Source organism: Dipteris shenzhenensis, chromosome 24 (genome assembly GCF_047967505.1).
Source record: "Dipteris shenzhenensis isolate YYH24624 ecotype China chromosome 24, Dip_SZ_1.0, whole genome shotgun sequence".
Classification (NCBI taxonomy): Eukaryota; Viridiplantae; Streptophyta; class Polypodiopsida; order Gleicheniales; family Dipteridaceae; genus Dipteris; species Dipteris shenzhenensis.
The window spans coordinates 50,556,877-50,701,055 of NC_141619.1; the positions used below are offsets into that span (position 1 = coordinate 50,556,877).

The following is a 144,179-nucleotide window of genomic DNA, read 5'->3' on the forward strand; positions in this document are numbered from 1 at the left end:
CTTGAAGTCCCATGCAAATTATCATACTCAATTGGATATTATTCTCATGGTTGAACATGTATATTTTCTTGTCTCTCACCATGCATCATACATGAGTGTCAAAAACTACATATCAAGGTGGTTTTATCCTACATCTTTATCTCTGATGCATATAATAATTTACAAGGGCCTTAATATTACCCAATTCAAGGTGGGTGCAAAGTATCATACCCATCGGGTATCATTTGCATGCTTGTATATGCATAATTTCTCATTTCTCATCACGCATAAGTGTCCAAAATCTCAGGTAGGGTAGAAGGGGGAGGGGGGTATCAAAATTTATAAACCCTATATATCACACGCGTTCAAGGCCTATTTATAAAACCCCCTTATCTTTAAATTTACCATGAATAAAATATAAATTTTTATGTTACCCTTCTGTATGTGAAAAACATAAAAAAAGGGGACTTAAAAGACTCCTTCCATTCAACCCATGTGCTAGACTTACATATTTATGAGTGACTCCCTTGAGCCAAAAACATGCATGAGGATGCTTCTATCCTACATGTTTATCTCTAATGGCTATGATACTTTGTAGGGGACTTAATCTTACCTACTTTAAGGATCATGCAAAGTCGCATACCCATCGAATACCATTTTCATGGTTGGACATGCATATTTCCTTGTTTTCACGACATATCATGCATTAGTGTCAAAAAAATATGCATTAGGGTGCTTCTATCATATGTCTGTGCCTTGGACCTTTATCGTAAACATCCCTAAGAAATATTACAAAGTGGTTATATCAAATATCCCTTGTAGATTTAGGTTAAAGGGAAGTGTAAATGATATAGGTTTAGGTTATAATTAGATTGATGTGATGATCTCAGAGTTGAAGGTGCACAAGACTCCTCCAAATTAGAGCATTATCATTACTCATTCATGTCTTAGGTAGCTTCTATGACCAAAGGATTGATAGGCCATACTCGTTCTCAGGAGAGTACATGACCTAGTGAGTTTATTGATGTTGTTGCAGTAGCTTTGGATATGTTATAATCTTTGTATTTACTAATTTGGTTAATAGGGTAAAGACATATCTAGGACATGTATCTGGAAACAAGATGATACATGCCTAAAAGATATTGAGTATCGATTACTTCTCCTTAGTGGAGGTGTGTAAAATAGTTTTGCATTATTCTAGAGGAAATGTATATAATTTTTTCCTTTTTTAGCAACGATAGGGAATCTATGATGTGGAGAGAATATATATTCCATCATCAACCCATACAAAAGCCACAACATTTGATCAATGAGCTTTAAGACCTTTTCACAGTTCAAGATGATTGGGTTTGTGACTTTTTTGTTTAGATAGGGATGACCATGGTTTGTGCTCTCCAAAAGAATAGGCACTGCATGGTAGTCGAGCATGCCATGCAAGCATAATTCATATTGCAATAGGTGTGTGTAGTAAATGATCTACTAGATGTCAACCATGAGCAGGGAGCAAAGTTAGCTCCGATATTGATAAAGTGCAATAGCATATACAGAGCCCATCGAGGATGAAGACTCTAAGCTAACAAAGGTGGAAGACACAATAGTAGAGCATAATGTGGTCAATCCCTTAGTCGAGGAGCAACAAGATAGGGAGAAGGATGAGGAACATATTTATGATGAGGAACTTCTAGATGTTTAGAGTTGTGTTGCTATACAAGATGTATTTACAAAATTCATCTATCTACAGTTGCCCAATACAATTTCTCCTCCTTTTTTTTAATGTGTCATTACAATCAAAAAATTTGCAATACTTGGTCAATTGTTTTTTACTTTGTTGTTAATAAATTTAAACTATGGAATTGGAATGTTTATCCATTATCATCATCATTCTCTTTAACAAATGCTCAAAATGATCCTCATCCCAATGCTTGCTTTTGCTTGGCCCATACATCACATCAAGAAAAGCCACCCCAATTGCCACTGGGTTGTGGTACATATTGTGTATATAATCCCCATGCCCTCCATGTTTGAACCAAGTGCACAAAAACTCCAAGGCTGTGTGGATTGTAGTACTATCTTTCAACTTCTCTTTGTCTAATGATCCACCTCAGGTACCACTTCACAATATCAGGCAATGGTGGAGTTTCGTTGTTCCTGTTGTAGCTTTTACTTCAACCATGAATCACAACATCCACAAATCTGATGGTATGGAATAATTTGAAAATGTAATTTTCACTCATCCCAATTTTCAAATGACAAAGAAGGCCGCTCTGTTGATATGAGCATGTAAATCTCTTCTTGCAACGCAACTCTCTCTTCATCTACATGGAATCGTGCCATCGGTCTTTGTTTTAGAAATTGCTATTGTGCCTTTCTTGATGTCATTTTAAATTTGCACGATTTGTTCATCATTCAACCCATGCAAGCATCTAAACATTGGCATGGTGGGCCTCCAACCAGTAAATATTTTCCTGCAATGTGACCTTCAAGGATGGAGATCCAAGCATGTTAGTTGTCATTGCTTATAATGATCATGTGCACATACTTCATAGCAAAGCTGTGGCCTAATGTTACCTTGCCATACTCTAGTGTCAATGGAAGATTGCTAAATATGTTAATCCATAAAACTTCAAGCATTGGGGCAATCGACTAGTCAAAAGAAATGTTTCAAAATGGAATTCTATACTTACATTCCAACTCTCATGATCCAAATGTCCTTTTGGGTCTACCAAAGAGCAACCACTGTCCTTCCACCTACGTTAGTATGTTGATGTATGGGGATTTTCTCAATATGTCATGATACTCTAGGTTTGCTATCTTTGAGATTTCAACATTAAAATACGTTGGACAATTCATCACAATCATGGACTGGTCGGTGCGATAGTAGCACTTTCTTTGTGCGCTACCATTATCATCATTGGATTGAATATCTTAGTAGCATATATTGAATGCTACCTAGATAGTATCAAGTAGTTGTGCTTGGTTAGATATCCCCCCCCCCTCTTTTTTTTAGTGGTTGATTTGTTTCAAGATTGAAGGGCATTCAATTTGATACTTTAGCAGGCTTGGAGATTAACCAAAGTTTAGAGTGAGCTTTTCCACATGCTATCTATTTAACCCTCTCTACACATAGCTCAGAGAATCTTTTTGACATCTTACCATAGGAATTGGGAAGGTGGCATGCAATCCAAATGGGTAGTATTCTTTGAATTCAACAAGCCCATGGTTTCTTGTGTCCTTCTAATCTATGAAGCTCATGGGAGGCTCCATTCCACTACCACATCTTTTAGCACATCCCCTTGAGTTGCCACTTCCCTGCTATTACATGCCACATCACTTACAGTCGACATCCCTTTCATTGTTGGCATTGGATTCTCAATAGGCACACTGTTGCACTTTTTTAGTGACACAAAAACTTTTTGAAAGGATTCTAAGACCAACTACATCATTAGCAATATCATTGCATCATGTGGCTTGCTATCTGAATTGTCATCCACATTAGACTTCATGTATGTTGCTCCATGCTTTGTGGAATAAAGAGGCATTTCTTGTTTTATCTTGCCAAAATCATCAATCCAATATCTCCTCCTTTCCAACAATTTCTTTGGCAAATTCTTGTATTGACCCAACACAAACTTGAGTACATTTGTTTAGGCAAGAGTACAAACAAGTGAACCCATGACAAAAAAATTTTATCAATAACATACATATCAAAATACCAAGGTATGGCTTTTTCTTTCAAATCCACTAGTGGCTTTTGTGGCCTTCTTCATGGATGTTCCTTTGTCCAAACAATGTACAAATTGTCATCTTTACATTCAATATTCAATGTACAAACTATCATCTTCACATTCAATATTAAATAAAAGACATTGTTCACAAACATAGCTCAAACAAAATTGATAATTGACCCATACAACTATATGAATAACACATCACTCTCTCGTAAATGGTTTGGCCTAGCGGTACATTTGGACGCTTAGTCAAATCCTTTCACAACTATGCTTGGTCTTGTTAAGAATCAAGCTCATGTTGTGTAGTCGTTGGTGTCTGTCTAGGTGAACAAGGTGGTCATATTGACCTAACCTTGGTTAGGTGGTTTACTTGGATTCTATCGTGTATTTGGTTTACTTATGTTTTAGTTGTAGTGTGTGTGTGGAGATAATGGAATAGTTTGGGTGAAACTATTGCTCTCTCCCTTATGGCCTCCCTTTCTCTTTGAGGTACAATGCAAGTCCACTCAACACTTTAATGTGGCTAGTTGGCCTTTCCTCAGACGCCAAGAGCCAACGGACGATGCTATTGATTGTAAAGCAAAGATGAAGGAGAAGAAAAGAAATGAAGCAAGATGATACATGCCTTCGAGAGATTGAACATCGATTACTTCTCCTTACTCGTGTGTAAAATAGTTTTGCATTGTTCTAGAGGAAATGCAAATAACGTATTTCATATTTCATTTTCTAGCAATGAAGAGAATAGATAGTCCATCATCAACCTATACAAAGTCCATAACATTTGATCAATGAGATTTTGGATCTTTTCACAGTTCAAGTTGATTGGGTTTATGACTTTTTCATCTAGATAGGGATGACTGTGGTTTGTGCTCTCCAAAAGAATAAGACATTGCATGGTACTCTAGAAAGATCCCATGCATGCAACATTCATATTGCAATGGGTGTCTGTGGTAAATGATTTGCTTGATGTTGACCCCATGAGGTGGGATCAAAGTTAGCTCAAGTACTAATAAAGTGCAGCTAGCATTTGGAGAGCCCTAATCATCCTCCAAGGATGAAGACTCTAAGCTAGCAAAGATGGAAGACACAACAATAGATCGTAAAGTGCTCAATCCCTTAGTTGAGGAGCAACAAGATAAGGAGAAGGATGAGGAGCATATTGCTGATGAGCAACTTCTAGATGTTTATAGTTGTTATGCTATGCAGTTGACTTATATAAGTTCTTCTTCCTTTTTTCATGCGTCAGTACAATCAAAATTTTTGCAATACTCGGTAAATTGTTATTATTTTACTTTGTTCTTAATAAATTTAATATTTGGAATTGGAATGTTTATCCATTATCGTCATCATGCTCTTCGAAAAATGGTCAAAGCGATCCTCATCCCAGTTCTTGCTTTTGCTCAGCCCATACATCATATCAAGAAAAGCCTTGTGGTACACATTGTGTAAATCCATGCCCTCCATGTTTGAACCAATAGTGTAAAAAATCCAAGGCTGTGTGGATTCTATTACATATCTTTCACCTTCTCTTTGTCCCATGATTCACCTTAGGTACTCCTTCACAACATCAGGCAATGGTGGAGTTTCCTTGCTGTATTGTAGCTTTCGCTTCAACCAATATGCAATTGATACATCTTATCTGTGCTCTATACCATAGCAATAACTGTAACATTTTAATCCTATGAATGTAGAATCCCGTAGGATAGAATAGATGCATCTTGTAAGAGGTGTGAGAGCACAATGAAAGAAAGATGTAGTTCTCTATTATAGATTGTGAGAGAGATGACTCTCTCTTATAGAAAGGGGGAGAATGTAATACCTTCCCTACATAAGTGGCAATCAGCCCCTACATCAGTGGGAATCAGTCCCTACATCAGTGGGACTAGCCTAAATCAAAGGAACCTCCCATGTGGGGGCCTTTGGCTTACATCATCACTTAGGTCACACACTAGACACATCATAGCACTTGATGTGCCTTTGCAACACACACAAACACACATGTGGCTCCCCTAGATGCATACATGCACCATAGAGCAAGCCCTTGATCATACTTATCCCAACATACCCCCCCTCAAGAGGTTGCCTCTTGCAGTGTCAAGGATACATCTAGTCTCATAGTTTCTCATGCCATCTCATGGTGGTCAAGGATAAATCTATTGCTAGGATCTCATGCTAGCAAGGGTTCCCAAGGGTGTGAGGTTCACAGAAATGGGATAGACATATCACATGGTCTACATCATATGGTGACCAGAGGTGATTTACAAAAGACATAACATATTCTTTTTGGAGTACTACTCCAGGCAGAGAACCTCAAAATTTGACCAAGTGATGATAAACAAAAAAGTGCTTAAAAAGCATAGTCTTCATAGGAGGCCTCATCTTGTGGAGGCACATCAACTGAAAGTAGATTGGCAGTTTCTGACTTTGTAGTTGCTTTCTTTTTGGCTTTACAATACTTTTCATGGTGATTGTTTTTGCCACAATGTTTGCATGGATTGATCTTGAAGCAATCTTTTGAGAGGTGATTAGTCTTCCCACAATGTTTGCAAGGTGAAAACTTGCCCTTCTGAATTTTTATGGCATAGGCTATCTCATTTCCTCTCCGGAGTTCCATGTGCCTTTCTTCTACTTGAAGAGCAGTAATAAGACCTTCAAGAGTAGGATTAGGAAGATTTTTCAAAGTGGTAACAACATGATCATAATCTTCAGGCATACTTTTGAGCAACACTACCATTGCATCATCTGTAGTGATTGGAGAGTTGATAGAAGCAAGTTGAGTCATGAGACTCCGCATATGATTGACATGGGCAGCCAAAGGAGTGCCACTAGCCATCTTCAATTCAAAGAAAGCAATCTTAAGTGACAATTTTGAGATGTGAGAGCTAGCACCAAAAATAATGTCAAGCTTCTGCCAAGCTTCAGAAGGAGACTCTAAATTAGAAATGTGATGAATATAGTCATCTCCTCAGCCAAGAGCAATGATGCCATAGGCTTTCTCCTCTCTAGCAGGATCTCTTGCCGGGCGTGTCGGAGCTGAAGATTCTCCAGTATTAGAGGTTGTTGAAGAAGAAGTTGAAGCAGGTTTGACAAGCCCCCAGAGGTTTTCCCTCATCAATGCAAACTTAACCTTCATCTGCCATGTGTGAAAGCCTTTACCTCTGAACTTATCCGTATTCAAGAAGGTAGCCATGAGAGGGTCTAACCCAAAATGGGAAGTGTCTACTCTCTTACAAGGCTAGAAAGAGTTGAAGAGCTTCAAAATACAAGCATTTAGAGTAGCAAAGGCTTGCAACCAAATTCCATACTACAAAACATAATGGAAATGATGCTTTCACTTGCATGCTTCATAGAGGTGGCTAAATGAAAGTATTCCAAGCAAATCCAAGTATAGCAACTTAAAGGAAAGCTGTAGCCACAGTTGTACTGATGCTATTCAACACTTTAAAACATCAGAAGCATTTAATGTAGCATCAAACTCATAACATTGTCAAAACTATCCAAAACATAGGCCTGAATTTGGAGGGTGCAATTCTCATAGCTCATAGCTCTATTCAAGGGGATTTTTATGCAGGAAGAAAGGCCTTATACCAAAGAAGGGCTACCAACAAGAAAGGGCAAAATGTTGCGCCAGGTCGCCCTGTAGATGCTTGAGAAATCCGACTGGTTTTTTATCTGTTGCGCCTCCATCTCTTGACCAAATGAGCTCATATTTCAACAGCAGCTTGCCTTCAGTGTCGTGCAGCTCAGGCTCAAAGGAATTTGCAAAAGGATAAGCACAGAGGTGGCATTGCGCGAAAGTTTGTCAAGGAGTCTGAGTGTTGGCGTTGCGCGTATAGTCAAAATTTCCCTAAATGCTTGCAAGTGGAAGTTTGACCGTACGTGAGGAGTCTGTAGCTCAAAGGGTTTGAGCAATGGTCGCTTGTAGGCAGAGAACAGAGCTCTCAAAGATTTGGGGAAGAAGGAGGAAAATGGAGAAGATGAAGTTTTGAGAAACTAGTAGTTTATGCTAGAGAAAGCATCTAATGCTAGGCTAGGCTAGATCTAGAACCTAAGGCTTTGATACCAAGTGTAGAATCCCGTAGGATAGAATAGATGCATCTTGCAAGAGGTGTGAGAGCACAATGAAAGAAAGATGTAGTTCTCTATTATAGATTGTGAGAGAGATGACTCTCTCTTATAGAAAGGGGGAGAAGGTAATACCTTCCCTACATAAGTGGCAATCAGCCCCTACATCAGTGGGAATCAGTCCCTACATCAGTGGGACTGGCCTAAATCAAAGGAACCTCCCATGTGGGGGCCTTTGGCTTACATCATCACTTAGGTCACACACTAGACACATCATAGCACTTGATGTGCCTTTACAACACACATAAACACACATGTGACTCCCCTAGATGCATACATGCACCATAGAGCAAGCCTTGATCATACTTATCCCAGCAATGAACCCTAGGTATTTACATTATACAAGTTCAAAGCATATGAAATATGCTAGCTACTTATATAATAACAATCATGTGGATGCCAAACTTTACAATGATGTGCATCATATTGGAGTGGATTGTGTGAATCATGCTACCTAGAAGTATTCTCATAATGCCATTTCCCCTACCTTTCACTTAGCATGTTATAATTAAAAGTACACATGCCAATTACATAAATTTGTTATATTGTTATAAAGCATATGGAAATGTCACCAACATCTAGGGTAGGTGCATTGATAGGAACAACCTTGTTAAAAGAAAATACAAATTGTTTATTCTAAATTCAAACTAATCATTGTGTAGATGGATGGGGATGATATTGGGCTAAATTTACAAGGATTTATTCCATCTTGATCATAGAGTGAAGCACCACTATAATTGATAAGATAGTGTATACGTTTTCTTTAAAAATAGTTGTAATCAGTCACGACTATCATTTGCCTCTGACTAAAATGCTCGGGACTTTGGTAGTATTTGAATTGTTTGATATAATGTGGATGATAGCAACCTTCAATTTTGTAATATTAGTAATCTCAAGTGTCATGATGCTAGGGGTTTTTAAGAAGCATAAAATATTTGGAGGGAAAAAGAAAATAAAATAGGGTTGGGTGCTATTTTGTACATTGGGGAGAGGGATTGGCCAGGAATTTTCTTAGGAAGATCTTTGCCTTGATAGAGATGGCATGTATTGTTCCAAGAGCAATATGGATGTGATTTGTGGTCTAACGTGCAAGCAAGATGTATTGTTTAAGTGATGTGTTGAGTGGAAGATGGGTAAAAACTAGGTTGTTGGGGTAGAAAAGAGGGGAAGGGGCACAAAGAATGCAAGGGGTGGGTATCTAGAAAATAAAACTTTAAAATCAAAGCAAAGTGCATAGGAGAGGGTGCATAGTGCGTGTAGAGATGGAAGGCACACAATATTTTAAAAAATACATTGGATGTACCCAAGGGCTAAACATTTGTTTATGGGGTAGGATTTGTTGGTGGGGGAGGACGATGGGTTGATTTTGCAAGATATGGGGTTTGGTTAATAAGGAAACTAGAAGGAACTCCCACATGTGGAGAATTGTAGCGGATAGTAGTAGAAAATAGAGGTTGCAAATTGAGCTACCACAAAGGGCTTTAGGTGTATGAATTCACTAAAGGGAGAGGCATATACTTTTGTGTGGAATGTCCTTTATTTATAGCAGAATAGTGATCCCTTAGTGCTTGAGTTTGCATAAAAAGGGGGCAATCTTACTTAAAAATGTGTGTCCTCCCTAAGAAGGGTGAGAGGGTAAGACGCTTCTCATGCATCTGAAGGGTAGGGGTTGCAAAAAATTGGACGTCCGGTTGGTGGTTGGTGGATTAAGCCCCTATGGTGGGATGGAATTCCCTCATTGGCTTCACCCACCACGATTGTCAACCAGCTCCAACTAGTTGTAGAGGGTGATATACTACAAACGTCATCAAGTAGTGATGAGCATTGTCCATGCATTCATGGCCAATTTTAGGTTGAAACTCTTGAAGTAGGAGTTTTGGATAGCTAGGGGTGTTGGTGGGTGCTTATATGAGGACTCCAAATCAGGCGAAGATGTTCAAAAGTAGGGTCTAATCGGTGCATGTCTCGCTTAAAAATGTCCATGGATGCTAATATTTGCTAATTTAACTCATTAAATAAAGGTTATTTTTTTAAAGGAAGCGGGCTTTAAAAAAAAGAAAAAAAGAAAAACAAGGTGAATGATATTCAATCATTCATAAGGCCTGCCCAAGATCAAAAAAGTAAACGAAAAGGAATCCACTAAAATGGTGTGAAGGAGGAGGAGATAAAGGAGAGAGAGAGAGAAGGTGGCTGTGGGAGAAAAGGTGGAGATAGTGTGTAAGAAGGAGGAGATAAAGAAGGGAAGAGAGAGAGAGAGGTGAGAGAGAGAGAGAGAGAAAGTCAACCACTTTAAAGTCTCCATTCAAGTCCAATGAAAAAGAGGCCAATAGGAAAAATGCACTTCCAAAAATTCAAGAAATGTGCATTCAAGTCCAATGAAGAAGAGGCCAATAGGAAAAATGCAAATCCAAGAAATCCCTAATTTCTGCTTTGCCAAAATCTCATCGTTGCTACGACTACCCAGAGAGGACAGACTAAAAAGAAAGGAAGTGGGCTTCTCAAAGTTCCTTGGCTATATTTTTGAGTGTGAGTGTAAAGGTTATATCAATTATGTTGCCCCATACTTGAGCGAGTGGGCTTTTGAAAATTCCTCGTTATTTTAGTCAAAAGTTTAGTCTTCAATTTTGTCTACCAAACTTCTTCAATAAAAAAACTTTTTTGTCTACCAAACACTTAATGGAGATGCCTTTTCTTATTGCCATGTGCGCTTTAGATTCTCAAAAGCGAATCTTCGTTTCAAAAAAGGATGCATCGATGGAATTTGGTCGGCTTCATTTCTGTCCAGTCAAGACCCAAGGGACCAAGAGATTCATTCATTCCCAATTTCCAAATAGGGAAGAAGGGGGGAGTCACGTGCAAGAAGAAAGAAAGGCGACCTCCAAAATAGGGAGTGTTTGGACAGGCAGGGGAGCTGAGGAAGATGCTCTAGGATTTGGTATCGGCCCCCCAAAGTTGCTGGAGAGGAGAAGAGAGAGAGAGAGAATTGTGGTGTGTACAGACAGAGCCGGAAGGGCAGGCTTTTGGGAAGACACGTGGATGAGGGGAGGAACCCCAGAACAGGAACAGGTTCCAGGTCCTTGTAAAAAAGAAGCCCTGGTCCATTTTATACACACACAGGTCCCCCCCACCCACACATATGAAGAAGAAGAAAACAGGCCCACAGAATTCCCTCCATTGGAACATTCTCCGAGGAAATTCTCTCTGTGTCCCTTGACCCTTGTGATATTTTTATCCCTTTGAAGTTTCTCTCTCTTATTTGCAACAGAAGAAAAGTGCCTTGCCATGCTTGATCCTCCTTGCACTGTTCCTTCAAAGTTCAACCTCCTTTCCTCATCTTCCCCTTGGTCTTCCTTTTGGAATGCCTGCAGCCACCACTCCAATTTTTCCCCACTCTTTTGCTGCCTCCTCTCTGCTTCTTGTTGATTTGCCCATCAAGTTTACATCACACTGCAATTTCTCTCCACCTCTCTTATAGTTCCTGCTGCAATCCTTCTTCAGTCCTCCTCCCTGGTTGCCACTGCAGAAGCTCCTCCCTTCTATTAGCGGTCGTTTCTCTGTGCTTGCTCCTCTCTGCTCTGCTTGGTGTTCATTTGCCCATCAAGTTTGCAACATAAAAATTCCTCCACCTCTGTTGGTTGTAAGCCAATCCGGTTACTATATTCGAGGTCGTTTCTCTGGGCTTGCACTCATCTTCTTCTAGGGAGGTTTGCAGCAGCAATCACAAGGTCACATCTCTAAATTCGAAGCAAGCGACATGCTTGCAGCAGCAGTAGCACATACTATCTATCTTGGGCGCGTTCTTCCCAAGCTATTTTGGTCTGCCCATGTCATCCCCTGCCCATTTCATATCCCCAGGCCTCAGCTGCTGCCTTCTCCAATGCATTGAAGGAAGAACACCCTCTCTCTGATATAGTGCTTGGGTTGCTGTTGTACAAAATTCGGAAATCCTCGTGCTCTTGTCCCCTTCATCAAATTTCCATTCTTAGGTTGCTATGTCTCGTTCCTGTCTGCCGATCGACGTCCTTTTCGTCTTCCCTGCCGCTTGAATTTTAGCCTCTTGCCCTCCAAAATGGCAGAGCTTCAGTCGTTCAGCGCAGTCCTGAAGCCCACTTCCACTGCCCTTTCTTCGATGGATCGTCGGTCCTCTCCCTTCTTTGAACAACCCATGTCGGATTCTCAAGCGGAGAGGCAGGACGCTTCCACAACTTTGCAGTCAGGGTCGCCTGGGCCTCCTTTCAAACGAGCAAAGTGGGAGGAATTGCCCTCGGACACCACCTTCACCCGCCTTCAAGCGGGAACATCTTTGTCTACGATAACTGCCAATGTAGGAATTTTTGCGAGTCAGTTGCCCACTTCCACGTACCAATCCCGCGCTCCCGCTCTGCCTGCTCAGTCTAGTGTATATATCGGACAACAGCCGTCGCCTCTACCTCAGCAGCTCACCGGGATGCCCTCCACTCCCAGTAATACCACGCTCGTTTCAGGTTGTGCGTCACCAGTGCCGCGGAATACCACATTGGAGTTGTTACACAGTAACGGGCGGACTGCAACGGAAATCCTTGCTGAACTTGAGAGAGAGAGGCAGAAGAATGCAGAGTTGTTGGACAGGATATCTTCGCTTGAAGCTCGACTCGAAGAAAGGGAGAAAGCCGTTGTAGAAGGAGGGGATCGAGTTACGGGGGTATGTAAAATATCACCCTTTCTCCAGCTAAGGATCGCACGGACGCTGTGAACATATTTCTTGCTTGCTGCTCATCTGGCTTTACCAATAGAGAGGATCCCCGTAGAGAATTGGAAAAGAGGGTGTACGACTCACGAGGTTGAGTTTTTAGCTCACGCCAAACATCGTCGTAAGCCTGTAGTACTGGATGATCATTTGACTTTTGTACATTGGTCGTAAACAAACTGTGAGGTTGTTTTTGGGAAACGCATGATACTTCCGGTGTTGACGGAAAAGAGAACGGCACACAGCTGTCATGATACCCGGAGGGTGACAGGATATTAAGATGAAACTAGTGATTCAAAGACGATAGATGGTCACCTTCTTGGGATGTGTTTTTACCTTTTATTCTTGACTGGTCTTCGAGAAGAGAGTTGCTTCTTTGTGGACATTGATAATCCAACCCATAGTGTCAGAGCTAGTGTCAGCTCTGAGGCGGATATTTGTGGAACCCTCTGTCTTGTTTAGGTTCATGGATTTAATATGTTACAAAGCTCATCTTGTTGCTACTGAAAATCGCCGATCAATTGATAGGGAAGTATTGGAAACGGAAAGAGTCCTTCTCATTGACAGTTCAGCTGTCAATGAGTGCTTTCAATGAGAGCAGCATTACTTAGCATTTTATTGTTTTTTACCTTACACTAAGACACATTTTTCCTTAAGGACCAATCACGGAGTTCACGCACATTTTTTTAGAGGCTCTGTTCAATGTTTCTTCATCAGCTTCTGGCTGGTTAGCCCTTCAGTTTAGTGGCTGATGAGTTCCTGTTACTTTCTCACGATACCAAAGTCCCTGCGCTTGTCCAAGTATGACTCCTTTGAATTCAGAACTTTAACTGAGATTTACTAAGGACAGTGCTTCGAGCAATGGAAAGTGCTGGGAAGTAGTCTGCAAGGGCTTAAAAGAAACACGCTTGATACATGCAGGATTACAGCTTGTCTTTCTTCATATCCTGTACTTTTCACGTTGTTCACCATTTCTTCATTTTTTGTATTGACTCTTTTCTTTTGTTTCGCATTGTTCATACATGTTCTCTTTGTCCTTGAGTGACCTCCAACTTCTGTTAGTGCTTTCAAGGTGGGTTCAGAGATTTAGTTGTCCACAGTCTTTGGAATTTCAACCTAATTTTTTCGCTGGACAGATTTTATGTGCAACCTAATTTTTTCGCTGGACAGATTTATCCTCAAAAATCTTCTAAGATAAAAGAATGCATAGTTTGGAGAATATTGTATATTTTTTTGATCTTGGTGTTATTTATTACAAAGTAAGGGTAATAATTGTTTCCTTGTGCTTTGTGTTGGTGCTTAATTTGTTGTCTTATAGGTACGTTGGTTTATCTTTGTTTCCTTGTGTTAGCACATTAGTTGTTTCTTTCTGCTTCTTTTACAAATAAAAAATTTCAGGGTTAGGTTGGGAATTTAACTTAATTTCATTCTCTCTCTCTCTCTCTCTCTCCCCCCCCCCACTTTTCTTCTAAATTTCTGCTCGTTTCTTTCTTTTTGCTTTCTAAGTTTTTGTTGTTTGGCTGCGATTTCAAAGCTTAGTACGCACTGGGTTCACCCAAGAGATTCTGGAATCTTTCGAAACCCAGATGGCAGCTTATGCTTGGGTACTGATGAGAACATAAGTGTGCTTTGCTTACTAAGTTCTTTTGCTTCTTTTTTATGTTTCTCATTTACGCATTTTTAAAAACTCTCTCTTTTGTTCTTTTGCTTGTTCTATATATTTTTTTATTAATTTGTAAAATTGGATATATTCTAGTTTTATGAAGGTATATATTATTTAATTTAAGATAGTTTTCAGGTGTGCAAGACTAGAAACAGAGTCAGGAGCTCTAAATCCCCTTTTCTTTCTAGGGTGACCCCGCCTCCCCACCCTCTCTGTCTCTGTCTCATGTAGGGTGGTTTTGAATAACAGAGTTGGTTATATTAGTGCAGATTCTCTCAATAACGGATGTTTGAAAATGCAAACACCTGAAAGAGACATCTATAGTTATTCACATGTACAAGCAGTAAAACAAGCTATTACTAAGCAAGTATCATCTCTGAGAATGATGAAGTACAGTCTATATGACTCCATCTTGCAAAAAGACAGATTGGAAAAAACCACCGCCACAAACATTTTGAAACTCGGAATGTTTTGGAGTTTAGAAACGTTCAAAAGATAGGGCCCGTGTTTCAAAAGCCCAAAGTTTCTTTGAGGTATGAGAAAAAGGTGCTGTCTATGCACCTTATATTCCATAGGCCTTGGAAATGGAAAAAATGTCAAAGGTCTTTGGAGCTTGGCGACGGCCTCAATTCCTACTGCTGGAATAATGCGCTTCTTGTGCATAATACGTTGCCACTTTTGCAATGCCTATTGGTTGTATATGTGCGTGTATCCTATGCTGAGTGTGTGCAGATTGATTATTACTGGCTAGTGGCTGACGGTAGATTGGTCGTGTGACCCTAAAACGGTTTGTATATAAAGTCACACATTGTGGGTAACATAACAGTGCTTATGAGTAAGACCTTGCTTCCAACATGAATCACATATCCATGCCACACCTGTGTCCTTCACATCGTCGAGAGCTTCATATTAAAGAAATTCTTGGTCAAATGTGTAAAAACTTAGGAATCTGCTCAGTGTTCATAGAAGGTTCTTTTTCAAGAACATTGGAATTCAATGCTTTGCAGATGCCTTGACTCCCCTTGAAGGGATAGCCACACTTGTAAGCCCGACGATGAGAAGGAAAGGAGGTTGTATGAGGGTCCACCAAAAAGAGGGGCCTACGTAGGGGAGAATAAAGGCACCTAAACCAAGAGACCAAAACAAGGGTCTGGCATTCGAGCACCAGGGAACCCTGACCTGGCAGGCTTGGAAGGCAAGTGGTTGCTTAGGCAGGCTTCCCAGCCCTATCTGGATTCTGGGGCCTATATATGTGGCAATACTCCCCACAATCCACAACAGAATCTCCAAGGGATGGGGAGCGGACTGAGTGAGCCCCTTTCTACACATCTTGAGGTGCCATTTTGTATTGGATGCAAATGACTTTACTTCTGTTAAATTTTTTTCCCGGTCATTCTATATCTCGATTTGGAGTGGTAAAAGTTTATATATTGATTGTTATTTGCAATCAAAGTCTACCTTAACTTGGAAGTTTTATAAAACCCTAAAAAACACACATTTAAATGCAATTTATTGCAAGATTTCTCTGATAGGTGTGTCAATGTGGGCTCAGCCGCTCAGTTATTACTGTGAAGCCATGTTAAGTGTGATGGTTCATGACTCGAAGATATCTATTGAGAGAGGCTGATGTTCTCGTAGAATGGATTTTGAATGACTTGGTGGGAGTTGAACCAGTCGTTAAATATTTAAATTCAGAAAATAAGGCTTGTAACCCTTGCTTCAAACGTATCATTTCGCTATGATCCATAACGAAATAAAAATTGAAGATGTGAAACAGGATTTAAAAAGCTCATTTCACAAGTTTTAGCTATAGATTTGATAAAGATGCAAAGTTTGCAGTCTTAAACAATCAGGTTTGCATTTTGATTTTTGTTAGTCCAACTCAAATATAAGGCTGATTGTGGATAGATGCAAGGGATGCCATAGAAATGGGATGAAAGTACCTCAGAATTCCTGCACTTAGCACTTCTGACAATGCATTTTTCTGCACAAGACTTGACCAAGACTCCAGACAAGCATTGTTCTGCATAAGACTTGATGAAGATTCCAGACAAGCAGACTTTCTTACGACTGAGTGCTCCCTCTTACCAAAGAGGAACTGATATATCAGAGTGCTTTAAACTGTTATGTAGTATGGCAAATGCGGTAGAGAAACTATGGGAATAACAAATTGCTGTAAATGCACAGACTATGTACAATGGTATCCTCCAACCATGTCCGCAACACTGTGGTCTCTTTGGGGACTCCTATCCTCTGTGAAGACATGTGAATAACTTTAGAACTTGAAAAGAACGAAACTTACGTAGGATGCTCAGGAAAACTCTGGAAATTTAGATGCTCATGACTGACAAACTGCATGGCTGTCCAAGGCGTGAGGAAGAGCTGAGCTGAGGGCTTTTGGAAGAGCTAAAGGACTCTAAAAGGGAGAGCTCCCACAAGGAGAGCTTGAGAGTAACCAGAAAGTAGCAGCTTTCTAAAGGGGAGGAAAGGCTGATGAAGAGATGTGACCGCCAGCATGAGAGAGAGCAGAGAGCAGCTTATGGAAGCTTGGAGTAGCAATACCGACTTTTCGGAGGGAAGAAGAGGCAGATGGAGAAGAGAAGAGGCGGCCTGCAGGAGAGACAGTGGAGAGCATCTTTGGTGCAGCTCTAGAGTAGTCCACAGCAGCTTCTCTATGGAGAAAGCATGTCACCCCTTTGTCAGCCATGCTTGTTGAACACTTCGCATCCTAGCAACAGTTCTGAGGGAACATTGTGTTGGAGGTCAACATCTCCTGATGTCACCATAGAGAGAGAGGGCTTTTGTTGTGGGTGTGCCCGCCTAGAGAGAGGGTAGGGGGCTTGTTGTGGGTGTGCCCTCCCCCCATGAGGATAACCCAGGCAGCTCTCACAATTTCGTGAATTACAAACTTGTGCAGAAGTTGGGGCTGTCCATGACACCAGCGATCACACCTATGAGGTGCAGCTTCCAGTTGGGAACCAGTTTTGGGATCGCAAGATGGACAATCTTTCTAAGACCACGGATATTCTTGCGTGCTATGTTATGCACTTGGAACATGTGGACTTGTTGATCGGAATGGAGTGGTTTAAAACTTTAGATCAGATGGAAATATCTTTTTTGGATAGGGACACCCAAGTTTGCATTAAATGTGATAATATTCCCTCTTCTCAGGGACATATTGTATCTGCGATACAGCTTCGAAATATATTAAACACTTCTCATTATGATGTGTATGAGTGTGTTTTGATTCCACTTTCTTCATTTGTTATTTCAGTTAATAAAAAGCGCGCTTGAATACTGAGAATTGAGAACGTTGTTAGATGATTTTGTTGATGTATTCCTTGCACAACTGCCGGAAGGTTTACCTCTAGAAAGGGCAGTAGATCATCACATAGATTTAGTTCCTGGGGCTCAACCTATTAGTATTCCACCTTATAGGATGAGCTAGCTTGAGGAGGACGAGTTAGCTTCGTAGCTTCAGGATTCTCTGAACATGGGTTATATTCGCCTGAGTAAATGACCCTGGGGTGCACCTGTCCTTTTGAGAAAGAAGAAGGATGGTTCGTGGAGAATGTGTGTGGATTACAAACGATTAAATAAGGTGACAATTAAGAATAAATATCCTCTTCCTCGCTCGGATGATTTGATAGACTGGTTGGCCGCAGTGAAGTATTTCACTAAGATTGATTTGCGCACGGGTTACCACCAAATCTGTATCTATGCAAAGCACATAGACTGAACCGCTTTTTGTACTAGGTATGGTCACTACGAATTTCTCATATTACCTTTTGGATTTACCAATGCTCTTGCTACTTTGCAGCAAATGATGAAAGATTTGTTTGGGCAAACTTGTTGTTGTGTTCTTAGAGGACATCTTAATATATAGCCGTGTTGGAAAGGTCACCTCCCCATCTGTAAGCCCCCATATGAGGAGAGCATGGGGGAGGTAGACCTAGGCATGGACAGTCTGCCACATGGACAGAGAATGGGGCTGCCCATGGGCAGCACATGAGCTGAAATGTGGGCAGCATACAAGCATGGGATCCAGGCGTTGAAGAAGGACTTGGAAGAGGCGACAGATGCAACAAGACTGCTCCTAACTGACAGTAAACTCCCCTAAATTTGGTAGAATATGCAGGAAAGTTAGAGTAGTGAAGTACCTTATGTTTTAGGAAAAAGGTAGGAGAGGAAGATCATGGGCTGGATCTTCAACAAGGACTTGTGAGGGGCTGCACAAGGACAGGAGGAAGTCAATCCTTTTTAGAATTCAGCTGAGTATTGAACTCTTGCTGTATATTCTATTTCAGTAATGAAGTACAAGTCATGAATGAATTGCCAAGTACAACTACAGCCCTTATATAGGTATGGCCCAGGGCAGTACAAAGCAGTATTGCTTATGGGATTACCTCCTAGGATGCCACATGGCAACTTATGGTATCCCCTAAAAAAAAGAAGAAAACACTTACAAGCCAATAAAGGCCTTTCTACTAACTTTTAGCCTAAGTAAAAAGTAACCCTCTGTTACAATCCTCCCTCCCAAATAGAAATTTGTCCTCAAATTTGAAAAGGCTGTAACCTGGACATACAATGCTCCTCGTAAACCTGAACAGCTCAATTCTGGTCATATCAACTGAACAATGAAGTTTCTCAGTCAATACCTCCCTGTAGACATGCTGATCTGTAAATGGATCATATAATATTCCCAAGAAATCAAGCAATCGGGTGGAAGAGCTATGCTGTCCAATATAACAGATCTGATCATATAATCCAGTGAGAGACATGCTGATCTGAGAAAGGATAGTGAATGCTGGCTGCAGCATGTCCATATATGCTATATAGCAAGAGAAAATCAAATCTGCTCATAAAGACTCAATTTTGGCCATAGAATTCAGCTAAGCAATTAAGGGCACTGCTCCACAAGTGTAGATGGCTGCCAAGAAGACTTCTCATCAGGTAGCCCTCTCCATTTGATAAGATATTCCATGTAGGACTTGTTCCTCAACACATGATCTCTAAATCCAAGGATCTTCTTAGGTATATACTCAATTTGGCCCTCTTCATCCATAGGAGGTAGCTCTTCCATAACTTGCTCCTTAGGCCCCAAATACTTCTTGAGGAGTGATACATGGAATACTTTGTGTATTCTAGAGGATGGTGGGAGCTCCAACTCATAAGCCACTTCCCCAACTTTCCTCAAAACCTTGTAAGGTCCATAATACCTATGAGCAAGTTTAACATTGGTATTACCTTTCAAAGAAGCATGCCTAGACTTATGTAATCTGAGAAATACATAATTCCCTTCTTCAAAATGAAGATCTCTCCTATGCTCATCAACATAATCCTTCATCCTTGCTTGGGCCCTTACCATATTATCTTTACATTGCTGTAATAGAGCAGTCATGTGAGCCAAATCATCCTCGGCTTGCTGGCTTGTCAATGCTTGATCAATAATGGTTGATGGGACATGAGCTTTACAGCCAAACATGGCTTCAAAAGGGCTCATACCAATTGAAGTATGCTTGGTGGTATTATAACAAAATTCAGCTAGATGCAACCATTGATCCCACGATGCTTGGGTCTCAAAGCAAAAATGCCTTAGATACTCTTCCAACCAGCGGTTAACCCTCTCTGTTTGCCCATCAGTTTGAGGGTGATCTGCTGTTCTTGGGGTAAGAAGTGTTCCCATGGAACTGAAAAGCTCTTGCCAAAAATGCCCCATGAACTTAGCATCACAATCACTCACAATCACTTGAGGAAGTCCATGTAATTTAAACACATTCTCCACGAATTGCTTAGCCACCTTGGAAGCTGTAAATTGGGTCTTAGTAGAAATGAAGTGGGCAGCTTTAGTAAGTCTATCAACAACCACAAAGATATTGTTCCAACCCTTAGAGGTCACTGGTAGACCTGTAATGAAGTCCATGCTGATATGTGTCCATTTACCTTGAGGTATAGGTAGAGGTTGTAGTAGACCAGCTGGCCTCAAATTCAACTCCCTGTTTTGTTGACAGGGCTTAGAGCTTTGAACATAAGCAAGAACATCCTTCCAAAGCCCCTTCCAGTAAAAACTCAGTTTTACCTTATCATACGTCTTGTTGAGGCCTATATGCTCAGCCATAGGAGATGAGTGAAATTCCTGCAAGATTAGCAGCTTATAGGAGGAATTTTCAGTAAGAAATATTCTATCATTATACCACAAGAGCCCATTGTGCAACTTGAAATTGGGATATTGCTGACAGTCAGGATCTTGCAAGTCTTGGAACATAGCAGCTGCTTGAGGATCACTGAGATACTTTTCTTGAATGCCATGGATCCAATCTTTATAAACCTCAGTAATAGGCCCATATCCTGGAAAGAGAATCTGCCACAATATTGCACAATGGATAGCGATCTCCTTTGCTTGGGTGATAGAGAAGACTGAGATAGAAAATATCTGAGAGTCTTATGATCAGTCTTGACCTTGAAATGGCTGCCATAAATGTAGTGGTGCCACTTTTTGATTGCATGAAGTATTGCCAACATCTCTTGGTCATAAATGTGGAAACTTGACTCTTTGTCATCCGATTTCCGACTTTCAAAGGCAATAACTCCATGATTCTGCTTTAGGACAGCTCCAATGCCCCTTCCACTAGCATCAGCCTCAATTATAAAAGGTTGAGAGAAATCAGGACATACCAAGATAGGTGCTGAAGTTAATGCTTCCTTTAATGCTTCAAAGCTCTTATTGGCACTGTCAGACCATTGGAAAGCATTCTTTTTTAGAAGATCAGTGAGAGGAGCTGCCAATTTGGCAAAATGCCTTATTAACCTTCTATAAAATGATGCTAGACTAAGGAACCCTCTCAGCTTGGTGATATTCTGAGGTATAGGCCAATCCTTTACACACTTTACCTTGCTGGGATCCACCTTAATGCCACTGCTGCTGACAATATGGCCCAAATATTCCACTTCCTCAGCCATGAAAGTGCATTTACTTGATTTGGCATACAACTGGTGTGTCCTCAATACTTCCAATACTTGCTGGACATGCAATAAATGCTCTTCTTTTGTTTTGCTGTAGATCAATATATCATCAAAGAATACCAACACAAATTTATAGAGGAAAGGCTGCAATATCTTGTTCATTAGGGCATGGAAAGTTGCAGGTGCATTGGTTAGGCCAAATGCCATCACTTTGAATTGATAAAGCCCACGTTCTGTCCTGAAGGCAGTTTTATGTTCATCTCCCACCTTCATCCTTATTTGATGATAGCCTAACCTTAAGTCGATCTTTGTGAAGTACTTTGCCCCTCTAATCTCATCCAGTAGATCATCAATTCTAGGGATAGGAAACCTATTCTTAACTGTCATTTTGTTCAAATCCCTGTAATCAATACACATTCTGAATGAGCCATCCTTCTTCTTAACCAATAACACAGGAGAGGCAAAGGGTGACTGACTGTGTGTAATAAATTCCTTGTCAAGGAGTTCCTTTATTTGCCTTGCCACCTCTTTCCTTTTAGCTCTAGAAAGTTTGTATGGAGCTTTGTTTGATTGGCTTAGATCCTGGCTCCAACACAATTGCATGATCCACATCTCTCATGGGAGGGAGATGGTTGGGAAGATCATCAAATACATCAGAGTATTGCTGTAATAGGGACTGCATGTCTTTATCCTCCACCAACAACCCATTATCCTCTTGAGACTTGGTCAATTGAATAGCATAGACTCCACAAACACTTTTGAGGTCTCTGGCCATTCTTCTTGCAGAGATTAAGGACAATTTAGGAGATTGGTGACCCATCAAAGTGACGTGCTTACCTTCATGCATAAACTTCATATACAGCCTGTCAAGGTCCATAGAGAATATTCCCAAGGTTCTCAACCATTCACAACCAAGGACAATGTCAATAGGTCCCATTTTCAAGACAAATAGATCTCCATGAAAAGTAAAGTTGCACTTGAGCAGCCTGACAATATTGCTTACTGTGGGAATGCTGACCATTAGCCACCTCAACCTTGATCCCATGATCCAAAGTGGATGGGCATAACCTCACTATTTGAAGTGTCTTTGCATTAATGAAGTTATGAGTGCTCCCACTGTCAACCAAAATGTGGATTGGTCTGTTATTGATTGTTCCTTTTAACCTAAGGGTTTGAGAGCCCTTGCAGCCCATAAAAACATCAGGAGATATGCTGTACACAACTTAGTGTGTATCCCAATATACTTCATCATCATCAACAGCATCATTTCCATCAGAATTTCTGATCTCATCCTCATAACCTTCAACAACTTCAATGTTCCATTGTCTAGATCTATTGGAGCACCTTGGCAAACTATCATCCATAAGCATGGTGTCAAACATGGATAAACCACCCGGGTCAAAGGGAAAGGTGGTCCCCCCTTTGGAACTATGATCCTCATCATCATCAAGGTCTTCATTCACACAGTTCTGATATTCATGAATTTCAGATTCTGCTGCAAAAGTATTAGGAGATAAATCCTCATCAATCTCTAGAATCAAGCTTAACTTTGCTCCTGTTTTTGCTTTGCACACATTCCTATGTTCAGGGGTCCACTTTTCACCACAAAGGTAGCACAAATTCTTCTTCTTCCTATCATCAATAATTGCTTGAGATAACTGCTTAACCAACTTGTTTCTTTTATCACCCAGATCATCCTTTGGATTGGGTTTAAAGGATGACTTTACATCTGTAGCCTTGTAAGCCTTAGGTTGTCCCATACCACTACCATACACTGGGGGGAACCTAGAAATAGAAGAAGTTGAAGCAGGTGCAGGAAGTTTGCTTTCATCATTGGAAACCCCTTTGACCTTAGGCTTAGTCCCAAAGTGACTAATACCCAAAGTCTTCTCCTTCCAATTGTATTTGGGTTCGTAAAGCTCTGCCACTGCATGGCCTCTTTAAGAGAATTGGGCCTTTGAGCTGCAACATCTGAAGCAATACTAGGGTGCATACCATGGATGAACTTAAGCATTCTAACTCTTTCATCAATACCATGAACAAATAGAGCCAATTTCCAAAACTGTTTGATATAAATTTTCACTGATCCTTGCTGAGTAAGATCATACCACTTACAAATATATTGATCCCTAGTAAAAGGAGATATAAAAGTTTTAAGCATTTTAGCCTTGAATTCATTCCAAGCATTAAAAGTTAACCCTTCTTACTGTAGATGCCTCCACCAAGAGTGGGCATAATCTTCCATATGAAGAACAGCAAATCTGATTTTACCTTGATCACCCTTTGGATATAGAAGGAAGTAATTATTCATCTTGCTGAGCCATTCCTCCAATTCCTTAGGAGAGGTAGAATCACCTTTGAACTTAGGAAGTATAATCTTGTCTTTCATATCTTTGTCTTGATGAACAGGTCCTTTTGGTTCAACAGATTTAACTGTTTGTATATATTGCTGGAATGTCATTGCTGCCGTAAGGTCTGCTGGTAGCAACTTATATTCATGGAATTTTCGACACAACTCTTCAGCTGCTGAGCTGTTATTATTAGGAGTCTTACCATATGCTGAATCCTTATCCATATGAGCTGTAACTCCACTAGAGTGATAGGTCCTTTGGGCAGAAGCCATAAAACCAACCGGTTCAGTTACATGTATAGGATCATCATCATCATCATCATCATCATCTGAACCTGAGTCTCCATCAAGTTGGGGATCAAGTCTCTTCCCATCATAAATTTGACTTCTCTTGAACTGGTCAAACCTTTTATTAAAAGTGGCAGACATGTTCTGCATCCTCTGGTCAATCCTCTGATTTTTGGTCTTAATCTCATTAGTTAACTCCTTGAATGTCTGTAGCATTGGATCCATACAACTCTTTATGATTTGCTCTTGGTTAAGGGATGCTTGCACTTGAGGAGTTGCTGCTAAATCCCCTTGAACATTGCCAACATGAGGATCATTGGGCTCAGAAACTATAGGCTGATCATTAGATGGTTCCTTTTCTGAGATGGAATCAAGGATACCCATGGGTTGCTTACTAGCTTGACCAGTAGACCTCTTTACAGGCATCTTCAATGACTTGAATCTAGAGTAAATGCACTGTCTTAAGCCTTGATCAAAAACCAATACCAAAAGCCCCAAATGCTAGTTTTGCCCTAATTTCGCAAGTCAAATTTCTGAGATAAAACTTGAAATTTCCCACTTGTTTAGGTGATCCTTATGCTAAGACTGAACCAAAGGGCCAATTAGGAGTAGAATTTCATAACATTACACCTGGATGGCTAGAAATTGCTAGAACCTTTGGCAAATAACAATTCTGCGCTAGCTGTTGCACTGAATTTCGAAATTCTCAGTAACAAAAAACCAGATTACTATTACACTTTGTCAGTTGCATTCATGGAGCTGGGCGACCATCTGCACTAGAGCTGACCCGAAATGGAGCTGTACATCTGAAGTTCGCAGCAGTTCCTCCATGCGAGCCAGTCGAAATAGTTCATAACTCCTCCAAATAGTCTCGGATCACCACCAGACTTAGGGAGCAGCCTTATGAGATTAGGGCGAACAGATCAAGCCAAGAATGCCCTAATTTGGTGCAGGAAAACAGCAGATCGTCGCTTTCTTCACTTTCTTGCGCCAGAGAGAAAAAAACCTCAATGTTGACTCAATCCTCCATCCTTTTAGGAATCTCACGCATAGAAATGATCAGGGAAGCAAGGGCTTTCCACTGATGCAAGAAGCCCCAAATTCTGAGCACTTCGAAAATCAGGGTTTCTCAGAGCCTGCCATGTGGCAGCTCACAACTGCCATGTGGCAGCTCACAACAGAGAGCACTTCTGGTGCTGAATTTTTGCAGAGAGGTAGGCCCTAGGCTCAAGAGTAGATGCTCCAAATTTCAAAGTGATTGGACAAAGAATTTCCCACAAATTTCCACGAAAAGTGCTCTGATACCAATGCAACAAGACTGCTCCTAACTGACACTAAACTCCCCTAAATTTGGTAGAATATGCAGGAAAGTTAGAGTAGTGAAGTACCTTATGTTTTAGGAGAAAGGTAGGAGAGGAAGATCATGGGCTGGATCTTCAACAGGGATTTGTGAGGGGCTGCACAAGGTCAGGAGGAAGTCAATCCTTTTTAGAATTCAGCTGAGTATTGAACTCTTGCTGTATATTCTATTTCAGTAATGAAGTATAAGTCATGAATGAATTGCCAAGTACAACTACAGCCCTTATATAGGTATGGCCCAGGGCAGTACAAAGCAGTATTGCTTATGGGATTATCTCCCAGGATGCCACGTGGCAACTTATGGTATCCTCTAAAAAAAAGAAGAAAACACTTACAAGCCAATAAAGGCCTTTCTACTAACTTTTAGCCTAAGTAAAAAGTAACCCTCTGTTACAACAGATGGCACAACTGGAGGCGCCTGCATGGCGGGCCAAGTGGAGAGGGTAGTGGGCAGGGTCATAGCCTACAAACAGGCCTTGAACACGACAACACATGGCGGGTGACATCAGCACACGTACGGTTGTTGGTGGAGCAGTTCCATGGCGCGAAGGAGACCCTGCAAAGAGGCTCAGCAAAGGGGCAGGTGGAGGCTATGGTGGGCCAGCCACCTAACCATAGATGTGCCCAAGGGTGGGGCGCAATGGTGGCTATGCTTGGGGCTGGCAGCAGTACAAGAGGGTCAGCAAAGGGCCCTTATATAGGGCTGCCTGCATAAAGTCGGCCCGGGGGGGGGGCAGAAAGTCGGCCAGGAAGAGGATGCTGGTTGGTGGGATTTCCAGCCCCTTGGGGGCTATATAAAGGGGCCATTGTGCCCTCACAATTCATCCAACAGGTCAGGAGAAAGAGGAGCAGACAGGAGCAGCCTGAAGGCATTCCCTTGGGCCTCATCTTGGAGGTGAAGGAGAGTTGAAGGTGTGACTTCCTAGAGGCTGGACCTTGGATGTCTTCTACAGAAGCAAGGTGTTGTGATCTGGACAGAGAGTTTACATATGCTCGAGGTGGAGCATGCGGGCTCAAGTCGAGATATATCCGGCAGATAGTAGAAGTACCTTATGGTAAGATCAAAGGACCACACTTTGGTGGGACTTTGGATCTATCTCTTTTTTATTGTGTCCATAGGATTGGATGGAAATATATTGTTTTGGTGGTTTCTATATCTGGATGGATTATTGTCTATTGATGAGTTTGCACATCTATGTGATGCACATTAAGTAAAGAAGTTTGTGATTCCACACCCCACACACACTGTGTGAGCTCTTGGGCTATTCTATCAGTCTTCCGCTGTGCGTACGTCCCCTCCGAGCCACGAGTTGAGCTACTGGCTCGAACTCCCAACCAGATATCCCCAACCAGCCTGGTGTCCCATACCACCACGTGGTGCTTGGAGGACTTGGATCTATTGCTGGGCCTTGGGCTACGCTAGGATGCAGGCGCACGTCCGCCCCCTAGGCCCTTTTTATAGACTCTGGCCCATTGCGCCAAAAATAGCGGAGACCTCTATCTAGTTCGTACCCTTGCCACTCAACCCGAGAATCAAGCTTGCCTAGCCCTATGCCCCCCCGGCTACCTGAGCTATTCTTGTGTACCTTTGTACACGTCAGATACCCATCCGTGCACATGACATACTTCCCCCTCTCTAAGAACTCACTCCTGAGTTCATAAGAAAACTCACATTTACTCATCTTAGATATAGCTTATGCTGCCTTAATAGAATTAAGACAATCCTGAGGTGTCCAATGTGGTCCTCTAACGATTTTCTTGTTAGAAATTAACCAATAGAATTTGAGGATATGCACTCTTTGTTGGATCATGGTGGTTGTTCCATACGCAATAGACGGGTAGATCACATCAAGCTTGGAGAGAAGCAAACTGAAATGACAAAGTACAATGCTGCCTGAGATGGTTCTAGGATGATTGTAGAGCTTGGACATGTACTTGTGCTGAGCAAGGGTAGAAATACCATGGTAAATGGATATCTACTCTATAAGAGTAGAATTTGTATCCCTGATAGCAAAGACACTAGGCACCAATTGTTATATAAGTGTCATGATAGTCCGAGTGCAAGACATCCGAGGATTCAGAACACTTGTGCTCTTTTGAAAAAACAATTCTTTTGGCATGGTATGAATAAGGATGTCGTGTTGTTAAGTGCTAGAATTGCCAAATTAATAATGTAGAACATCTTGAGTTAGGTGGTTTGCTACATCCGTTAGAGATTCCATTTGCTACATGAGAAAGTATCCCTATGGAATTTATTGATTTACCAAGGACACGTAGAAGTCATGACTCTGTGTGGGTAATAGTTGATCAATTGACCACGATGACCATTTCATTCAAACTAGGAAATATGTGAAAACCCTTGAGTTGGCAAGATTCGTATTCAGATTAAATGGCTTGCCTGCCAGTATTGTTAGTGAACATGATAGCATATAAATAGCTATTTTTCGAGGGTTGTCTTTCAAAATTTGAAAACTAAGTGGAATATGGGCACCTCTGATTATTGATAGTTGGATGGTCAGACCCGAATGGGTCAATCAGACTTTGGAGAATATGTTGCTTGCGTATGTTAGTAAATGGTAGACCTTGTTGTGTCCCCACAGTTCTCTTAACCAATGCAAAGCAAAGAAAAATAGAACTCTTGGCAGTTAATCGAAGTCAACTTTCTTTGACCGAATTCAATCTAATAAAGATTTCTCTTTAGTTCTTAGGAGAAATATGATTTCGTGACATCTTTTTGCTTCCAAGTAGTGGTCCTCAACTGGAAAGCTTCTTGGTACAACTGTAAAACTTGAGGATATTCCGAGAAGAATTCCTCATCTACACACTTGGCATCAAGTGCCGAATGGTTTTTGAATCTGACAAGGTACCTGCGGTAATCTACCCTCAGTCCTTTCTTTTGTTTATAGGTTCCCCTCCATCTCTTCCACCTCAAGTGGCTTTTAATAACTTCCGATCATTGACTTAGATCGGTCTTATGGTGTTCTCTGCTCCCTTTTGGCCATTGGGCAACCACATGCCCCTCTCTTTCGTACTTAAAGCACTTGCTTTCCTTGCGGAGAATCTCTGGCATTTCTTGCTCTTTAAGAGCTCTGATACCATTAGAGTGGCGCAACGGAAGTGTGGTGGGCTCATAATGCATAGGTCCCAGGATCGAAACCTGTCTCTTATACAATTGTAATCGGACCAGAAGCCGTAAAATGTATTCCTAGAAACCCTAAGAACGAATCACTTCAGGTAGAAACGCAGCCTGGATTCTCAATTTGCAACAGATAATCACCAAGATAGATTTCGAATTTCACAGATAACATGGAAAAACAACATCTGATAGCTTCATTTGACGGGGAGCAGGAGTAGATTTCTTATGGGAGACAATGCAAACTGAGAGAGGGGGAGAAAGAACAGAACACACATATTAGGGTCTAGAAATAAGGGCTGGACCTCCCGGAAGGTTTTTATTGCAATAGAATAAACTTTGTACAATTGGCTCATAAAAGAGCATGAGGCTGAGTACAATACACTATATGTTCTAGAGGGCACAGGCCTCTCTCTTTATAGACTAGGCTACCAGCCCAAAAGCATTGTCTTACAGACAGTGTATGATTCATCGGTCGGTGTGCACATGTGACGATACGGATAGCGTATGGTTCATCAAATGGTCTGCACATGTGGGTGGACGGCTGTGTACGGACTCTGTTAGTTCTGCACATGAGCTGGCTGATGGCTGTCTCGGGCGGTGTGCACACGTGGCTGGACGCATCAATCTGTTGGACTCTCCCTGCACTCCCTCTGAGATTAAGAACCATCTGGGCCTGTTGGTCTGCAGGAAGCTTCCTGAAGGCTTTCCCTGCTCCCACTGTAGATGCAGGGCCCCTCTCCCAATGAAGCCAAATGAAGAAGTCTGTGCCTAAACTTCCGTTGATGCTGGCTGTACATTTATGCTCTCTGCCACTGCTCTGAGCATTTTGAGTGGCCAAGTGGGCACCAATGGCAACTGAGGGGAAACTGTGTGGCTGATTGGGCTGCTAGTAACAGTTCTGGCCTAAATGCAAGCAATCTTGGATCACTATTCTGGTGAGAGCAGTGCGAAGTCGAGTCTATGTATGGGGCATTGATGCCTACAAGGGTGTGGAGTTGTCTCGATCTTGTAACCCATTTTTTTATACTAGTTGAGCATCAGAAATGCATTATTTTCTTGTTTCTTTGTCGCTTTGTATTGCACTTAACGATGCCATTGATGTGCAGGCAGTGTGTGGGGGCTCACTTTCGAATGGGTTGAAAAGAAGCAAGAGACATAAAAGACTGGACCGAAGAGTTGAGAGCCAAGAACCACATGTGAAGCAGAGTGAACTGAGGGGAGTTGGGATTAAGCAAGAGGAGGTTGCACACATGCACCAATGTGTCGAGAGTGAAGAACAAGATGTAAAAATGAATGAACTTAGGGGAGGCGGAATTAAGCGAGAGGAAGGTACACAAATTGTAGAAAATGATTTAAGGCATGGTTGCAACATACAGGGTAGTGCAGTGACGTGGATGAGTAGAGAAGAAGTGGAACTTCCAGATCTGGAGGGGCCTGCAAAGAGAGATGCTGATTCTGAAAGGGATGAATTTATGGAGAGTGATTACACTGATGATGATTGTTCTTCTAGTGAAGAGGAAGAAGATGATGACTATGATGAAAACAATGATGATAATGATATGCCAATGAAGGACACTGAGAGGAGGGAAACTAAGAGAAACAGCGGAAGAGACCTCAGCATTGGAGCCCAGCTGACCATTTTTGATGCCAACAGAAAAACCTTTAATGTACAAAATCTGCGTGACGGAGATCATTGTATCATGACTACAGCAAACTCAGTAATAGGTAGAGACCATGAGGAAGATGTAAGATTGGATCAAAAGAGAACAAAAAACATTAAGAAAAGGAGAAGAGAGAGAAAGAGAAAAGATGCACATGACACAAATACTCCAGAGAAAAGGGGCTTGGGTTATGAGATGGTGCCATATAAAGTTCATGGTATGATGGCATCCTACAAGAAGGCTCCTAAAACAGCTTTTTGCCCGAAAGAAGTAAAGAGGATAATGGAGTCTGGAGTTCTTGCACTAAAGAATGCACAATCTCACACCATGAGGAAGATCATTGTTTTTGCGTCTCTTGCTATACGGCATGGATGTGAGGATCTGTATGAGTTGGATTTTAATCATTTTTCTGTCATGAAAAGGGGTGAACCTTATGTGTCACCTAAGGATCCTGGGGTAAGATTTTTTGGCTTATGTTGTATTTTTATCTCATGATACTCTTATGTCAACTTCATTATACTTTTTAAGTGAGCTTTTAGCGGTAATATTTTTATTTTTTCATCCTGAATTTATACTTTATAATGGTCTAAAAGTGTTGCTTGAAGCCTTGATCTTGTGGAACATTCACCATGTCGCACGTGTGCTGTTGGATGGAAATAGGCAACGTCACTTTCAATGTACATACTTTCTTTTCTGCAAATAAAATTAAGAATAGGAATGAGTAAAGGTGATTGTATTTTTCCATTCATTTTGCACTGATTATCTGGGATACTCTTATTCAATTACTTTAGCAAATTTAAAGATTACATTAAAGCATTTGATGCGACTAAGGAAAGATAAATGTCTGCTCCACACAGATTTGAAAGCCACAGTAACACATTTGAATGAGTCTAGGAAATTTGAGTGGACACAATGGATGGGTTTGAAATCCGGGCAATGATTGTGACGATTAGTGTTTGTAATGGTCCAGTCTGTCTTGATTTCTGCCAAAATACACATATACTACAAGCACTTACAATCCCCTAATTTGAAGGTCTCAATTTTTGTGACGGATGCTTCTGTACGTATACAAATTTCAATATTATCTGCTTAAGTTGCTGATCCTGCAATGCAATAATGCATTTGTAACTATCACTTGCTCTTGCATTGTTTTTGAAAGAAATATGGCTTGCTGACACTGGAGTGTGATAGCTGACACAGCAATGGTCGCAGATATTTTCCTGGTTTCTCTGTAGGGATAGCTACAATCGAAAATCTTCCACTTTTGGATAGAAAGGGAAAAAATCCCTTTTAAATAGGGCAAGCTCATATTGGCTAGAAAGATTTTGGTTGTGTAATCTCTGTTTTCCCAAAACCTGCACGAACTTTGTGTTGTATATGCTTATTTATGTGCAAGTATGTGGTTATGTCTTTTTGTGTGCCAACATATGCTTACGGGCGCTTTAATGGAATGTCTACTATGTAGTTCCTTGTAAGAATACTAGCTAGTCCCCCAACTTGGAAGGACTTTTACATTAGGATGGTAGTTCTCTAAGTCCTCCTATGCTTTTGGAGAAGCAACAAAATCAACCTCCCTTGCACCAATATTTGATGCTGGTTAGCTTCTTGCAGGTGTATGACCCCTCAATGCGTACTATAAACGTTCCACCTCCAATGAGCAAACATGTGAGGAGCCGTGTGCCTATCTCAGCAGTTGTAAGCATGAACTTAGCCAAGGAGGGAGTGCATATGTGAGTCTGTGCTCTTGTAAGCCAACCCAACTAAGTTGGAAACACATTTTGAGCACTGAGATAGAAAATGGCCTCTTGGATCGTTGCTGTCCTCTCATGCGTCTAGCATGGACATATAGAAGAAAACGACCAATTGTCCTAAAGCCCCATAATTCCTATGGAAGCAAGGCAAAACAAACCTGACTAGTCTCCCATTGGTTGTGAATATAAGCTTGAGAGAGATCCGTTACAATGGTTAGTTAAGGGCACAAGGAGAAGTCTACATGTTTAAACCAAAATGATATAGCTCAAAACAAATGCCTCTGCCCTTCCTCTTCCCCCCAAAAAAATGAAAAAAAGTTAAGTTTTGTATGGCTAACGGGTTATGCAGTAGACAAGTTTCCACTAGGACTCTTGGAAGCTCATGATGGGGCCATCGCTAGAAACAAGTGGGATAGGGTGATCAAATAATTAAAAAGCGGCTCCCCTAGAGGGAAGCTTACTTTGACCTTGTGCGTTGCACCTATCAACACTAGCACCCAAATCAAGTTTTACCAGTGCATTTGGTTGGCTATCGAGAATCCATAGTACTAGCCAAGTATTAGTGGGGATTGTGACAAAGCCGTAGGCTTTAGTAGTGGGGATGTCAAGGTCCAAGGTTTAGAACAAGACCGCCCTTGAGGGCAAATCGTTGCACGTGGCTTGTCTACTTGCCAAGCATTGCTTGCAAAACCGGATGTCTTAATAGATTGGGCGAAGAAGGTATCCTCTAGCCACTTAGAGCATATACTTATTTATGGAAGGCAAATTGTGTGATTAGATGAGGATCGAGATATCGAGAACTCCATTAGGTCGCATTGTGAGAGGTACATCCACTATGCACCCAAGGCCTTTCCAAACAACTTCCCAAACTATCAAGTAGAAGTGGAGTGTAGTTTGATAAAAAGAAAGAAAGATTAAAGTTTGAAGTATAAGGAAATGAAGAAAGGAAATGCAAGGAGAGTAAAAGTAAGAACAAAGAGAGAAGGAATATAATGTTAACGAAAGGTGGGGAAAGGAAGAAAGAAAGTTTACTAAAAGTCTTTAGGGGACCAAAGGGTCTATGAGACTAAAAGAAACCGATACAATGAGCTGGGGGGTGGAGCCACTCAGGGGGCATCAACACCCATGATGAATACAAAAGAAAATCCATAATCATGATCATAACCACATTGATACATAGGGAGAAAACTCTCCAAGCTCATGGAGAGGATGGGAACTAGCGGGGGTGTCAGCCCTAAGAGGGGGTCTTTGATGTGTGAGGTTGTTGTGGAGGCATGAGACCTGTGATGGAGCGTTGGCGGCTGTCGACGTTCGTGGCCCACGATACAATGAGCTGAAAGGGAGCCTCTAAATGGGCATTAACACCCGAGATGAATACATTGTATCCATAATCATAGAGATGCCAATATGTAAGAAACCTTTTTTGATCCCATGGAGAGGCTGTGATAAGGCATCATTGTGATGATCATCCAAATGGGAACACGACGATGTGTGGGGCTGCGGTAGCATGAAGCTGTGATGGGCCCCTAATGATGGTTTGGCATGTGGTCCGCTATGGTCTCCTAGCTATGGCCTACATTAACAAGTACCACTGTCACCCTCGTCGGTCACGCCTCTGGTCTGGTGAGCATGGAGGGAAGGTCTCCCAATCTAATATGTGCATCAACTTGCTAGTGGGTGTGCCATGTCTCTCTCTTTGGTTCTTGGGTCCACCGTGTCCTTGAGGCCTGCTGGTCTATGCTGTTTGAATGAAAACACTCCTTAGAGCTCCTAGATTCATTTAAGATTGTGTTCAGCTTCATGCTCTTTTCAGAGCCAGTTGTACAAAGTTTATTTCTATTGCAATAAAGACCTTCAGGGGGCTCCAGCCCTTATTTATGGGCCCTAGTGTGGTGTGCTGTCTTCTTCTCTCTCTTCAAGCGCCCTTTTTCTTGCTGCGAATCACTTTTGCTATTCTTGCACGCTTCCCGAGGTGTTGTACGGCTGATTCCAGCGCCATATTTACTAGTTCTTGGCATGTGGAACTTGTTTTTGAGGGTGAGATCCTGCTACGAACTGTTTTCCAGCCACTTGGGGCCACTTTACCTATTGCGATTTGGATTTCCTGCCCTCCACTGAGCCCTGGATTTGCTGCGAATTGCTCTAGGAGGCATTTTCTCTGTTGCGATCTGCCCCAAAGTCCTGAAGTTGCTAAGATTTGATTCCAGAAGGTGTTTAGGATTTGTCGATCTGTTTTCCTTCCGTTTGGCACAGGACAGCTGCGAGCTTGAAGCAGCCTCATCGCAATCCAGTAGGGGTTATAATCGTATATATTATTTATATTATTTGGCCCATACCCCGGACTAGTGGTTGAACCATACAACCAAAAGCCACAGCCACCCATACTTCACTGCGCATTGGGCCGGATCCCGTCTTCACCCGTAAGCGTTTTTCTAGTAGGGGTTTTGCAGTTGATTGCTTTAGGCCCAGCCAAGCTTGATTCAGTGGGTCTGATTTTCCATCTCCCACATCATGGTTTCAGAACAAGGCAGCTTAGCCACGAGGCGGGCTAGTAAGAGATGCCCTATTGCACCTGCTGAAGACCTAGATGAAGAATTCATAAACGGAAGAATCGAGGAGTTCCACTCCCATACCTCGGTTTCTGCACTTGTTCGAGGAGATGATATCTCAGCACGTTCCACCTTCTCACAGAGAAGACTTGATCGTATATCACCCTCAGTAAAGAATCTCCTAGGCACCATTGTGCCTCAAGAAAGCGTTTCTGAAGTTCTCCTTCAATTCAAAGGTATTCAGATCCGAAGAAAAGCCTCATGGAAGGCGAAGCAAAAAGCACCGACGGAGATCTCCTAGCTCTAGTCCAAGCTCTAGTCCATCATCTTCTTCTTCTTCCTCTTCTTTCTCCTCTTCATCCTGAGAGCGTTTATCTCATGAGCGCAAAAAGAGGAAGATAAGATCAAGACGAAAGGATTTCAAGGAAGGAGGCAAGTCTGTCAAATTTACTACTTTTGATGGAAAGTATGGGGTGTTGGAATATGAAGACAAAGTGAGTCTAAAATGAGTGTTCTAGGTGGTCTAGGTGTGGTTTTATAGTCTAGTGAGTCCTAGACATGCAACATGTCATATTGGGAGATATTCCATAGACATTGTGACTTTCTAGAGTCTAGTGGCACACTATATAGTGTTGTACTTGTCTATTGTTTAAAACATCAGTCAACATCAAGCTATCTACATGTGAGTATTTTGGTTATCATTGTGTAGCACTTGTTCTTTCATTTTCTTTTCATTTTGCCTTTCCATTATGCTTTCCATATTTCCATTCCGTTCCTAGTTAGCTTGGCATTCTCCTACCTCCATGTCTCTTCATATGGTATCAGAGCCATGTTCCTAGCCTTGCTCTCTCTTTCCCTTTCCCTTCTAAGAGGTTGAGGTAAGGGAGGCCAATGAAGCTACTCTACCTCCTCCTCCTTGGAAGGCTGCCCTCTTCTCTTCTTCCTTGAGCTCTCTTCTCGAATCTCCACGCCATGATCTGCCACCTCTCTTCTCCTTCCTTCAGCTACATCTTTCTGTGACCTGCGGACGATGTGACACTTCTATCTAGAGCTAGAGGCAGAATCATGGCCTAGTGTCTTCAGCAAAGTTGTAGAGGACCTTGAGTACTACAAATTTCGTTTTTACATCATTGCAATCCGAGTTTTTCTGTGAAAAGTTACAGTCCTTGCAAGAAGTGACAAAATTTATTTCTGTGTGCGAATTTTGTTATGGAGCTCAATGATTTGACAGCCCAAGCATGATGCAGCCAGCTCAACCTAGCGCTGTCCATCCTCTTCATCGTTGACCTTTGCTCCAGCTCGCCATTTGCTCCTTCTGCCCGACATTATATTGGAGCTGCTCCGAGCTTAATGTGAGCTCCAAACACTTCCCGACTTCTCTGATTACGGCTCAATTGTCCTTGGTGCCCGAGCTCCACTTTTGACCGACTCTCCAAGTGCTCGTGACACCTCCGGCCTCTACTTCGACATCGGTGACTCTCCCTTAGCCATTTTGAGAGTCACTATGTGAGTGCTCCATCTAGCTATCCCATGGACTTCACCGACACATCTTTTGGGACATTCCTGCCTAATGCTTCTTCGACATCGTCATCGTCTTGCAGGGATATGCACACGTGTGTAGTGGCTACTTGGAGGACATCTCTTATCATAAGAGATCTATTTTTTAATTATTACTACAGCTTGATGTATTTTGGGGTCCTCTGCCTTGGGTAGTCCCCCTAAAATGATATGTATTGAGTGTTTGGTTTTCATTGAGTCTAAAGGTCCTCTGCCTTGGATAGTCCTCCTAAAAAGATGTATTGGTTTTCCTATTTTGGGGGGTGGCTTCCTAACATGTCCTGTTATGAAGCCAAGGGGGGATGTACTGTGGGAGCCATATGTATTGGCTTTGATAGGTCTTGTTATCAGGCCTGGCCGAGTTTCAGGATGTTGTGTATTCCTAGACCTATGAGCTGGTCATGTAGCCATGCTATAACGTGAGCCTCTGAGCATGTTGAGTCTCAAGCCATGAGAGTGCTTGGATCAACCTCTGAACACGCTCAAACTTTAGCCTCTAAGTTACATTGGGTGCACAGTTTGATGATTGTCATTGTCATGTTCTGTTCTTGGTTCCATTCCAGTAGTCTCTCACCTTGCCTTCATGGGGGGGTGTTGGAATATGAAGACAAAGTGAGTCTAAAATGAGTGTTCTAGGTGGTCTAGGTGGGGTTTTATAGTCTAGTGAGTCCTAGACATGCCACGTGTCATATTGGGAGATATTCCATAGACATTGTGACTTTCTAGAGTCTAGTGGCACACTATATAGTGTTGTACTTGTCTATTGTCTAAAACATCAGTCAACATCAAGCTATCTACATGTGAGTATTTTGGTTATCATTGCGTAGCACTTGTTCTTTCATTTTCTTTCCATTTTGTCTTTCCATTATGCTTTCCATATTTCCATTCTATTCCTCGTTAGCTTGGCATTCTCCTACCGCCATGTCTCTTCATGGGGCACTGGGCAGCGAAATGCCTTCTTTTCCACAATGGAAACACTTTCCCTCCTTTCGGAAGGCCTCTATTTGCTCTGTTTGTAGGACTTCAATGGACCCCTCGGCTTCTAAAATTGGAGCTGTCTTTGTAGGGCTTCTAAAACTGGAGTTGCCTTTGTCCTTGAACTACAGGGGCCACGTCCCTTTTGAAGGTGTCTCTATCTTTGCCTTTTGAGGCAGCCATCGTCCGTAGCAAATCTTTCTTCTTTTCCTCAACCACTATGGCTGAGTGCCTTAAATCTCGCAGCTTTGTCTTGCGATCAATGCTCACTTGGATGTGAATATTTGGATGTGAATACTTGGATGCAGACCAGCCCGGTACTTCCACATCTTTGTCTTTTTTGAAATTTCCTTGAAGAGAGTAATCTAGAGGTACACTGAAAATAACTTCTGATTGTATCCATAGCTGTCATGGATACACTCTTCCAAGTTGTATGAACATCATCATAACAATTCTTTGGAAAAAATTGCTCGAAAAATTATTTCTTGAAACTCTTCCACCTCTTGGGTGTTTCATCTGTCACTAAAAGAGCTCCCCACCATGCTTTGGCATTGCTTGTAAGATAGAGGCTTACAATTGTCAATTTTGACTTCTCACGATAATTTCCTGTCTGGAAAGCTATGTCGAACCGTCGATGAAGTCCAAAGCTTTCTCACTTGCCCCGAAAAGCCTCCAGGTTTGAGGGAGTACAAAAACGCCAAAAGAACTGTCAAAGCCTTTGGTGGGAGGAGTCCCTGATATGATGGGAAGAGCCGCTGATCTAGAAGCTCAAGAACTTTGCCTCTTATGGGATAAAGTAAGAGACCAGAATGCTTTGATCTTATTCGATCCAGGAGCTACATATAATCTCATCTCAGAAGATCTAGCTTAGAAATCAAGACTAAAGAGTTGGGACTAGCTCTAGATGCAGAACATGTTTTTGAATGAAAACTAGTTAAAGTTACTCCATTGATTGGAAAACTTGGACTGCATATTCAGGACAATGTGGACCATGAGGAGTTCTATGTTTCACCCCTCAAACATCATGATGTCATTTTGGGTATTCCATGGTTCCACAGAAAGGAAGTAAATGTGGACACTAAGGCAAGAACTTTTAGTTTCATGCACAAAAACAAGGAGCATAAAATTTTGGACAAAGGAAGAGGCGAGAATCTAATGTTTCTATTGCTAAGTCAATAAAATCAGCTATTTCTGCCTACTTTGTTTTCGTACGAGAGAGAGAGAGGGTGAACACCAAGAGGAAGTGAATCCTGTCGAGAAAGGAAAATTTCAGTTTCTTGATTTTTTCAAAGATTGTTTGCTAGATTCTCTTCCTTCTGAGCTGTTGGAAGATCATGTTAGAGAGCTCCTTTTAGGAAGTGAGCCTTTGAATCGGCCATCTTATTATGTAAGTGCAGCACAGAATGAAGAAATCATGACACATGTTATGGATCTACTTTCTAAGGGACTCATCAGACCCAATTCCTCACCCTTTTGCTCACTTGTGCTCCTAGTTCAAAAGAAAGATGGCTCCTGTCGTATGTGTGTGGATTATAGAGCCCTCAACAAAATGACAGTCAAGAATAGGTTTCCGATCCCTCGCATAGATGATACCTTGACTGGATTAAAATTGATCTTTAGTCGCATTGATTTGAAAAGCAGGTATTGTCAAATAAGGATCCATCCTCAAGATGTTCATAAGACAGCTTTTCGGACCACTTTCGGATTGCACGAGTTTTTGGTGATGCCTTTTGGGTTAACCAACACACCAGCCACTTTCAACCGCATGATGAACATGATTTTCAGACCATACAGACATTTCACAAGTACTTTCTTTGATGACATCTTGGTCTTTTCAAAGACATAAGAAGAACATAAGGAGCACTTGGCCACCGTGTTCCAAGAACTTCGAAATCATAAGCTTTTTATAAATGGCAAGAAGAGTGAGTTTTTCCTTGATGAGATTCACTACCTTGGGCATTCGGATGGATCCCGCAGAGATAAGAGCTATACAAGAATAGCTAGAGCTTACCTCGGTACATGAAGTGCGTAGCTTCCTCGGTCTTTGCTCCTATTACAGACGCTTCATCAGACACTTTGCTGATATAGCAGCCCCGTTACATGATTTGACCAAGAAATCTGTTGTCTTCAGATGAGGAGAACGACAAAGAACAACTTTTAACACTCCCAAAGAGAAGTAAACAACTGAGCCGATTCTAGTTGTTCTAGATCTACACAAGCAATTTGATGTGGATTGTGATGCATGTGGAGAGTGTGTAGGAGCTGCCCTTTACCAGGATGGTCGAGTGATAGCTTATGAGAGAAGAAGGCTGCATGATGTAGGAAGATTCATGGGTGTGTACGAAAAAGAGATGCTAGCGGTCATTCATGCTTTAACCATCTGGAAGCATTATCTTCTTGGAGCTAACTATATAGTCAAGACTGACCATCAGAGCCTCAGGTATTTCTTGACCCAAACAAAGATCTCCAAAAAGTAGATGATGTAGGCAAATTTCTTGTCCATGTTTCATTTCTAGATTGTATACTCCAAGAACCCGGAATAGAGTAGCAGATGCATTATCTAGAGGGCCCCGTGTGAATAATGTTTGGGACCTCGAGGCCATGAAAGAACTCTACCTTCAAGATCCAGTTTTTGAAAAAATTATGAGGAATTTTCAGCAGGGGCAATCATCTAGTCAGTACTCACTGAGAGATGGTTTTCTCATGAAGGATGATTACCTTTGTGTGACTCAAGATATGAGAGGAAAAGTCTTGAAAGCATGTCATGCCCCTCCTTATGCAGGACATAAAGGTACTTACACAAGCCATTGAAAGATATTTCTTTTGGCGAGGAATGCGGAAGGATATACACAAGTTTGTGACGGAATGTCTCACGTGCCAAAAGGTGAAGTATGATCGGCACAAGACCCCAAGACTTTTGATGCCACTGTCCATATCACAGGGGCCATGGGAGAGTATTGCTATGGACTTCCATTTTGATCTTCCCAAATCCAGATACGGGAATGATGGGATATGGACCATAATTGACAGGGCAGGCTCACTTCATTCCAGTAAGAAAAACCATTATAGCAGACCACATGGCGAGATTCTTTCTAGCACAGATCTTCAAGCACCATGGGATGCCTAAGTTGATTGTCAATGATCGAGACCCCAAGATGACGGACGGACGGACATTGTTCAGGCGAGCATTGTTTGTACGAAGTTGGATTTCTCATCTTCTTTTCACCCTCAGACGGACGGACAAAGTGAAAATACCAATTGTACGGCATAAGATCTTCTAAAGTGTTATGTGTGTGAACAGAAAGCCAAATGGGAAAGGTATCTTCCTCTTGTGGAATTCGCATATAATAATACTACTCACAGCTCCACGGGAAAAGCCCTATGTGATTTTGCCACCTATTCTCAGAACAAAGGACACGATATATGCAGCTGATCATATGTTTGAGACTTGGACATAGCCTTTTCCTAGGTTCGGATAGCAATTGAAAGATCTCAACAGAAGCAAAAGAAGGCTGCAAATAAGCATAGGAGAGAGATGAATCTCCAAGAAGGAGATTGGGTGTTACTGAGATTCATATCTTTAGCTTACTGAGATATGAATCTTTCTTTAGCTAGGCCAAGTCTATAAAAGAAGAAGCCTCAGAGCTCCTAGATTCATTCAAGATTGTACTTAGCTTCATGCTCTTCTCAAAGCCAGTTCTACAAAGTTTATTTCTATTGCAACCTTTGGGGGGATCCAGCACTTATTTCTGGGCCCTAGTGCGGTGTACTATCTTCTTCTCTCTCTTCTAGTGCCCTTTTTCTTGTTGCGAACCACTTTTTCTCTTGCATGCTTCCCGAGGTGTTGTACGGCTGATTCCAGCGCCATATTTACTAATTTTTGGCATGCGGAACCTATTTTTGAGGGCGAGATCCTGCTACGAACTGTTTTCCAGCCACCTAGGGCCACTTTATTTATCGCGATTTGGATTTCCTGCCCTCCACTGAGCCCTGGATTTGCTGTGAATTGCTTTGGGAGACGTTTTCTCTGCTGTGATCTGCTACGATTTGATTCTAGAAGGGTTGTTTAGGATTTGTCGGATCTGTTTTCACTCCTCTACTTGCAGAGGTGTAAGGTCCTCATTCAAGTAGAGCTCGGGGTGATCCCGTAGGGCTGATCGCCTACGCAGTGCCGCAAAGCGGGCCTAAGCATCCCTAAGCGAATGATGAGAAGCTTCTCTCTGTTGGGGTCTCGCCCTATACTCCAAGGCCCCTCAATCCCACGCTCTTGGACTCCCATTGTGGAAGTCACGAAGCTGGTCGCATCATCAATGGGAGTGACAGATGTACGAGGGATCCCTTAGGCTTTGATGTTCAGAGCCTTATTGGCTCTTTAATGCTGCTCCAAAATGTTGGCTGAAATGGTGGCCTTTGCAGGCTTCCGTTTCACGACATCCACCCATCTGGGAATCTTTGCGATAGCCGTCTACATAGTGGCTATCTTTGCCTCTATTGCCTCCATTGCTGGCCCAGTGCTCGGGGCTGTAGCTATAACTGCCACCTCCTTACGGCTGTGGATGAGTTTGTCCTAGTCCAACTTATGCACGGAGGCCGTGATCCTCCATGAGGAGCTACTCCTAGGCGTCAAATGGAATCATGTGAGCCTTACTCCACCCTCATTCAGGCCCTACCCATACCCATCACTAAGGGGACTGAGAGTGGTGAGGGGAAAACTGGAATGTGGATGTAATGAGTCCAACTGAGGGGAATGGTGGCTGACTGAGGGGTAAGGGTGACAGAAATGAGGCAAAGGGTCTTAGTGTGCCAGCCCTTTGCGGCTTGTACGAGTATGTGCCACTTTTGATTCTGCACTTTGTCTCATAGGCTTGTGAGGCCTCTCAAAGACGTTAATATACCTTTCTTTCTTTCTCTCTCTCTCTCTCTCTCACACACACACACACACACACACACACACCCCTTTCTTTAATATTTTATTAGTTTCGGCCACCCTCTCATTGTTCTTCCTTTTTTTCCCATTTCCTCCTTTCTTCATTTTCTTCTACTTCAATCTTTAAAGACTTCCCATCTTCTATATTCAACGGACTGCATAAAAGTCTTATGGCTTGTTTAACTTTAGATTACCCATGGGTCAGAACTCTGGTAAATCGATTTTGAATCCAAAGTGATCCAAACGAGGCCTCTATATGTGCCTTTTAATCATCCTGATGTCAATTTTTGGGAAATCATCTTGACTTTTTGTAAGTGCTCACACAATGGACCTCAGGGACCTGTTCAAAGACTTAAGTGGCTCTCATATTGATGTCTTTGGTATGGACAGGAGCATGTATTGTATGATCATCCAGGCATTCGGAAAAGGATATTCTATCCCAATAAGCAAAACCCAGTGCTATGTCCTGTCTGCATTCTTGATGAGGAAAGATCAATGCGGCCTCCTGGTCCAAGCTGCCCTTCTTGTTTATTCCTATGCATCAAATATGGTGGAAGGACTAGAAATCTTCCTCAAAATGAGTAAGTAAAGTATTGATGGAATCTTTCCTTCTTAAGAAATAAGTGAACTTTTTGCTCAACAGAGGGTACTGATTTTAATTTTATGCACCAGGTATGTGAGACAACGTATGGGGAGAAACAAGCTTAAATCATTTGGTCCTCTGATGTGCCAAATGGCTTTGCTGGTACATATTCGGACTGGTAGTTTCTTTTTCAAGGCTTTGGGCATTACATTACTTTTTATGGCAGGGTTTCCAGATGACCTGGTGCGTAAGGAGACCAAGTATCGTAATCTAGATTTGCTGCAAAAATACTACAGGTAAACTCGAATCTGTTGAATCATTTATCCACTTTCTAACCGATATGTGAGCCAGATGGTTCTGATGAGACTTCTACTATGGTGATAGCTGCATTTGAAGTCTGCACTTTGGGAATTCATAAGACCGTTGCAATGTTTTCAGTGTAAATTTTTATGATTAGCAAAAAGGAGGCTTTCCTCGAGTCAATTTCATTTGGGCTTGCTTTTCCTGTGGAGCTAATTTTCTGAATTGTGTGTTGTTTGTTTGATGTTTGCTGAAAGAGATTGAATAAATAGAATGCATCGAACTTGTTTTTAACACACTCAAGAGTCGGATTATGAGTCAGATGAGCTGTATCATGGCCTGAACATTTTGAAGACCTTCGTCTCAATTCATGGTCATAACGTCAGCTAGTCGAATTTGTAATGCAAATGAGCAGAATTGCAGCCTTTTTGCTGACTAGTATGGGTTATTAAAGAAAAGCCGGGTGCGATGGCATTGTGATTTTGATCAGTTGCTCTACAATCCTTTTGCCAAGTCCACTCTCATTGGCACTTCAGATCAACCTTCTTTTTGAGGTTTGTGTACGAACCTTTGTGTAGTGAGATGGAACATCTGGGCACTAGGGACTTAGCTTGCAAACAACAAAAAATTCTAAATTTGTATGATTGGACTTATTCTAGTCTTACAAAGGTATATGCAAACTCGTATTTTCATCAGGAACTAATTAACATAGTACCCAACTTCGTAATCCTATAGAAATGTAAAAACAAGGGCCCTAGGGTGTGTATTTAAGCTATCCCTAGCTGGGCTGTACCGAATGGATCAGCTTGTGACTTGCGTTGGGGAGTATGTATGAAAGAATTTCTTGAATCATGGGGGAATTACACATATAGAGAGCTTCCGGAAGATGGAGCTAATTTCCAGATCTATTGATTGAGGAACATAGCCTGGAAATCGGCAATTGAAAGTGAATATGGAAGATCATTGGGTTTTTGGAATCGGAAGCTTCAAATAATCCCAAATAATATCCTTGAGCCATATGGTGAACCTAGAATTCCGGCGGAAGTAATCAGAGAAGAGAGTAGTTTTCCGTAGGACTATTTAAAGTGATTTCTTTACCCATTCCTGACACTTTCCAGATTGGAGACAATTAAACATCCCTGAAAATTTGAAGTCACGTAACAGCTATCCATATGGGGGACACTTGTAAAAGAGAGACCAAACACTGATAATGCAAGGCGCCTCCTCATAGGGGCATAAAGTTTAAGAAAACAAAAAGATTGCTACCCCAACTTTGGATAATATATTGGTTGAGTCTGGTGGGAGTAATGCTTTTGATTTATGTGCAAGGTGCGACATCAATGAGAGAGAATCTAGATACATGAGCAAACTTTTGCGCATACAGAGAAAGTGCATGGTCCTAGATGCATTCCCTTGTTGATTAGGCACATTGCACTTTTGTTGGCTTAGGTGAACACACTGATCTGTACTGTTACAGGATTTTATGTCAGGGAGCATACTTTTTTCTCAAAAGTGTAAGGGTCACATTCTTAAGGTTAGGAGTACCCTGAACTAAAAAGGTGGTGCCACTCAGTACATGATGACCAATCCATTTTGAAGAGAATGCTTTGGATAGGCCATAAAACTGCATACTAGGTACTTTGACTTACCATGTATCAACGAATTTACCAGCATGGATTACTGGTGAAGGAATGAGAAGGCGATATGTTGGTTGGCCTATAGGCTATGTCTAGGGCTTTACGCAGATTGGAACAGCTTCCCTGCTGCTCCCTAATAATTGCTTTAGATGAGCTAAAGATTTACTGCAGCAGCCTGTTCTTTGTTGACAGGGGAAAGCTTTACGCCTAATGCCAGGACTGATTTTTGCCATGCTCTGCTGATGAAAGAATCTGGTACTGGTATCTGCTGTCGTTCCTCGTTTTCGTGGCCTGGTAAAGGCTGCATGTGTCGTCTATTTTGAATTGCATGCACTGTAAGACATGCAAGCAGTTGTGACTTCAGTTTGTGGCCTTGCATGCGAAGTAATTATGTGCATGTGGAAGCAGGTGCCTAAAATGATAACATGCAATGTGATTAGGAGATTGCATGCAGGTTCTATGGGTAGTAGGTGGCTGCTTGCGTCTGTATATGCAGGAGTTCTAGTTTGCATGCAGAGTGCATGTGGTTGCATGCAGGCATGCAGGAGTTCTAGTTTGCATGCAGTGTGCACGTGGTCGCATGCAAGCATGCAGGAGTTCTAGTGCGCATGCATGAGGTTGCATGCAACTGTCAGTAGGTCACTGCCTTGAAATCTACATATCTGCAGAACAGTCCGACTTCAGTCCTGAAAAGATGCCTTTTTCAGTACTTTTCGTGGAATTTTAATCCACGAATAGAACCCACGGTTGGGTATATGCAAACTGAACTTTAGAGTAAAAAGCTCTAAAAAGCCTTAGTTTTATACTGTATATATGCATCTTTGCTTTCAATCGCAGCTTTTAGCCTTTAGATAAAAGAAAAGGTATATGCTTTTTATCGCAATATAAGTGGGGGAAACCATTTATTGCCAATTGCTAGGATAGGTGCTGGCTCGAATGATCGAGGGCACTGATTACCAAACTCATTGCTAGTATTCCCCTACACTCTCCTGCTAATCTGATCGCCAGTCTTCTCCTACTCTCTCCTGCCACTTCGCCCCTGACCAAATTTTGTTACTGCTGCAGCCACAAATCGATTTGCTAAGAGTCTGCTCCTGAAATGCCTAGACTTTGTAACGCCCACTTCTTTTTGAAGTCCTTCCATTGAAACCTTTAACTGTTCTATCCATTATGTTTAGGGAAGCTCATCGGAGTAACCATACTCCTATGCTTGATCATTTGAAGATGAAGTTATGTCCAAACTTCAGCCTTGGGAGCCAGAGGTTATCATAAAATAAATTCATAGTCTTCAAGAAGAACCAAAGGCTTGTCTAGTGCACAAATATGTATTTATCAAATTTGTCCACATATATATTGTAACTATTTTATCCACTTATTTTTTTGTCAGCTCAAAATGTTATTATACATCTGTTTCTAAGGAGTCTTTCTCAACATCTAAATAGCCCTAGGATTCTCTTCCATTTCCGTATCACATTCTGAGCACACCATCTCCGTGATGTGATGGCTCTCGTCTTTTTCTTTGCACCCCTTTTGTGGTCCTTGGTTGAGATGTACTACAGATTATCCTAGTGTTATGAAATGCTCTGTATCAATGCCATTTATGTGTGCAAAATTTGTATCATTCTCTGATAGCAAGATATCATATGCTTGGCTTGATTATTGGTTTGTCGCACTGTACCTTTTCTCACAAACTTTCTCTAGAAAGCCAACTTTTTCAAAAACTCATACTGAGTCCCAGAGCTTTTAAAACCACTTGTCTTGCCCCTTTGCCCCTTGCATCCTTGTTGCTCAACACAATTGCTGTTGCATCATCCAACGTTTTAGCATACTTTCCTCTGACTTCCATTTTGATCCTATTGTTCAAGCCAAATACATAATCTTTGACTCGACAAAGTGCGATAAAAGCTCAGGAATTTTCATCACTATTTCCCAAAATTTATCAGTATACTGTTGCTACTGATTAATAATTATCCCACTCTAGAAACTTTGTCAGGGGGTATGAACTGTTTTCTAAACTCCAGTTTAAAAATTTCCAAGTAACTGGAGCCACATTATCTTTTTGTTGCTTCATTCACCACCTATCTGTAGCTTCTGTGAACATTTGTGTGGCTTCTCAAATTATCATGATATCTTTATGAGCTTTGCAAATGGCAAATACCTCGTCCCATTTGTCAAACCACATGCCTCAATGATATTTGAGTTTCTATTAGCCCTTCTACCTGTATATTTTTCAGACCTATAGTTTGCTATGCTAGGCCACTTTACTTTACCCTTTCCATTTTATGAATGCTGGACTCAGGTTTCATGATTCCTTTCCCTTTTTCTTCTTCAGAGAGTCTATCTGGGTTTGTGTAATTCTTCCTTTTCTTTCTTTCTTTCCTAGCCCTCATTGCATGCAACTGCTGTGCCATTAACTGTTGTAAGGTGTCCTCTAAATTTCCAATCTTACCATTCAATGAGAGGGGTTCACGTGCCATCTGTTGTATAACTCTTGATATTATGGGTTTCACACGAGAAGGATCTCTCTACCTCCATTTCTATGTGGTTGTTTCCTTGCATATCTGTTGGTTTGTTTAATTATTGTAAATACTGCTAAACAAAACCAAATTTGGTTTTCCGTATACTAGAGAAACCACTGAAACTGTAACTTAAAACAAAGTAATCCCAAAGCTCTAACAAGGCTGAGTTCAAAAGGATGAGAAGTCCCGTGGTGAACCCCCACTCTCTATGCTTCAACAATAGGTTCCTTCGCTGTCCTCTGGCGCTTTATTTTTATGGCTAGCTACCCAAACTGTCAACCTTACCCCTCTGTATGTGCTTGAACTTGCCCAATATTGCCTAAAACTGTAGTGGAAAGGTTTGGACGGTGCAAGCTCCAAATGTGTTGGTATAAAAATAATATATCCTGGTACTAGTAGCTATATGTCACTATGTGTTGGACCAAAATCACGGAACAGTCTAACCTTGGTCTTTGATTGGCAAGAATACTGAGTTGTATGCAAGATCTTGTCAGAAATGTGGTACAAGCAGAAGATAAGCTATGAGGTTGCAAGCCCACCCCTCACATTTAAAAATATCATGCGTATGAAGATTCACAAAGTGAAGTAGATAATTTGCCAAGCATGGGGATCATGATTGGCAACACCAAAACTGTCAACAACACTATCTAATCTTCCCTTTCAGAAGATAGCGACCGACGAAACCCTTTAAGGTACCGAATATCGGGGATGTGTTTCAACCCGACAATGAACATACCGCTAATGCCATACGCATCTTGGTCCATGATTCTTTGCACAGTCAAATCTAGTCCATGTAGATCGCCTCTAGGAGGAATCCCTCCTGCCAAGTCTTATCATCCCTTGATCGTTTGGATCCTTGTCTCCACCATAAAGGCTTTGACAATATTGTTGTCTGTTCCAGCGACGTGACCCACTGCTCCTAGTTGATCTCTTAGAATCTATAGGAAGTTGTGGGCTGACTCTCTTTCATCTATATGTTGTTTGAATAGTTGGTTCTGAATTGTCTATAGCCCATTATCTTGTTCCAAATCTCACTAAATCATAAGATTGTCCTCTTCTGCATTTAGGGTCAATATGGAATTTAAATTACATGTATCTTATCTCCTCTATTGATGCAGTCTGTACCCTTTATCTGTTCATTGTAGGGAAAAATTGTGTATGTGTCAAAATATTTTTATGTGTTGCAATATGTGTCAAAATATTTTTGTGTTGCAATTTGTGGAGTTTAATTGTGATGGTTTAGACTTTTGTTTAAAAGTGTCTAACTTGACATGGGAATTCACCTGTTAACCCCCATATGAAGAGTCCAATGGGGCTTGATACCCGTAGAACTTTAGGTATACATTGTTCTATCTGGGCATTTGGAGAGGGACGTGGAAAGACTCTTCTTGGTCCTCCAGGAATAGGCTCCAAGGGTGCTGGTCTGTGCTGCTCCTGCTGCTCCTGCTTGCTGCCCCAGAAGATGTGTTATGAGGGCCTGGAGTGTTGGAATGGTCACCTCCCCATCTGTAAGCCCCCATATGAGGAGAGCATGGGGGGGGGGGGGGGGTGAACCTAGGAAAAGAAAGAGGGAGGGGGCTGCCACATGGGCAGCACCTCACACAAAGAAAGGAGAGTACTTGGCAGAAGAAAGCTTGCCTTGAGGCTAGATCAGGCAGAGAATGGCCAGGTGACTGTCAAGGACAGAGCAGAGCAGATTTGCGTAGCATCTCCATCAAGGAATGAAGGTGCGATGACGTCAGCCACTATACGGATCTGTACGGGCTGCTGCAGGGCAGTGTACGGAAGGTGTACGGGCAGGACATGGCACCGGCAAAGGGCTGCAGCATGACGCAACATGGCGGAGGTCTATGGGCAGGTATACAGCCTGCAGGAGGGTCTCCAGCAGCAACTAAGGGCAGCCTAGCAGCAGCCCAAAAGGGCTTGGCTAGGGTCCTTATATAGGGCTGGTTGGACCAGCCAACCAGGTCGGCCAGCAAGCAGACTGGTTGGCCAGCAAGCAGACTGGTCGGCCAGGATGAGGCTGGCTGGTCAGTTTTATGACAGCCCCTTGGGGGCCTATAAAAGGAGAGGCCTCAGGCCTCATTTCATATCCAGCAGAGCAGCTTTGGGAGGAGCAGAAAGGAGCAGCATATCCACCATCCTTGGGCCTCTACCCAACAGGAAGTGAAGGAGAGAGGTGTTGCTGAAGACTTAGCTCTAGGAAGAGGCTGAACCTAGACTGTCTTCTAGGGAAGAAGGTTGATGAGATCATCATCACTTGGAGCAGCCCTCAAGACAGCAGACAGGAGCAGCAAAGGGGGAGCCTTAGGCCCACATTCAGGAGGACAAGGTGACCTAGGAGAAGCTGCAGACTGAGCTAGAGTGGCTGTCCACCTAGGCTGGCTTCTGGACAACAAGGTGGAAGGGATCTAGACAGAGAGTCTACATATGCTCGAGGTGGAGCACGCGGGCTTTGAGATCTAGAAGTGCCAGGCTTGTAGTAGAAGGACCTTTTTGTATTGTATCCTGTCCTAGTTTCTGGACGGATGGAAATATAAAGTGTTGCTTCTATATTTGTCTGTGAGCATTGTCTATTTACTGGCTTGCACATCTATGTACATAAGTCAAGAAGTTTGTGATTCCACACTCCACATCACACTGTGTGAGCTCCTGGGCAATACTATCAGTCTTCCGCTGTGCGTACCCTATGTTGGGTCATTTCTAACATGGTATCAGAGCCCAAGTAGGATGCTCACAAGTGTGGGAGCCTGAAGGCGGGGACCTTGCTGAAGGACGACCTTGATTCAGACGCTCTTGGGAATCGACTTCCACGACTAGAGGACAGTGCCCTTGCGAGAAGGAGGGTGACTTAGGTTCAATCAGGTGCGTTTAAAGTTCGCGGTCCAGGTTATCTGGAGATGTTTTTTTGTTGCAGACCTTTCCAAAGGAAGGACGGGTTGAAATAGACCCTCAGAGCATGGTGCCTGGAAGACTCCAGGTTGTTCACTCATTATGAGGGGGACAACTGGAAGATTGTGACGGCTGGATTGCTCGATTTCGAAGGCAAGAACGTGACTGAAGATGGTGGTGCCATGAGGTGCTACCAAAGATGGACCTGTGTACCAGGATGGTGTGCTGAAGCGGAACGAGACTTGGTGGAGTAGGAGCCACTGGATGAAAAGCAAGGAAAAGATTTCGACATCGAAAAGTTCCAGAGGACTCCGACCAGGGAGTTACTGGAGCATCTTCATCGACGTGTTGGCATTGGGCCTGAAGTGTCGGTGAGAGGGGGTTTTGGAATGGTCACCTTCCCATCTGTAAGCCCCCATATGAGGAGAGCATGGGGGGGCTGAACCTAGGAAAAGAAAGAGGGAGGGGGCTGCCACATGGGCAGCACCTCACATAAAGAAAGAAGAGTACCTGGCAGAAGAAAGCTTGCCTTGAGGGAAGATTTGGCAGAGAATGGCCAGGTGACTGTCAAGGACAGAGCAGAGCAGATTTGCGTAGCATCTCCATCAAGGAACGAAGGTGCGATGACGTCAGCCACTGTACAGATCTGTACGGGCTGCTGCAGGGCAGTGTATGGAAGGTGTACGGGCAGGACATGGTGCCGGGCAGCATGACACAACATGGCGGAGGTCTATGGGCAGGTATACAGCCTGCAGGAGGGTCTCCAGCAGCAACTAAGGGCAGCCTAGCAGCAGCCCAAAAGGGCTTGGCTAGGGTCCTTATATAGGGCTGGTTGGACCAGCCAACCAGGTCGGCCAGCAAGCAGACTGGTCGGCCAGGATGAGGCTGGCTGGTCGGTTTTATGACAGCCCCTTGGGGGCCTATAAAAGGAGAGGCCTCAGGCCTCATTTCATATCCAGCAGAGCAGCTTTGGGAGGAGCAGAAAGGAGCAGCACATCCATCATCCTTGGGCCTCTACATAGAAAGTGAAGGAGAGAGGTGTTGCTGCAGACTTAGCTCCAGGAAGAGGCTGAACCTAGACTGTCTTCTAGGGCAGAAGGTTGCTGAGATCATCATCACATCATCACTTGGAGCAGCCCTCAGGACAGCAGACAGGAGCAGCAAAGGGGGAGCCTTAGGCCTACATTCAGGAGGACAAGGTGACCTAGGAGAAGCTGCAGACTGAGCTATAGTGGCTGCCCACCTAGGCTGGCTTTTGGACAACAAGGTGGAAGGGATCTAGACAGAGAGTCTACATATGCTCGAGGTGGAGCACGCGGGCTCAGAGATCTAGAAGTGCCAGGCTTGTAGTAGAAGGAACTTTTTGTATTGTATCCTGCCCTAGTTTCTGGACGGACGGAAATATAAGTGTTGCTTCTATATTTGTCTCTGAGCATTGTCTATTTATTGGCTTGCACATCTATGCACATAAGTTAAGAAGTTTGTGATTCCACACCCCACATCACAGTGTGTGAGCTCCTGGCATTACTATCAGTCTTTCGCTGTGCGTACCCTCTGTTGGGTCATTTCAAAGACAATCATAGTATCTTGGAAATCAAGGACAAAGAAAACAAGGAAGCACATGGGATATGATGTAGAAGAAAAAATAAGAATACCGCTACCCATTATTTTGCACATTACAAAAGCATCCAAGCAACAAGTGACGATGAATTGGACATTCAAACAAACTAGTTACATATTTGTACTTAACACATTTGTAAAGGTAGAATTGAGTTATTTGAAAAGGCTGCGTATCATACTCCTTTATACAAAGACTCATGGAGAGAAATATTTCTTGTAAACATATGACAATGTAAAATTGCAAGCATAGCTATTACTATTTTTGGAGCACATTTAAAGAGTCTTCCATGCCTCTTGTCTATTTTAACAATCCAAAATCAATGAAATAAGTGTTAACTTAGGATCCCTCTAAATAGAAGGTTTTATATTCTTCCCCAATCCTATAAAGCAATTTGCAAAATTCATCCTGGAAGTTGCACACTTTTTGAGGAGTTCCTCGCTTGTGCTATGCTTCTTAATCTTTGCTATGAACTTGATGTGAGGAGAGTCCAGACGAGGCTGAAGAAAATCCTGACGAGGCATGCTCATGTATCCAGAATCTAGTTATACTTTGAATATGAATGGCCAGAAATTGTCAAAATCTTGTAAGTTTCTTAGTTGCAAATGACTAAGCATGATAAAGAGATATCTGGCAAATAGTAGAAGTACCTTGTGGTAAGATCAAAGGACCACGCTCTGGTGGGACTTTGGATCTCTCTCTTTTTTGTTGTGTCCATAGTTTTGGATGGAAATATATCCTTTTGGTAGCTTCTATATCTGGTTGGATCATTGTCTATTGATGAGTCTGCACATCTATGTGATGTACATAAGTTTAAGAAGTTTGTGATTTCATTCCCACACACACAGTGTGTGAGCTCTTGGGCTATTCTATCAGTCTTCCGCCGTGTGTATCCTCTGTTAGTCGATTTCTAACATGGTATCAAAGCCCAAGTAGGAGGCTCACATGTGTGGGAGCCTGATGGCAAGGGACCTTGTTGAAGGACGACCTTGATTCAGAGGCTCGTGGGAATCGACCTCCACGATTGGAGGACAATGCCCTTGCGAGAAGGAGGGTGACTTAGGTTCAGTCAAGTGCATACGGAGTTTTGGTCTACGGAAGGTTGAGTTTTTTCGACTTTGTTGTTTGGTTTAGCAGCAGAGATGTCGATTTCAAAAGCCTGTTCAGCCCCTTCTCTCCCTTCCTTCTCCCCCATATTTCTTTCTTTCACCATCCCTAACTTTGGAGAGTCTGGGAAACTGGATAGGACAAATTACTCTATCTGGAAGGTGAAGATCCGGAGTCATTTAGTGGCTTTGAAGATGTGGAAACTGACAACTGGAGCCGAGGCAAAGACGGAGGATATGGTGGACAACAAGGGGAACATACTCATACCAATAGATGGAGAAGAGCTCGAAGCTTGGGAAGATAGAGATGCCCACGTCCTGGCATTGATCATAGGGACTACATCGGACTTTGTGCTTCCTCACATCCAGATGACCGACACGTCAGTAGAGACGTGGACCATTCTGAATGGTCTGTATGAGACAGAGAACACATCCCGGATCTTGCTTCTTTAGCATCATCTATATAACTTGGATATGGATGAAGGAGATTCGGTACATGACCACTTGACGAAGGTCAAGATGGTGAGGGATCAACTAGCATTGGTTGGTCAGAAGGTGGACTTGTGCCAGTTGGCCTTGATGGTACTGAGGAGGCTACCTCGGAGTTTTAAAAGCTTCGTTACAATTGTGATAGCAGGACAGAGGACCAAGCCTCTGACTTTTGAGAAGTTGGGTCCATTACTGCTCTAGGAAGAAGCTAGGGAGAAGCTCTACAACAACGACAAAGATGACGAGGCGTTGCTGGCAAGGGATAATGCTAGCAAAGGAAAGGGCAACCCTAACGGTAGCAAGTCCACGAAGGATGACTCTGATGACGAGGACACTTCCCAGAAGAGGAAGCAAAAGAAGAAGTGCTTCTATTGTGACACACCAAGCCATTTTGTGAAGGATTGCCGAAAGAAAAAGGCAGAAAAACAAGGAGTCCGACTCAGATTCAGAGGGTAACACAAAGCCAAAGCTAATGTGGTAATCGAAGAACTGTTCTTGGTGACATCTCCATGTGTTATTGAGGTCAGATATGCCGACCTAGAAGCCACATTGAAGATGTCTGACATTGAGATGTGGGCCGACGGGGAGTTAGAATTCTTTGTGAAGGTGAAGGACAGCATGGAGTGCTTGGAATCTTCCAGGTGTGTGGTTGTTGATATTGACACGAGAGTGGATTCCATGGAGTGCCCTAGGGTTTCATGTTCAGATGGTTGCTGTAATTCAGAAGGGGATAGTATAAGATTACACTGTTGGTATGTGCCTCGATGAGGTGCATGGTTTGCTTTCAGAGCAAGTACACAAGCAGTACAACGGTCTGGTATGTACTTGATGTCGTCATGCTGTGGAGAGAATATGCTCTTTATATGTCTTAGGTAATTTGAGATTGGAAGGAATGGTCCTTCTTCGAAGGCAGAAGGGGAAGTTAGGGTGCTTCTTCAAATCTCGGACACAGATTACTGAAAGGTGATGGATAAGGTGTACTGAAGCCAGAAGAGAACCTGCTTGAGAGCTCAGTGAGAGTTCGTGGTCCGAGAACAGATTCCAGCGTGAAGCTCCTGCGAATGCCCCCTCCCCTCCCCCGCTCCTGTCTACCCCCCCCCGCGTTGCGCGGCCCCATCTCCCCTCCCTCTCTTCTCTGTCCGCCGCCTCCCGCCGCGCCCCTCCGTCCCCCTCTTCCTTCTCCGCCCGCCATCGCCCCTCCTCTCCTCCCTTCTCCGCCCCTCCGTCCTCTCCCCGCCTCCCCCCCCTCGCGTTGCGCTACCACTCCCCCCGCCCCTTCCGCCCCCTCCCCGCTGCTGCGCAACGCTGCCCCTCCCCCTTCCCCTCCTTCCTTGCCTTTCCTCCCCGCCCCCTCTCGCGCTGCGCTGCCACACCCCCCCTTTCCTTCCTCCTCTTCCCCGCCCTGCGTTGCGCTGCCCCCCCCTCCCTCCTCCTTTCTTCCCCCTCCGCCACTCGCTCCCTCTCCACCACCTGTTGGGGTAAAGGCACATTGCCACCCCTTTATTAAAGGTATGACACCTATGACTGTCTTAAGACAGTCATAGGGGGAAAAAACCTAATCCTAATAAAACCTATGAGTTTGTGGTGTGGCTCATCACTTCACACCCGCATGTTTGGAGTCTTCTCTCTCTCTCACTCTCTCCCCGTGGTTCTTCTCTTCCTAACCTTCCCCTTTCAACTGGTATCAGAGCTATCTATCCTTCCCCCCCTACCCTGGCCTACCCACCCCCTCTATCTATCCTTAGCTCAGCGCAGGCAGCGCAAGCGGCAGCGCGTGGGCGCAGCTGGGCGTCGAATCGCATACGGACGTACGGCCGTCCGTACATCCGTACGGACACTGTACGGTCGACCGTACCGTACGGATCGCCGTACGGACTGCGACAGGGAGGTACATTTTTCGATTGGGAGCAACGCAAGGAACTTCTGCGTTAGGGATCTGCGTCAAGGAAGGTTTCTTTTTTCGAAATTTTTTTCGTACCCTGCACAAGTACACGAGCTGAAGTACAGCTGGTACAGCTGGAATACGAGTTGTGTGCAGCACGAGTGCAACTGAACGTGCATCTAGGCACGCAAGCCTAGGAAGCATTCGAGGAGGAAGAAGAAGAAAATCTCCAATTTCGAGAAAAGTACAGCAGGTACAACAAGGAGATTTGGAATTTTCCCGAGGTGCATTGCATTGCGTGAAGTACAGCAAGTACTTTTCTTTTATTTCCCTCGTGTTTGGAGGAGGACTTGTGCACAGATATCGGGATTTATGCATCTGACAGAGGATATATGCTTTTACTGGGTTTGAATCTCAGTTTACGGGTGAGCAGATCATAGGGCTTTTGCCCGGCAGTTGATGCCTTGTATGCCTTGAGGTAGTGTAGTGCCAGAGTGCACACATTTGTCTCGATTTCCGCAGTGTGGAGGTGACATTTTCTTGTAGGTCACATTTCTTGTGCAACACTCAGAGAACCTCAGTTGAGCCACGCTTGGCCAGGGCGCATCAAGTTTACTCGGTCCCTAACTGTCCATCGTTGACAGTGCTCAAAAGGTTCATCATTGAGTGTTTGTACGTTGGGATCTGTGTATGTCACTTCTACACAGGGTGTCAAATCAAGGGGCTTTTGCCCAGATTTTGCTTGAGAGCACTTGGGTTACTGTTTTGAGACCTTCAGATGCCTTTTATCCCCTTGGCTGAAGGGTGATTACTTGGGATTTGTCCCATTTTCTGTTGCAGGTTTGTGACAGGCTGAAGAGTCTGGAGCTTTTCTTTCAGTGAACAGAACAGTGTATGACAAGTGGTTTATGCATATAAAATCAGTGCAATACCTCATCTGAGGTGGGAGAAGTGATCAGGACAGCAGTGCTTTGTGCTTTGTCACCTGATGATGCACTGTTAAAGCGCTTGTGGAACAGCTGCAGCATTCTGAAATTACTGTTTTATGCCTATTTGAGCACGGTACAGTGTGTCAGAAGGTACAGTAACTGGAGGGAAATTTTTTCTGTTTTGCTGCAGATTTTTTGACAGTAAAAACAGTACTATTGTGAGTGCTCCTGGCTCTTGGTAGAGCAGGTTTTTTCTGAGAAATCAGAATTTTATTCAGTCTTTTTTTTAACTTACAGGGAGTCAGGTACTTTCCTTATCTGATATGGCATCAGGGGGAAGTGAATCATCAATTCTGAACATAAAGAAATTGGAAGGGGCACACAATTATGCATTATGGGCAGAACAGTGTTTGAATGTACTTCTGCTTAAGAAGATTTCTAAGCCCATAAGGGTGAAGGGTGTCAAGCCATCTGGGATGTCAGATGATGAATGGGAGGAGCTAGATTTGTCTGCGAGGGCTGCTATCATGCTTACTCTCAGTGATTCTCTTGTGTACAATGTTCAGGCTGAAAAGACCTCTTATGGTGTATGGCAGAGGCTAGCAGAGTTGTATGCCCAAAAGAGTTCAGCCAGTAAGGTGTATTGGTTGAAGAAGCTGGTTGATCTTCGCATGAAGGAAGGTACAGCTATGACCTCACACTTGAGTGAGTTCAATGCCATCTTTACACAGCTTATTGCACAGGGATTGAACCTTGATGAGGAGTTCAAGGCTACTTTCTTGTTGTGTACCCTTCCTGAGAGTTGGGACACTTTCAAGACCACCCTGTCTAATTCAAATGTCACTCTTATGTATGCTGATGTGGAGAGCTCTCTCCTCATGGAGGAAATGAGCAGGAAAAATAATATGGGCAGCAAGTCTTCAAATGCTTTGCAGGTACAGGATAGAGGCAGGACTCAGCAGAAGCGGAGATCTGCTAGTAAGTCCAAATCCCGCAGTCAGTCCCGTGGTAAAAAGGATATTGAATGCTTTTATTGTGGCAAGAAGGGACATGTGAAGTCTAAGTGCTTCAAGTTCATACGGGATCAGAAAGCCAAGAAGGCTGAAACAAAGGATGCAGGCAGTGGAAGCAAAGGCAAAGGCAAGGCCAAGGTAGATGACTTGGATGCAGTGAATGTTGCAGCAGAGGACAGTGACAGTGACAGACATGAGGTATTATGTTCTTCTGCTGTAATTGCACACACATTGGTTATTGATGGCCATGACATGCACACCTGGCTCTTGGATTTAGGTGCTTCTTTTCATGTTACTCCTCATAGGGAGTGGTTTACTTCCTACACAGGTACTCATGGAGTTGTTCATCTTGGGAACAACTATGCGTGTCAGATTGCAGGGATTGGCAGTATACAGATAGTATTCCCTGATGGACGCACATTTATGCTTGATGGTGTTCGCCATGTGCCGCAAATCAAGAAAAATCTGATTAGCACTGGCTTGTTGGATGACAGTGGTTACCACACCACATTTGGGATTCCAAATGGGTGATTACTGATGGCCAGGTTGTAGTGGCTGAGGGTTATAAGAGTGATACCTTGTACCCTCTTTATGTTTCCAGTGTGGGTAATCATGTTGTTGCCATAACCGAGCTGCCAAAGGTTTCATTGTGGCATAGCCGGTTGGGACACATGTCTGTTAAAGGAATGCAAGAACTGTCACGTTTGGGTTATCTGCCGTCTCTTTCTTTTTCAGATTTGCCTACTTGTGATCATTGCATATTTGGCAAGCATTCTGTGACTCCTCATAAGAGGAGAACTCCCCAGAATAGAGCACCGCTTGATCCAGTGCACATTGATTTGTGTGAGATGCCACAGTTATCACTAGGGGGTGCAAAGTATTTTATTATTTTTATTGATGATGCCACACGCAAAGTGTGGGTCTATTTCTTGAAGCATAAAAGCGATGCCTTAGATGCTTTCAAGAAGTTTGTCGCTCAGGTTGAGAATCGTCGCAGGCTGAAATGCCTCAGATCCGATAATGGGGGTGAGTATGTGTCACATGCTTTTGTGCAGTTTTGCGAAGCTAAGGGCATCAAACAGGAACTCACAGCCCCTCATAATGCATCTCAAAATGGTGTAAGTGAGCGGATGAATCGAACTATTCAGGAGAAGGTTCGATGTATGTTGTCTTATGCTGCATTGCCCCATGGCTTTTGGGCAGAAGCCGTGCAAACAGCAGTTCACATTATTAACAGGTCGCCAAACAAGGCTTTGGAGTTGAAAGTGCCAGAGGAGGTGTGGTCTGGCAAGCCACCCTCATATAAGCACTTACGTGTGTTTGGCTGCGAGTGCTTTGCTCATGTACGCAAAGAACTGCGCACCAAACTGGAGCCAAAGTCTTTCAGATGCATCTTTATGGGTTATGGTGACGAAGGTGAAATGGGGTACAGGTTATGGGATCCCGTTAAACGGAAGATTATACGCAGCAATGATGTCATCTTTAAAGAGGATAGTGTACACAAGGAACCCGTGCAACCTGTGGAATACAGGAGGGTTATTTATGATGATGTCGGACAGCAAAGAATGCCCATTTATATGCAGCAGCAGGCTGCTGCAGATAACCCTGTTCAAGAGGGTATACAGGCTGGAAATCAGCCAGATAATTTTGCCAATGATGCACCACTGGATATGCCAGCAGATGGGGCTGTAGAACAGCCAGATATAGTGGTACAGCCACCCGTCATGCATGACGAACAGGTTGGACAGCAGCCTAATCCGGAACATTTTGTTAGGAGGAGCACCCGTGTACAACGGCCTCCTGCCAGGTTTATTCCAGGAGCCAATAATGTGGCTGATTTTATCATGCTGACAGATTGTGGTGAGCCTTCCAGCTTCAAGGAAGCTATGGGAAGAACAGAGAAAAGGAAGTGGGAGAAAGCCATGCAGTCAGAAATGGACTCCCTACTTCAAAATGATACATGGGACTTGGTGCAGCTACCTGTAGGCAGAAAGGTTTTGCCATGCAAGTGGGTCTACAAAGTCAAAGTGGATTCAAATGCTTTACCGAGGTATAAGGCCAGATTGGTTGCCAAGGGATTTAAGCAGGAGAAGGGCATTGATTTTGATGAGATCTTTTCCCCTGTAGTCAAGATGACTACTTTGAGAGCAGTGTTAGCTCTTGTTGCTCATGAGGACATGGATTTATGTCAGATGGATGTGAAGACTGCTTTTCTTCACGGAGATCTCCATGATGAGATCTATATGAGTCAGCCAGAGGGATATGCTGTTAAAGGGAAAGAGCAGCTTGTGTGTAAGCTCAAGAGGAGCTTGTATGGACGCAAGCAGGCACCAAGAGAATGGTACAAGAAGTTTGATGCCTTCATGCAGTCCCAAGGGTATCATAGGTGTGAGAGACCGATCATTGCTTGTACACCAAACGGGCAAAGGATGGCAGTTTGATGCTACTCATTCTATATGTGGATGACATGCTGATTGCCAGTAAATCTCAGCAGGAGATTAGTACTTTGAAGAAACAACTGTATAAGTCTTTTGACATGAAAGACTTGGGTGATGCAAATCATATTCTTGGCATGCGGATTACTCGTGACAGGTCCAAGGGACTTTTGTTTCTGTCACAGAAGGAGTACATTGACAAAGTACTGCAGAGATTTAAAATGGAGGGGGGGAAGTCTATTAGTACCCCGATGCCTCCACATTTAAAACTCAGCAATAAGGACAGCCCCAGATCAGATGATGATAAGGCTGAAATGGCCAAAGTTCCGTATGCATCTGCAGTTGGTTCTTTGATGTATGCCATGGTTGCCACTCGTCCGGATATTGCTTTTGCGGTGGGAGTCATCAGCATGTATATGGCAAATCCAGGCAAGCGGCACTGGGAAGCAGTGAAAGGTGTCTTGAGGTATCTCAAGGGTACCAAAGACTTGTGCATATGCTATGGTAGGCACGATGCATTGGTGCATGGTTTTACAGATTCAGACTATGCAGGAAATGCAGATAACCGGAAATCTACTACCGGTTATATTTTCACATTTGCAGGAGGTGCTATATCATGTGTGTCTCGGTTGCAGAAATGCGTTGCACTGTCAACTACTGAAGTGAATATGTTGCAGCCACTGAGGCTTGCAAGGAAGCAATATGGCTTACTCGGCTGGTGGGAGATTTGGGCATTACAGGAGATATGCCAGTTTTGCATTGTGATAGTCAGAGTGCTATCATGTTGGCAAAGGATCCGGTCTTTCATCAGAAGACCAAGCACATAGAAGTGAAATATCATTTCATCAGGGAGGTACTGGAAGACAAGCGACTTGAGCTTGTGAAAGTGCATACTGATGATAATCCTGCAGATTTGCTCACTAAGAGCTTGCCTACAGAGCGGTTTGCACATTGCCGCCACATCATGGGATTAGGATGAGACCATTCTTATTTTATGGTCTTGTATACAGTAACTGTATATTGCTGTAATTTTTATTCTTTTCTCCCCTTTAGGCACATTGGCCTTTAGGTGGGAGGTTGTTGGGGTAAAGGCACATTGCCACCCCTTTATTAAAGATATGACACCTATGACTGTCTTAAGACAGTCATAGGGAGGAAAAACCTAATCCTAATAAAACCTATGAGTTTGTGGTGTGGCTCATCACTCCACACCCGCATGTTTGGAGTCTTCTCTCTCTCTCACTCTCTCCCCGTGGTTCTTCTCTTCCTAACCTTCCCCTTTCACCACCTCTCCTCCCCCCCGCTTCCCCGTACTTCTCCATCCCTCCCTCTTTTCCCCCCCCCCGCCTTCGTCCCACTCCCCCTTCCCTCGTCTCTGCCATTTCCTTTTCCTTCTCCCGCCTTTCGGAGCGTTCGCAGTTTGTCGGTGCGGTATGGCGGCCGTGAGCATGGAACCGGTGGCCTAGACAGACCCCCCCCTCCATCAGCCTACCGCATAACACTGACAGAGCATCAGGTCTCCTTGGTGAAGCAGGCCGCCACGGACTTCTCCTAGACATCCGTTTATGGGAGAGTCATTGGCTACGCCCCTTCACGAGCAGACATCAGGGACTGGTTGCAGTCCACCCTCTACCTTGAGGACAGCCACATTGAGGAGGTTGCACTCATGGGACGTGGTATCTTCTGGCTCAAGCTCTCCTCAGCACAGGTTGCGAGCGATATGGTCAGACGGTCCCCCACTTCTGTGGGTGGGAAGATCATCCTTATGGTCCCATGGTATAGGGGTTTCAGTGTAGCGGACTTCGATGCCCGCTTCCGCATTCCTCGCCATCTAGTTACCCTCATTTTCCCAGGCCTTGCAACCGAGCTTCGCCTGATCATCAAGGACTTGGGGGCGCACTTTGGCTGGCTCATGCAGGACACCTTCGTTGATGCGGCGGCAGCCCAAGGGGTGCCACGTGTCAAAGTGGCAGTCCTAGATCCGCAGAGTATCCCCTCGGAGTTCGAGATTGAGACGGACACAGGTGTGGTGACGCAGCACATTATGGTCACTGGTCGCCCAGATCAGTGTCTGAGATGCCACGGCTTCGGGCACCAGGTGCGCTCCTGCCCTCACTTCACGAGGACAGAACCTCAGATGGCCCCCATCTAGGGAACTCAGGATCCCCCCTGCCAGGCATCGACATCCCCCCCTCCCGAAGGGGAAGGCTGTTGGACTGAGGTCAAAAGAAAACGGAAAGGAAACAAAACAGGACCAAAAAAGCCTTCCCATCTACAGCAAGAGCCCCCTGTGGTCACCAATCAGCAGCAGCCCGGTAAGGGGAAGGAGAAGATCAGCCAGCCTCCCCCTCATCCTTCACCCCGCCCCCCCCCTCTCCCCCCTCCCCCTCGGTCCCCCTACCTCCCCTCCCTCCAGGATCCCCCCCCAGCACCTTTGGTTTCAGCCCCCCTCTCTCCCTCAAGCATGATCCCGAGGGAACCCCCCCTCTGCTTGCGTCGCCTGCGGCCCTGAAGCCCGTACAGACCTCCCCCGTGTCTATCCCTTTTGGCCCGGCGGAGGGGAGAGGCCCTTCCTCGCAGATGGCCAGCACCACTCCAGCTTGTTCGACAGCCAGCACCCCTCTTTCTGGTTCAGACTCCTCATCCTCATCCCCACACCCAAGGGCAGCTGCTAGAGCTCTACCTTTGGAGTTTTACCGAGCAGGACCTTGGGATTATTTGGATGTAGCGGGTATTGGCTCTTTCCCTGCATGCCTAGCTTCTTCCTCCGAAAGGGGGTGGAGGGTAAGGTGTCCGTCCTTGCCCCCCACGATGGTCCTAGCTATTCCTTCACTATCACCAGTGACGGGAATGAGCAATGGACGAATGAAAATGTTTGGGAGACGATTTGAGATCAGTCCCAGGAGCAGGTGCAGGACTGGATCGGTAGCAGAGCAGCGGAGCTTCTTCAGCAGCAGTGGAAGGAGGGTGATGTTCGTCTGAGATGGTGCAACAGCGCCAAACGATTCCGCCTTTTGGTCATTATTCGACCGACTCTGGAGTGGATCTACGTGGAAGGGCTCCGCCCGTGGAGGGCCTCATAGGTAGCGGGCTTCTACAGTATTTCCCTGGCGGAGGCGTCGAGTTGGTTAGAGAGAGCTTATCACCATGGGACGAAGGGCCTCTCCCCTCTGTTGAAGGTTTTAGAGGATGGGTCCGATGATCCGGCCTCTCCTTCGAAACCCTCACAGAAGCGCCTTCGTCTGCACATTGGACATCCTCCGACCACCTCGACATCGACCGCAAGCAGACAGCTGTTTGTGGCCCATCTCCCCTCTTCATGAGTATACGCATTATCTCTTGGAACGTCAACGGGTTCCACTCATCAGGAACCCGTGGCCCCAGGAAGATGGTGCTCAGACAGGAGCTCCAGCCAGCCTTGGTAGGAAGGGTAGATGTGCTTCTATTGCAGGAACACAAGCTTTCGGCTTCTCAGACCAGTAAATGTGGGAAGGTCCTCACAGGACGCTCCCACACCTACTAGGAACCTTCGATTGGCGAGCAGGGGAGGAGCGGGGGTGTTTGTACCTCCATCGACGCTTCTCTAGTTGAGCATGTGTGTGGTTTTGGCACCCTGATCCCAGGACGAGCGCTTTGGGTGGGCTTGAATATTGAGGGATCTCGCATCGGCATCCTCAATATCTATGCCCCGACCGACCTCAGACGGAGAGCCGCTTTCTGGAGCTCTTTGACAGACTTATTGCTAGAGATGGATTCTTGGATTGTAGGAGGGGACTTCAATAACCTTGAGACCTTAGAGGATCAGCAGGGATGGGGCCCAGAGTTCCTCGGTATAGCTCAGGCGGAGCAGGCAGATTGGGACTCCTTGTTCGCTGTGGGAGGTCGGGACAGCTGGAGGGAGCCTTCCTTTTGTAGATGGATAGGGAGTCTGGACTTCTCTTGGGGTTACAGGAGGGAGGGAGGCAGACTTCTGGAGCGGTTGGACCGTTTCTATGTCAGCGATTGGGCGGCGCTAGGCAGAGGTGGAGAGTCAGGAGTGGTTCCAGTCATCCTAGTCCTGGACTCAGCCTCTCACTCCTTACCTCTACGCTCGTGCCGGATCCCAGACTCCATCTACTCCAGAGCAGCGGTTCGTAGCAGGATAGTGGACTTGTGGGAGCAGGATTGGGACCCCATGGGGGATATGGCAGCTCAGGTAGCTTAGGCTCTTGCCGAGTCTAGTCTCATCTGTCAGCAGGAGGCGATTCAGGTTAGGTAGCAGTGGTGGGCGAAGGAGAGGGGTCTCAGACGAGATCTTGCCTCAATACAGCGGATGCAGCAGTCTTGTCCAGGCTCTGAGGAGCTTAGACGGCAGGAGGTTAGAGCCCGAGCCATGCTAGAGGAGATCACCCAGCGACGCTCAGAGTTCTCGTTTCATGCTTCCAAGTCCTTTTGGGCTAGGAAAGACGACAGGATGTGCAGAGAGTTCTTCAGGACTCATGGCCAGAGGTCAGCAGGGAAACAGCTCCGATCTCTTACAGCGCAGGATGGTAGTGTCAGGACAGATCCAGACGAGGTCCGGGACTTGGCGACAGATTTCTACAGATCCCTGTTCTAGCAGGAGCCCCCATACCCTCGTGCCCGCCGTTGCAGGGAGGAGGTGTGGAGGTATACACCGTCGCTCGTGCGCAGCCTAGCATGAGTGAAATCCTTCTCGCCCCTTTCACTGTGGCAGAGATGCAGGATGCGGTGAGCGCTATTGATGGGCAGAAATGCCCAGGTGAGGATGGGCTCTTTAGAGCTTTCTTCACCACCTTCTGGGAGCAGGTCCGCCAGCCCTTGCTCGCAGCCTTCCAGCATATCTTCTCCAGCGGACAGATGCCAGAGAGCCTTGCGACAGGCTTGATCTGCCTCATCCCCAAAGGGGGGGACCGTCAGGAGATCAGACAGTGCTGTCCTATCACCCTCCTCGACTGCCTACAAAATCCTCGCCAAGATGATCAGTAGCCGCATCCGTCCCCTGCTACATGACTTGATCCATGACACCCAGACTGGTTTTGTCCAAGATCGCAGCATTTTGGACAACATCTTCACATTCTCAGAGGCGACGGAGTGGGCCCAGCACAGTGGCCAGCACCTTGTCATACTCCTTCTTGACTTTGAGAAGGCGTACGACAGGGTAGACTGGTCCTTCTTGGAAGGTACACTCTCTCGGTTCGGTTTCCCGGACGAGTGGATCAGAGGTATTGCTAGTCTCTACAGGTCGGCCTCCAGCCAGGTTATCATCAGCGGCAGGATGGGGGAGAGATTCACCCTCGAGCGCTCGGTGCGTCAGGGCTGCCCGCTTGCGCCCTACCTCTTCCTATTTTTTGCGGAGGCCATGACTCACTTCCTACGAGCTCGTACCACTGGTCTTCGAGGGATGCACCTTCCTATTCGGGACGATGCAGAACTTCTGGACTCTGAGTATGCAGACGACACAGCCCTGTATGTGCAGGATGATATCGAGTCACTAGAGCGAGTGAGACTGTCTTTAGAGGTTTTTTGCCTAGCCGTTGGGGCGAAAATCAACTGACATAAGTCAGTTGGTTTTCTTACGGATCCAGGAGCCAGCTCACAGTGGGGTATTTTCCTGGGGTTTCGCTGGATCCCTAGAGGACAGACGACACGTTACCTGGGATTCCAGGTAGGCCTGGATATCACACCGGCTCAGCAGTTCTTACCGGTCCTAGTCTCCATACGACGGAAGCTAGCCTTCTGGAGCACGGCTCGGTTATCCTTGGTAGGCAGGGCCCTTGTGGTCAACCAGGTCCTTCTTGCCACCGCTTGGTACGTGGCATCTTGCTGGTGTTTCTCGAGATCGTGTGTAGCCCAGCTTAGGAGACTGGTGCAAAACTTTCTTTGGTCTAGCTCAGATGGTTCCGGCACCACCAGAGCCCGGGTCACTTGGCAGACGGTCATTCTCCCCCAGACAGAACCCCCAGACAGAGGGCGGTCTTGGCATCATAGATTCAGAACTGCAGAGTCAGACATTACTTGGCAAGTTAGTCATCCGCGGTCTGACCCCAGGAGGGCAGACGTGGAAGCTCTTGCTTCAGCATGGTCTCAGCACGTGTACCCCCTAGAGAGGGGGTGATTGGTAGCCGTCTATCCGGTGGATTTTCACTTCTGCCCCACTGACTCAGCCCCGTTTCCCCTTCCTCCGTAGCCTCGTCTCGGTCTGGAGGAAGTTGCGACACAGCCTCTCTCAGGTTCCCCCTAGCTGCTGTGAGGAGATAGACAGACAGCCCCTGATCTGGAGCAGCCAGGTAACAGATGATACAGGTCGCCAGCTTGGAGAGAGATCCCATATCCCTTGGGTACTCTGGGCGCGTGGGCCCGCGCGCTCGCTCCGGGTTTGGAGGGACGTCTATAGCCAGTTGAGCCTAGGTGAGCTGGCAACAGCAGTAGGTACGGCACGTGGGATCCAGGCTCGGCGAGCGGAGATCGATGCTGCCATTCCTGCAAGTTGGAGGATTCCCATGATCACCAGACAGCTCCTCCCGGGAGATGAGAGGTGGCTAGGGCAGTTCACACCCCTTGGCATTCCTTTGGTGGTTGCAGGCCTTTTCTCGGACTCCTCGATTCACTTCTTCTCCGTCGTCGATGATAGCCGTCTCTAGAGCAGAGAGGCCGTGATCGATCCCTAGCTTCCCTGGCAGCGCCTTCGCATCATAGGCCTGCAAGGGAAAATGTGGCATATAGACCCCCTGATTATGCAGGACCAGGACTGGAGACTCTGGATCTGGGAGGGCCGCTCCTTGACAGAGGTGGAGTGGGACCTAAGGGAGTGGCGCTGGCCACCACTGGAGACCTCAGAGAACCCTACCCCCTTCTTCTCATACAGTGCGCGTACTGGTAGGCGTGCTCTTGGGGCTCTTCAGTGCGGGCTACCCACACAGACACATAGTTGGTATGCCCAAGGGATATCTCTGGTCTTTCTTCGCACATTCTGGAAGACTCTCTGGGTAAGCTGGCGGCCGAGGAAGATCTCTTACTTTCTTTGGATGGTGGCCCACAAGGGGCTACCAGTTGGCTGAGGCAGATGGGGCAGGAGGGGCACTGCCAGATGTGTTTTCAGGAGGAGTCGTCCCTGAAGCACTGCCTTTGGAGCTGCTCGCATGCTCAGACAGTGTGGAAGGGAGTCATGGGGATCTTAGCGAGGGTTGCACCCGAGCTAGGACCGGTCACTTGGGGGGCCGTTTGCTGGTGCAGCACCGAGATGGGACATCACTTGGCTTACGAGTTCTCTAGGCAGGATCCAGTTTTCTTCATCACGCAGGCCACCTGGGCATACATGGACAGCTTCCCTTGGCATCTGACAGAGACAGATGCAGGAGCGATGACTCGGCACCCAGTTTGGGAGATCATAGGGAGTATTACAGGCTGGCATATCTGGACTTCCAGATGCGCGCAGACCTTAGGAGATCAGGCTTCTTTTGCTACCCAGACCCTAGCGGGCATTTGGAGCACGATCATTTACACGCTCAAGGGTCAGTGGGATCAGATCCAGGGGGAGTCCCGGGCAGGGAAGGAGAAGAGACGGCGCTTCCTTCGCGACTGGGACCATCGAGAGCTTTTCTTCCAGCACTCTGCTCAGAGTCTTCAGTGGCATTACTCCCCCCCACCGTGGCTGTTTGTCCACACTCCGATGATTATGCCCCGAGAGGCTTGTAATTAGTATTTTGTTACCACGGGCTGTATCCGTTTTGTGATTGCAGCCCGCTGGCCTTTAGGCCCTCTTGTACTCTCGTTTTCAAGCAATATAACTAGCACTACTTTTTGCGCAAAAAAAAAAAAGAGTTCGTGGTCCAGGTTATTTGGAGATATTCTTGGGATTACATTTCTCGAGATGGTTCTTTTGTTGCGGACCTTTCCAAAGGAAGGACGGGTTGAAACAGACCCTCAGAGCATGGTGTCTGGAAGACTCCAGGTTGTTCACTCATTATGAGGGGAAGAACTGGGAGATCATGGCGGAAGATGGTGGTGCCAGGAGGTGCTACCAGAGATGGACGTGTGTACCAAGATTGTGTGCAGAAGCGGAACCAGACCTGGTGGAGCAAGAGCCACTGGATGAAAAGCCAGGAAAAGATTTCGACATCGAAATGTTCCAGAGCACTACGACCAGAGAGTTATTGGTGCTTCGTCATCGACGTGTTGGCATTGGGGCCTAGATGTGTCGGTGAGAGGGGGTGTTGGAAAGGTCACCTCCCCATCTGTAAGCCCCGATATGAGGAGATCATGGGGGAGGTGGACCTCGGTCCTGAGAGAAGGCCACATGGGCAGCACTATGGCTGCCATGGGGGCAGAGATCAGAGAGAAAAAGGGCAAGTACTTGGAGCTCCAGAGGCTGCATCAGATGGCGCCTTTGTGCAGAGAAGGTGGCAGGGGCATTATGCCCTGGATCTGACATGGCAGGAGGCTACTGATGAGCAGCAAGATGGCGGGGAAAGGCGCCTACAAGCCAGAGCTGTTGGAGCAGGTTCTGAGGACTGGAACAGGCCTGAACAGGGGCAGGACCAGCAGGACAGAAGGGGAAGAGAAAGGAGCAAAGGGGGGCTGGCCCCTTGCCCTCTTATAGGGGCTGGTTGGGCTAGCCAACCAAGTCGGTCCAACAGACCAGCATAGGGGCTGGGCCCCTGCATAGAAAAGAGGGCCTAAGGCCTGGTTTTGAGAGTCCTAGAGGGAGCGGTTTTGGCAGACCGGTTGGCCACATCCATTATTTTTGGCAGGCCTGGGGCCTTTATAAGGAGGGCCTCCAGGCCCTCATAACACATCTTCTGGAGCAGCAAGCAGGAGCAGCACAGACCAGCACCCTTGGAGCCTATTCCTAGAGGACCAAGAAGAGTTGGAAGGCTGCAGACCTAGCTCAGCAAGGTGCTGCCCACCTAGGCTGATTCGCAGGTAGTAAGGTGGAGAAGACCATTTTGGACGGAGAGTATACTACGCTCGAGGTGGAGCATTCAGGCTCAAGTCTAGAGAAATCCGGCAGATAGTAGAAGTACCTTGTGGTAAGATCAAAAGACCATGCTCTAGTGAGACTTTGGATCTCTCTCTCTTTTGTTGTGTCCATAGTTTTGGACGGAAATATATCCTTTTGGTAGCTTCTATATCTGGCTGGATCATTGTCTATTGATGAGTCTATACATCCCTGTGATGCACATAAGTTTTAAGAAGTTTGTGATTCCACTCCCCCACACACAATGTGTGAGCTCCTGGGCTATCTTATCAGTCTTCCGCTGTGCATACCCTCTGTTGGTCGATTTCTAACATAACTGATTTATGCTGAAAGAGTTCCAGATGATGTTCTTGAAGAGCCTAGAACTGAGAAAGCATAGTAGGAACTGCAGTTGTGGATAAAACAAAGGTCTCTAGGTTGGCTGAGGCAAGAGAACAGGAAACATTTCCACTTCAGATGATGTAGACAAGTGACTGAATGAAGGTGCTACTACTTTTTCTATTCAATGAAAAGACTTCTATTAAGTAGGAGAAAAGCCCCAAGAGCAACGCTCATGACTTCTATTAAGTAGGAAAAAAGCCCCAAGAGCAACGCTCATGACAAAAGTACATCATGCATAGCATGGAAAACGAAATACCCTGAGTGGGTAAATAACCTATGCATCCAGAAGAGCTAGTACAGCACCAAGATTGAGGCTTAAATCCACCTGAAACCTGTGGTGGGCTCCGAGAAAAAACTGGAGCCACTGCAACCCCTGGAAAGATAGTCCTCCTGGCTGAAGATGCCCCGGAAGACCCCTGCATGCCCAACGAAATGGCCATCAGAGTGTGTACATACTACAGTGCTTCTCCAAATATTGGCCAATTGGTGAGAAAGGTGGTCCTCCATTAGGAGCGTTTTGGCATCTGGATCTCCATGTGCCATGCTGAAATGCTCATTAAGATCTCCCAAAAGTATCCACTTAGGCATGTGCAAGTCTTAAGGAGAATGGGGAACATCTTGCAGAGAGCATGATGCAACTAAGTGTGATTGAACCGAAAGAGGCCAAGAGGAGTCGTGCCTCATAAAAGATCTGAGGCCTTGAAAGAGAGAGCCAAGCCACCGAGCCCCAAGTCATGAGAAGGGGAAGGGAGCAAAATTCTAGCAATCCTCTTCGTCTGTTTGCAATCCCATAAACAATGCTGAATGGACTCCTCAGCAGAAAGGCATCAAGGGCAAGTAGTTCTAAAAATGTGAATGGCTGTCACATCACCTTTGTAACTTTAATAGTTTCTCATTTGTAAGGTGTTGTCATATGCATCAAAGAATTTATAGTTCCCGGGATCTCAAGTTATTGTTGACATAATCTGCATGCTCAATGCCTAGGAATGCTTCGTCTTTTTTTCTGGAGTTGTATTTGTAGTTCTGCTCAGCTTTCCATGTCTTTACATGATAGAAAGCAGGAAACAGTGATAGAGTAGAGACTCTGTACGTGTACTACATTGAATGTGTTCTTATGCTTCTTATTGAGCTTGACAAAATCGATGCTGCTGTAAAGGATGGAGAAGTTTCTAACTGAAAAGATGGAAACAAAAAACAAGAGAGTCATGTCTTGGAAAATCATATGGAAATTTGAAGTGGAATCCTGAGAAATAAGATTTCAAGTTGGGTGCGGAACCTGAGCATTTCAACTCACTTGATTGAATATTTTTTACCGCTGGCAGGTCAGATGAGGATGCCGAAGGGGAGTTACTGTTTCATCCATATCCTCCCTTTTATCCACAGGTGCGACTGTGTCCTGTATATTTTCTAACTTGAAAATCCGAGATGGATAAATGATAACATTGAGTGCTTGATTTGGCTGAGGATTGAATCATAAATCTGATTTTCTGTTTTAACAATTAGCTTGTTTATCTACACCTGACATTGATGTGCAGAGTTAGGATGCTTATTGTCATCTGTCTTAAAGCTACAGTTAATTCATATCTGTAGTCCAAAGGTTTTATTTAAGTGAGCGTCTGATATCCTGTACGTTGTACTCAGGCTTTTGTGGCCCCAACTGCCGTGCCAGCAAAGGTGGCAGCAGCAGGCAACAGAACAACAGGAAAGAAGCAACCGCCTCCTCTTATAAGCAAGCCTTGTGGCTCTCAGACAGCTGGACCCCTTTACCTACCTCCAATCACTGCTCGGCCTTTACAAGGGGGTCCTTTTGGAAGCCCTCCATTTCCTTCTATGGCAGGTGTTGGGGCCTGTCCTCTCCCACCAGTTGGTAATGTTACGTCTTCTGCTGGAGCCACTTGTGCTGTTAATTTGGGCGCAGCTACCTCTGGAACTCCATCTCCACTGTTCCCACCACCTTATGGACTTTTTTCTGCTTATCCTGTCCAGTGTCCTTTGGGAGGGGCATTTCCTCCAACAGCATTTTGGCCTCCAGTCAGTTCATTTCCCCCTGGGCCTTTCCCTTCACCATCATATGGATACCGACAAACATTTTCTAATGCTGCTCAATATGGATTAGCACCCTACTATGGAAACCCTTTCCTTTCATTCCCTCCTACCACAAACAGGAGTTCTGATAAGAAAGACGATACCTTGGAAGAGTCTGATAAAGATTCTGAGAGCAGCTCTAGTGAAGCTAGTCAAGAAGTTGAAAAAGAGAATAGATCGGACAGCAAGAATGTATAGTTTTCAAAACTGTAGAAGCGGTTTCGAATTGTACCACTTAGGGGTAAGTTTGAGCCCCTGCTACACTGACAGATGGAAGCATCAACATTTCTTCCTTAACAGGAATATATTGAACTCGTCAATGGGGCAGAAAGGGTGCCTGTAGGGTAGAGTGAGCAATCTGCCCTTTTCAACCTGTACCCAAAGCGTGCACACAACATGAAGTAGTGTTTTGTCTTGACAAAATTTTGTCCTCGCATCTTTTTTGAGGATATAGGGTGATACCTTTGTCCATCTTCCAATCTCATTTACTTTTTCCAAGGCAGTAATGGCTGTGAATATTGTTCATGGCGTTTTTGTTCCATGTCAACATTTTTGTCCATTGAGGTCAGTCCTATGTTATGAATTTCTGAAAGTTCATATATTTGTACTATATCTGAAGAGTAACATTTTTGGCTGACATTGGTGTCGCAAAACTTTAAAAGGAATTGATAGGAGAATAGCAGGTAATTTACCTCGCATATAAATAATCTTTGGAGATATCAGGTAGGCCTTCCATTGTAGCAAATGTATTCATTAAGGGAGTTGGTACTTTTGGACCCTTATCGACGGGAAAGTGCATCATCTGCACCAGATACATGTAGCTCATCGGACATCCCTACAATGAGCTACATCCAATCTCACATGTGACAACATCAGAATACTTCAGGAGTGGCATCTTGAGCAGAATACTTGACATGGTCAATGGCAGACAGCATAATAGATCGGTTCATGCTTTCCCGTGGATGGAAGTCAGATTGCCTAGGCTGTCTTGGAATAATCCTAATTCTGAGCTATGCAACATCTTATTCCGATGCAGAGTTTCTTTTGATTGCGCTAAGATTTGCATGCTTCTTTGTGTTGACAAGTGTACATAGAAGATGCTTTCAGATTCAACAAATCAGTTGGACACACTTCATTTTATCATCAGAGCGTTCCAAACTGAGGTGAAATATGAATTGTGTTTCCTGAATAAGCTTGGACTGATTCTGAGCAATACATGGACATTTGCACAATTGGACCAGTATATGCCCTCCGAACATCTTTATTTTGTCATTTGCCTTTTTACTTTGCTTTAGTATCCTTGCTATCATTTGCCTTACTATATAGTCACCTTCTTCCTTTCTTGTTTTCTATTAATCGTTCTCTCTAATCGCTCCTACCACTAAAACCTATTAATTAATCTACCCTTCCCCCGCATTCGTCAATGAACCTAATCTAAATGCATTAATAAAATCCCTTCCCTGCTCTGTTTCCTTACGCCTCTGTTCCCTTCCTTGCTCCGTGTCTCCTCCGCTCCCTTTCCTGCTCTGCGTCCTCCACTCCTCCTTGCCTCCTTCCCTCCCTCCATCCCCACTTCCTCCTCTGGCTTCCTCTCCCTCTCTACCTCCTCCCTCAGCCCTCCTTCCGCTTTCCTCCTCCCTCTTCTCCTTGAGCCCCTTCCCCTTCTCCTCCCTCCCTCCTGCCCCTTCTCCCTCCCTCCTCTCTTCTCCAACTCCTCTCCCTTCCTTTTCCTGCTTGTTTGGGAGGCTTTCACAGCCCCCTTTGCTGCCTACATTCTAACGCCCCCCCCCCCCCCCAACCCCCTCCTCCCCGCCCCCCCCTCTTCCTTTTAAACTCGCTGTAGAACCTTCTTGATGGTGCAGGGTGGTGGCTTATCAAAGAAGCCACTAATCAATCTAATTTGCATAGGTTAATTCACTCCTTTCTCCCCCCCCCCCCCCCTAGCCCTCTCCCCCCAAACTAATTAATCAAAATTTCACGCTAGGGGGTCCTATTTCCTTTCTTCTTCCTTTCTTGTTTTCTCTCTCTTTTGCTTTCTTTGACGTATTTAGTAAGCATTGGGTTTTCCCAAGAGACTTCGTGGGTCTTTAGAAACCGAGTATAGCTGCTTATGCTTGGGCATTGATGACGATATAAGTCTGGCTTTGCTTGCTAATTATGTCTTCCTTTTTTTTTCAAAAAAAAATTGTTACCTCTTTTTTCTTCTCTTGTTTTCTCTTTTATTTTCTTTGTAGAAATTTGGACTTTAGAGCAACAAAAACTCTAAATTTGCATGATTGGCTATATTCTAGTCTTACAAAGGTGTAATGATTAGTTTAAATGTTTTTCCATTTGATTGCATGGTGGTGAAGTTAGAGCTAGATCAATAACAAGGCGGTTCAGAACTAGCTTTTTTGGAGATTTCTTGGAGAAGTTCAGAATTATGCAATTGGTGGCACAAAAGATATTGGAGCTTTTTTTATAATCATAAAACAAGAAAGGTTGGCATTTCTTTTTCCTCTATTCCAAAGGTTTTGTTGGGCATATTGGCCCCTTGCCATATGCACACATAAAACATTAGGCCCTTAGAAGCTTGGCTATAGGTAAACATAGACTATCCTTTCGTGAGAAGATGCATAACATATGGGGTCTTTATTGCCTCAACTTTTAGAACATTGGCCTCATAACCAACAAATATCAATTCATAAAAGTACCAGACTGCAACAGTGAGCAACCCAAATGTTCCACGCAGTGCAATTAGGTACATATGAAAAAGAAAATACTCATTTCTTTAAGTAAAACATATTGAAATATGTGTTCATTAGATCCTCATAAAGCTAGATTATGGTCTCATTATAGGGCTCATAGGTATTGGTGTTAGATTGAGCCCATTACACCAAAAGAATAGTAGTGATATATGCTCCTTGTTTTAGCAAACAAATTGAAATCAATTCTCATTGTAATCCTCCCTCTTATAATTTATGGTCTTATGACAAATTTGGCCCACAGCTAGAACCTTTCATTTAAGAGAGAGGCCTTGGAAAACTTGGTACACACCTACAATCTTTCATTTGTATTCCATCGCTTTTTTTAAGTGATGTGTTGATATGCCCTACAATCATCTTCTATGTTGGTTGCTTGCACATTATCTTACAAATCATGTGTCGTTTGAATAAAGATGTATCCTCTTGCAAATGTTCGTACCTTGCATTAACCAACCTGGTGAAGGCTATCTTCTTGATTTGCTCTGTCGAATTTCATCAAGGCTTTTTGCATTACTAATTTCCTAATAGCTACTCCTTTGTATGGAGGCTTTATAGTATACGGTCCCCAAAGGCATAGCAAATCGAGCCTTGATAGCAACCTTTGTATTTAATTGCCTCCATTACTTTGCGAGGTTGCCCAATGTGCAAAATTTGTGTGGCTCAATTCTTCGGCTCATATCATGCGAAAGGGGAGCATTATGTAGTGGTGAAGGGCACTAGGGATTTCCTCATGATCAATGTCAAGGATTTGATTGCCAAGGGTAGTTAAAAGAATTGGGATATTGTGACATATTAGTTCAACAAGCTAAAAAGTGCTATCCTGAGGGAAATCTGTCTCCAAGAATGCACCAATTAGTCAAAAGTTTTAAAAGGATTGCATGAAGAAATTCAAGAGTAAATGGATCATTGTATTTATATAACTATAATGAAAATATATATTGTCGCAATGATGATTAAATAATTGATTGAGAATGATCGATGAGATTGCAGTAGAATTGAAAAAGGTAGGTTTCCAAACCCAGAGGTCATACGAGTGCAACCATCGACACAAGCTTATAGGATCAGTAGATGCACAAATAGTACAGAATAATTACCTATCAACAATATGTGCTTAATGTAAGGTCGACAAGCTAGCAAAAGGAAAAGAAGAAAGGAGGTAAAAATGTTCTAGCGAATGTACAATCATTTGAAAATTCAAATCAAACCTACCAAAAATAGATTGCACAAGGAGGATGCAATCCAAAGGATAGCACTAGAACACACATCTATCCAATAGGGAAATTCCAAGATGTGGCACTCAAGAACATGTTTGCCGCCCAACTCTTCGACTACAACACTTGAATAAAAAGACGTAGAAAGTATAATTCTCAAAAATGGATGCCAGCCATGGAAAAAGAGTTACATCTTACCCATCTTCATATACCAGAGGATTCTGGCATGGGCCACTCTCTTATCAAAATCTTCGAGGGCCAATTTTCGATACATTCAAGAAAGGCAAACAAAGAGGAACAAACCCAACACAAAATTTGCAACAATTCAAGGATGTTTTCCAAAAGCAAGTACAACTAATAAATGAATCTAGGATGCTTGGCAATAATACTTGGAAAAAATCAAGTCATAGTTCTCAAGAGTCCTAGATTAATATCTGATCATATTGAATATGTACTTCAGGTAGCACAAGACACCCAAAAGCTCCAAGATACACTTTCACAATCTTTAGGTGAAAATAGGAAGTTGTTAAGAGCACAACAAATGACATCAATACAAATGAGTACATGAAGTGGATGCAACAAACTCTAGTATGTCACCGTTAATACCACAAAGTCACTCACAGGCTCCAAAACTATATTTGCAAGTTCTAAGCCTCATCATCACCAACCTCATCTTGGTCTCTCTTACGAACATTCCTTTTGACAAATAGTGGATCAAATGCCAAGATCCTAGGAGCTCTATGTTCTATACAAATGAAATACATCAAGTAACATAGAACCTTTTTGTGATCCAAAATTGATCCCAAACAAGATAAGGAAACATAATGCCTATCAACATGAGAATCTAGATGTGAAGTACAAGACAAACAAGAGAACATGGCAATCATTATCAACATGAGAAATCAAGGACCAACGACCTTGAGTGCCCAAGATTGTGCCCAACATTAAGTACAAGACAAAGAAGAGAACATGCCAATCATTATCAACATGAAAAATCTCGAACACACCACATTAAGTTGTAGAAACAGCGAAGAGAGAGAGAGAGAGAGAGAGAGAGAGAGAGAGAGAGAGCGAGAGAGAGAGAGAGAGAGAGAGAGAGAGAGAGAGAGAGAGAGAGAGAGAGAGAGAGAGAGAGAGCTGGACAACAACATGAACATACATAGGAAGTAAGAGAGAACCAGGAATGTGTATGCAGTAGATAAGATGAAAGAGAACAATAGTGCACCTAGTGACCCACTAGGTATATATATGGACCCATAGTGTGTCACATAAATAAATAAATAAACAAGTCTAAATAAATAAATGACCACTAAGCAAGTCTAAATAAATAAATGAACCTAGACTAGCCTACATGTCCATAGCAATGACATAGATGTCCTAGGTATGGATGTGATACTCTTGAAACATCTCAAAAGTATGTAGGGTACCCAAAGTACCATGATTGTACAAATTCATCCATGAAAGGATATGTAGGTACACAGTAGTACAATGTCATTTGACTACCCCCCTTTACATTGTGGTTATGTCCCTCAGGCCAAGCTTCTCATGAAATTGTAGGAATGGATCCACTCTGAGAGCTTTAGTGAAGAGACTTGCCATAGTATCCTCAGTAGGACAATAATACAGAGCAATGTAGCCATCATCTATGCAACCTAGATGAAACGATAGTGGTTCTCAATATGCTTCATGCGGGCATAACACACTGGTTTGTGAGCAATGACGATGCATGACTAACTATCACATTAGACAGATGTGGGAACATCCTCCTATGGATGATGGTCACACATGAATTTCCTCAACCACACGCACTCTATTGTGGCTACAACAACTGCCTTATCTTCCGCTTCAGTGGATGAGATGAAATTCCTAGGATGTTTCTTACTTTGCCATGAAATGGAAGTGCTACCCATAAAGAAACTATACTTAGATATAGATCATCTATCATCACAATCTCCTACCCAACCTGAATCAATAAAACCATGGAGATGTACATCGGTACTTGTAGCCTCCTGCCCAATCTCCTACCTAATTTGAATTAGTAAAACCATGTAGATCCTCTATCATCACAATCTCCTGTGCAATTGAATTAGTAAAACCATGGAGATGTACATCATCACCTCCATCATCACTTGTAGCATATTGCAAACCAAAGTGAACAATCCCACATATGTATGGAAGAACCCTCTTGCCTGCATTCCAATGGGAGACAGTAGGAGAGTGCATGAAGTGTGATAGCAAGCCCGTGGCATAAGAAAGATCTGGTCTAGGAGAGCATAAATAGTAGAGCTTCCCAACGAGCTGCGTGTATAATGTACCAGCTAAGTTTGAGTACATTCTCCATAGGAGTAGACACGGGTTTAATGTCTTGCATATTAAATTATACTCAAGGCATACTTTGACTGAGTAATTGAAATGCCATGTTCCATTTGTCGCCAAAACTCAAGTCCCAAACAATAATGTAACAACCCCATATCAGTCATCTCAAATTTTGGAAATAGCATGGTCTTGCTAGTGGCAATATTCCCTGCATCATTTCTTGTGAGTATAATATCGTCCACATATAAAATGAGGACGACTATGTAGTCATGTTCTTGTAGAGCATACAAGTTGGGCTCACTTGCGGTATTGCAAAACTGATGTGATAGTAGACAAGCATGGATGCGATGCTTGGTATAGTAGACAAGAATGTATGTGATGATACCAAGCATGTGGTGCTTGCTTTAACCCATAACACACCTTGTGTTCTTGTCCTACAACACTAAAGCCTGGGGTTGCTTCACTTATGCCTCCTCTTTAAGGTCTCCATTCAAGAAGGATGCCTTGACATCAAACTCATATATTGGCCAACCATATGAGGTAGTTATGGCAACAACAAGAAGGATGTGTTGACATCAAACTCATATATTGGCCAACCATATGAGGTAGTTATGGCCACAACACACCCGGTAGTGATCATCTTGGCTACAAGAGCAAATATCTCCTTGTAGTCAATGCCTTCTACCTGTGAATATCCCTAGGCAACAAAGTGTGCCTTATATTTTTCCAACTCACGATTGGCATGATATTTCAACTTGTATACCCATTTCGTGCCGATGTGACAAATCCGCCTACTTGTAGATCTACTAGTTTCCATGTTGCATTCTTTTGGATAGAAGACATTTCTAGTTTCAATGCATCCAACCATAGAGGATTAGTATGTGCTTCTTGAAAATTAGTAGGGATCCTCTAGATCTTCCATCAGTGTGGTCATCAATGCATAGTTGACTTCATGAAGTCTCTTTGTGGCACCCCTTGTCCTACCAAGAGTGGGCTAATCACCAACATCTTGGAGTTATGTTTTTCACGAAGTCTCTTTGTGGCACCCCTTGTCTTGCCAAGAGTGGGCTAATCACTAGCATCTTGGACTTATGTTTTTCCCATATGGGCATTGAAACAATTGATTTTACTACCATTGGAGTAGGCTAAGGCCTTTTCCTCCTTTGATAGGTTATAATTTTTTGTTCAACAACATTTTTCTCCAGCTGCATGGGCATTTCTTACTGTCTTGATTTTCTGTTTGGGGATGCAACACATCATCTGTAGCATCAGTAAAATGAATGAAGCTTGTTTAGAAGCATCTGAACCTGTCATAAAGTTGCACATTTCCTTGTCTTCTTGCAATAACAACCCTACCACATCATCAAAAGATACAAGTGGAACACACAGTGTAATATCCAGCAAGGTAACAAAGGTGTGATAGTAGGAAGCAAGACTATTCACGGTGAGTGAAATCATCTTCTTATCCCCAATGCTCTCATCAATAGCTACAAAGAGGCTACAAATTGATCACAAAAATTAGTTAGTTTAGTTATGTTCTCAATAATAAACTGGTTATCCTACATTTTCAACACTTTGAGATGAGTTTCCAATGGTAACAATCTGGTCTCATTCTTGACATTGTACATATAGGCTGATTTATCCCATGCATCATTTGTCAATTTGCAAAATTTTAGAGTATGCATCACCAATTCCTTGATTGAATTCACTATCACTGATATGGCTTATCCACTGCACTTGCCAAAGTACTTTTTCTCCTTTGATGAGATAACGGAAGTAGTACTAGAGGAACCAGATGAACCTCCTTGCGCAGGAGCTATAGGCACATCAAGAGGACAAGTATCCTCGCCTGCCGCAATCTCCTAGAGGCCTTTGCTAATAAGAATGTGCTTCACCATGGATGCCAACATGGCACAATTTGTTCCACCCAAGTTGTTTGCCTGTGAAAAATGAAAGGAATTCTCCTATGACATGATTGCAAGAAGACCTACAAATAGAAAATCCTATACCCATTTACTAGGTAGGCCAAAGATCACAAAGAAATACTGGAATTTTTCGATGTAGATTTGCATATGGACTTAGTATGAAGCCAAAACCCATGGAATCTCCTAGCTCAATTCGTAGCCTTAAGCATAGGCATTAGGGAAAAAGGGAACTCATTTTGGGGCCCTGTAAGAAATTCACTATTTTTTGATTTATTTCTCTCCTAAAAGACCTCAAAAATAGTAAAATACGGAAACGTGGCTCAGATTTGTCAGTAAGGACTACAGAACTGTCAATTCAAAAAGGAATAAGATAATCTTTTGTCTGACTAACACGATTTTGTATTAAATATCCTCTTAGATTTTTTTTTGTTTACCAAAGATTCCGCATCTCTTTGGCCGACGTGTGCAGGTCTTTCATTAAGAGTCCATCACTGAACTCAGTGATTGCAAGTTTTCAAAATATTCACATGGATACCGCCACACTTCCACGATTCATGTTACAAAATGACTATGAGATTGAAAAAGAAACTTCGCAACCTGAGGAGCACAAAAAATGGCCGATACTAGTGAGTCACTATCTGAGAAGAAGCGATTACACCATCTTCACATCGACTTGGAAGAACAATATGCTCCAGCACAAAAAAGACGAAAGGATACGGTGCTGAATGCTCAACAGCGGGAAAATATGAGAAGAGAAGGGCTTCAACATATTGACTTATGGTGCGATGGAAGCATATATCCAAAATGTCAAGTAAAAAACTCTACACCTCCATTTGTCAATCCCACCACATTACTGAGGTTTTGCCGGCGATGGACAAAATGGACTTGGTTATATTTCAGCGCAGTCTGTATTTGCGAAAACGTATAAAATGATGTACCTACAAGAAAAGGGGGCCAAGATGGAGGAGATAGCCATTCGTGCAAAATTGGAGCAGCAGTTGCAGAATGAAATTGAGGAGCATTCAAAGAGTAAAAAAGAGTTGACAAGAGCAAGAAAGAAGAGAACGTGCTTGGAGACAGACAACGTAGCAGGAAGATTAAAAACATTGCAAATTTGAAGGCTGGGACTGGTGGATGCAAGCGACGAATTCAGGAAGCAAGGTTAGATTGAAATTTATCATTTTGTATACTCAAAAAGGCTCTCTTCCAGACTATATCTATTTCGTTGATTGTCGCAAAATAAGAATGGAGGTGCTGTGAATAATATAGTCATATTGTGTTGTTATTACAGGAAATTATTGGAGCCTGCAAAAGAAAATATGGACCCGAACCTTCTTCCTGTTAAACAAATGAAAGGATTGCTTTCTTGCGGTGTAGCAAAAGGTTTGATTGAGGAAAAAAAATACAAAACAGTCAAACGCAATGTTGTAGAGGACCAATAATCAAGTTGATGGCACTATAATCCAAGAGGCTCTTGATGTTAGTGGAGTTAGCAGGAAGGGATATAGTTCAATTTTCCATGCGATATCCTCAACTTTGAAAGATCAAAGGATTAAACGAGTTTTACTGCCAAATCCAGCAACCGTGTGGAGGATAAGAGGTCATTTGAATGAAAGTATAGATGAATTTATTGGGCAATATATCCATATTGAAGAAATATTTCATGGTGTTAAAGGAACCACTGTGTATGATCCTTGGAACAATATATTTTTAGATCTGCAACAACTTCAAAAAAGAATGGTCGAGTTTTATGGAATAACATTTAGTGCAAAGGCATTTTGAAATTTGTTATCAAACTGGATGAGTGTGAGGTTGTAAAGGAAAAGAAAATGGAAAGAGTTACTATTACATTGATGAATGGAGTGATTGATACATCATTGACTGAAGCGAGTTCGAAGTATTTTAGTGTGTAGTCAGAGAAACACATATGGTGGTTAGGCTCGTTCCAGGTATGATCATGGGTTGTTTTATACTTGATTTTGGTCATTGTTTTCAAATCTGATATAGTAATACTTTTGTTTTCTATAATCTCACAGGTGAAGACCGAAGACCATGAAACACTAGATTGGGTGTTTCATCACACGGAAATACCAACAATAATCAAAAGACAAGTGCAAGGCGAGAATCTCCATGTTGCAGGAAAAGGTGATTTTCAAGTAGAGTGGCACATGGCCGGGGATCTTAAAACACTTAAGTGCAAGTATAACATTAGTAAAGGAGGCAACTCAAAGTCTCCTTGTCTTTACTGCAAAGAATCAGCTCAAGTAATGGATTCAAAATGGTGGAAGAGAGCACCTAATAGAGATAAAGTTGACCCTGACTTCAAGGCCATTCTGGACATTCCACTATGTAATGTTCACATCTGCACATTGCATGGTCTATGTCGAATTATTGAGAAATTGGTATTTTTATATATTGGATTTGCTTGGAAACTCCGTCCCGAAAAAAATAGAAAGGATGCTCTTCAAGCATTGGAAAAAGTGTTATCCGATATAGGTCTGCATGGAGGAGATGTTCAAATCACAAAGGATTTTAAAAAGTCTACCAATGGCAAGGAGGTACCAATCAAGCCCTCTATTGGTGGTGTTAAGGCAAGAAGATTCTTGTCTCGACCCAAACACAGTAAGCAAGTAAGGCAAGGTAGAGCAGTTTCAAAGATTAATTATGGATTGTGGAAGCAAGTCCATAATGCTGTGAAAGATCATGAGGCAGATGGGGAAGCACGAAATAGGAAGGCAGAGGTGTGGAGGTCTCTTGATCAACTCTTCATGTTCTGTGACAAAGTAACATGGACAAAGAGTGATTACAAGAACTTTGAGGAGGCAATTTAACATTTTGGAAAGTCAATGAAAGACGCGTGGACAACCTGCAATATAACTCGGTAAGGTTATGTCTTTTTCTTTTACTTAAGTGTGATCTTCTTTTTTTTTATTACTTACTATGCATTCTTATGTCTTACAGCATATCATATACAACCACCTTCCCTATTTTGTCAAAAAGTATGGATGCCCAGCTATTTGGTCTACCCAAGGCATGGAGAAGTCTCACTACATGGCACGTAATGCATTTTTTAGACACACACAACACTATGGAGGGAGTCAGAAGGCGAATAGTCTGAAGGAAGTCTTCCAATGGTTTTACCGAGGCATACTACAGAGGCTGCATGCTAAAAGAAAAGTTGCTAGCTCCAAAATCAAGCTTGCTTTTCTTCTAGCCCAAAAGCAAAGACGAAGACAAGCTCTAGACAATTCAATTGCAGCAGAGAGACATAGACAGTGGAGGGAATCGAAGATATTTAGAAACCATAAATGGACAAGTAAACATGAATAGGACTCATTTGTAACTTATTGGTGTTATGTCCACATGTTTTCAAACTCATTCAATAGAAATTTTTTTAGTGGAACAAGTGACTCTTGGTGTTATGCATGAAAAAAATTTCAATGTGAAACATATGATCTGAACTTAATACAATTTGTTTACAATTTCAATATATTGTTCATTTAATATTTAACGACACCACTCTATGTTGTACAAATCATTTCATCATCAACTTATTAATCATTTATACAAGATCATACCAGATATCAAAGACTTTATACAAATCAGTTCAAATTTAATATAATGTTTGTGCTATATTCGATTACTAAATCCTATTTCTCCCAGGGCCTGCCGATCGGAACTCTCTTTTTGATCTTGATTGGAGTCTTTTTCTTCTTTATTGGCTTGATGTCGACTGTCTCTTTATCCTTTTCTTCAGCTCTCTCCACCTGTTCCTCTTCTTGGACTGTGTGGCCTGATGCAATCATGGGTGGCTCTCGAAACCTTACGAGGTGGTGTTTTCCATAGCCCTCCAGATATTTGGGGTCCTTAACACCACATGCTAATGCATAAGAAGTGTAAGACAAAAAGTAAGCGGCCCTAGAGGCATGCTTATTCACATAATCTCCAAATATATCTATGGCAGACAACCTCTCTATCAAAATGATCTTTTCCTTTTGCCATGAAAGAGCATGTCCACCTAAAGCCCTGGACAAACATTTTAGGAAGTAAACAATGGCTTCTCCATTGTTGCTCAACTGCCTATGGTAAATCAAGATCTTGGCACTGCCTAGATCATGAATATAATGAGCTAGGCCTGACATTTTGCGAAACCCAACCTGCCTGCTTCCACTTGATCTCTGGAGGAATGTGTCATCCTCAATTTGTAGCTGCAACATATCAAAGGATTGGAGTGAGACAATACACAACCTACAAAACTAAAGTTAAGCAGAAGTCAAAGTATATGATTTGAAGTACCTTCTCATTTTCATCAGCAACAAGCAGTTCATCTTTCCAAAGATTTATCCCTCTCCCTTCTTGTCCAGCCTCTTCTCTAGTCTTTTCTGTGTATAGTGCTGAGAGATTCATAGCTTCCTGTGTGAGCTGGAAGGCAGCTTCATCTGGCTCTTGGAACTTTTCAGCCTCTTTGAAACAAAATGAAAGGGCCTCTACAGGATCAAACATTGTTTCCAAAGCTAGTAGTGAATGGTCATCCTCTATGCCAACCTCCTTGTCAAGCCTTGAAGCCTGGGCAATAAGGGAAATGGCATAGTCCTCCCTCAAATCAAACATACACTCTATATCATGGAGGAAAACATAATCCTTTCCACCAATCAACACACCTGGAAGCATGGGCACTGCATAGTTGCTGCTCTGAACATCAAAATCTTCAACTGGCTCTGCTCCCCTCAGAGTTTTTTTCCTCAGTTGAACAAGGTCAAGAGCAGCCACTTGCAGCCCCTCATCCTGAAGGTTGATATCTTCTTCTTGCTCTGCCATTTCAGAGACCAAAGAAACATCCTCCTTTTCAGAAGCTTCAGATGTGTCTTCTTCTTCTGTTTCCTGCCCTTGTTCATCCAAAGACTCCTGACTGAAGACAATGTACATAAGAAATGCCATGCTCTCCTCCAGCACTCTGCACTTTCTGGTGTGCAAAGTACAGTTGAATTTATAGTGATCAGGCAAGCTGTCAAATCTTCTGTTCACATGGTACCTCAGCTTGTCATTGGAGACAATATGATTAAGGTGCACAAAAACCTTTTCACCTCCCACAATTCTTCTTGCCTCTGTCAGTTCTTTGAAGGCATCCCAATAGTCTGAAAGAAAATCTTTGTGCTGCTCCAGTACAGAGCTCATTGTGAACTCCATGTTGAAAATACTGTGGTATAAATGGAAGTTACTCTGAGCCTTGCATTTGTGAAGAAACTCAAATAGGAGCAAATCTGGAGAACTGTCCTCTTCTGGTTCCATTTGTTTTTTGATGGAAGAATCAGCACTCTGCTCCAGCCTCTTCTTTTTGCCTGTTCAAAAACTTATATACTATGAATTCTATATGCTGACATATGCAATCAGTGAATGCATTGTATATCACCAGATAATTCCTTCATGACATCTCATCACTCACCTGGTGATTGCTGTGGTCTAATTATAGCAGCAGAAAAGTCCAGCTTCCTCTTGAAAGGTGGGGCCTGGGAGCCAGCTGTTCCAAAACAAAAACATTTCTCATCATCAAGGAAGATTTCCACAGGGCTAAAGATAGCAAATTAATGAGGTAGAAGTGAGAAACAAATAATACACAGGAATTTGCAGCAAAATGCGATATGGGCTGTTTAGAGAATTGTAAACCACTCTCCTCGCATTTTGTTGCAAATTCTCAAATTCTGTTCATGTGCATGTCAAATCAAGAACTTGGTTCATCTCAGTGATTCCTGGACACTATGATCTCATATGCAAGAGAAATAATGGAATGAGTGAAACTATTCATGAGGAATGTGTCAACAACAGGAATTTGCAGCAAAATGCGATATGGGCTGTTTAGAGAACTATAAACCACTCTCCTCGCATTTTGTTGCAAATTCTCAAGTTCTGTTCATGTGCATGTCAAATCAAGCACTTGGTTCATTTCAGTGATTCCTGGACACTATGATCTCATATGCAAGAGAAATAATGGAATGAGTGAAACTTTTCATGAGCAAGGAGTCCACAATAGGAATTTGCAGCAAAATGCGATATGGGCTGTTTAGAGAATTCTAAACCACTCTCCTCGCATTTTGTTGCAAATTTCTTGTTTCTATTCATATCAACCTACAATCTAATTTCTGGGTGATATACCACATTGTGGAAGAAGGATGGAGCTGAGTGAAGACATTGGGACATCAAAAATCCAATGGATGGAAGAAATAAATGTTGAAAAACATTGAAACCAAACTAGAACTCTGACCTTTTTTTTCCTTTTCCATGCTGATTGAGTTGCACTGGTAAATCTCCTGCTCTTTCTCTAGCTTGAACTTTGCACTCTAGGTAACCTAGAGATCTGGCAGTACTGTCTTCAGGCAGGTTGCAGTCTGGATGGAGTGTGCTGGGTAGGAAAGGATCAGAGAGAAAGGATCAGGAGAGAGTCGTGGCAGGGATGAGAGATTGGAATCCAGGGGAGGGAAAAGTGGTTGTGGTATTGATGATGAAATCATGAATGGCACAAGTTCCAAGGAATAAAGTGTACTTTCACACGTGCCAAATTTCAAACTCCAAGAGATCTGGGTCCCATCCACACGTGTGAAAAACGACTAGATTCCACACGTGTGGGATTTAGTGATTCTTTAATTCTATTTGCACTTCTTTGTGGTATCCTGTTTTAGAACTCTTGCCCTCCAGTCTCTGCTCTCTTGCCTCCCTACCTCCATACTCTGCAGCATTAGCATCTTGTCCAGCAGCACAGAATCATCCTCAGCACAAATTACTCCTCAGCAGCACAGCACATCCACAGATAGATTCCAGGTCAGTAACAATGGGTTCTCCCCTTAGTCTCTGCAATCTTTTTGCCTAAAATAGGAAAAATACATACTGTATGGAAATGCATAGACTCAAACCAAGACAGAGAAATCACTGTAGGAATGCAGATCTTCAAGTGTGATATTTGCATGTGATCTTCTTGCATAACCTCCATTCATACTGTATTTGGTTGGAGAAACATAGAAATCACTGTAGGAGTGCACCAGCATGTCATTTAAAAAATTTGCAGCAAAATGCGATGTGGACCTGTTTGAAATTCCAAACTGCTCATATCGCATTTTATTGCAAATTTCTCTATTTGGCTTCTTCCACCCCTATGATTGCCTTCTCTTTGTGAGAACATGTTATGGTTTTTTGACTTCCATAGCTGTAATCTTCTTGCATAAACTCCATTCATACTGTATTTGGCTGGAGAGACAAAGAAATCACTGTAGAAGTTCACCAGCATGTCATTTCAGAAATTTGCAGCAAAATGCGATGTGAACCTGTTTGAAATTCCAAACTGCTCATATCGCATTTTATTGCAAATTTCTCTATTTGGCTTCTTCCACCCCTGTGATTGCCTTTTCTTTGTGAGAACATGTCTGGTTTTGTGACTCCCCTTAGTCTCTGCAATCTTCTTGCCTAAAATAGAAAAATTACATCCTGTATGGAAATGCATAGGCTCAAACCAAGACAGAGAAATCACTGAAGGAATGCAGATCTTCAAGTGTGATATTTGCATGTCATCTTCTTGCATGACCTCCATTCATACTGTATTTGGTTGGAGAAACATAGAAATCACTGTAGGAGTGCACCAGCATTTCATTTAAAAAATTTGCAGCAAAATGCGATGTGGACCTGTTTGAAATTCCAAACTGCTCATATCGCATTTTATTGCAAATTTCTCTATTTGGCTTCTTCCACCCCTGTGATTGCCTTTTCTTTGTTAGAACATGTTCTTCATGTCTGTGATCTCTTTCCAATCCTTTGTATGCAGTTTTTCAGAGTGATGGCAAGAACCAAATCAACTGCAAGGCAAGTTGGCAAAGGACCAGGTCTTGCAGCAACAGCAGCTGGGACAGGTTCCAAGAAGTTTAGTGTGCCTCCAAAGGGAAGAGCTTCACATGGCAGGAAGGGTAAGCCAATGAGCTTGCTCAAGCAAAAGGCCAAAAGATTGAATAAGGGTGCAGGTGTGCTAAGGGAAATAAGGAGGCAACAGAAAGCCATAGGTTTTGCAATACCCAAAGCACCCTTTCAAAGACTGGTGAGAGAAATTTGTGACAGTTGGAACCTTGGGTTCAGGTGGAATAGAACTACCATTCTTTCCTTGCAGGAAATGGCAGAGGATTACCTGGAGAAATATTTTGAGGATGCAATGCTTGTAGCAGCCCATGCTCACAGGGTGACTTTGATGGCCAAAGATTTCAACACTTTGTCCAGAGTGAGATGGAGATATGACAAGCTGGTTCATCCTGTGGAATGGCAGGACATCAAAATGAGAGATATATTGCTAATTCCACCTACAAGGAAGGTCAAGGTTGATGAGGTAAAGGTTGTTGAGGTAACACACTCAAAGAACACCAGAGGGAAGGCTGCTTATGAGGACTCATTGAAGCAACAAATAAAAGAAACAAAATCTGTCATAGATGTGGAGACTGGAAAGAAGGAGCTACACATACATAGAAGGTTGAAGGAGCTGGGCCCTGATGTAGTTGTGTACATATTGAGGATGAAGTTTCAGTCAATGATTTTGATTTGACAAAACAATGCTTAGCAGCATTGGCTAACAAGAATGAGTATTGCTCAGATACTATCATTCTTGCAATGCTCTAGTAAGTGTCTTTAAATTTTACATTTTTTGCAAATCAATTCTCCTTGTAACTCTTTTATAACCTACCCTAATTATGTTCTGATCCTATGCAGCATGATGAGAAGCTGGCTTCATCCCTCTGTACAACATACAGTCCATATTGTTGATCCAGCCATTTCTTCTAGATTAAGAGATGCAAAGGAGACTCCCATGAGTATTTCCAGCTGGTTCAAACACTGCAATTTTGAAGTAATTGACATTTTGCTACTTCCATATCATAGCAGGTATGTGGGTGACTACTTCTTTTAAGATTCTACTTTAATATTGGGAACTCTTGTAGCCTTTCATTTTCTTATGCTTTTTTCCTTATGCAGTGACCACTGGAGTTTTGTGTCTATTGACATCCAGCAGAAGCAATGCTTTCTATTCAACTCTCTAAAAAACACACACAGAGAGCTGAAATTGTAAGTACTGTGTGTGCTTTTTGAACTCAAAACTTCATTATTTTGATACCATACTAACTAAATTATACATATTGCAGTTGTATTAGAAGGCTATTAGATGCATTGGATCATTGTCCTCCAAATGTCTCTCTGTTGGATTCAATAGAGCCATTAAGTCTAGAGGTAAAAAGTCTATTAAATGCTATGTCTTTGAACTTATTGAATAATTTTGTTTTGTGCTGATGCTCACAGTTTCTAACATTTTTTTCTAACTGTACAGACACCACAACAAAATGATTCAAGTAGTTGTGGATGGAGGGTGCTGATCAATGCAAAATATATACTTTCAAGCTACTTTGAAAAGGAACAGCCAGATCTGGTAAGGAAAAATACTTTTCATTTAGCTTGAAGATAATTCATAATGATACAAAGTGTTCTAAATTATCCTCTGCCATTGCAGATGAAAGAGGATAGCTTCAGCCCCAACTATGTACATAATTTTAGAGCTCATACAATTTGGAGGTTTTTGAGCTATGCCTCCCCCAAACCTATTGTACCAGCTACTGTGGAGCTGGGTGAAAGCTCTAAAGTACAAGAAGGTGTCATACACCTTGATCCCACATATGAAGCACCTAATGTTGAGGACCAGAAGCCACAGGAGCAATCACAGAGTGCTGAGGAGGAGCAGACACAGGAGCAAAGACCTGCTGTTGATGTTGAGGCGAAGGTGGAGAAGCAGCAAGGAGAGGCTTCTGGGGCAGTGGAGGAGACAGGATGGAGTAGCAGAGAGAAGATCCTCCAGAAAATGTAGAGCAGCCTCTGGATGAAACTGTACATAAATAGAAAATGGATGTTAGAAATATGTTCTACAGATTCAGCTAAACAATTCTGTACAAAATCTTACTTGATTGAATACAAAACCTTTCTTTATGGAGTCTGTGTGATCTCAATTTTAAAATTTTCTATGTCTTTGCATTTAACTGAGCTCTCTCTTCTTCTGAGTAACTGCAAAAAAGCAATATGAATTAGAGTGGTAAATTAAACTAATAGCAATGCTTATAGAGACTAGGATAAATCAGATGGTGTACCTTTCTGTTCTTGTAGATAAATCAAAAGTCGTTTGAGATAGAACCTTCAGTCTCAAATAGAATGTCACTGCGCAATTGAGCTAGGGAGCAACATTCTCTTAACGAGATATTGGCTACCACATCACCATTCTCAACAACATCAATATCAATAAGTTTATTTTGTGCACCAAACGACTCTTCATCTTGGTCCATTGGGACAAGCTTTGTGCCTAGCATTCGACTGCGCTTGTAATAAAAAGAGAAAATAAAATTTTGTGATGCAACCATGTACTTCAGTTGCATAGAAGGTTGGACCACCTCACAAAACACTGAACTACATGTCTTCTTATCCCAACCTTTATCCAAAAATTGTGGCATGCATGCCGAATTTGTTGCTCTAACTGTGAACATTGTTTTTGAAACCTTTACTGGAAAGGTATTAAACAAGTCTACAAAAACTGTGAGAGGCATGCACAAAGAAATTTTTACTATCCTAGTGGCAATATTGGGCCTCAGAGCTTTCTGTACTTCTGTAAAAAGCTTCGCCCTATATGTCTCTGTAACACTAGAATGTGGGTGAGGCCAATCCACCGAATTCCACACCGGAAGGTCTTGTTTTATTAATACACCATGTGTGTTAGCTTTGTCCAGCAACTGATAAAAATGATCAGTAAAAAATATACCCGATTGAGCTAGCTCTGTTGCACATCGACCTTGGTATTGTTGTTCTCCTATCGATCCATGCAGAACATCTATAAATCCCAGAATACAATCGATGTTTTGCCATGTCTCATATGATGAAGGATATAAATTTGAAATAAAACAACACAAGAATGTCAATAAGTTAAGAGAGAAAGCTTCATCTTAAAAATCCATACACCTCATGAAGGAAAAAACCACAATAGAAAAATATACAATTAGGCCTGTGTTGCGGAAGATTTTTTGGATAGTCTCGCAAGACAAGTTCTTTATGCATGTACACGTGCTGAATCAAAACTTCTTTCACGGATATCTTCCCTTTGGTGATTTTAAAATCTCGTACTCTTCCCTTCCACGATGCCAAGAAAATGTTTTTTATCTGGGGTCTTTTTCTTTTGCTAGGTTGCATGAGCACCCATGCTCCTTTCGAAACACTAAACCTTTTCCAAGTTCCTTCTGTTTTGACTGTACTTGAATTCTCTACCGACGAAATAGAAGAAGCAGGTCGACGGGGTAAGGATGTTTGGTATAATTCTGCCTTCGTAGCATTATCATCCACAGAGCGTCTTCCACAAGAACGGCCGTGGTTTTGGTTCACCATGGAGATTTTCTGAATCTGTAACAATAGCAAAGTAATGTAACTAACAATTTGAAGTTTCAAGAAAGAGAAAGTGGGCAAACAGATAGTTGACGAGAAACATCTTACTCTACGCCAAACAGGATCAAGGGAGCAGTTTTGGAAAAGGAAGGCTGTTGCACAATGAGGCAATGGTGTAGAATGGTAGACCTTTCGCAGGAAAGGCGGCACAACATTTGAAAATTCAAAGGAAGGTGGAAGTGGGAAGGATCTTGTCAGATAAAATGTCAGTTTAGATTCTATCTTCTTGTCCAAAGATCTTCTAAGAATAAAAAACCAATCTCCTCATTAATGTAGCACGCTTGTACTTACATAAAGTATTGTTTCTTTTTTCTATTTTCTCTTATTTTTGTGAATTTTCAACGTTACGTTGGCCTTCTATTGATTGGTTGAGAGCTTATTTTTCCAAACCGTAAAAGGCCCCAAAATGAGCTCCCTTTTTTCCTAATGACTAAGCAACTCGTTCAGAAACTATCTCAATGAAGTTGTTCTACTTCCCTTAGGGTTGTGAATCCATGCCTTCTAGAAACACTCCTTGTCCCCACATCGATGTTTGTCCTTCGATGAAACCCAACAATTGTTTGTAGAACAAACGTCCACACAATCAACATTGTTTTTGCCAAACTTGGCTTTGTCATAATCGTCTTCACTATCGGTTCTTCAATCTATTGTTCATGTCTAAACTATAGAGCTTTAATGATGTTAACGCTTGTAGCTCCCATAGGTAGGAAGGGATTCTATTGATGAAATACAACCAAAGAGCTTCTATGCTAACATCCACGCTACCAAGACATGACAATTCATTCTAGCGTCAGAATGTGACAAATTGCTTCAGAATGATTGTGCCTCAGAATGTGATGAATTTAGTTTGAAATTTTTTTGATGAATGATTGTTCTCCACATGATTTTGACGAATCAGCCTCGCTTTAGACTCTAATGAATTGCCTCATGAAGAGATATACTGAGAGCCACTAGCTTATCCCCTCCTACTTATCCAAAATGAGAGCCACCAGATTATCCCCTCCTACTTATAAAAAATGAGGAGTGTTGCCTCTGCTACACATAGATTAGCCTGAGCCACAACTTTAGATCCTCACTAATGCTTCAGAGGCTGAGCCTCACACCAAGCAAATCCAAGTACCTCTCATCACGTACAATCTCAGCAAGTCTAGCAGTCTACCACACAACAATCTCACTCTGATACCATGTGTAGTAATGCACAGAGAGAGAGAGAGAGAGAGAGAGAGAGAGAGAGAGAGAGAGAGAGAGAGAGCTGGATAACAATATGAGCAAACATAGCAAGCAGGAGAGAACTAGGAACATGTACTCAATAGATAAGATGAAAGAGTACAATAAACAATATTGCACCTAGTGACCACGGGGTATACATAAGAAAGTCTAAATAAATAAATGAACCTAGATTATCCTACATGTCCATACTGGTGACATAAATGTCTTACATAGGTAACCAACATTGTGCCACATCACTGACCTACAACACATTTTTGTGCCATACAATTTGTGCCATGAAGTACCCTCCAATTTGTGTAGAGGCTATTTGGAAGTCCCGTACATTTGGTGTAAAGACTAGGCCATACACTTTGTGTGGAGACCAAACTCAAGAATATATATAAATATCTCTCAATGGAAAGAAGCTCCCACTCTTTAGGGTTCAATGTTCAAGTTACTTTTGTGTTTATGTGCTTGATCTCCTTGTGTGATAGCATGCTCTAACCCCGCAATCTCCTATGTTGAGAAACCATCTCAACATCATGTGTTAAATATTGTGCATAGCACTAACACATAGAGTGCTATTAAGGAAAGGGTTAGATTCCCTAACCCTAACCCTAATCCTAACCCTAGAAGGGTTTGTATATATTCTACAATTTCAACTAAATCTCATGTACAATTAGTCATTTGTGGTGTGCTCTCTAGCTGTGCCCTCTCTCCTTATCTTCACTCTTCTCCTCTCCCCTCTTCATATTTTGTCATGGTATTAGAGCTCCCTTTCCTTCTGCTGAGGCATCGAGATCATCGTGTGAGAGATTGAGAGATCTTGAGTGTTCTCTTCCGTGAGAGAAAAAAATTCCGTTCATTTTGGAAGAATTTTTGTCCATTCCATTCATCTCTATGTGAGAGAGAGTTCTTTGATTGAAAGCGAGAGAGAGGATCCTACTCGTTCTATAGATTGCTAAGCGAGATATAGGGAGTGAGAAAAAGAAAGTGACTTAGGATCTTCAGAATCCATTGAGGATATTTCTCTAAAGCTTAGACTTCTCTTATGTGTGCGAGAGAGAGAACTAGTATTTGCTTATCTACTGCAAGCAACAAACAAGGAGAGAGCTTCAACGAAAGATGATCGTCTCCAACACATTGGCAGCTTCCACACCTGTCTTTGATGTCTAACAGCAACAACGACCTCTCCAACTACTCTCCAAAGAAGAAGCGGTGATCTGCTGCTGCATCTGCAACTCTTCAACAACCAATAGCATAGCAACGGCCTTGATCAAAAGGCAACTGTGTAAGCCGAGCAATATTGGCTCCATGCCGACGAGCGTCTTCTTGTTGTTCAACTCCTTCTTGATAGCAGAGTTGGGTTCTTTGAGAGTTCTTATGAGTTTGGTTTTGTTTATGAGCTGACGGGAACTAGCTTCTTCAACAACTCTTCAGCTGTGACTTGAATGAGTTTGGTTTCGTCTGTGAGCTGATGGGAACTAGCTTCTTCAACAACTCTTCTTCACACACAGGCGAAAAGTAAACATAAGCGCTACGACAAACAACTTCCCTGTTTGTATACAATGTAGATGGATTGCAGCACAACGCTACTTTTGAGAATAGATTTTGCTAAGTAGAAAGTGGTTTGGGAGCCGGAGTGATCGGCTGCGTCGCGACCTTGATAGCCAAGTCTTTGACTTTCGCAACAATAAAGTCGGCTTTCGACCCGACCAGCGTACATAGGCAAGCATCAACGCCTTCTTCAAATGCGAGCCCGAAGTGACCTACAAAGATCCTGAGCTCCAAATGACCCACCGGCTACTCTGGTAGCGATTAGCAGCACCATAAGCCTCACCAACCATCTGTATGCCCGCTCTTGACGACTTCTTCCACGAGACACACTAGTGACGGCATCAACAACACGAACTACATCGACCTCAGCGCTCTGTCTTGCTCACGACCCGAGTAGGTAGACGGGGATCCCAACTCATCCATACGGGCTCCACAGCGAGCTCCATAGAGAAGGATGACGGCGATGATGGAATCTAAAAGATTCTGTCGAAATCCCACAGATTCCGACAGTATGCATGGCAATCCTATTCTCAGAGTTGGCCACACCTTGGCCACCATACACCTTGGGCTGGTCCAATTGTTGACATGTGGCGGATAAGGGTCAGACTAACACGGGTATGGTTAACTCTGAAGCAAGTGGATAGGATTGGTCAAGTTAACCTTGGGTCATGTTAACCCATAGTTAGGTCATCACAGTGAGGTTTGGTCAAGATTGAAACACGTGGCACCACGGACTTGGTGACACATGGCACCCTAGTACTTATCCACGTTGCCATGTCATCAGGTCCAGTTAGCACTGCCACCTTAGTTGCCAACACAGCATCTGCCACGTGGCACTGACCCCCTGCAGGCATAGTTACCCTCTGTAGGAACACTAGGCACTGCATGTGCACCCAGTTGCCACATCATCACAATGCTCCACTGGCACATCCCTTGGCAGGCACACCCCTGCATGTGACCTTGAGTGCCACATCATCATTGGCACCCTTTTTGCTCCTCCACCTAGATCAACCGTATCTCTTGATCCAGGAAGAATTTGAGGGCACTCTAAAAAAAAAAAACGCTTGATTTTTTGTGCTCTACTCGCTCATCACATCATGTGTGCATTTCAACACAAGTATCACACAATTTTGAGCCTCGGCTACTATAAATCCACTTCTTGAACGCACATCAGCCTCTACATCAACCCATCTGACCTAGCACCTAAAACGAGCAAAGAAAAGGAATTATCTGTTGCTTTTACATCGCTCGATGGTTGGTCTAGATCTAGTTTAGAGTATAGTAGATGATCCATAGTGGAGAGAACTCGAAAGCAACCAATCAAAGCCATGCCAAAAAATTCCTAAATAGTTCCTACACATCATCACATTTCTTGAAACCCAATGTGTTCCACAGTTTAGTGAGCAGACTTCAGAGTGTTTAGAAGCATTGACCGATTGTTTAGTGGGCAGATAGCACATGATTTGATTACACACACGTCATCATTGTAAAACCTATTTGGCTATTTTTTGGCATTGTGCACATTATATCAAGCCTTGTAAAGCCTCTTGGCTTTTGGCTATTCTCAGCTTCATTTGCCACAAGCCTCGTAAGAGATTGGATTATATATTACAGTTCTATCTTCACCAACAGTTCAGATTTACTTGACATAATCAGTGTTTTGCTGTGCCCTTAAATCTTGAACAGAAACTTCAAAATCCCTAGGGATCATAAAAAACCAGTCGATGTATATGCTAGACAAGGAGTTGCTGCTGCTATAAATTTAAAGCAATGACTCAGGCAGTCCACCGCTATATAAAGCAACGATGACTGAATCAGTTGATGCTATATAACGCAGCGACGACTGACGCATATATTGACCACCTCACTTAACTCCACGTGGCATAGTTAATGAACTCACAACGGTCATTTCAGAGGTTAACCCCCACTTTAATGTGATTGAGGACCCGTTGCTTTATTGGTAACACAGTGACATAATTAGTCGGTCGTTGCTATAATCAGTCGGTCACTGCTGCTATAATTAGTCGCTACTATAATCAATTGTTGCTATATTATTTTCTTCTATAATAAATCACTACTATAATCAGTCTCGCTGCTATATTATTAACGTAGCAATTGACAATGCAACGACTCCTTGAGTCATTGTTTTAAGGTTAACGCAACGACTGACGCGTTAAGATCTAGGAAGGCACAGTGACTGATTCTGACTAGGCAGCCAGGGGGATCAGGTGACACATGCACCTGAGGTCTGGAAGGGTGATACGAGTTGAACCTGAGCTAGAGGATAGCACTTCCAACAATTTCCTAACCGGTCCAACTAGCGCCACACTTTCAGTACTGTCCAAGGTCTCAATCTTAAGCTCATATTCGATGCAAGGTCCCACACACACAAAATCCTCAAGTTTAGAGGATGTTATGAGCTTCGACACAAAGATGGGAGAAAACACAACCTTAAATTTGGTGGCCTCTATGGCTTCCGCCTTCATAGTGGGATTCACTCCCACAAGTCCCAGGTGGAGCATGATCAACCAGTTGTACGAGGTTGAACAAAAAGAGCATGAAACCCTTTGAGAATATGTTGCCAGGATCAAACATCTAAATGCCTGATGTGAACCACACAAGAGGATGAGCGATGAGCATCTGTTGCCTCGATTCCTCATTGCTTTAAAGGATGCTAAGTTGCATGACCATCTATTCACCCTGAATCCCACATCCTGTGTGCTGTGCAACAAGACTTCCATGCTTTTGGATGATAACATTAAGGATAAGGCCTAGGTCAAGAAGTCACTGGTTGCTCTCTTAGTAGTATCTCATTCCTATAAATTTTTTATCTTTGTCAAGGGCAAGGAAGCCGCCCAAGTTACTAAGGCCACAAACATTGATGAGGTAGCCAGACAAATTTATGAATCGAGTAGCCCAACATCTTAAGAGTGGGATGGGTAGGGAAGGTTAGAGTAATTTGCACTTGTTCCCATGGCGAGACAATGTGTGGTGTGGGATATGCACAAGCAACCACTCGATGAATGAATGCCCTTGCCTTAGGGCAAGGATGTCACTCTACTGTGCGCATTGTGAGATGGGAAAATCATGAAACTTCACAATGCCATTACCCTAAGCCAATGCCCCCACCCATGTACCAACAATGGCAACAACTATCCTTACCAACGCCACCTAATCTATATAGTTAGGGACAATTAGCCTTACAACGAGCCCCTCAGGTCAACCTAGGGCCAATGCATGCTCAAACTTTTCCATTGCCACCACCAGTCCTAGGACCACAACCCCCATTGCCTCGGATTACTCCAGAAGACCAAGTAATCATCAAGGAGCTGCCAATTGAGTCGAAGGACCTTAACTACATCTTACCAACGCTCGAGTCATCTCCCTACAAGAGTCTCGTGTATCAACTCAATGAGATCAACCATTATGTGATGCAAGACGAGCAAAACATTCTAGTGTATCAAATGGATCCTGCAATGCAGTGAGCTAGGACATGAACACTATAAATTGCAGATTGACCATCTAGTGTTATACTTGTTGCCAAGGTCCGCATCACGCTAGTGAGTGTCCCTACAAAACCATTGCTAAATAGGCCATAGCCTGCTATGAATGTCAAGGGCCTCACTTGCTAAGGGATTGCCCATACAAGGACGATCAACCCATACTGGGGCCAATGGCAACCAATTCGAATACGGGTTTTACGAAAGCTTAGAGGTGCAATGGCAAAAGTAGTTGTAACAACCCATAAAGGCTTTACACAATTTAGGCCTTTCAAGGGGATGTGATTCTCCAAATTTATGCATGTGTAGAAGTGCATGTCTATCATTGCACATGTGTCATGACATTGGCGAATTACTTTTGTATGTGATGGTTTGACAGTTTAGTTGTCCTACGTTGCTAGGAAGGAGTCCTTTTTTTGAGCATCTAAGCATAGGATTGACATGCCTTCAATTTGATATGCAATCACACAACTCATTCAACACATACATCAGAGTGCCCATCTATGTGTATGTGAGGTGATTGCATTCTCTCTCTCTCTCTCTCTCTCTCTCTCTCTCTTGTCTCTGGACTATAACAAATCGCAAAGCCTTCGGTGTGATCCAATTATACAATTGAGTCAATATACATCTGAAAAGGTTTTTGTATTTTATTTTGGATGCAGCTGCAAAAATTACTTCTACCACTGTTTCAAATCTTGGGGAGTCGTGCTTGCTTTGATGGGCGACAAATCCTTCGTGCAATGAAGCAAGTTGCAAGGGTGGAGGCCTCTACAATTTCTGACATTGTTTTGTCATCATTTCATGAGCCACACATACTCGTGCGACAAAAAAAGTTGTTCCAAGGGTGGAAACTTCAACCCATGGAGCAAATCAGGCTCCTAAGTTGCCTTCAAGGCATTTTAAGTCTAGCCATGAACGTCGCACTATTGTTATAATGAAATGACTGAGTCGGGCGAGGTGGAGAAGGGGCAGTTGTATGTGAGAATGGGTGTAGACTACAAGTTGATAAGCTGAAAGAACAAGTTCAGCTATACTGTCCATCGAGGTGTCAATGTTCAAAGTAATAGGCTAACTGATTTGATGACCAGGATGAGCCATAAAATAGAGCAGGTCATAAGCCATGACAATTATGATACTCCAGATACTTCTGCATCACTTTTTGTGCAGGAACCCCAAATCCTTCTATGGGAATCTTGCACTTGGGTTGCCCTTAAGTTATTTAGTAGGACAAGTTTTTTGTGCCTTTGCAACCTATTTTGCAAAGAATTTTATTTAGTTTTATTTATGGAAATAGTATATTTTAGCTTCTTACCTTCATTTGACATATATTTATGGCAATGGAAGCCAGTTTAATTTAATATTTGAATTGTGGATTGTTCCTTGCCATTTTAGTTTTGTTTGAGATATACACAAATATTTCTAATTTTTTCATCGTGTATTCGCATAAATGCTTATGTAATGCTTACACATTTTCATTTGAATATATTCATTCATATAGACATCGTTTCTTGAGATGGTCAACTTTGAGTTTATAGATAGATCAGCTTTGGTTTTTGTCCAGTTTTTGTATGCTATTTGTGTTTCAATTGATGGTCATTTATTTAGACATGTTACAAATTATTGATAGATTCAAAAACATTATCAAGAGTTGGGTTCCCTATGGTGAATTGGTCATCTGTGCAAATATTATGGGATTGTATTTATCTTGGGACAATGTGAAGTTATATCTGTGGGCTTCACTTGCAAGACTCTTGCAAGAGGTCTCCAAGTCTTCTTGCAAGGTAGGAATAGTAGATTCTAAAGCTATGTTTGTTAATGCTTCAATACTTCAAAATATCAAAAAATATCAATAAAATATCTAAGCCATGAGGTGGGACTTCAACTTTTTGTAAAGTGTTAATTTGCAAAACAGTATTTGTAATCCTTTCTTATGTAACGGCGATTTGCCTCAGAGATTGTTTCTTATGGGAATTGGGATTTTTACATTTTATCTAATATTGGCTTTATGTATGTACACACACACACACACACACACACACACACACACACACACACACACACGTACGTACGTACGTACATACACACACACATACATACATACATACATACATATACATATACACATACATATACATATACATATACATATACATATACATATACATATACATATACATATACGTATACGTATACATATACATATACGTATACATATACATATACGTATACATATACATATACGTATACACATATATATATACATACATACATATACATATACACACACACACACACACACACACACACACACACACACACACACACACACACACACACACACACACACACACACATATACATATAGATATACATATATATACATATATACATATAGATATACATATATATACATATATAGATATGTATATATACATATATATATATAGATATATATATACATATATACATATAGATATATATATACATATATACATATATATATATATACACATATATACATATAGATATATATATATATGTATACATATATACATATATATATATATATATATATATATATATATATACATATATACATATATATATATATATATATATATATATATATATATATATATATATATATATGTATGTATACATACATACATACATATATATATATATATATATGTATGTATGTATACATACATACATACATATATATATATATATATATGTATGTATGTATACATACATATATATATATATATGTATACATACATACATACATATATATATATATGTGTGTGTGTGTGTGTGTGTGTGTGTCTATATATATATATATATATGTACACACACACACACACACACACACACACACACACACACACACACACACACACACATGTATATATATGTGTTTGCGTGTGTGTGTGTGTGTGTACATATACATATATGTATACGTATATGTATACATGTACGTATACATACATACATACATACATGGTGACACTCAATCTTGGTTATGGGACATTATGAGTGATGCACAGATGATCAGATCTCAATTTAGATAGATGGGAAAAGGATGGCTTTGCTAATTTACCCCTGCTTCTTGCTTTCTAAATTATTTTCTTCCTTGGGGCACATTGGTTGAGATCCATTAATTGTGTCATGGTCTGGGATGATGCATGATTAAGCTACTTTTCCTTTTCTGAGGAATAGATCCTGACGTAGTTGGTTGAGTGGATATAGATGATGGCGAGACGAATAGGAGAGAGGTTACATTCAGTACAGTCTCATAGGAGAAGATTGTTGGATTCAACGTGGGTGACCCATCACATTTATCCTATACAAAGAACAAGGTAAAAAGCACAAGGTGCTAGAAGCATGAGGGTGGTTGTGGAATCTATGGGTGTAGAAGTTGACCTTTGTAGACAATAGAATTAGATGCATGGATGCAGTAATGTAGCATGCATTGGTGAAAATACAACGAATCTCAATACTTCAGTAACAGTAGGTAGTGAGCATCAACATGCTTCAGTAGTAGGTACAACTTCTCAAATGGATTCAACGCGAGCGGCCCATCACTCACGTTTATGCTATACAAAGAATAAGGTCAAAAACATAAGGTGCTAGAAGCACATTGAGGGTGTTTGTAGAATCTATGGATGTAGAAGTTAGCCTTCGCAAACAACAAAATCAAATGCATGGGCACAATAATGTAGCGTGCATTGCTGAAAATACAATGGACCTCAATACTATAGCAACAGTAGGTAATGAGCATCAACATGCTCCAGTAATATGTACAACTACTCAAATGGATGCAACCAGGGCAGCTACTCATTTAAGAGCATAAAGTCACATTGTTCACAAGGGTGTGGTTTTGGGTGCGGAGGGGACATATATTTCCATTAAGGGATAATGTTGAGCACCCATCTTTGTATCCATTGGTCTTCAATGCTCCTTTTCTTCATGTACTCAAATCCATGGATCATACATGCAGCTTTTGCCAGGCTCAACTGTGGAAACAAGAGACACGAATGCATATGCATCAGGTTGTGGGAAAGCACTGTTGCAAAGTTGGTCGTGTGTCATTGTTGCCCTTAGAAGAACCTCAAAAGATTTTGAGAGTTCTACTACACGGACGTGATGCTAGAAGAAAATTATTTAAGAAAAACATTAGGGCTTATAATAGTGTCATGTAATTTGTTTCATTAGGAGCCCATGTTGATCAAATGTTCCTTGGGAATGAGGGTATATAGAACATTCAGGTCCATGGTATTGTGTATCACCGGGTTGGAAATTTGTTGGCCGATGAGACTAGGCAAGAGATGCCACATTTGGCATAGTTGTATGTATATGACACTGATCATGAACTAGAACACCATTTGCATGGGATGCATGGTTTGGATCCAGGAATTTTGGAGTTGTTGCAAAGGATGATGCATGAGTGCAATCCATATGCCAATGCATTGGTGACTATCGAGCAAGTGCTGAGAACAAATCCACCTACAAACCTGAGGATGGTTATTTGTGAGAGCCGCTTGACCTCAAGATAGTACTTGGCTCCTATGGCTAGCGAGGTTGCTGCAATCATGCCAAGACAAAGGGATGACTTCGATATCGAAAATTGGGACATTCATATTTTTAGCCACAATTGGGTTGTGAGTAGAATATCTAATTTGCACTGATCATACATGCCACTCATGTATGTTCTTTTGTTCCCTCGGGGGGAAGATGGTCAGCATCTATATATCCCATATAGTGATGTTCCTAATCGCGCACCATTGCATGAGATACGGGGACAGAGTTGTGTCACCCAAAGACAGTACTACGCATACCGTTTGCAAGTGAGATATGAAAAAAATGCATGCCTTTTGCATGGGGGTAGATTGCTAAGCAATACATGGTTGATGCCTATAGTAGCATGGAAGAGTCCAAGTTGGTGTGGATATGAAACAACCAAGCTTCCCTATGTGCTGAAGTCTATCAAGGGTTGATGGACATGGTAAATAGAGCCGGTGGGACACATACTGTGCTGGGAAATGCTGCAGGGCATAGGGTTGTGTTACGTTCTTTTCTTATAGGAGAGCCTCGGTATATGTGCCAGCTATGCCAAGATGCGATGGCAATTGCCAAGAAAAGGGATATTTATTCATAACATTCACCTATAATCTAAAATGGCTTGAATTATCTGTAGCATTGTTGCCGGGACAAAATGTGCAAGACCGGCTAGAATTGACAGCCCATGTGTTTTATCAAAAGCATAAGGATATGATTCCAATTACAAAACATAATTTGTGTAGAAGAGTGTGGGGTAGAAGAGATGCATCATGGCACAAAGAGAGAGAGCTCAAGTGAGGCAAAATCCATGTATTAGAATGAAGGAATGTCCTCCATTTTATAGAATGAGATGATGGTGTAGGCACCTCCCCTATATCAGTGGCAATCAGCCCCTACATCAGTGGGACTGGCCTTAATCAAAGGAGCCTCCCATGTGGGGGCCTTTGTGCTTACATCATCACTTAGGTCACACACTAGACACCTCATAGCACTAGGTATGCTTCTACACAACACACACACACACACACACACACACACACACACACACACACACACACACACACATGTGACTCCCCTAGATGCACACATGCACCTTAGAGCAAGCCCTTGACCAAACTTATCCCAACATACCCCCCCTCAAGGGTTTGCCTCTCGCAATGTCAAGGATTCATCTTATCACATAGTGTCTCATGCCATCTCATGGTGGTCAAGGATAAATCTATGGCTAGGATCTCATGCTAGCAAAGGTGCCCAAGGGTCAAGGTTTACAAAACTGGGATAACACATGACATTATTTTTGGAGTACTACTCTAGGCAGAGAACCTCAAAATTTGACCAAGTGATGATAAACAAAAATTCAAAGACAAGTTGCTCAAAAGGCAAAGTCCTTGTCTTCTACCACAAAGTTTGATGCTTCATTTGTTGATAGAGTTGTCTCTTCAACCAAATTTGTCATAGTCCTCTTTTTCTCATTGCAAAACTTCTCAGAGTGATTATTCTTGCCTTGCCACAATAAGAGCAAGGGTTGATTCGATAACAATCCTTCTCAAGATGATTGTTTTTCCCATAGTATTTACATGCCTTATACCTGCTCTTTAAAAACTTCACTGCAAGTGCTTCTGTGTGCATTTTGCCCATTCTTGAAGTGTTCTTTCTTTCCTCTTCTTGTAAGGCACTGATGATGCCCTCTAATGTGGGTTGAGGAAGATTCTTCAAAGTAGTAACCACATAGTCAAAATCTTGAGACATACTCTTTAAAAGCACTGCCATAGCATCATCCTCAGTGATAGGAGAATTAATTGAGGCTAGTTGTGTCATTAGACTCCTCATAGTATTGACATGAGTAGCATCATTGTCTCCCTCCATTTTAAGTTCAAAGAACTTAATTTTCAGATTTAATTTGGAAGTATGAGAGCTAGCACCAAATAATATGTCTAACTTATGCCATGCTTCAAAAGGGGATTCCAAATCTGACATGTGGTGTACATAATCATCTTCCAAACCTAATGCAATTATTGCATATGCTTTCTCTATCCTTTTTGCATCTGCAAGTGTAGAAGTAGAGTCAGTGGCCTTTCCTTTACATTTGGTTGTAGCTGATTCACCTTCGTGAGAGGATTGAGTTCCTTCCTTGACTAAGTCCCATAGATTATCTTCATCTACCAAGTATGGAAGCCTTGGCCATTGAACTTGTCAATTTAATAAGTAGCCATGAGAGGGTCTTACCTTTTTCAAGCAGTGTCTACTCTCTTACAAAATGACTAATCTTGTTGATCAAAGAAATTTCCCTCACCATACAAATGTAGATTGCTAGAGATAAATTAAAAAAAGCCTAATTGTTTAGCATATTCATACCCAGTTGGCTTCTCCCAAAGTTTCTTGGCTGGAGTCTTCTTCACTTTGAACTTTGTCCTTCTTGTAGTCTTCTTCAAGTGCTTAGCATTGGAAGAACCTTCAGAGCTTGGCATTTTGACAAGAGATCGGTACCAACTGAATTTCAATATGAAATTGCATTCTCTGATCTGTACTTCAGCTGTACTTCAGCATTACTTCAATCCTCAAACATCATCCTAGCATTTACTCTAGCATCAAATTTCCAAAATTGTCAAAAATGCTTTGTAGAAGACTAGCTCAACTTGGAGGGCATAATTCACACAACTGGAGAAGAGTTTGAAAGGGATTTCTGTGCAAAACTAAAGCTTGAATACCAAGGTAGATTCAAAACTTGGAGAGCTGCGCCGCCTTCGTCTATCTTTTCATTGATTTCTCCTTGCTCCAGCATGCATTGGCCTTCAAAATTCACCAGTAGCAAGCTATAGACATGGACCAACTTGTGATAGAAGGGGTTTGGCAATAGATGAGCATAGAGGTAGAATTGTGTGATTTTTTATCAAACTTTGCTTGGATCACCATGGGTGATATAGTCCATCTCTGGAGGAATGCTCTGATTTAAAGGTGCACCCCATAGGGTAGTGTCTTTAACTAGGAGGACTTGGCATAATACGCAAGGAATGAGGAGAATAGAGCTAAGTCATTTCTAAAGACGAAGGAAGAAGAAAACTCAAAAAGAGGTGATGGAGAAGATGATGAGGTGGCACTACCAAAATGAGTTCTCCAAAGCCTACCAGCTCTGATACCAAATGTAGAAGAGTGTGGGGTAGAAGAGATGCATCATGGCACAAAGAGAGAGAGCTCAAGTGAGGCAAAATCCATGTATTAGAATGAAGCAATGTCCTCCATTTTATAGAATGAGAGGATGGTGTAGGCACGTCCCCTATATCAGTGGCAATCAGCCCCTACATTAGTGGGACTAGCCTAAATCAAAGGAGCCTCCCATGTGGGGACCTTTGTGCTTACATCATCACTTAGGTCACACACTAGACACCTCATAGCACTAGGTGTGCTTCTACAACACACACACACACACACACACACACACACACACACACACACACACACACACACACACACACACAAAATGCGACTCCCCTAGATGCACACATGCACCTTAGAGCAAGCCCTTGACGATACTTATCCCAACAATTTGTTTGGGAAGGTGGTTGGATACGTGGGTGTGATAGACTTTCAAAAGAGAGGTCTACCACACTCACATATATTGTTGATATTAGAAGGTGCCTTAGGGTGCCTTCAACAAATTCATGGAGATCGGTCACTATGATTGATTTGTATTTGTAGAGTTTCCAGATAAAACATTGTTCCCAAAGTTGCATGAGATTATTGGACAATGTAATGTCCATGGTCCGTGTGGTGCACTGAATGCATTTGTAACTTGCATGGTTGACGGGAAATGCATTCATCCATTATTCACGTGCATTCTTGTAGACTACTATTGTTGGCAATGATGGTTATCTTGTTTACATGCACTGTGATGATGGTAGAAAGATACAAGTGAAAGGGGGGGTGATTGATAATCATTGGATTGTGCCATTTAATGCTTTCCTCTCCATGAAGTACAAGGCACACATCGATGTTGAAATATGCTCCACAATTCTTGCAGTTAAGTATTTGCACAAATACATGTACAAAGGTCATGATAGAGCCATCATCAGGATGTAGCTAAATCATGTAGGAGAGCAAGGGCATTTGCACAACACAGTTGACAGTGGCATTGATGAGATTAGTAGTTACTTGGATGCATGTTATGAGTCAACATCAGAAGCATGTTGATGGATTTACGAGTATGCCATGCACAATGAAAAACCAGATGTGAAAAGGTTGCAGGTTCATCTTTTGATGCGCAATAACGTCATATTTCGAGATGATAATGATTTGCAGAATGTTGTGGGTAGGGAACAAAATCAAAAGACCATCCTCATAGAATGGTTTACTTACAATCAGTTGCAACATGATGCAAGCAACTTGCTGTATGGTGACTTGCCAGACAAGTTGGTCTTGAATCAAACCAGTAAGCGATGGACTAGAAGACAGAAGGGGAATACCATCGGACGGATGTACAATATCTCCCCCTCGGCTACTGGTGAGCTCTAATTCATGTGTATGCTTCTCAATGTGTGCACGAGATGCAAGTCCTTTGATGACCTACGTACTTTTGATAGGCAAGTCTACCCTACTTTCAAGGCAGCATGCATAGCATAGGGATTGTTGGAGAGTGATGATGAATGGTTTGTGTGTATGCAAGAGGTTGTGTTTTACCAAAATAGTACACAGCTGAGACACCTATTTGTCACAATTTTGGTTTTCTAATAGCCAATGTCTCTTGGACTTTTGTGGGAAATATTTTATGCTGAGCTTTCGGATGATTTTTTTCATGTATTGGAATCAAGTATGGGGACTTTAATTAATAGTCATGCCTTGGCAATAAAGAAGGCTGTATTGCACTTGGAGCACATTTTTCAACAACATGGGCAAAGGTTGGCTGAGTTTGATGGAATGCTTGTTGTCATGAGACAAAACATGTTTAAATCAGAAGCAACAAATGGCTTATTGCAAGAAGAAATAATGTTTGATTGTGTGAAAGAAGCACAGATTGCCCAGTGGATGGAAATGTCCTTGAATCATTGACAACGTGTTGCATTCAATCAGATTTTGGCAAGGGTCTATGGAGATGGCGGTGAGGTATTTTTTCTCAATGGTCCAGGAGGGTCTAGGAAGACCTTTCTCTACAATTGCTTGCTCTCTCGGTTGCGTGGGGAGGGGCACATCACTTTGGCATGTGCATTTTTTGGGATTGCAGTGTTGCTACTAGACAATGGATGCACAACACACTCACAATTCAAGATACTGTTGGAGTTGGATGGTACTAATAGTCACCTCGTTGATGTTTTGAAGATGGCCAGGCTGATAATATGGGATGAGGCACCCATGACTCATCAGTTTGCTTTCGAGGCACTAGACAGAACATTGCAAGATATCATGTCTAATGAGCAACCTTTTGGTAGGAAGGTGGTGTTGTTGGGGGGGGATTTTAGACAAGTCTTGCTAGTGCATCCAAAGGCAGAACAAGAGTACATTGTCAATACTCCCTTATGCCACTCAAGAATTTGGGGTAGGCATTTAAAAAGTACGTTTTTTTAAAATAAAAATACATACTTTTTGATTTAAGATCACGACCTAATGCCCTAACTGGAAAAAAAGCGCGGTTCTTTACACCGGTTGTCAACCGAGAGCATACCATGTAGTTTATACTCTTATTGCACAGTATCATGACCTAACTACTACACGGTATCTATCCATACCAAGTGGTATCATTTACCTCGCATGGTCCCACATCTACACCGCATGATTTTTTTAAGGGCGCCATGAGACACCGCTGTGATAACCTACTATACTGCATGGTACATGTCATATCAGCACATGTGACACCATGGATTAGTTTACTCCAGCATTGCAATTTTGCATGTGTATTTCAGATGTTCTTTATTTTGAATTTTGAGCACTTACAAAACAATTGTTGCATGCACTAAATAACTACACTGTCTACACACCCATCTTTGATGGCAACACAAGAGCATTTGAAGACTGAGATTTAGATGCTTACCCATAAGACAACGATCAAACATTTGATAGGATTGAGTGACGAAGAAATCCGTGCCCATGCAAGCTCAAAATTTCTACGCAATTAAATGGTATCCCAAATACTTGACCTCTTTTACATGAGCTGGCCCGGTCATAGTCGAATGGCAGAGTTGGATGTTAAAGTGATGCTTGATCAATTTATCCCTTGAGTGTTTGGAGATCCAGTAGGACAATGGGAATTATATGCAAAGGTGAGCAATGTAGCCTTTCCTGTCAATGGAGAGGACAAGCTTGCACTTTGGGCGACTGAATGGAAGGCGTCGTAGTAGATATCTAATTGTAGGAAAAACCAAAAGGAGAAAGGGTCCGTCGGAAAGGCAACAGTGTCCGGTGGCCTAGTCCATATGACCAAGATGGCATGTGGTCCAGAAGCAAATGCAAGCTGAAGGGAGAGCACAAATAGAACTATGTAATGCATTTGCCGACATGTGCTCCCACACAGTACACTTTCCATTGCAAGCATTGACCTTGCATGAACCGGTGGGCAAGGGAGAAGAAGGGAAGGTATTCAGGATATAGGTTGTGGGTGTTCAGCCAACATTGTGGTATGCTAGCAAGAGGCATAATAGAGACGATGCCCATGCTCATCTAGCACTAAAGAATGAGCTAGTGATGACAATTGTCCATAGAGCTGTCTGTCGAGTATTGGGATACTCACACACCCAAGAGCTCTAGGTCGTCACTCCATTTTTCCTTGACTCCTCAGATTGGCCAGTGGGGTGTGCTGTCTTTTGATTTCTTCTTGGAGGGAGACCGTGAGGTTCCTCTCTTGGGCCAGGAGATCCTATAAGGAGCGGATTTGTTGGTCGTAGGACTCCTATTGCTGGTGTACTGCTGCTGTGCCTGTGCTTGCCTGTGCTTGCTGCTCCAGCATCGTGCATAGGGCTAATTCTGTTGTGTCCACTTGTTCCATGAGTGTTTGTACTAGGGATTCACTGGTGGCGAGGTCATTCTTGAATTTCGTTAGAGTGAGCTTGAGCTCTTCCACCTTAGCTCGGTATTCTTCGACTCAATGTAGTGCGGCATGGCCTGTTGCTTGAGCTGTGACTATTGTCGACTAGCTTTCATATGCTGAGAGTTGGGATTGGATGAGATTGGAGGAGAGTTGTGAGGCTTGCTCCTCCTCCTTTGTAAGATCGTGTGGGCGACTTGCAAAAGTTGTGCCATGGCTTCAAACCCTGCTAGGCTTGCCCATGGCATGGAGGAGGTGTTAGTGGCGAAGGATGCTATCTCCTGAGGGGTGGTGGAGACTGAGGTGAAGGGTGTAGCAGGGGTGGTCGGCACAGTTTCGGCTCCTGTATGGAGGCTGATTTTGATGATGTCATCGCCCTGGAGGTCTTCAATGAGAATAGGTCCTCCTTACACCTGTTTGCCCTTATCTTGAGGACCTAACCACTACAGGTGTACTTGTTGTTGCATGAATTCATGCAACTGGTGGTCCTCATATTGCTTGAGCGGCTGACTTGTTTTCGGTTGCACTTGAGTTTCTGGAGTGTCACTTGGAGTTGTCCTCGCTCTCTTGGGCCTTGTTTCTATCTCTTCCTGCTCGGTCTGACCGGTGTCTAATTTCTCAGGAGTGAGGCTGAAGTCAACTGGCAGATGTTGACTTTTCAAGTAATAGAGGACTGGCATGTAGAACATGGGATTGCCGATGATGTCCTCGTGGGTGCTGAGATCATCTCTCATCTGGTTGTAGTAGTAGTCAGCCCAATTCGTCTCTTGGAAGTTCACCATTCTCAACAAGATATTGGGCACAACGGACTGATGATGGTCCGTGTGCTTCACTTGGGTGAGCCATTGCAAGGCTCTTACTGGTCGCTCTACTTCAGGCTTGTGGATGGCGGTGAATTGGATGCGGCCTCTGCACTTGTGGCAATCATAGTGACAGACCGTCTTTAGGGAGTCGAGCTTCTTTTTCTGCTTGGATTATTTCTTTGCCACCACTAGCAGGTTGAATGCTGCCCGCACCACATTTTGATTGATCTAGTAGTGGTGGTGGTTTCCTACTGCATCTCGCAAGACACCAATGGTTGTGTTGCTATCTTATGTTTTGAGGAATTCTGCCAGCAGAGTCATGTCTAGGTGGCATGGGAGATGGGCTGCGACTCTTCCTAAGCCTGCAAAATTGAGGGCTTCCACAATTGTTGGGTCTTGGATAGCGACATATGCTACTACCGTGTGGTAGTGGAGGGTGTAATCGCGACCCTTGTAAGTGAAGCGCGAGTGGATCATGCAAGCATCTAGCTCTTGGAGCCATGCTTCTCCCAATGGTGAGTGTACTTGTGAACGCATGATCTTGTACTCGCTTATGGTTGGCATCGGGGTGCGCTTTCATGTTCTCGTGGGAGGCGTGCCTGCTGTAGCTGGCTCTTCTTGAGTAGCCTGTCTGGTGGAGGTATCTTCGCTCTGTAAGTCCTCGAGTATTTTGATCGGCATTTGAATTGTGGTAGAGGGAGTGCTTTGAGAATCGGATGGGCCAGTGGCCTCTGAAATAGGGCGAGGGTGGAGCCCTAGGTGAGCTTCGAACTCGAAGAAGTCATGTTTGGATTTCATTGCAAATAGGAGTGGCAGTTGCATGACGAGGGAATCAGTGGATGAGAAAGAATAGGAGGACATAAATTTGCTGGTGGGATTGTAGAGGAAGTGGGTAGGAAATGGTCAAATTTTTGGATAAATTTTGACAGAGTTCTGGGGTAACAGCTATGGTGATGCCCCGGTGGGGTAGGCCTGCATTTGTAGAATTCTATCACCCCAACCAGCAAGATATTGGCATGGCGATAGTCGGTGCTAAATTTGATGGCGATGGTCGGTGCTAAACCTCGATGGCGACGGTCGATGTGGAGTGTCTTAGGTCACGACCGACGTGATCCTTGAATGGCAACGAGGCGGTGCTATTTTGGATGGTGACAATTTGGTGGGGTATCGCGATTGCGACAGTCTATGGCGAACATTTTGGCACTGGTCAGTGTTGTACTGGTTTGGACGGCCGGGGGGGTAGTAACTATGTAAAAATAGGAAAATGGGGAAAAATGTGGATTGAGTGGAGTGCACTTGTGTGGTGCAATGTGATACTGAGGTCAGCATGCAAGAACATGAACACTTGTAAAAATGCAAGAACAGACTCTAATCACCTGGTGCTGACCGTGTGTGCACGTGCGGTGTGTTCGGTAGGGACTAGTGGGCTACGGGTGCATCAGGTGAGATGCCTACCATATTGACTCACCTAGACCTAGACGCGATGATTATGATGAATGCGATGGAGGCGGGCGCCATAGTGTGGCATAGCGCGAGTAAGGAGCCATGTAGAGTATGTGTCCAGCTTGTTCTTTACCTTGGATGCCAGGGGCACTTTCATGTTGGACTCTATTGTTGTTGTTGTGGGGCTCGACTTCCTTGGAGAAGCGAGCTTTCATGGGTCTACCTGTGGGGCTGGCCCCTACTTATGTGAGTAGGGCAGCACCATTACCTTCGAGTGTCCATCCCCAGGGGGAGGTTCTTGTGTAAGTCTTCATGGGGTGGAATTTGGTTTCTGTGGAGTTCCTCGACTGGTGGTGGTGATACTTGTGTTAAATTGGACCGCCCATGGCACCAATGCATATTCGGTACTTGGAGGTTGGCTTGTTGTGTCCTGTTTGTTGTTGGTAGGTTCTTCTGGTGATGTATCCCAGGAAGACACAGGTTCTTGTGGTGCTGCCTGCGACACCTTCGGGAGTTACCCTGTCTTTTTCTGGATCCAGGCGACTTTGTTGCCTTGGCCACCCAAGTGGGTAGTGTTACTCGAACTGTTGGCGATGCATGGCGGTGAATGAGGTGTGAGCTCGTGGTGCAGATCTCTTCAGTAGTGAATGTGTGTGGGGGAAGTGATCTTGAGGTGACCGAAGCTACCGTTGTTGCATTACCGTTCTTTTGGCATCGGTTCCAATCGAAGTGACATTGGGCGCAGAGGATAGCATCTTGTACTTGCAGCTCCCAGACTTCTTGAGTAGAGGATGGTCGCATTGATTGAGCGTGCAATGGCATTAGTTTACCATTGCGGCGAGCCTTCTTCTCCTTTTAAGATAGGCCCTTAAGTGGTGTGCTGGTGGAGGCTGGGGATTCCAATTGGCCTTGTTGCGTTGCTTCATTGTCATGAATCAGTGAAGTCGAGACCGAAGAGGGAGGGCTTGGTCTGCACAACGGGACTACTACCGTTGACCACCACCATTGGTGAGCAATGCAGTTCGGGTGCGCTAGTCGATTTGGCAATTGACAGCGTAGCACCAGGTTCTTCCTAGAATAATCTACTCTTTGGTGGCTTCTATAGGGAGAACATAAAAGCGTATATCCACAGCTTGGCAAACAACCATTAGACTTAGATTTACATAACCCAAGGTTTGCAAAAGTTGGCCGTTTATAGCTCTTATTGAAGCAATAGTGATGGTCAGGGGTACCTGTAGCTTTTCCCATACCTCTCGAGAGATGAAGTTGTGGCTTGCTTTGGGTCCACGAGTGCTTTGATGTGCATGTGCGATACCTGTAGCTGAACAAGCAACTTGGCTGGATCTATTGTCATCCGTTAGTTGCATTTGTTCAATCGTTGCCTTAAGAACGGTCATTTGTCTACACTATTGGATCTTAGCATTATGGATTCTGGCTTCCTTGATGGCTTGGCACTTATCCTGGCCACTTCTGCCTTAAGTTCCTTTTCTCTATGCACGGCTTGAAGGGTGGAGCTAGTGAGTGGTCCGTAGTATCTTTTCAATTTGCTTCTGTTTAGGTAGCCATCCATTTCTATTCCATCAAGTGTGGCTATCCAGCACGACCCTTAGGGAGTGATCTCAACTACGTGGTAAGGGCCCATACCTCAGTACTTAAGCTTATGTTTGGTGTTGCGAACACTATACAGGAGTGCCAAGTCTCCTTCTGCTAGGTCCTTGTTTTTGAGGTTGCGGTCGAACCACTTTTTATGTTGGGTTTTTTCTACTCGGAGAGAGTAGGCTACTTGCAACCTTGTCTCTTCTAACTTTTTGAGGTTAACTAGCCTTTTGGCTAGTGCGTTTTTCATGAGTCTTTATTTTATGGCAAGACAGAGGCTAGGCACTACATACTCCATTGGCATTATTGCCTCTATGCCAAAGGCTAACTTGAAGGGGGTACAATGTGTTGCCACTTTGTAGGAGGTCTTGTAGACCCATAATGCTGCTATGAGCTTATGTGCCCAGTCGGTACGATTGGCTTCTACCGTACATGTGATAATATTACAGCAAGTTTTGTTGGAGCTTTCGACCAAGCCATTTGCTCTGGGGTAGTATGACATTGACTTCCTATGAATGATCATGAATTCGCTTGTCAGGATTGCTATAGCTTCGTTGAGGAAGTGAGTCCTCGATCGCTGTGACTAACTCCAACGGGCATCCAAACTGCGTGATGACTTGTTCATATAAGAACTTGGTGGTGGATCTTGCATGAACCTTTATCGTGGATCTTCCTTCTACCCACTTAGTGAAGTAGTCGGTGGCAAGGATGATGTATCCTGCCCCGATCCCCTTGACGGTTGGGCTTATGGGACCAATGAAATCGATGCCCCATTTCTCGAAGGGTTCGTTGGCTAGGATCCCAATTAGGGGCATCATGTCTGCCCTATGTGGGATTTGGATGTGCTGGTAGGGGTCACATCGTTTGACAAATTCGACCGCATCTCTGAAGAGTGTTGGCCACCAGAGACCAGCTTGCAGCACTTTGTGTGCTGTAACATCAGTGGCAAAATGGCCTCCTATGATTCCTGAGTGGGATTCTTCAAGCACTTCAATGTATTTGTCTTCACACACGCATCTTTGCAGTATGCCATCCTTACCCACACGGTAGAGTTGGCCTGCTATCAATCGATATGGCGCTACATCCTTAATGACTTTATAGCGGGCTCTATCCTTCTTGAAGTCCTGGCCTAGGGGTAGTGGTTGCTTTCCGTGGCCATCTTCTACTCCTGTTGGAGCTTTACCGGCCGTTTGGGATCCTCGATAGGTGGTCAGCTAGAACATGGGTTTTACCCTTACGCATAGCAATTGTGAAGTCGAATTCTAGTAGGATTAGCATCCACCTAGTGATGCATCCCGTCATGTAGGGTTTGTTGACCAAGTACAGCAAGGCTTGATGGTCCACGAAGAAGACAAACTTGTTAGCTAGCCTGAACTTCTTGACTGCATAGACCATGGCGAGACCCTCTCTCTCAGTGGTGGTGTAGTTAACTTCGGCCTCATTTATGCACGGCAAATGAATCCTTACTTAGAAACACATTACTATGGAAAAGTTGCCCCACAGTTCCCAGTGTAAGAAGTTTAGAAAGTATAAGCCACATGTGCGTATGAAGATCGATCAAGAGAATTCACCCAAAAAAAAAAATAAAAGAAAAGAAAAGGAAAAAAACAAAAAAGGTTTCCAAGAGCCAAACAAATTGGTTATAATACTATGCCACCCCGTACACATGGCACATGTTAGGCTAGTTCAACACCATCAAAAGCTGATCTCAAGAAGTGCTGGAGTACTTCAAGAATTACACAAGTGGCAGTGTCCCCATAGCGATGCCAAGACCACTAAAAGAATCTGAAGTTCAAGCTGTGTTACTAAAAACATTGGACGGAGTCCAATTCAACACAACCATAAACGGGAGCTGATTGAAGCGATACAACATCATCACGCAAGCCATCTCCGACAATAATGAAGTTTTGGGAACCCCAAGTCTTCAATAGTTTGCACTAGATTGTTACACGCGCACTCACTAGCATATGCACGTTTTTGCACATATAGTTTGCACTAGATTGTTGCACATGCACTTACTAGCATATGCACGTTTTTGCACATATAGTTTGCACTACATTGTTACATGCACACTCACTAGCATATGCACGTTTTTGCACATTTAGGAAGACCTAATCAATTTTGTATTAGGGATGATTGACTCTTAGTTTCCCTATTAAATCCCACAAATAAGCATATAGTTAGTCCCTACCTAATTGACACATCACATGCATTCACACGATTTTGCATAGGCATATAATAGATTGCATCAATAATAGTATCACACACTTTCATTCCATACTCTCAAAGCATGCAATGAATTCACAAGCAGGACAAGAAGCTATGCCAAAACTCAAGATGAATTGGCAAAAGAGTCTGCAGCCTCAACAATGAGACCCCTGCCAAACCTCTTTCCAAGAAGATTCGATGGTAGAGTCTGTAGCCTCAGCAACGAGATCCCCTTTGAAATTCACAACCATCTACCCCTCCTCAAGAGGAGATAAGCTTCCTAACTGTAGACCATAAATTGTATGGTGCAGAAGCATTATAGCAGGAACGACATGCATGCCACAAGCTCAACAGCCACTGGGTTATGCACATGGGGTATTCCAACTCCGAAATCAAAATAAGCCATAACCCGAGGACGGTTAATCAAATGGATCCGAGAGTATGTTGTCTCTATGCCAACATGAACTTAGGTAGAACAGAATGTGTGTGTAGAGTAGCGGCAAAGCTTCACTTGTACTTGCATAAGGCTAGAAATAATCCCTCTTAGAAATCCAACTTGCATGTTCTACATGCAAGTTCTACATATGATTCCTACATGCAACTCCTACATGCAAGTTCTACATGCAACTCCTACATGCGAGTTCTACATGCAACTCCTACATGCGAGTTCTACATGTAGAGAGAGAATGTCTTACAATTCCTACATGCAGAGAGAGAAGCTCTCCAACGTGTATAAATACCCCATAATGGAATGAAGCCCACACTCTCTGGGGCATTGTGTTGAGTTCTACTTTGGTATCCCAAGCAATTGTCTCAAGTGTCCATGCTTCCTTGCACTCCACGTCCAAAAGCATGTCCTAACCTTGCAACTCCTCCTCCCCTCTCCTCCAACCTTGCAACCCATCCTCTCCCTCTCCTCCTCCCTCCTCTTCCTCCCTTCTCCTCCTCCCTCTTCCTCCTCCTCCTCCTCCCTCCTCTCTCTTCTTTTCCCCATGCTCTTACATCTTCTTCCTCTCCAACTCCTATGCTCCCCCTAAACCCTTAGTTTCTCAACCCTTAATCTCCATGATTTATGAGGGAGACGAATTCTCCACCATGTACTCTACTCTAAACCTTGGAACCTCTTCTAAACTCTAAAACCTCCTTCTAAACCTTGGAACCTCCTTATAAACCTTGAAACTCCTTCTAACCCTGGAACTTCTTCTAAACCTTGGAACCTTTTCTAAACCCTGAAACCTCCTCCTAACCCTTAAACTCCTCCTAAACCGTGCAACCACCAATGAAGACGAAAGCCTTTATTGCCTCAACCATGATGATATACACGTTCCTTTTACACATGCATGTACTATGTTTGCTCACCACACTTAAGCTTACGTCTCTCACTGAAACATGACTCGAGGTCCTAAGCTACACGTATACTACCAACGATAATCCCGATATACTTGTAGGTAACAAAAAGCCTCGAAACCCTGCATATTGAGAATACCCTGCTCTTCTCGCAGAAGCCTTGGAAAAGAGCCAACATATGTTCAGTTAGGACTTCATTTGTAGATGTGTATTTGAATATATCAATCAATTCTTTGATGTAGCTATTGCATGTTTAAACATGTGACTCTACTTTTAGATGTAATATTTTGAAGTACTCTATCATAGAGAAGTTTTTGGTTAGAGGATGTTGCTTGTATTTAAATATTTGTTGTGTTTATAAAAGTTCTTTTGTTATATTATTAGTTTAAGAGATCAGCATGCAAGCCTTGCCAAGAGTGCTAGCTCTAACCATGACATCGTTAATAACTTTGATGATGTTAATAGTCTAATTTTAACCCTTTCCCTTAGGTATAACTTGTTGAGATATTGAGCTCCACTCGCGATATGCCAGGGTGACTGTTGTGCATTTATGTCACCGACTTGTTAGCTGGAGATGCGGCTGGTACACCGCCCACGAATAATAGCTGGATGACAGCTATCCTTATCTACACTAGTTCGTGGCTTAGTTAGTATGCCACCTTAGTTAGTTGAGTTTGGTTTGAGACCCACATATAGGGTTCTTCTATTTCTTTGTACTTGAGTTCTTTTGGCTTTCACAACTAAGAAGAGGAAAACTGTTTTCAGCCTCCACCTTTGTGTGTATTCCCCCATTGTGATTGTGAGAAAGCTTCAAGTGAGACTCCTTCCCTCTCTCCCACTATCTTCACATGGTATCAGAGCCTTGTTCATGGTAAGGAGCTCAAGAAAGCAAGCCAAGTTCGTGGTGTCCTGGTAAGAGGACCAGTGTTGCTTTCCTATTTCGAGTTTGGGAGCAAATCTCTGCTGGTAGCACAGCCAGAAGTGCAGGAGTGCACTGTTTCAGATTGAGACGCCCTTCGCGGTGTGACTTTATTTTTCTGATTTGAGGCCGTTTCGGGGCCCGTTTTGAAGGCAGAAGTTCTTCGCAGGCACTCAGAGAAAGGCCCTGTTTTTTGCTGTGCGACCACTACGCGGCTAGTCGGTGAAAAGGTGCCGCAGAAATTGCATCATATGCCTATGTGCAGAGATATTGGGAGTTGCAGATTCATGCCTATTGCCTGTTGATGCAAAATCGTCACTAGGAAGTGACTGTGTGGTGAAATACCACTCTTGTCGGTTTTGCAGATCTGCCCGTGTGAGGCAAAAGCTGTGTTTTTGCAGTGACAGAATATTTTGCAGTGTTCTGTAATGGCATCTGATTCTCTTTCACAGATTGTCACTAAAAAGCTTGACAAGAACAACTTCCAGGCATGCAAGTTTAGAATGACGAATTTCTTGATGGGAAAAGGCTATTGGGAATTCATTACAGGAAATGAAGAAGAACCTGTTCTTCCTAATGTTCCCAGTCAACAGGAAATGCAGGCATTCAAAGGATGGCATGAGAGAGCCAGGAAAGTTATGTACTGGCTGTCTATCAGTATTTTGGACTCCATGATTGTGCATATTCAGGATGCAAATACGCCAAAGGAGGCATGGGATACTTTGGCAAAAATGTATAGCACAAATACGCAAGCCAGGAAAATGCAACTCAAACAGGAGTTGCACAATGTGCAGAGAGAAAATTTGAGCATAAATGACTACCACATGAAAGTGAAGAAAATTGCAGATGCACTTGCTTCCATTGGGTCGCCAGTGGATGATGATGATTTGGTTTCTGTTACCTTGAATGGTCTAGGAAAGGATTATGCACAGTTCCGGACATCCATTGCCGTCCGTGAAAACTTTCCTGATTTTGAGGAGTTGATTGCTCTTCTAATTTCTGAAGAGCAGAGAAATGGGGGTGCATCTTCTTCAGCAGGAACTTCAAAAGAAACTGTCTTCTACTCAAATGCTGGCAGAGGTAGAGGCAAAGGTAGAGGAGGCCGATCTGCAGGCCGTGGTAGAAATCATAATATGCAGCAAACGCAAGAAAACCAGTCCTATGCAGGAGGACGTGGTAACTCTAGAGGCAGGGGGAGCCAAAGAGGCCGTGGTGGATGGCAGAGAAGCCAAAATGCAAACAGCAATGTTGAATGCTACTATTGTGGCAAAATGGGTCATATGGCTAAAGACTGCTACAAAAAGCAAAATGACATTATGAGTGGAAAATTGCAGCAAGGCAATTATGCATCCTCTAGTAGACAGGGTGATGACAGAAATGAGCATTTGTTTATGGTGCAGCATATGACAAATTCTGTAACAAGTGCAGAAGAAAGCAATGATGTGTGGTATGTTGACTCGGGTGCGTCAAACCACATGACAGGTCACGCTGAATGGATGCAGGATGCAAGAAAAATGGAAAAACCAGGATTTGTGGAGATTGGTGACGATACTGCACATCCTATTGTGCAGATTGGCAAAATTCCTTTGTCTATGCAGGATGGGAAAAAGAAATACTTGTCTGATGTATTTCATGTCCCGAACATCACCAAGAACCTGGTTTCTGTTGGTCAGATGGTTGAGCAGGGCTTGCAGGTCAGATTTAATCCTCATGGATGCTTTGTTGAGGATATGAAAAATAATGGTCGCTTGATAGCAAAAGGAAAGAAGAAGGGCAGGATGTTTACGTTGGATGCGGACATGCCTGAATTGAGTGCAGCAATGTTTGCACATGGGACCGGTGTAGTTGCAGATATTGATATCTGGCACAAACGCATTGGTCATGTTAATATACAGCGACTTAAATCAATGCAAGCCCAAAATATTGTTGCAGGATTGCCTAAATTCAAGGTTGCAGAAATGCACAAGGTTTGTGAAGCCTGTCAATTTGGAAAACAGGCAAGGAAACCTTTTCCTAGGCATGTTCAAGAGAGTAAAAAGCCATTGGAATTAATCCACTCTGATGTGTGGACTACAAAAGCTGCATCTATTGGAGGCTGTCACTATTTTGTCACATTTATTGATGACTTCAGTAGAAAACTGTGGGTGTATTTTATGAAAAAGAAAAGTGAAGTGTTTGGGCACTTCAAAGTTTTCAAAGCTATGGTGGAAAAAGAAACAGGCCTGCAAATAAAATGCCTAAGGTCAGATGGAGGGGGAGAGTACCTCTCAAATGAGTTTGCAAGGTTCTTGCAGGAGCATGGTATAAAGCAGCAATATTCATGCAGTCATACCCCACAGCAAAATGGAATTGCAGAAAGGAAAAATAGGCATATTGGAGAGGTATCTCGGGCTATGCTAAATGAAAAAGATCTACCAGATTATTATTGGGCTGAAGCAGTTGCTACAGCAGTTTATATAATGAACAGGACTCTTACTGCAGCAATACATGGCATGACGCCAGAGGAGATGTATACTGGTAGGAAACCAGATATTTCTCATTTGAAGATTTTTGGTTGCATTGCCTATGTCCATGTGCCAGATGAGTTGAGGTCCAAGTTGGATCCAAAAGCTGAGAAGTGCGTCTTTATTGGTTATTCTCTGCAGCAGAAAGGGTATAGATGCTCTAACCCTTCTACATGTAAGTTCACAGTGAGCAGAGATGTTGTTTTTGATGAGATGAGCAGCTGGTATAAACCAGTAAATGTGATGATTGATGTAGATGCACAAAATGGTAATGCTGCACAGAATGCACAACAGCAATCACAAAATATCAGTGGACCTGGAGTGACCTCTACCAGTGGTTCACATACTTCGCCATGGACAGGCAGATTGAGATCAGGAGAATCCCCTCAAAGCAATGCAGAGAGTGGTATGCAGGTATCACGAAAAGGAAAAGAGAAGGTAGATCAGCCCATGTATGATGTGAATGCAGGTCACTCTTGTGTGGATGGTGAATCCAGTGGCTCAGAACAGAGCATCGATGATGAGTTGGGTATTCCTTCTGTTGTTACACTTGGAGTAAGGAAGACCAGGGATGTTTTGAGAGCACCTGGAAGTGAGCCTATTTTGCGCAGGTCTACCAGGGTTAGGTATCCTGTGGATAGGCTGAAATATGATGGATTTACAGCCATTCACTATGCCTATATGGTCAAAGTGATACAGGAACTAGAACCCACTTCTTTTGAGCAAGCCATGGGAAATGAAAAATGGGAGAAAGCCATGGATGAAGAAATGGATGCCTTGGATGCTAATGCTACATGGGAATTGGTGCCTTTGCCTAAAGGCAAGAATGCAATTGGTTGTAAGTGGGTTTATAAGATCAAGCACAATGCAGATGGTTCTGTGAATAGATACAAGGCAAGATTAGTTGTCAAGGGGTATGCACAGACATATGGCATTGATTATGAAGAAACTTTCAGCCCGGTTGCAAGGATGGCAACCGTAAGAGCAGTCATTGCTATGGCTGCATCAAAGGGATGGTCTTTACATCAGATGGATGTAAAGAATGCCTTCTTGCATGGTGATTTGCAAGAAGAGGTCTTCATCCTGAGTTTGTTTGCAGGTTGAAGAAAGCCTTGTATGGCTTGAAGCAAGCACCTAGAGCATGGTCTGACAAGATAGGACAGTATCTTGTCACTATTGGCTTTCAGATTTCCAAGGCAGATTTCTCACTCTATGTGAGAAAAACAGAGAAAGGGATTATGCTGCTTGTCATTTATGTTGATGATTTGATCATCACAGGTGATAGTGATGAAGATATCCTTCATGTGAAAATGCTATTGAAGCAGAAGTTTGAGATGAAGGATTTGGGAGAGCTGCGTTATTTCTTGGGCATTGAGGTGATTAGATCACCAAGTGGGATACAGCTCTTGCGGAGGCAGTATGGATTGGACATGCTGTCCAAATATGGGATGACAGGCTGTAAGCCTATCTCAGTTCCTTTGGAGCAGAATGTGAAGCTGAGCGCAGATGCAGGTGAGCTTCTAGAAGACCCTACTATGTACAGACGCATAGTAGGAAGTTTGATTTACATGACTATTACCAGGCGAGATTTGAGCTATGCTGTTGGGTTGGTAAGTCAGCTTATGCATGCTTCAAGGAAACCGCATTTGGACGTGGCTAGACGCATACTCAGGTATGTGAAGTCCACATTGCAGTATGGACTATTTTATGAGGCTGGGGTTCAGATACAGTTGCATGGATACACTGATGCTGATTGGGCTGGTAGCATTTCTGATAGACGATCTACCAGTGGATATGTGTTCTCTTTTGGGAGTGCTACAATCACTTGGAGCAGCAAGAAACAGCCTACAATTGCCTTGTCGAGCACAGAGGCTGAGTACAGGGGTGCAGCAATGGCTGCATGTGAGGTAGCTTGGTTGCATAAGCTACTCTATGATATGCATCAGTCTACAGATGGGCCGGTTGTCATTTATTGTGACAACATGAGCAGTATACACTTGGCAAAGAACCCAGTCTTTCATGCTAGAACAAAGCACATTGAGGTGCATTATCACTATGTACGGGAGAAGGTTTTACTAGGTCTTATTGATCTAGTTTATGTCAGCACAGAGGATCAGGTAGCTGACATATTCACGAAAGCATTGGGTGCAGAGAAGCTGCGCAAGTTCAGAGACCTGCTTGGTGTGCAGGATTTGGGATTGAGCTCGAGGGAGAGTGTTGAGATATCGAGCTCCACTCGCGATATGCCACGGTGACTGTTGTGCATTTATGTCACCGACTTGTTAGCTGGAGATGCGGCTGGAGATGCGGTTGATACACCGCCCACGAATAATAGCTGGATGACAACTATCCTTATCTACACTAGTTCGTGGCTCAGTTAGTATGCCACCTTAGTTAGTTGAGTTTGGTTTGAGACCCACATATAGGGTTCTTCTATTTCTTTGTACTTGAGTTCTTTTGGCTTTCACAACTAAGAAGAGAAAAACTGTTTTCAGCCTCCACCTTTGTGTGTATTCCCCCTGTGTATTCCCCCATTGTGATTGTGAGAAAGCTTCAAGTGAGACTCCTTCCCTCTCTCGCACTATCTTCACATAACTAACATCCCTCTCTCTCTTACACTCTTTGTCATTGTGTGTGTCTTTACCTTCTCCTCTATGTATAAAACCAAAATTCATGTCATAAAAAATTTTCATTAATTGAATCCAAATTGCATGGTGGAAAACACATCTTTTTAATTTTGAGATTTGCCATCTATGCTTCACCTTTACTATTGTGCAACCAACCCATGAGGCGTCTTTAGTGGATATTCTATCTATTGAAATTAATGACATTTTAGCATCTTGAGACATGGAGAGCAAAAAAAGCTAGCATAAATCCTTAGTCCCTTATGGGATTGTAAGGGCAAGGAAAGGGGACAAGATATACACTATGTACATGTCATATATTATTGAAACGAGCTATACATACGAGAGAGGAGATAGCCACAAGAACCTTACACCTTTCATAGAACCACATACTTCCCATTTATATATAGATAAGACCGATTAAGCATTAACGCAGATATATACTAGTTGAGTGCTAGACTAGGCCTTCATGTGGATCGATTGCATTGTGATAGATTTTCTTCAAATTGCTTTGATTGCAAAGTGAGAGATTTGAAGATTCTCAACCCCTAAATTCTTAAGGTTGCTGTCCATTCTTCTCTTTCGAAAATTTCCCCAGTTGATTGGTTTGTACTTCGGAGGGTTCTGCTCATCGGTCAATTCTGAAATCGGAGAAACGTCCACAAACTGGTTGGGACTAAGGAACACAGGGAATGAGTATCTCTCTTTGTTGTTGTTGACGACAACTCTGTGTTCTATGCTTTGATACTTATCATTGCTCCATACCTGCAATAACACTTAATCAGTCAGTCAGAATCCCGCATTCTAGAACGATTCAACTGCATGCGAGGGTTGTTTATGAATGTTGTTAGCAACAAGGAAGACGGATCCTTCTATATAATATGCGTAAGGATTCAGGAATCCAGTTTCAACCTGTATCACATCACCCACGTTGATGACAAGCGCCGCGGAATCAGGCTTTACACCGATCCATTCACCATCCTTCCTCCTCACCTCTAACCCTCCAACTTCGTCTTGTAAAAGAACGGTCAGAGCTGCGCTATCCTTATGCCTGCTCACACCCAAGGCCAGACCAGGAGCAGGACAAATTGGGTAACGGTTCAAACGTAAAAAGCTGGCCCCCGAGCTGAAGTACTCATGGAAACGGTATCGGGGAAGTCCAAGGCTTTGAGATATCAATTCGAGAAGGGAAAACGCAAGTTTTTCAGCTGCAGCAGCATATTGCTCACAAGCGTCCCTGGAACGAAATTAAAACCATTTTTCGTAAATCCAAAGATCCAATCTGATTCTATATGAGATTCCACAAAGTGATTGCATCACAGCGGCAGTACGGGAAAAAGAGAGAGAGAGAGAGAGTTACCGTAAACTAGGCAGACCTATAGGCCATTGATTTTTGACAGTTTGGGTGACTGTTTTATCCCCTTCAGAATCCATTGGAAGTTCTAACTGTCCTCGAGTTGCGAAATCAAAAACCTCTTTCCAATCCCTCACGTTCTTGGTAAGCTCACTGTCGTTGTAGCCCAAAGGATTATCCTCGGTCCGCTTCACCTTTCGTTTCTCCGCCAGGGAAAGTGCAAAAAAGGCTCCGGCTTCCTCCTTCAACCTGGTGACGATGGTGGGCGGTATCCCATGATTGATAACTTGAAAGAAGCCCCATGTCTCGCAAGCCTTCCCAACCTCATTGACTAAAGCATGAACGACCTTCTGAGGAGGGGAGCGAGGTCAATGAGAGGGATACAATCATGGGTGTGTTTGTAAGAATCGTGGGCGTGGGAAGGGCGGAGTTCAGTTGGTAGGATGCAGGCGGGATCCATTGTGAACGTATCGAAAGGCTCAACTATTTCAAGTTCCATGACTACAACTAAAGGACTACGCTCCACGATTCAGTATTTGAGGTGCATTCCTACTCCTTGGAGAATCACCCAAGAGTGTCCAGGTGCATCCCCTATAGCAAGAGTGTTGTTTCGCTCATACTTTGCTACCTTCATGCTTACGTTGCACTTGAATTCAAAAGGAGGGGCATTAAACTTTTGGGAAAATTTTAAGAGGATTACTCGTTTTTTTATTTCAACTTTCAAAAAAATCAGTTTGTTCATAATTACAGAGGGGTGGTCTTATTGGGGGAAAATTTCAGCTCAGGGGTTTTGTAAATATCCCTTGAATGCATGTGATACATAGGATTTCTTAGTAGTGCACCAACTGAGGGTTGATAGGAGGCTCGAGGTTTGGCTGACTCAATTGTCGCAAGGGACGCGGCTTGGTAAGTGCGCATGGAAGCCAACATAGAAGCGATGGCTGATTTGAATGGTGCCGACAATAGAAATAGTGAATCTCCATGGACTAAGGAGGATTTTAGGGAACTAGCAGCAGTAACCAATAATGGAGTATGAGTGCAATCGTCAATGCAATTATCCTTTTTTGCACTTCATCAACTTCATCTACACTACCTTGGTGCTTATCTCGTTCCTGTTCCTCCATTTTCTTTGCTGCCTCATAATTCCTTATAATGATGTCCAACTGTATTGCATCATTGGATCTTTTCATTGTTTTCCTGGATTGGTTTATCTGTTTGGTTGCTCAATACAATCTGCAAACCTACAATTAAGTGTAAGCTAAAACCATGTAGTGCTTTGAATCACAAACAATATCAACCGCGAATCCATGCATGATTTTGCATTAGTAGACAATGTCATGCTATCCATAGCACCAAATCTAAAAAAGAAAAGAAAAAGTGGTGGCGTCAAGATATGCTGTCCATGTAACTTGATGCATGCTTTTGGTTAAAATTTTAAATAGTGCTGCTAAATATCATACCGAGTAGTGCATTAGCAGAGTCTATAGTGCTAAGTACCATTAGAAGTGTATTTAAAAGAACCTATACCATGTAAAAAGTAGAGATATGCTCTCCAATAAATTGAGAACTACTTCATACAGATGACAGGAAGTGCAAGATATGATTGATGAATATGGTTCTCAATCAATAATTACTACAAGCATCATTTGACATTTGAATATTCTACTTGCCTCGAATGTTTTATATAATGTGAGGTTTCTCCTGCAAAGATCATTGCCCTTTCAGCATTCTAGTGCGTTCATAGTTGAAAATTGTACAATTTTAGATAATTGGTCCACTCTAGAAATGTTAAGAGCATAACAAGCCAGAACTTGTTTTAATGCAACTGCGAGGTCAGATTTTGGGCTGATCTAGTATTTCGGCAATCCATTTTGGTTTAAAGACCTTGGCTGGAATGCATTCATCAGTCCCATAGTCCAAAGCACCATGATACGATGACAAATAATACATCTAATAGAAAAGAGGGAGCTAATCATGAGGAGGAAACACTTGCTATGACACATCCATTGTAGTGGGTCCAAACACCAAATTGTTTGTGGATTCCACAAAGAAGAGAGAAATTAAGAGGGATCTATCAATTTGACATGTGAAAACTAAAAAAATGGAAAATTTCCCAAACATTATTAGTGCCCCTAGGAAAAAGCTACTTTATTTCAAATGACATGCTTAGAAATAAGGATGGCAATGTGAAGTATAGCTAGTCACTTTCACTGATGATTAATGTGACCCTAGAACCCAGAGTTACTGGAAATACCTTGATCACATATGTGATTTTGCCATTAAAGAAAAAATGCTCTGATTATTCAATGCAATGATTTTGCCACTCATTCTCTTCTCATGTACAAGCAACAATTTTGGATAACAAAGCTATAAGGAAAAAACATTTGCTGGGGTGCATGCATATCTTGTGTGTGTGTGTGTGTGTGTGAGAGAGAGAGAGAGAGAGAGAGAGAGAGAGAGAGAGAGAGAGAGAGAGAGAGAGAGAGAGAGAGAGAGAGAGGGCAGGGGGGAGGGGGGGGGAAAGACATCCTTGAAGGATAGAAAACAACAGGAGGTAAAGTGGTGCATCCTGTGTGTGTGTGTGTGTGTGAGAGAGAGAGAGAGAGAGAGAGAGAGAGAGAGAGAGAGAGAGAGAGAGATGTAATTTCCATTCAAGTTTTGAAAAGGGAGGGAGGTTGCTCGTTCAAAAATTTGGCTCCTTTTGAAACAAAGAGGACATGTGCTAAGAAAAGGTGCTTGTTAATGTTGTCCATGGACATGCTATTTTGAGGGGTAGTAACATGCTTCCACCCATTTATAGTAGAGCTAATGGAGCAGCTCATTCATGTAGGAGATTGTGACAAGCATAATGCTAAGGTCAGATGGGAACATCAAGAAATAGCTTGAATAAGAGAAACCAATAAACATGATCACTTATTTGAGAGTTGATAGTGAACAACAAAGTAGATAAGTAGGGGTAGTAGCAAAACAAGATTCAAGCCAGGAAAGATGATGAGCATTCTACGCAAGAAAGGTGACAACTTGATTAGCAGATCTAAGCTAGACCAAGCTAGATGGTGTGAATAGATCTAGCAGTGTGTTTCTTTCCACTAAAAGTTGGTGGTAGATTCAAATAGAAAGTAGCAACATAGAATGCTGATAGCCTTGTTTTGGGGTTCATCCGGAACCCGCAAAAGTATTCCACAATAACAGAAACTCAAAGCACAATGTACAATTCATATACGGAATGCATAACATCATTGCGAATAATGTAAGGAATGCATTATGGAAATGAGAAATTCACAACATCATTTTAACTGCTCGAAAGACATTAATAGATAAAAAAGTGATAGACATTTCGGAATGCAAAATGCTTACAATAGTAGATTGAAAACTCTCTCCACAATCATCTCTCTTAGGAACAACACATTCCCAATTCTCTTACATTCCTAAACGTGGATTGAAGAGGTTGCTCTAAGACTGGAGTCTTAGTAGCAAGATCCTCAGTAGTTTGCTCTTCAATTCCAAGCACTTGACTAGTAGGCTGCTCTAAAGTCCCATGTCCAAGTTCTTGGTGAGTAGGGTCCTGGCTCCTAGGTTCTCGACTAGTAGGCTGCTCTGGAGTCTGTAAGGTCATGGTTGAAGAACCATCTATGCCTCCTAGTAACTCCTCCTGGTCATGCTTTGCCTCATCCATACCTTCTTTGGGTAAGGCTTCCTTGCTTGATCCACTTGCATGTCCTTCACCCAAGATCAAAGGTGCCTTCCTCACTTTTAATTTCAAGGGAAGTGCTTCCACCTCTTTAGCCTTACCTTTTCCTATGACGTGCTGTACTACTACTTCTTGCTGCCACGAGCCTTCCCGTATGATGAGTGGAACCTGCTTGACTCTAGTTGACAATCGATCACCCTTATTCTTTGTGCGGATTTCTTCTTGGCATAAGTCATCGGATGTAGAGCTTTCATCCTCATCATCACCTGAGCTAGAATCATCACCCTCAAACTCACTACCCTTGTCTTCGACATTTTCCTCACTACCCTCTTCTTTGACATTTTCCTCTTCAAAGAAGGTAGTGCAACTGTAATATGTGTCAAAGAACTCAATCTAATGGGTGGTATCAATGACATTTACATTTCTACCTTGGCGTAGCAATTTCTCTGCAGCAAAACCCATTCGATACAATGCTACTTCCCACCCATCATTCAGTAAATTCTTTGTCATCTCTAGTATCACATTAGGATCCATCGGCTTTCTGTAATCCACCATTGCTGCATTAAGTTTAACCTTATTGTCCTCAAAGTAATGAAGCTCGAGAGTCCTTAAAGGAATTAGATTGCCACCACCCCTAGATAAGAAGCACATCAAGAAAGGCTACAAGACTTGAATGGCAGTGCCTTCCAAGACAGTCATATGATTACATAGGACTATACCATGGTATACTTTTGAAAGTAAATACCCAAATGCAGATGTCAAACTCGCATACAAGGCATCCGTTGTGATTCTGTCATGAACAAGACCAACGTTGATCTTTTCTTATCTGCCATAAGACCTTCTATGATAAATCGCACAAGTTCAACTATCCATGACACTGCAAGGTCTTGCAATTCATCTATGAAAAATACACATGGCTTCTCCCAAGCATGACCTCTCATTGTTATGAAATGCTCTGTATCAATGCCATTGATGTGTGCAAAATTTGTATCATTCTCTGATAGCAAGATATCATAGGAGAAGCTGAATGGAGAACCATCATCTAAACCACCAATTGCTCTACCTTGGGCAGTGGATTGCAAAGCCTTTTTCTTGATGTCCATATATTCTGTCTCAACAACCTTTGGCATTTTAGCTCTTAGATCCTTTGTTGGTGTGGCATCTGCATCCATTGAAGCCAACCACTTTCTAGCCCATGTCTTATTAAGGAGTTGACCTAGGCTAAGTGCTTTCTTCTTATCCACATTAATTGACTTACCAGCTAACTCATCATCAGATTTCAATAAAAACAATAGTGCCAAGAGAGCAGTCTCACTTTGAATCATTCGGGTGACCACTTCATCCAAGTTGCTATGCTTGCTCTTCTTTCCAAAGAAGCAGTTACTGCGCTTAGGATCTTCTTGCATACTTCTTCTGAATTGCATCTGGAGCAAACCTTAATGCTCTCCACCAAACAACAGACATCGGTTTCATTATTTCTTTTCTCTGAGTTGCAGTGTGCTCTGGTGCCTCAAAGGATATCTTTCCTATTTCATATGCTTGGCAAACATCCATCATGCTCTGAAACACTGAGTCCTCGCGGAAGACAATGCAAGTAACATCCCTTTATCTTGCAATGGCGGTGTTCAGATCCTTTGCCTCAACCTTATTAATTGGTATGCCTTACGTATTGCTTACAACACCGTTCAAGCATCTATAGAACCGAGTCCTCTTTGCCATATACTCAGATGTAGGTCTTTGCCCTTCACTGTTTGTGGTTTTCCATAGCCCACCCATAACTCCCTTGCCTTTATCAGGATCTCAGAAAGAGAAGAGCTTTTTTTCAACCTAAATGGAGCAAAATTCAGCCTTTCTGATTCTAGAATGTACTTCGAGTCATCGTTAAATATGCAATACATGACAAATGACCCATTGAAACTTTTCCATCCACTCAATCTGTGGCAAGTTTCCTTTTCTTCCCTCATAAAGGGCGATCCTGCAAGCTTCACAAAAGTGTTGCCCATCAATTGGCTCAAACCTGCATCTTTCCAAGAATCTATTCTTTGCTAGCATGTATCTCTTCTGGATGTCAGTCCCATATCGGCTTTGGTACAAAGACTCTCCACGAACAAAGTCACTCCTTCTAAAGTTCTCAAAAGCATCAAGAAAGTCCACGCGCTTTTGAAATGTGACATCAGGCAATGTAGGATCATCTTCTTGAAGTCTCTTAAACACCATAGGATGAAGAGTGATATTAGTGGCAACTGGAGTTCTTGTTTTCCTCGTATCTTCATACAATTTGCATGCAAATGTCTTATCTAACTTTCTTTGATTTGTGAACAACGAAGCTCGATCAATAAGCATTGTGGCCACGCTGAATTGTGAAAATCCCCAAATGTACCTCTCATCCTTTGGAGGATGTAAGTCTGCCACACTTATAGAAAAGTTTGCGAGACTTGTATCTTCTTCTTGCGGATCCTCCTGATCATCACTATCCAATTTTTCGCCTGGTTTTAAATAACCTGCACTTGAGCGATCTGCACATGGAGTAGGAGTTATTTTTGCTTTCTTTTTGGGAATAGCTGTGGAACTTGAATCTGCTCCACAATCACTCCTTGTTCCTGTAGTTGCAGTAGTCGATGGTGTAGGTACAGTTGGAGATACTGTAGTTACTGTTGCAGATATTGTAGTTACTCTTGTTGGAGATACCGTAGTTATCGCCACAGATATTGGTGGTACAACTTGAGGGTTACATGTTATAGATGGCATACTTACTGCTGCTGAAGGTACAACACCACCACTTGGAAATGCATCCCACATTTTCTTCAATGCTTCCAAGGCACTAAGTAATTCTTGGGATCCCTCAATTGAATCTGGTAAGGGCTTCAAGAAGTGCTTGTGCGTAACTCGTAACTTGTAGACCACATCGTCTTTCTTTCCTTTGCACATAACTTCTATCAAATTGTTTTCTTTAATGTTGATGGTTAAGACCATGCCACCATTTCTTACTGCCTCTGGAGAATATTTCATGCTTAACACATTCTCAGTAGTGATCACCAAAAAATACTTTGATTTGTGCTCCATAAAATACCAAGCATGTTCAAGATATTTGAAAGACTCCTTGGAACCAAAACTCAAAGCCATAGTTTTCTGCAAAGCAATCAAAAACAAAAAATGAGAATTACAATGATTTTCAAACTCAAAATATTAAAAAAATTACTAATTAAATATTTAAAAATTAAAAATTAAAAATTCTGACCAAGTACTTATCGGATGGGTGTGCCTCATTGAGAACATTTCAATACCACCTAGATCGAGGTGTACAAAAAGTGTTGTGCCCATCGGATATCCTTTGCATGGTCGATCGAGCATTAAATACTATTTTTGCTCTAGTGTCATGCACATCTTGAAATTTCAAAAGTTTAAATATATTTTTATATTTCTAGATACTATTTTTTAATCTAATATTTCTCTACATAAATAATTTGATTTAAAATATTTTATAAACATAAATAAAAGAATTTAATTTAATATTCTTAAAATTTTATTTGATTTTTTAAAATTTTTATTTTATTTATTTAAATTGATTTATTTATATATCTATATATTTAAATTTAAATTTATTTTTTTCTAAAAAAATTTTAAAAATTTTTACATTTTATTTATTTATTTATTTATAATTTTAAAAGTAAATTAAATTTATTAATTAAAATTATTATTTTTAAAACTATTTATTTATATATTTAAAATTTAATTAAAAATTTTTACATTTTATTCATTTATTTATTTTTCATTTTTATTAAAAAAATTAAATTAATTAAATTTATTATTATTATTTTTTTTTTTGGGAGCCACGAAGGGCCCCCACTTAAGGGGAGGAGGGGATTAACCCCCGTAACCTATTGTGCACGTAACAGGTTAGGGGGGGTTAATGCCCTCGCCTCCTCGACCCCCCGCCCTCCCCTCCCCTCCCCTCCCCTCCTCCCCATCTGCCTGCCCCTCCCCGTCCCTCCCCTCTCCTCCCGTCTCCCCGCCTCTCCCCTCCCCTCCCCTTCTGTCTCCCCTCCCCGCCCCTCCCCTCTCCCCTCTCCTCCCCTCCCCCTCCCTGCCCCTCCCCGCCTGGACTGCCTCCCTACCCCTCCCCCCGCCCTCCTATCGTCCTCCCTGCCCCTCCCCTCCCCTCCCCTCCCACCTCCCCGCTCCTCTCCTCCCCTCTCCTCTCGCCTCCCCGCCCCTCTGGGAGGCCAGGAGGGGAGGGGAGGGGAGGGGAGAGCGGGGAGGAGGGGGGATTAACCCCCCCTAACCTATTGCGTGCGCTACAGGTTAGGGGGGGTTAATCCCCCCGCCCTCCCCTCTCCTTTCGCCTCCCCGCCCTACCCCTCCCCTCCCCTCCCCTCCCCTCCCGCCTCACCGCCCCGCCCCTCCCCTCCCCTCCCGTCCCTCCCCTCTCGCCTCCCCTCCTCGCTCCCTACCGCTCCCTCCTCTCGCCTCCCCTCCCCGCCCCTCCCCTCTCGCCTCCCCTCCCCGTCCCTCCCCCCTCTCGCCTCCCCCCCCCCTCCCCGCCCCTCCCCTCCCCTCTCCCCTCTCCTCCCCTCACTGCTCGGAGAGGGAAGTGGGAGAAGAGGGGAGAACACAGTATTAGATAAAGTGGGACGAAAGTTGCATTTTGGGAATTTCGAAATTGGGTGGATTTCATTAAAATTGGGAAAGGCTTCATTAAATTTGGGAAAATTTCCGTTGATTGTGGGAATTTTACCAATATTGAATAAGCTAATATTTGGAATTCCAATGATTATGAAAAACTTCATTGATTGTGAAACAGTTCATTGCGTATAAAAACCAGAACAAAGCATTTGTGGCAGAGTTTGAAAATCATGTATTTGGTGGTGTTAATAAACACCGTCTAGGGACAACATGTATATTTTACTTGAGGTGTTAATAAACACCAGTTGGTGGTGTTAACAAACACCATGCATAGTGAGTTCCACTAGAAACAAAGCAGTTGTTGGTGAAGGTCAGCTTCTGAAAATTATCATATTAATAATATGCAAATACCCATTGACAAGATAACAACAATTGAGAAACATCACATGAGAACACACCTTACAATGGAAGTTTGGGAGATTAAGAGGGAGAAATTCGACACCATTTTCTATGCTCTGATACCAAGCAAGCTCTCCTGTGCTTTGATACATACGCTCTGTGGAATCTTGATCTTCTTGGGTCTATTTATGGATTTTGATGTCCATGACCAGACAATTGCATCAATACACTCCCATACCTGTGGATCCAACCTATTCTCTGCCCAATACTTGTTCCAGCAATCAACATAGGCATCTGCATCACTGAGCCCCTTTCTCTTAACTGATGGTGCCCAATACTGAATTAATAATTTCTTGAAATTAGGAGAAGCAGCATCCATCTCGGCACTTGATATGGCAACCCCAAGCCATATGGGGTATATAGGATCTGATGGCCTCACCAAGACGAAGTCACCTTGCTTAACATCCACCATTGGTCTAAACTCTTCCCTCGGCTTACCTTTTAGAGGCCCACAATAGTGATCATTCCATTCCTCATAGCCTTGGAAATCATTAATGCAGGCATCTATATCATCCTCCTCATCAGGAGATTGTGTTCTTGGCCAAAACTCTCTGTACACTCCTATCTCTGAGATGTTTTCCTGTTCGAGCTCACCGATCATGGTTTTCCAATAGTCTATCACTGGCCTAATGTAGGACTCATAGGATGCATTCTTTCCACTTGCACATTTCTCCCAAAACTTAATGTAATCCTTTATCCCTGATATTACTTGCAAGTGATCTCTCACAAATGCAGCCATTGGCAGTATATCCGGACAACCTGTTGGCAACAATGATCGACCCTCACTATCTTTCTTCCATAGCTCAATTCCCCCTTCAATGGGCATCCAGTTCGGGGATTTTGGATGCACCTTGTACTGCATCATTGGTATGTCACCTTGCATGTAAAATCGAAATTGTAATGGCTTTGCATGTCCAACTAGCATTTCTTGCCCATCACATAGGTAGCCATCTACATAATCCTTGAAGTTAGGAACCCGTGTAAGAACAAATGGTGCCGGTGAAGATGATGTACATTTTCTGAATGTATCCATCAGATGCGGGAAAGTGAATGTTTGTCCCACTCGCAAGCTCTCAGAAAACCTGCTGAACATTGCATCAATGTCCTCATGTGTGTGCCCTACCATCAAGAAGCCCAATTGAACTGTCTTGAAAATGCCCCTTGCTACAAGAAGAGAAAGGTATGCAAACAAGTATCTATTTTTGTTCTCAGACCCACAATTATCTAGTTGGAGTAGCAAGTTCTCTGGCAACTTTTGGAATGTTGGCTCAATAGCAACACTCCCCTCTAAAGAGGGTGGGTTTTCTCTTGTATTTGATGGAAAAAAATTCACACATGTGTCTGTAGCCCTTGCAATGGAAGTTGTCATGGCCTCCGTGACAAACTTCGGGTCACTTTCCGATACAGTTTCTAGATTTGCATTTGTGATCGTGACATCTACATTTTCAGACAAGCTAGCTCCACTTGTGGAAACATGTGCACCTTTAGAACTGTAATGGGAGTCCAAAGCGTTTCTTGAACATAGAGCATTCAAAAGGCGAGCATTGCTTCTAGGAATCCCATTGGTAGCAAGGTCTCCAAGGTCATGCATATCCATCCTCTCGAGGTTGCGCAAACAAATTGAGAGCGATCCAATCGTCAGGTTGGGATCAGATGGCCACAAACCATTGAGGGTGAAGTGTCCATAATGACCGTTTCCATGCCCATGGGTAATCATTCCAATGAGTGAAACCTGTAATTGCCATGCAGAATCGGTGTCCTTGGACCTCACCCGAAGTCTTGGAATTGCCGTCTTTTTTTGGTCCATCTTATCATGGATTATGCATACATACTTTTTTGGATCCATCTCGGAGTACCTACGCCATGCATAGTATAAGTTCCTACAACTTTGTTGCTGTATCATATGCATCTTTCTCTCTTCCATCAGCGAATTGCGCTCATCTTGACTTTTTGTGGCTGCCAATTGAGCCTTGATCCGGCTGCACAAGCTACATTTAGAGAATTCGCTCGTCTTAGCAAGGGCTACATTTTTTAAGTCTGATTTCCAAATCCTACCAAATGTGGATGTGGATAGGCTCTGATAACCACGTTGATTAAGTGAAGTGTTGACCTCACGTAGGACGTCTATCTTCTTATACACTTCAGGTATCACTTGCTGTGTCTCTCTAGAACCATCCTGCATGGTTCTACTCTTGTGAGGCATATGCTCTGTGCTATTATCCACAAAGTGTTGAATGAGAGCCCTTCCCATACCTATGTGCTCCCTGCTCCTCCTCACAATCCCTGAATTGCCATGCACATATCGCTGCACACCACTCTCAAATTGCTCCCTGTATCGATAAAATGATGTCCTTGGAATTCCATGCATCTCATACCATGCTCTACAACAGACATCCCGACCATTTATCCTGAAGTTGTAGCATATCCTCCCTGTGTAGTCATGATGCCAAGCCGTTGACAACACATCGTATATAAAGTTTGTACGAGACTCCAAGGAGCTGCCCCAAAAGTTCTTCCTTAGATTCATTAAGAGATCTCGCTCTGCATGTTGGCAACACCTACTCCCACAACAATCGATGGAAGAAACCTGCTGCACCGAATCTAGTGACATTTTGTACATTGCTGTTGGAGGCTCTCTTTGTTTAGGCACCCTGTTAATGAAAGTGTACCTTCTTTTCTTTGATGTTGGATCATCCCTTTTCAACATTTGATCATTGACCAACTCATCTATACCAGCAACGTGGTCCATGGGCACATATTGTTGCAATGGGCTTCCTTCAAGTAAGGTAATCTGCTTGATGGGCCACTTTACTAGGCTGAGAGAGCCGACATCTTGCATAGAAGACCCTGAGTCACTTCCTCTAATTTGTTCTTTCTTTTCAATACCCACACCAATGCAATCGTTACCCAATGGGTCAAAGTTTATAGAGTCTCCCGGGAAAACATATAAGATCACACCTTCCCCCACGGTCTTTGTTTTGCTCTCATCCCATAAGACAACCTTTTTCTCTTTCCAAGATTCACGAATGAAATTGTCAGTTTCCAATGAAGAAACTGGCATTGCCTCAACATAAGTTTGCTCAGGCTCACTTGGTGCAGCTTCTTCAGTTACCGCATCATCTAAAGAATCACCAACATGTTTTAGAGAGCCCTTAGGCCACTTGACAACGCTCCAAATTGCCTCACCAACAAGCACTGCATCCATAGTGGGAAATGGCAAGAGCATTTCACTATTGATAGACTTCTCCACTATCACCGATACATTTTCTGTCCCAATCTTCACACCACTACAGTAGGCCTCCGGATCTATTGCACACACTCCACCAATTCCAACCACTTCATTCCCCACCATCATCATGACCTTCTCCCCGCTTCTGATAGCCATCCCCTGTCATTACGATTACGGAGAATTAATTATGAACAAATTACAACCAAAGAATTTCATAAGACCATCAAACATGTCCTAGAGGGGAAGAATGGCATTGGTGCAAATCTCTATAAAGCATGAATGAGTCTATACAAAATTTTCATGAAAGCATGAATTATTTCCCTAAAAATTTTAGCAATTTGATAAAACTTTTTCTAAAGCATGAATTATTTTCACCATCATCATGACCTGATTCATGCATCTGATAGTAGCCATCCCCTCTCATTACGATGACAAGAAATTGATTATGAACAAACTACAACCAAAGAATTTCATAAGACCAACAAAGTTGTCCTTGTAGCGGGGGGAGAATGGCACCAGTGCCATTCTCCATGTGAATTTGGCTAACCTATGGAGAATTGCATATTTCTTATCTTTGAAAAGGGGAATGGCACCAGTGCCATTCTCCCCATGCATTGACTTGTGAAAAACATTTGTCTTCATAAGAGGAGAACAGACTAGTGCCATTCTTCATTTGGAAGACAAAATTTTGACTTGGGACTTTGCCTTGGGAGAATGCCAATGGTGCCATGCTCCCTTTGCAAAGACAAAATTTTATATTAGGAAATTGCAATGGGAGAATGGAACTGGAGAATAGGAAAATGGAGAATGGCACTAGTGCCATTGTCCCAATGGAAAATGGAGAATGACACTAGTGCCATTCTCCTAATGGAATGTCCCAATGGAATGTCCTAATTTTTTGGCTTTGTAATAGGAAAATGGAGAATGGCACTAGGAATAGGAAAATGGAGAATGGCACTAGTGCCATTCTCCCATTGGAAAATGGAGAATGGCACTAATGCCATTCTCCCAATGGAATGTCCTAATTTTTTGGCTTTGTAATAGGAAAATGGAGAATGGCACTAGTGCCATTCTCCCAATGGAATGTCCTAATTCAAAATTTTGGCTTCACAAAGGTAGAAGGGCACCAATGCCATTCTCCCATTGGAATTAGTGGTATGTCAATCTATAGGTTTAGTGCCATTCTCCATTGTAATAGGAAAATGGAGAATGGCACTAGGAATAGGAAAATGGAGAATGGCACTAGTGCCATTCTCCCATTGGAAAACGGAGAATGGCACTAGTGCCATTCTCCCAATGGAATGTCCCAATTTTTTGGCTTTGTAATAGGAAAATGGAGAATGGCACTAGGAATAGGAAAATGGAGAATGGCACTAGTGCCATTCTCCCATTGGAAAATGGAGAATGGCACTAGTGCCATTCTCCCAATGGAATGTCCTAATTTTTTGGCTTTGTAATAGGAATTGGAAAATGGAGAATGGCACTAGTGCCATTCTCCCAATGGAATGTCCTAATTTTTTGGCTTTGTAATAGGAAAATGGAGAAAGGCACTAGTGCCATTCTAATGGAGAAAGGCACTAGTGCCATTGCAATAGGAAAATTAGTGGAATGTCAATCTATAGGTTTAGTTTGTCTAGATTACCACTAGGGGAGAATGGTAGTGATGCCAATCTCATGCTGGCACCTACATAATGACACTAAGATCATCAAACTCACATGTGCCATTTTGACTCTGTGAAGCCAAAACTTTGAATCTGGGAGAATGGCACTAGTGCCATTTCCCCTTTGCATAGCCAAGATTTAAATCAGGAAATCATAATGGGAGAATGGCACTGGTGCCATTCCCCCTATGCAATGTGGAGCAAATTAAAAAAAAATTTAGCTTTGTAAAATGGGGAGATTGGAGGATGGCAGTGTGTGTGTGTGTGTGTGAACGTGGTATTCATTTGAAACCATACACTATTTTACTTCCATTTATTCATATATGTAGTAAAGTTGATCGATATTACTTTATGAAACCTAGCTCGTTATGTGAGTTTATTCATGCTAGTTTGGTTATGCTAGGTTGGTCAAGTTACAAATTTTTATGTTAGAGTATGTTTTTCTTGATCAAGGTCCAAGTAATGTAAAATTTTGCTTTTCGTATATCTCGCCGTCCTTGCTGTCTTGACTCAAGAGGTAAACTTACCGCCCAATACAATATTCTCCTATACATTTTGTTGCTCTCTCTCTCTCTCTCTCTCTCTCTCTCTCTCTCTCTCTCTCTCTGTGTGGCTTTGACCTCAGCTCAGACGTGCCCCTCTGTAGGCTAAGGTGCCCTTAAGTTGGCAGCTTGAATGCTTATGCTGTTTTCACACTAGAGCTGCCTACATCCCTCTATGGTGCATTGAATGCATCTGTGCCATGGGTTGGATGGGGCGGGCAATCTTGCCCATCCATGATGTGTGGGTGGTGCCCATGGTGCGCCAGTGAGAGTAACTCCTTTTGAATAAAGGTGCACTTGAATTATGTCCTTAATCTACTTGATCTAGATGCTTAATGTTTTAGAATTATCATCCTTAACCCCTAGCCCATCAATTTCTTAAGAAGCACTCTTTAAGGAAATCATCCTCAAGCCATTGTTGTCTTCCGTGGACGACTTCTATGTTCACCTTCTCAAGCACTTCTCATTCTCTCTCTACTATGCCAAAATAACTAATGAACTTCACAAGTGGTCATGCTTGCATTTCATTTAGTAGAAATAATTATAAAGTTTTCATAACATGTATCTTTTTGGGAGGCCTATTACAAGAGGCTTCTAGAGCCTTGTGTGGTTTATGGAGCCCAAGTGTATACTTGAAGCTCAATGACACATCTCTAACTTCGTATAATATCTCGCCGTCCTTGCTTATTTCTCTAGAAGGATTTTAACATCCCTCTTGTTCTCTGATCATAAGCCAATTTTAATATCCCTTGAGAAGGGTGTAGTTATTGAACTTATTTCAAGCTAAGTAGTTATTGAACTTATGATCCTAGTTTAATGAAATGCAAAAGGTAGGATATATTAAACGTGTTAAATTTCATCCAAAACTGCCATTCTGGGAATTGGGTTTTTCCCGAATTATCTAGTACGGTCTTGAGTGTGCAATTCCTTTGAAGGCTGTAGCATGGAAGTTCTACAACAAGCTTGATCCTCTTTGTTCACAATCTCCCTTGTTTGCTATTTGACTAGGCCCTAGATTGAACTGACTAAAAACATCTAGGACAACCTAGATCTTGGGGTGACTCTGTTGGATAAGCAACCTAACAAGTTCTAAAGACTAACAATATTTGACCTAATATTCAATTTAGATGTCTAACCGTTAGGTAACCATATGCAGGCTTTTAAGTCGGTCATACATATGTATATGCTTACTCCTTATAAACCTCTTGTCCATGCCTTGAGGCCTCTATGGTTGTCAATCTTTTTAGCCATACAATAGCCATATATGCTACTCCATAGCCAAGCATGTGGGTACCTAGGATGCAAAATGAGATACCAAGGTGTTGTTAGAGTTAGCTCAAATGTCCACCTCTCATGTAACCCACCAATATTCTGTGTACCCAATGTTGTAAGGCCCCCATATGAGGAGAAGCCATGATGGGTATCGGATATTGGGAGGGATCCCCAGTTTAGACACTGGAAGGGGTCTTAGAGTAGACCAGATGGTTATGAGACGGCTTAGGAGCCAAGAGTAGATACCCGTCTGCAAAAAGGGGGGGTTCGGGGGGGCGATAGCCCCCCCGATAGCAGGGGGTCCAGGGGGCGCAGGCCCCCGGTGGGGGTCTGGGGGCAAAGCCCCCAGCGGCAGGGTCCGGGGGCTACCGGTAGCCCCAGGCCCGACGGTATGACCTATGCGCGATCCTTCATCTGCCCGCCGGCATGTTTTCTGAAGGGTCGGCTGGTCTTCCAGGCATTTCTTAACACATCGTAGCATGCTAAAAGGAAAAAAATGTAGAGATGATAGTAACCTTGAGAAAGGCACATTACATAAAGAATAATTTGTTTTTAACGAAATGCAAAAGATATCGATTTGTTTTTAATGAAATGCAAAAGAAATGCAAAAGCTAAACTTACGAAGTAAAAAAATGGAAAACCCTAGATCCTTCTAATCATTACGCTCGTTGCCCTAAGTGGATCGCATCGCAATGCGTGCTAGTCTCCTTGCCGTAGCTTTTCGCCAATCCGTAGCTTTTCGCCAACTTTTTCTCATCATGCGTATCTTTTCGTAAAGCTTCTCCTTATCTCTCATTCGTATCGCTTCCCAAGCTTCTCCTCATGCATATCTTCGTTCAAGCTTCTCCTTTCCTCGTCACTGAAGTCGTATCATCTTCGCCAAGCTTCTCCTCAAGCGTATCTTCGTTCAAGCTTCTTCTTTCCTCGTCACTAAAGTCGTTTGAGAGCTACCTCTTCCCGGGACAACGATGACGGAATCATCAAATTGCAATGACGGAATAGCTTTCTTTCTTTCTTGCAAGTTGGCTTCTTCCCGGGACAACGATGACGGAATAGCTGTCGGTAGGTCATGAGTTACAATCAAAAGAGCTTGTAACCGTTCTCGAATAACTCCGTATTAGCGACACTAATTCACCTATTTATTCTCGAATAACGCTGTAAAAGCAAGCGATCGGAGGCTCATCCTTTGGAAATTCAGTTCACCTATTTATTCTCGAATAACGCTGTAAAAGCAGGCTCATCCTTTGGAAATTCAGTAGTGGCAATTCGGGGTTCCTTGCGAGCAAGTACTTGATCTAATTAATCGAGCAGTCTGAGTTCCAAGCGTGAAATAGAGAATTACCTTCGTTCCAATCGACGCCTCCGTTCCAATCAAGCAGTCTGTCACGGGTATATCTCTCCTCTCTTTCTTTCAACCCTCCTGTTATCTTATTGCGTAGATGGTGGAGGAGCTTTCCTCTCTTTCTTTCAACCCTCCTGTTGGAGGATGAAGCCAAATTGCAAGAAAGAAAGCAAAAAATCTGAAAATTAAAGAGAAGCTACCGAACTGATTGAGCTTCAATTGTCAATTGTGTTGTTTCCTTCCAGCTTCAGGCTGTCGAGCCGTTGGTTGTCTTCTTGCCTCAAGACTCTCCGTGCGTGTGGTGAGTAAAACTCTGAGACTCTGAGACTCCTCTCCAATTTGTTTGGAATGAATAGAAAGTGAGGAGGGAAAGGCATCAATTGAAATGAGAGAAAAGGTCTTGATTTGTTTGAAATGTAGATTTGAAAGTTGAAAGTGATAGTTTGAAACTACTAAATAATTCAAATTTTGAAATATAGGTCTTCCCACCATTGTGCCCTTTTGAATTTTGGATATACAGAATGGCACTTATGCCATTCTCTCCAACTCTAAATTCAAATTCAAATTCATATTGATAATTTTAATTTCAATTTGTATTTCAAATTGAAATTATGCTTTTGAAATTGTATTTCAAAACCTAAATTCTAGTTTTCAAATTTTGATTTCAAGTTAAACTTCAATCTCAATTTTGATTTTCATGATTGAATGGCAAATTTAGAGATTGAATTTCTAATTTTAAATGGAGAATGGCACCAGTGCCATTCTCCAAGACCTCATAAGAAGTCCGTGAGAGTGGCACCAGTGCTCTTCCCGCCATTGTTCCCTTTTGAATTTGGATATTTAGAGTGGCAAGTATGCCATTCTCTCCAATATTAAATTTAAATTCAAATTCAAATTATTCTGTTTGAAATTGTATTTCCAAAATGAAATTTATATTAGGACATTGCAATGGGAGAATGGCACTGGAGAATAGGAAAATGGAGAATGGCACTAGTGCCATTCTCCCAATGGAATGTCCCAATGGAATGTCCTATTTTTTGGCTTTGTAATAGGAAAATGGAGAATGGCACTAGGAATAGGAAAATGGAGAATGGCACTAGTGCCATTCTCCCATTGGAAAATGGAGAATGGCACTAGTGCCATTCTCCCAATGGAATGTCCTAATTTTTTGGCTTTGTAATAGGAAAATGGAGAATGGCACTAGTGCCATTCTCCCAATGGAATGTCCTAATTCAAAATTTTGGCTTCACAAAGGTAGAAGGGCACCAATGCCATTCTCCCATTGGAATTAGTGGTATGTCAATCTATAGGTTTAGTGCCATTCTCCATTGTAATAGGAAAATGGAGAATGGCACTAGGAATAGGAAAATGGAGAATGGCACTAGTGCCATTCTCCCATTGGAAAACGGAGAATGGCACTAGTGCCATTCTCCCAATGGAATGTCCCAATTTTTTGGCTTTGTAATAGGAAAATGGAGACTGGCACTAGTGCCATTCTCCCATTGGAAAATGGAGAATGGCATTACTGCCATTCTCCCAATGGAATGTCCTAATTCAAAATTTTGGCTTCACAAAGGTAGAAGGGCACCAATGCCATTCTCCCATTGGAATTAGTGGAGTGTCAATCTATAGGTTTAGTGCCATTCTCCATTGTAATAGGAAAATGGAGAATGGCACTAGGAATAGGAAAATGGAGAATGGCACTAGTGCCATTCTCCCAATGGAATGTCCTAATTTTTTGGTTTTGTAATAGGAAAATGGAGACTCGCACTAGTGCCATTCTCCCATTGGAAAATGGAGAATGGCACTAGTGCCATTCTTCCAATGGAATGTCCTAATTCAAAATTTTGGCTTCACTGAGATCATCAAACTCACTTGTAGAATGGAATAGGGCACCACTCTCCTATGATCACTGGAATGCCCCTCCTAGAATAGTAGGCTAAGCATTTGTACAAGTGGAGAATGGCAGTGGTGCCAATCTCTTATTAGGCCCTAAGAAATGGCATTGAGAAGCCTAAACTCACATGCTCCTTCTTCTATGTAGTGATCACTGTCTCCGCTATGTAGAGATCACATGGAATTGTGTCAATCTTTGTGAAGAATGCCACTAGTGGAGAATGGCAGTGCTGCCAATCTCACATGCGCATTGAGAAGCCTAAACTCACATGTGCAGAGATCATATGGAATTGGTGCCAATCTCATACCATGACCTAAAAACATGCACAAGGAATCCTAAACTCACATGTGCATTCTTCTATGTAGTGGTGCCAATCTCATACCATGACCTGAAAACATGCACAAGGAATCCTAAACTCACATGTGCATTGGCACTTTTGCCATTATCCTAGTACCATTGTCCGCTACTGGCAATGTGCATTATTCTATGTAGTGATCATTGTCTCCGCTGTGGGATCATATGGAATTGTGTCAATCTCTGTGGAGAATGCCACCACTGGAGAATGATAGTGGTGCCAATCTCATAACATGACCTGCAAACATGCACAAGGAATCCTAAACTCACATGTGCATTCTTCTATGTTGTGATCACTGTCTCCGTTGTGCAGAGATCATATGGAATTGTGTCAATCTCTTATTAGGCCTTGGAATGTTAATCTATAGGTTTAGTTTGTCTAGACAACCACTAGTGGAGAATGGCAGTGATGCCAAACTCATGGTGGCACCTACATAATGATGCTGAGATCATCAGACTCACATGTGGATTGGAATCGGACACCACTCTCCTATGATCACTGGAATACCCCTCCTAGAATAGTAGGGTAAACATTTGTACAAGTGAATAATGGCACTGGTGCCAATCTCTTATTAGGCCCTAAGAAATGTCATTGAGAAGCCTAAACTCACATGTGCAGAGATCATATGGAATTGTGCCAATCTCTGTGGAGAATGCCACCAGTGGAGAAGGGCAGTGGTGCCAATCTCTTATTAGGCCCTAAGAAATGGCATTGAGAAGCCTAAACTCACATGCTCACTCTTCTATGTAGTGATCACTGTCTCCGCTGCGTAGAGATCACATGGAATTGTGTCAATCTTTGTGGAGAATGCCACCAGTGGAGAATGGCAGTGCTGCCAATCTCACATGTGCATTGGCACTTTTGCCATTATCCTACTGCCATTCTCCGCTAGTGGCAATGTGCATTCTTCTATGTAGTGGAATGTCAATCTATAGGTTTAGTTTGTCTAGACAACCAGTAGTGGAAAATGGCAGTGATGCCAAACTCATGGTGGCACCTACATAATGACACTGAGATCATCAGACTCACATTTGGATGGGAATCGGACACCACTCTCCTATGATGATTGGAATACCCCTGAAAACATGCACAAGAAATCCTAAACTCACATGTGCAGAGAGCATATGGAATTGTGCCAATCTCTGTGGAGAATTCCACCAGTGGAGAATGGCAGTGGTGCCAATCTCATACCATGACCTAAAAACATGCACAAGGAATCCTAAACTCACATGTGCATTCTTCTATGTAGTGGTGCCAATCTCATACCATGACCTGAAAACATGCACAATGAATCCTAAACTCACATGTGCATTGGCACTTTTGCCATTATCCTAGTACCATTGTCCGCTAGTGGCAATGTGCATTCTTCTATGTAGTGATCATTGTCTCCGCTGTGTAGGGATCATATGGAATTGTGTCAATCTCTGTGGAGAATGCCACCAGTGTAGAATGATAGTGGTGCCAATCTCATAACATGACCTGCAAACATGCACAAGGAATCCTAAACTCACATGTGCATTCTTCTATGTAGTGATCACTGTCTCCGTTGTGCAGAGATCATATGGAATTGTGTCAATCTCTTATCAGGCCTTGGAATGTCAATCTATAGGTTTAGTTTGTCTAGACAACCACTAGTGGAGAATGGCAGTGATGCCAAACTCATGGTGGCACCTACATAATGATGCTAAGATCATCAGACTTACATGTGGATTGGAATCGGACACCACTCTCCTATGATCACTGGAATACCCCTCCTAGAATAGTAGGGTAAACATTTGTACAAGTGAAGAATGGCACTGGTGCCAATCTCTTATTAGCCCCTAAGAAATGTCATTGAGAAGCCTAAACTCACAAGGGCAGAGATCATATGGAATTGTGCCAATCTCTGTGGAGAATGCCACCAGTGGAGAAGGGCAGTGGTGCCAATCTCTTATTAGGCCCTAAGAAATGGCATTGAGAAGCCTAAACTCACATGCTCATTCTTCTATGTAGTGATCACTGTCTCCGCTGTGTAGAGATCACATGGAATGGTGTCAATCTTTGTGGAGAATGCCACCAGTGGAGAATGGCAGTGCTGCCAATCTCACATGTGCATTGGCACTTTTGCCATTATCCTACTGCCATTCTCCGCTAGTGGCAATGTGCATTCTTCTATGTAGTGGAATGTCAATCTATAGGTTTAGTTTGTCTAGACAACCAGTAGTGG

General features: G+C 42.8%; 1 protein-coding gene and 1 pseudogene across 2 annotated transcripts; one reads left to right on the plus strand and one right to left on the minus strand.

Annotated features, from left to right (window-relative positions):
* Positions 1-11,401: 11,401 nt before the first annotated feature.
* LOC147886732 (uncharacterized) lies at positions 11,402-71,142 on the plus strand. The gene is made up of 6 exons (XM_087395029.1): positions 11,402-12,513; positions 29,424-30,434; positions 42,128-42,318; positions 42,410-42,616; positions 69,821-69,881; positions 70,140-71,142. The coding sequence occupies exons 1-6, from the start codon at positions 11,902-11,904 to the stop codon at positions 70,779-70,781; spliced, it is 2,724 nt and encodes a 907-aa protein (XP_087251155.1). The 5' UTR covers positions 11,402-11,901; the 3' UTR covers positions 70,782-71,142.
* A 50,688-nt stretch (positions 71,143-121,830) lies between these two features.
* Positions 121,831-123,442, minus strand: LOC147886733 (protein LATERAL BRANCHING OXIDOREDUCTASE 1-like; annotated as a pseudogene). The gene is made up of 3 exons (XR_015543303.1): positions 122,909-123,442; positions 122,461-122,785; positions 121,831-122,313 (listed from the first exon to the last, which is right to left on the minus strand). The product of XR_015543303.1 is annotated as a protein LATERAL BRANCHING OXIDOREDUCTASE 1-like (transcript).
* Between the last annotated feature and the right edge of the window lie 20,737 nt (positions 123,443-144,179).

Excerpts from the sequence above, each read along its gene's own strand:
- LOC147886732 (XM_087395029.1), top strand. The coding sequence starts at position 11,902 with ATGGCAGAGCTTCAGTCGTTCAGCGCAGTCCTGAAGCCCACTTCCACT. Across the intron at positions 42,617-69,820 it reads TTGCTGCAAAAATACTACAG|GTCAGATGAGGATGCCGAAG; the intron begins GTAAACTCGAAT and ends TACCGCTGGCAG. Across the intron at positions 69,882-70,139 it reads ATCCTCCCTTTTATCCACAG|GCTTTTGTGGCCCCAACTGC; the intron begins GTGCGACTGTGT and ends CGTTGTACTCAG.